The following is a 121022-nucleotide window of genomic DNA, read 5'->3' on the forward strand; positions in this document are numbered from 1 at the left end:
TTTATAAACCTGGACCTTGTCCACTCTTCGGTTAAAAAAAGTGTACCTAAATCGTATGGTAACTTATTACTGACTTATGTATTCGAATTCTCGTTGTTTTGTAACAAATTAAAAAAGTACCACCATGACATTGGTTCTGGTTGTCTTTTCGACGTTAAAAACGGTATTTCACACTTCGTCTATTCGTATTAAATCCATATATCATGTAAAGTCTCTAAGAGTCCATCGGATATTCCGATCCATCTGGAAGACTTTTTGAATATTGTGAAACAAAAAAATTTCATTTTGTGTTATGAAAGTTCCATGTAGTCTGTAACCCTTTGGGACTTGCATAATGTCTTTTGTAGAGAGACAACGAAGTCTCCGGTATTGTCCTGAAAACAACTAAATGGTTGTCAACTAAATTTTTTAGATTAGCTAAAGTCAGGTTGAGAGAGTTATTGGAACCGGTTTTGTTATTTGTCAAGTATGTTGTATTTCGACGGTCAACGTGGTTGTTGCATTATTTTATCAAGTTGGTATTTTCACGATGGGTAAATTTTACTTCTATATTTTCACGGTCATCCTACCTGGAGTTTAGGGAGGATAAGAAGGTTAGATAGGACTACTTTTTATTTTAGAGAGACAACGTATCCGGTGACAAACTAGTTTGCGGCTTAACCCACACCCCAGGAACAAGAGGCTCAACCCGATTGCAGGTGCGATCGAACAGGTGCGATCGACAAATATACAAAACTAACGTAACTCCACTATGAACTCCGAACTACACGGACGCCACTATACGTTTAGGAAAAACGTATAAACGTTGTTGGCACGAGAAATAACTGCGAAGGTAGGCAGCAAAAAATTTTGTTTTACAGGGTAAGTGGCCCGGTTGGTTCGCCAGAGTAGCGAAAGAAGCAAGTACCAAACTGATTAACAAGTGAACACCAAACAACAAACAGACTTAAGTACTTTGCAATCAAACACCGAGGTCATATAGCCATGGGGACTTTGAGTAGGTCACTCTTTTCAAGACGTTTTTATTCACGGCTAAATTTTACGCAATTAAAAGAAATTGCGCAATTAAAAACACATTAATCTAATTAGAATTAATTGCGCAATTCAGGGCCGGGATCATTTACTTATATTATACCATTACTCTCAATTAGGATTTTGTGAAGAATTCCTGTGGGGGAGATAAATTAATGTTTAAGAAGTTCTAATAAATTTTGACATACTATAGGTAATAAACGCGATATTTGTAACGAAAATAAAATAAACACCTTATAAACCTTTATAATTTCCAAGTGGACCCTTAAATGAAGTACAATTTCCACCCGCATACATTAAAATAAAGTCTTTGGACGGAACCCGGAACCTTGTGCTGGGTCCTCGATAGCTATGGGGGCCAAGCACGCCCGTAACACGGGCGAAGTGGTAGTTCTCCGGAGGCTCGGCTGGGCCGATGCGCGCTGGTTCGATCCGGACAGCCCTGTCCTGGGGAAGTACAGGCAAACTAAGCGGCCGGCCGTTAGCCCTGTGACACCGCTGGCCGCGCCCTCTAACTCTGGCGGCGACACAGTCCGACCCCAGGGAGTTTGTTGGCCGCCATCGGGCGCCTTAGCTGGGGCGCTGCACAGTCCGACCCCGGGCCACGCCGTTCTCAACGCTCTCGCCTCGGGGCGCGACACAGTCTCGACCCCGGGATTGACCTGGAGTGGCACCAAGGTGGGCGCCTCCTACAGGATCTCGACCTAATATACCTCCTTCCTACTTCTCCTACGGAGACTTCAAGGAGAATAGGCTGAGCCTACTCGTGCTTCCTACGTAGAAGGCAAAGTAGACGGGTCCGACGGTTCGCCTCCGCCTACAGGCGAGGGGGCCCGCTTTCGTGTGGTTCGAAGCGGACGGAGTCATACCTGAATACTGACGTCCGGCACACGGCTGCGCGACGCAGGGTCCGACCTGTAAGGGGACTTGACTTCACCGGTCCTCTGGAGGTCTAGAGCGATACTCCCCCTCTGGAACGGGGTTCGTCGACTCCTACTTCTCCGGTCGAAGAGGGACATAAAGGTCTCTACGACCTGCTCCACAGCCAGAGCACCTCTCTGGCGGGAAAGTCGGTTGTTCCGGGTTAGGTCCCACGGAGGAGAACCTGACACTGCCGTACCTCTCGAGCCGGACGAGGCGTACGGCGGGTACCTCGGCGACCACCATTCTGGTGGAGCGCCGACCGGAAGGCCTTGGCTCGTCCTTGGGGTGCGATGGCCGTTTCCGTCTTGGCGAAGTTCAGTCGTTACTGGCTTGGTTCGGATATTTCGGCGTTCGAAACAGGCGGTCCCGCGAGTTGCCCAGAGGAGCGACGACGTGGCGGATGGTCCCGCCTCGAGACGCTCCTGTACTGCTTGTTTGGACTCGGACGGCACACCCTGCTTTAGCGTCTCTAGTGCCTGTAAACGGAGGGACACGTTCGCGACACGTCAGGTTCGGTGGCCGTTTCGTGACCCCTAATTACCCACCATGTGTCCTCTTCTCGGTCCACCGAATTGGACTGGTTTGGAAGGTCTGGCTCTTTTTCTCCTGCAGAACCTGTACGGCGGAAGTTGCCGGCGCGCCGTCAGAAGCGAGTCCGACGGAGTGCAGGGACGGCAAAGGTCTAGGGGCTTTGTCGCTCCGGTGTCCGGGCGGGCCCAGAGAGTCGGGTCTGTGCTCCGCCTTGCTCGACCGGTTCTTCAGAAGGCCAAAGGGCGTCGTTGGCGAGTCCCGTGTCGGCCAGGTCTGAAAGTCTTGTGGTCTGCTCCTTCTTTCTTTTCCCCGCCGGACTGTTCGGAGGAGAGGCAGCTATTTTCTCGACCTTCAAGGACAAGAGGTCGAGGTCTTGTGCAAGGTCACAATCTACGAGTACACAAAGCGCCCTCACGTTGGTACCGGGGGAGGAAGGGTGGAGAGGGTGGCGGAGCTCACTACAGTCTTGCAGTAGGAGTTCAAGCGCGTACTCCCTTTAACCTGAATTGTAGTTTTCTGTCGTTCGAGGCGACGAGCAAATTCAGTGTGTTTGTGTACAGTAGTATAACAAAGAAGAATTCTCACCCGACGACGGAGAGAGTCTTCCGCCTGCTACCTGCCCCCGACACTTCCGTAGGTGGTGGTGCGCGCGTACGCGTCACAGCTGGCCCGCAACAGTTGGACCCCATGGGGTACAAGTTTGTGATCTCCCGGGGTATTGAGTTGTTTATTTCTGTGTCTCCCGTCCTGCTGTCCCTACACTGTAGAGGCGAGCGAAACTCTTCCGCTTTTCGACCCCCTACAGTGTCAAGACGAACCAAAAGTATTCCGGTTATCGTGTTCCCAATATTGAAGGTTAAGCGACAGTGGGGGGGAGTCCAAAAGCCCGTAAGGACGTAAGCGTTCGGGCCCCTCTCAGACGGGCATAAGACCTCGTTGCTCTAAGAGAGCGATGTTCTTTATTCGGATAGCACATATTATGGAGGCTGTCTAAGTCTGCGGAAAAAAGGCTCAACAAGAGAAGGTTTGTCCCCCTTGCCTTAAGCGGATATGATCTAGAACTCCCGAGACTTGTTTAAGTCTTACGAGTGAGTGTGTCGAGACACGCAGAGCACGCGGTTTTGCTAACCAAGTGTAGTTATATGTGATTAAAAATGCGATTAATTTCGATTAATTAATTACAAAGCCTCTAATTAATTAGATTAATTGTTTTAATCGAGTCCCGGCCCTAATTATGACCATATCTGGTTTATGATCCGAGTCATGACAACAAGTAAAGTCCTATCTGTCCAGGTCGTTCTGAATTATTCAACCCCCTGATTTAGGTAATTTAGAAACAGTATGTCTCCCGTCATCTATCTGATATGTATAGTACTTTTTTATTGCTTTCAATACATTTCAGTAAATTACATTACATTACATACATTTGTTAGAAGCTTTTATCCAAAGCATATTACATACAATCAGTACTGTGGACAATCCCCACAGGAGCAATTTGAGGTGAAGTGTTGACATGCTGACTGCAGTGGGACTCAAACTTGCTATCCCCTGATTCAAAGTCCAGCACACTACCCACTGAGCCACAGCCTCCTTATTAAGCCACCTCTTAATGACATTAGAATACTTCAGTTATACAAAATATAATCATTGTGTCTGCCTTTTGCATCGGCTTCTCCATTTCATTATAAGGTGTGCGCAGTAAAGTAATCCTGTAGTCCGACAATGGAGAGTGAGTGCTGCTCCCCGTAACAAGGCAGGGAGATGAGTCATCAGCAGAAGTGCGGCTTGGAAATAAGGAATGTGGAGACTGTGGCCTCTGGCTGAGATGAAAACCTTTGGATCTGAGAAAGAGACACACTCCTGCACAACTAAGGTGACCCACAACAATCGCTGCATCTTCTGTTGTATCACTGAGCCTCCGCCATGAATTGATATTGTTATAATTGCTGGTGGCTCCAATACAGTTATTCACTGTAATAATAAACAAAGATGCCACCATTATCAACCCACGGTATTTTTTACCAGCAGCAACAGCAAAGCTTTTACCTTTTAAGTCTGTGTTTGTCATCCTGTCAATATGTAATCCTGGGGACACCTACTGTAATGGGAACTACCACAGAAGCTGTTTTGTGTAATTTGCCAGGTGATTATAAGACGTTCTGTCTGTCTGTGGTTAGATTTTGCTAACGTGAAAGCTTTAGAACCGGGAAAGATGGAGTAACAAAACATCACAGGTTAGGAATTGAGATTAAAATAAAGACTGAGCTATGTATTTCAAATGATATTAAGGCATTATGTCTCAGAGCTTCTCTTCTTTACCCAAGAGTACATTCTTTACCCATATGCCTTATCTTTCTTTGGCATAAAGAATAATCACATTTCAAGATTTTAACCTTTGTGTGACTTTATTTAAAATGCACTCCATGTCCTTATATTCCCTTTGAGAAAAAAAATACTCAGGACATAGCTTCTATGCAGAGCTGTTTGCAGTTTACTGAGCATATGGCACACACATTGACAGTGAAGAGGTGGTTAATGCAGCAGGGTTTGCTTGAGAGATTTAGTTAATGTTTTTGATTATTTGTTTCTGCTGTAGAAACCTAATTATGATTTCAAGGCTTCTATTCTCCATCCAAGCTCAAATTATAAAACACAAATATTTCAAACAAGCGGTCATTGTAATTTCAATAAACAAATAATTGTATTTTTTATGCAAGAGATGCTATTCATTCTTTAAATCTATAGTCCTATATCCCTCAGTTTTCAATCAAAGCATAAATAGATTTCAAGTGTTGTGGGTCAAGGAGCTTACTGATTAATGTACATATACATCAACTGAAGAATTGATGGTAAATAAACGAGCACAGACATACCAGTTCTCTGACAAAAGTCACTCCATTACCTCAGTGCAGCAACGTCAGTGTCTATATAAACAGCCCTGTGTTCTGTCACACAGGGACGTCAGCCAACACCGCAGCCACTCTGAATCTGAATCTAAATAAAAGAGCTGCCTCTTTTTTTACATCATGCTGGAGGAATTTATAGTATGTGCATTATTGTTGCCAAATGGAAATGTCCCAAGTCATGCGTACATGATTCATAAGAGGAGGGTGAAATGATAAATGATGGAGCCGAGGGTTTGCCCTCCAACCTCCCAACATGATGCCTCACGATTAAGGTAATGCAATAAAGGTTTACTATGAGGATAGAGGGGCTGGTGAGTCATAGGTCAGCAGTGGGTGTAAGGTGAGAACATCGGAAAGCCTCAGGCGTTCAGGAAGATAATGAGGCCTCGTGCATCTCCAAAGTGCCCAACATTAAGAGTTATTACTTCCTCTGCTGCTGTAGCTACAAGCAACTTGTTCCATTCAGCGCCTCGGTACAACCGCTCTATAAACAATACGTGTACATGCAGACACACACACACACACACACACACACACACACACACACACACACACACACACACACACACACACACACACACACACACACACATGTACAAATCCTTGTCTAATGTGAGAACCAAATTATAATTGTCACTGTTCCTTCACTCAATTGTTTACATTTCAGATTTATACCTCAAAACTTTATTCATATCCATTTCAAAGCCATGCGTGCTGAACTATTTCACAAACATACCTTTCTAATTGTACACGTTAAGATAAGAGCTAAACTTCTGCCCTGATATTTCAGAGAGCTCTACAGAGATATACTACTACGTTATTATTATGCCACAAACCAACACCAAAAATGAAATCCTTTGACTGGTTGTTCGTGAATCATTGCCTGGAGTTACAATAAGTTAAGATTTAAACAACTCTACTGCAAATAATTAAGAATAGCTGAAAAAACCCACCACAGAGGCAATAAAATAATTCACAAAGTAACGATAATGAATCTGAAAGCTTGTTCCAGACATTGTTGAGGGTACATCAGGATGTTTCGAAGTCACATGACGTGCAGGTCTGCTATTCATACGAGCTAGCTTGTTGAACAAGTTATTGGAAAAAGTAAATAAGACTTACTGAAACCTTAGTGCTTTATTAAAGTCAGTTTAATACTTCATTTACGATTTTGTTGTAAGATATTCATGAGACTCATTCAGAAATGTGTTTCTCACAATTAAAATATGTAAACTGGCATTTACTAGCCGGATTTGACTCTTGCTCCCACTGCAGTTTCTGACAAGTTTCAATATTTACATGTTTCTGTGGCATCAAAATGCAGCAGACTTAACAAAAGAGAGATGAATATTGAGCAGAGCTCTTGCTTTGTTCTTCAAAACAAAACACTTCCTCCTTCTCAAAATATCTGAAGTGCTCCCTCAGTGGAATTTGAAGCATTAACCAGCTTCGTCTTGTAACTGTCAAAACGCTAAGTGTTGAGGGTTAGTGACGTTTTATAGGAATACCTGTTCTTCCATCACTATGCCTTTTTTTTATACTTGCTGCATACATTACTGTAGTGCTACACTATGTCAAGTGTCTCATATTATTTTTCTTCATTATTGATAAATCAGCAATTCACTTATTAAACATTTTCATTTTCCTAGAGCCTAATGTGACATCTTTAATTTGATTTGATCAACCAAAATCAGAAACCTTAATACACTCCATTTACAGTTAATATAAAAACCGGTATAAAAACATACTTTTACGAAACTGCTGAAAGATTGACTGATTTTGAAACTAGCTCATAATATTTTCCTTGATGTTGGACCTCCTTTTATATTTTATTTATTTATCTATTTTTGTTTGTGCGTCAGGAAAATGTATGAAAACGTTTTTAAGCAGCATAAAACAATTAAAATAATTATTACTTAAAAAAATGCTTATTTTATTTATTTCATAGTTTTCAGATTGTACTATTCAAACTTAAGTTGAGTCACCCTGCATGTAGCCTAGTTTTACAAGTGGAATGATTATTAATTGTTGCTATTAATCAACAGCTCATCCACTATGCAATCATCCCATTGGCACATTTCTGCCTCCGTAATGAAAGCATAATTTTTAGTCAAATAAGAGAAAAGCATAAGTAATCAAATGTTGTTGTTTTAGATTTTTCGACTTTTGTTCTCATATGACAAGAATAAATCCCTTCATTGATCCTGAATATTGTTCAAATCAGCCTGATCGCATTTCCTAGACTATAGAAATAGACTTTCAGTTTATTTTTGACACTTTATATTGTGTACTGTACGTACATACACAACTTTATATCTCCTTAATTAGTCAGTGTTTAATTGCTGTTCCACAGTCATTCTTCCAGTTGTTGAATTTTGTTTTGCGGCTGAGCGGTAATAAAATGTCAGTCTGTTAATGTGCCCTCCCACCATTCTAGACTATGACTCATATCTAAGCCTCACTGCAGAGAGTTATATGTGATGTGAATACTTATCATGGCAACAATCCTAAACTTGTTTCTACACTTCAGCCTCTTAGTGACATGTACATATTTTATGAGTAAATCAGTGAGACATAGTGTTTGCTTTTAATATGTGAATTGTTGTGTCTCGTCAAATGTGTTAGTTATGTTTATGTATTTTGTCTGTCATTTCCTCTTTTATTTTGTATTTACCTCTTGTCTTTCATTTCAGGCCCTGTTTCTTCCTCCCCTTGTGTGTTTTTCCCGCCTTCATCAGTTTCTGCCCCGCCCCTGATTGTTTCCACCTGTTCCCACTCACCTCATGTTTAAATAGTCCTGTCTCTCCCATGTCCTGTGTCAGTTCGTCTTGTTTGTTTCTTCGAATGGTCGTCCCAAGCCTCAGCTCTGAAAGGATCGCTTCTCACTCATGTCAGGTTTAGTTATGTTTGTTTATTTTTGTTGGCTTAAAGTTTTTATTAAGTCCTCTCTTTATTACGCTAGTTTTTTCCTCCTTGTGAGCACTCTGTTAAGAGGAATTACCTGAACTGTGAAAATAAATACACTTTTTTTATTACATTCAAAACTTTGTCTCTGGGTCGTGCATTTGGGTTCATCAATTTGTGTCGAGGTCCTGACAGAACGAACTGACCAAAGATGGACCCAGCTGACCAAAAAGCGCTCCAGACTGCTTTGTTTTCCCAAGGCAGTTTAATTCACCAGCATCAAGAGCAGCTAACTGCTATTGGGCATGGAGTAAGAGCTTTGTCGGACCGCCAGGAGGGTTTGCAGACCGCCGTAACCGCACAGGTCAATCAGCTGGCGACACAGCTTCAACAGATCCTCACCCGTCTAGAGACTCCAGATGTGCCGACGGCGCCACCTCCCGTTGATCCTGCAGCTGGCCAGGCCGAGGTTTGCTCAGCATTTGTTCCACTTTGGTTGGCATCACCAGAGAGGTTTTCCAGGGAGACTGGAAACTGCAGAACGTTCCTGGTCCAGTGTGATCTGCACTATAAACAAAATCCAGCGGCGTTTGTTTCAGAGGAAGCCAAGATCGCCTTCCTGGTCTCCCACCTCACCGGCAGAGGGGCATGGGGCACCGCTGAATGGGCTCGAGACTCTCCCATGTGCAACTCGTATTCCGCTTTTCACTACACAATGGGCCGGGTGTTTGATCAGACTTCAACCTCCAGGGAGGCCACCCGGACTCTTATGCAGATAAAACAGCACTCCTACCCTGTCATAGATTACGCCATAGAATTCCGGACCGCAGCCTCGGACAGTGGCTGGAACACTCCCGCATTGATAGACGCGTTTATGAACGGACTGTCAGATCCCATAAAGGATTGCCTGGCTCCGTTGGAATTGCCTCAAGACCTGGAAACATTCATTTCCATGGCTACTCGAGTGGATAATCGCCTCAGAGAGAGAGAGACGTCGAGAGCCACACCTAGACCTCCGAGCCACCAGGGGCGTTTTCCTAGAAATTCTTCCTCATGGGTTCCGCCAGCTTCTGCAACACAGCGCAACAACAGCGCCTCCACAGGCACAAGAGGAACCCATGCAGCTGGGAAGAACCAGGATTTCCCCAGAGGAAAGACAGCGCCGACAACAGGAGGGAAGCTGTTTCTACTGTAGGCATCCGGGGTCACTAGCATGCCGCATGTCTGGGAAAAGGACAAGCTCACCGGCTATGAGGAGGGCGCTGGTGAGCAAATTCCCTTCGAAATACCCTCCACGCACACCTACTCAGATAACACACATAGTTAACAACCAAGAACACACACTAGGGGCACTGATTGACTCTGGAGCCGACGAGAGTCTTATAGATTGGGAGCTGGCCAAACTACTTAATCTTAAGACTATTCCTTTGGTCCACCCCATCAATGCCAGCGCATTAGACGGCAGACTAATGTGTCAAGTCACTGACCATACCGAGCCCGTTCAGGTAGTTATTCAGAATCATTCAGAAATGTTACGATTTCATTTATTCAATTGCCCTCAGAACTCACTTGTATTATGATTCCCCTGGTTAAAAAAACACAATCCACACATTGATTGGTGCTCAGGCCAAGTTAAGGGATGGGGAGGGGAATGTGAGAAAAATTGTAGTGTTCCTAACTCGCCTCGCCCTCCTATAATGCAGACCCCGGCGATCAGACTTCACCCAGTCATCATGTCCGGTAAAGACTCAGAGACTACACCAGTTAATGGTTATGATGAGTATCCTGATTTGTCTAAAATCCCTGCATGTTACCAAGATCTGAGAGAAGTTTTTAACAAGACCAAGGCTCTGTCACTACCTCCACATCGCCCTTTTGATTGTGCTATCGATCTGCTCCCTGGCGCACCCATTCCTAAGGGACGCCTTTATTCCATCTCCGGGCAGGAGCGAGCATCCATGGATGAATACATCTCGTCTTCCCTGAAAGCAGGAATCATCCGTCCCTCCTCTTCACCGGCAGGAGCAGGATTCTTCTTTGTGAGTAAAAAAGATGGCTCACTCAGGCCATGTATTGACTACAGACCACTTAACGCCATTACCACAAAGAACCGCTACCCCCTACCATTAATGTCATCAGCGTTTGAACTGCTTCAGTCCGCTAAGATTTTTACCAAACTAGAGCTCAGAAATGCTTATCACCTGGTCAGAGTGGAAGATGGGGTTTAATACCAGTGGAATACCGGGTCATGCCCTTTGGATTATGTAGCGCTCCTGCTGTCTTCCAGACCTTCGTCAATGACATTTTAAGAGACTTCTGGAATGTATTTTTGTATGTTTATCTGGATGACATATTAATATTTTCTCCGGACAGCCAAACCCATGTTCCACAGGTTCGTCAAGTCCTCCAGAAGCTACAGGAAAACCACCTGTACGTCAAAGCCGAGAAGTGTGAGTTTCACGCAGCCACCGTTTCTTTTCTGGGACACATTGTAACCGCCAACCAGGTACAGATGGACCCTTCCAAGGTTAGTGCTGTGGCTAATTGGCCCACACTGACCAACAAGAAGAAGGTTCAACAGTTCATAGGGTTTGCAAACTTTTATCGTAAGTTTATCCGGAGCTTTAGCTCTGTTGCCGCTCCCCTGCATAATCTCACTTCCTCCAAAGTCCCTTTTCAGCGGAGTCCCCAGGCCGAGACCGCCTTCAGGACTCTTAAGGAGAGATTTACCACGGCACCTGCTCTTACCGTCCCAGACCCCCAGTGACAATTTGTGGTGGAAGTGGATGCCTCCAATGTGGGAATAGGAGCAGTGTTGTCCCAGAGATCCATCAAGGACAACCGGATGCATCCCTGCGCCTACCTGTCCCGTAAGTTGTCTTCAGCTGAGCAGAACAACGATGTAGGTGACAAGGAGTTGTTAGCGGTCAAGGCAGCATTAGAGGAGTGGAGACACTGGCTAAAGGGAGCGGAGCAACCTTTTATTGTTTGGACAGATCATAAGAACTTGGAGTATATCAGGAAAGCCAAGAGACTTAATTCACGTCAGTCCCGTTGGTCTCTGTTCTTTAACAGATTCAACTTCACGATTTCCTTCCGACCGGGTACTCAGAATAGAAAACCAGACGCACTGTCACGACTCTATGAGCCAGAGCCTACTGCCAAGGAGGAACCAGAGGCAATCCTTCCACTGAACTGTGTGGTTGGGTTGGGGCGGTCTCCTGGCAGATAGAAAATGATGTGAAGAAGGCTAATGTTGTGAGCCCAGCACCTAGTGCAGGGGTCTACAACCTTTTTGACCAAAAGAGCCATTTTGCTCCTTTTTGCCCAAACATTTTTTGTCTGGAGCCGCAAAACATATTTTATAGCTTGATAGCTTATAAAGTTGTATTTATTGTTATATCAGACAAAAACTACAGTTTTTTTGCATTCATTAGGCTGTTTATTACATTATATAAAACTGTTATCTCTAATAAGAAACAAAGAACTCCTATAAGGATAATTAAATAATACACAGGCCTACTTTAAAATAAATTAAACACAGCACTTGGGGAGTCCTCTGCACATTTGAAGGAAAAAATATATAATTAAAATGGGCCCACTTTGAAATAAGTAAAACATATAGCTGCACCCTAAAAAGAGTTAAAGGTAGGGTAGGTAAGAATGGAGAAACCAGCTCGAGTGCGCTAGAATTTGAAAATACACAACCGGAAAAAATCTGCCTCTTCCTTCAGACTTCCTTACAGAGCCCCTCCTCCAACACACACGAACGCGCACATGACCAATGAGGCCACGAGATAAATTTGTGCACAGATGGAAGGCTGACAGGCAGGTAGGCCATCCAGTTATTTTAGCCCGTTACTTGACGGTAAAAACAAATCAATGAAAGCCAAGACCTGTTCAGACTTGGACGACGAGGAGTGTCTCTCTTCGTCCGTTCACACCTTAATGAAATGTCAATATCACCTATGTCCCACCTATCGGGGTAACGGCCAGACCACACAGTTTAACTTTCTTGGGTGCTGTGGATAGTGGTAGTGGTTTGGCACAGCCGCAGAATAAAGGTAATGGCACGATAACTATCTTTAGGTTGTGCATTCACATAACTGAATCATTCTCTACACTTCGTTTTCATAAGAGGCAGCCTCCTGGAAGGACGTTGTTGTGGTGCGGCGAAATAGTACTAAGACTAACGGCTGTCTGTAATAGGATTTCCCCCTTTTTAACAAGATTAACTCTTTCTGCTAGTGATGCAGTTTCACAAAAGTTTTACAAAAGATCAGAAGCGGGAAAGGGTCTGTTCACCAAGTGAGGCTTTAGTTATTAATAATTGACGACAGACACGTTAAATGAGGGCCGCTCAACCGTTCTGAATAAAGTACGAATGAAATTGCAGTAGAGAAGTACACCCCGATTCCACCCGTCGGTAAGAGAACATACGCGACATCGGATGGTGCGGATATGGACCCGCGGGGCGTGACGTGCGTGTGCGATGAGTCCATTGATGAGTATCAAGATTTTGGTCCTTGTTGTGTGATCCCCGTGACTACTGGACCCTGCGCTGCTCTCAGGGAATCATCTAACCCTCGACCGACTTAATGAATTGGAATTCCGATAAGAAACCAGGGTGGGGTAGTACGGTCAGGCGTAATCTGCCGTCTAGAGTACCACAGTTCAGGTGACTGGTAAGTGGCTCGGGCAAGTCCGAGATATAAGTCTTGTAGTAAGTCTTTACGAATGTAAGGGAATAGGAGTTTACGGGAAGTCGTGAGTGAACAGTAATACTAAGGGGACCAATTTTTTGTGTTAGGTGTGTAACTAACCCAGCGAGTCCGTTCAAGTTCCCTACCCTGCCCGCTACACTCTTTTAACATCACAAAGGAGTTGAGGGAGCGGAGGACATTATGTATCGTCTGGTGAAGTGGGTGCAGTAGTACAGGCCATTTCTGAGTCTCTTATGTGGTCAATGCATTACCCAATACTACTCATAGGACTACAACAGATTTTAGGGACGTACAATGGGTTCTAGACTCTCTTCAAAAATTGTCTGGTGTCCGAGACAGTGATGGGAGGTGTAGCGGGAAAACTAACAACGATAGCTAGACGAGGGACCGCGTGGGGTAGAAGATTCGCCTTCGCGGAAAATAAGGTAGAGGCCCGTCCGCCTCGCTCGGTAGTACCGTACTTAATCGTAGAGCAGAAGGGGACGCTTCGCTCCTTAGTAGGCAGGGAGGAGAAGTGGCCGTCCTCGTCCTAAAAGAAACACTCATTTTTTCTACGCGGAGTGAGTCCGGTACATAACTGATGTCTGGTGAATTGCGGTAATGGTGTTTCTTGCGATGATGGGATGTAATTACAGTAGCCGCAAACTTGACGAAGTCAGGCGAATTCTAAAAATGGTTTGATCTCGAGTCTTACGGAATAGTTGGAACCGAGTCTCACCTTCTACCCCAAATTTATGGTCACCTTATGGCCCAGACGGGAATACCTAATACATCGCGAGGAACGACAGAAGGTCTGGACAGCAGTTACTGAAAATTCTCTAAGACCTTACATAAAAACATACAAATAAGACTACTGTATGAATATAAAAGGGCGGTCTCTCAGTTGGGCGCCAAGGTGTCCAAGCGCAGTTCAGGAGGTGGTTCGAATGTCCTTTTGGTGGACATCAGTTCGGCTCTCCACACTCAAAAGTGCGTCTCGGGGCAAAGGAAAAGACCCTGACCATCATGGCGGTTGGTCCATGTCTACTCGGAAGGTTCCAAATCACGACACCGATTAACCGGTGTGACTGTGTGTCCTTCTTCCGCAAGTCGGCAAGAATCGCCAAACGTTTGAAAATTAGCATTCAAATAGGCTCGGAAATCGAGACAACGGCGGAGAGGGACGTATTAGAGTGAAGGAGGTTTCAGGCAAAAGTCGCCTCCAGGGCGTCCGGCTCTGCGGAAGTCCTAGAATTCCTCTCTAAATGGTGCCGGTGGACGAAGAATGGTAGGGGTGCGGGGTTCACTGTTAGCACCACCTTCACCTACGAGGTTACCACCCGCTTATCGCTCGTCGACAACAGGTCTCTAGGTGGTTCTGTGTGGCCTACGTAGGGACGCGGATATAGACAGGGCAATTCAACAGGATGACCTTCCGCCTTGATGCTGCATCCCACTGTTCCTCAACGAATCACCAGTAGTCCGTCGTAATCCTTCCCACCTCTGTGACCGATTCTCCCCCGCCTCGTTGGAAAATAACAAAACCCTGTCTGGAGTTCTGAACCTGTCAATAGTCCTTTCGGTTCTCTGAATTTAAGGTTCAGTCAGGCAAACCAGAGACAAGAAATGTCGTAAGTTGAAGTTGCTAAAAGGAGGCTGGCCGCAGAGTCTTATCTTTTGGTCTCGTGACAGATTGCTGAGATACTCGGTCCTCGGATGACGGTCCTCTCCTTGGCTCCGTTAGGAAGGTGACTTGACACACAACCAACCCAACCCCGCCAGGAGGACCGTCTATCTTGGTACTACACTTCTTCCGATTACCGAACACTCGGGTCGTGGATCACGTTCCCCAGGATGGAAAACTGGTTTCTCGGTAAAACGAGGAAAACGGGTTTGTAAAAAACAGACCTCGGCGTGTTGTATGAAAATACGAACGGTACGAGATATTTCAACATAAATAACAATATAGTCTGTTTTGATGTCAAAAAAACGAGATTATACCGACAAATTAATGTTAATATATTTTGACAATAGAGATTATTCTTTGTTTTCTTGAGATATTCCTATTAATTTATTATGGTGTCCGATGAAATTTTATTTTAATTTGTGTCGTAACCCCTCAGGAGACGTGTTAAACTTCCTTGTTTATAGTATTAATTTTACCCGTGTGAAACTTTATTTATTTTGTATATCGACGTGGTATTTTTCTTCAATTTCCATCCCATCCACATTTACCTCTTTGGTCGAACTACGCGATCTTAATACTTTTATGTGTTGGCCTTTTTTTAGACGGAGAGGAAGTCTGAAGGAATGTCTCGGGAGGAGTTGTGTGTGCTTGCGCGTGTACTGGTACTACCCGTGTGCTCTATTTATACACGTGTCTACCTTCCAGACTGGCCGCCAGTCCGGTGTCAATAGAAATCGGGCCGGCCGAGTTACTAACCAGCACGAACAATGTCACGATGCCAGAAGGGTGTCTAATTAACACAAATACATAAATAACAGTTTCGTAAAATTATATAAGTAACGATAGCCCTTACAATTCTCGTAAGGTACCTTATATTTGTGTTTCACCAAAGACTTTATTAATCCGATGTAGGGGGTACTTAATACTGACTTCTAGCAGTCGACAGAAGGAGAGGCAAAAAGAGGAACATGGCATTCGACGGTCGTGGAACCTGTTGAAGAGAGATGGTATAGTTTGTATTGCCATTTGGTCGTAGCGAACGACACTTCGGTATATTGAGACAGGTGCGTGCTTAATTTAGGACACAAGGAGGCCATGAAAGAAACTAAATGGGGTATCACAGCGAGTACCTCGGCCCCCCCAGTCCAAATTAAGCGGACGTTCTTTTCCGCGATCGCGACCTGGCATCGTCGCTACATCTGCGTATAACTCAACTGGAATTAATTTGGCAAAACAGAAAAATAAATACACAGTTGTCATAGTAGCAGTTTATGTTCTATGGCTTTGTAAAAGTTTGGGGTAAGTCTCTTCTATAGTGTTATCAGGGATGTTTATGAAAATAAGAATAAAGGAAGAATAAACAGATTTCGAGGTCCCCTGCGGTTCTCGTCTCCCGAATTATCCGCGTACGCGAAGCTCGGCGCCCAACGGCTGAGGGACTGGATCACCCGCCCCCAGGCTTATTCGCCCGTCACGACTTCCATAGGTGACCCGAGTCGGTGGCAGATTCGATGTACCAGTAGGTCCATATGGCCGCTTGCTACAAGTGGTATTTTGCGCCAAGCCGACCGGTGACCGGTCGTACATGTTCCTCGCAGCTGCCTTATGGCACCGACGGACAGGGCCCACGCGGGCAGTTGTTTTGAGTAGGGAGCCGAGGCTACCCAGAAGAAGCGAGACGGGCACGGGGTTTGCGAACCAGGGTATAGTAGCGACCTGAACAGTGGACGCTCGCGGGGCGAAAGATCGCGCCTTTGGGTGAGCGGGGCGGCAGACGCCGGGCCTATCATCTGAGCTAAGTGTTTCTTACCAAGTGAAATAGCTGAGACGAATTTGAAGGAGACGTTCTTTGCGTCTCCAGTAGCGATGTGGTACAGTGCGCTAGAGACCGAGAGAGTCACTACGAGACGGCGGGGAGTCTAACACGAGGGTGGACAAGGGTGAGTGGAGTACAAATTTATCAGGACAGGAGGGGACAGGACACAGTCAAGCAGAACAACAAAGAGGCTTACGAGTCTTTCCTTAAGCGAAGTGAGTACAGTCCAAAACAAAGAAACAATTAACACTGATTCAAAAAGATTGAAAGGAGGAAAACGATACGATCAAAAAAGAAGGAACACTCGCGGAAAAACAATAAGTTCATGATGAAGTGACAGATTCTCGCTAATGGACTGAGACACGGTGGGTGAGATTTTATGAAACAAACTGTAAAGTTCTGAAAGCAGGACCAGCACGTGGAGAACCCAAGGTAGTCAAACGACGGCTGCTAGGACTGTGTGTCGTGATTTGGTGTAAACTACAAGTCGTAATTTTATGGATCGGTAGAAAAAACTCCAATAAACGCATTTCATCGAGTTTCATTCATATTTTCATTATTGAGTAACGTGGAAGAGTCTCTGTCATTATCAACAGTTACATTGAATATGAACTTTTTCGTGTCATTATACATGACACTAATGTAAAACCTTCATGAACAGGTGTGACCTTTGTTCGCATCATAGGCCGAGACGGACAATTGACCTTCTGACACACTTAACCAGTTTCGAAATTTCGACGGACCCAGACGCCACATAGCACTTCGGTTATCTTCGGCCTCACAATGTACGCCTGGTAAATGTATCATGCGTAGGGTACATGGTGGTGAGCGCGAAGATAACCGATCGCGGTAGGTGGCGTCTGCGTCTGTCGAAAGTTCGTAAAACTGGTTAGGTTGTCAGAGGGTCAATTGGTTAAGTCTCGTATGGGATGCGAGACCAAAGGTCACAACCTGTTCAAATGGAAGGTTTTACATATGTCATGGTATAATGGACAGGCAAAAGTTCATATTCAATGAATGTTATAATGCAGGACTTACGTTACTCAATGTATAAATAATGTAATAACTCGCGATGAAATTGTTTTATTGGAGTTTTTTTTTGCCCTTTTCACCGATCCATTAAATTTACGATTTGTAGTTACATCAAATCACGTCACGGGTCCTAGAGATGTGTTTGACTAACTTTGGGTTTACGGTGCTGGTTCTCCTTGTTTTTTTCCAAGAACTTACATTTGTTTGCATAAAATTAAAGTGTCAGTCCATTCGGGAGAATGTCTCAGCAAGACCTTTATTGTTTCGCCGAGAGTGTTCTTCTTTTTGATCCGTGATCGTTTTCCTCTTATTTTTGAATTCGATGTTTTAATTGTTTCTTTGTTTGGACTGTACTCACTTTCGCTAGGAAAGACTCGTAAGCCTTTTTTGTCTGCTTGACGTGTCCTGTCCCCTTCTGCCTATAAATTGTACTCGACCTCACCCTTTTGTCCACCTTCTTGTAGTCCCGCCGTCTGTAGGTGACTCTTGGGTACTTAGGACTGTACCCAATCGTACTGAGACGCAAAGGACCGTCGGCCCCTTCAATTCGTTCCTATTCACTTGGTAGAACTACTAGTCAGATGATGCTGGGTCCTTGCCGTCACCAATGGAATCTCCGCCATCGTTTCCACTGTTTCAGGTACCGCTCTATACTGGTCCCGCAACCCGTGCCTTTCCGCCTTCTTCTGGGTAGCCTCGGTCCCTACTCCAGAACAATTGCCGCGTGTGCCTGGTCGGTGCACAAGGCCCAGTGAGGAAATGGTACCGACCGGGTTCACCGGTGGTCTTTGCGACAAAATTCCACCTGTAGCAAGCGGCCTATGGACTACTGTAACACTCGATCTCCACACTCGGTCACTATGGAATCGGTATCCTGCTAAATAAGCCGTGGGTGATCCAGTCCCCAGCGTTGGGGCGCCGGGAGCTCGGCGTACGTCGATATTACGGAGACGAGACCGGAGGGAACTTCGAATTCTGTTTTTTATTCTCCTTTTTTATTTTCATAAACATCCTTAAAATTTAGAAGGAACCGTACAACTTTTACAAAAGCATAGAACATAAAACTCCACTATACACTTGTGTATTTATTTTTGTTTTGCCAAAATTAATTCGGTGATTTAACGCAGGTAGGACGATGCCAGGTCGCGATCGCGGAACAAGAACGTCCGCTTATTGGACTGGGGGCGAAGGTACTCGCTTGGATACCCATTGTAGTTGCTTTTCATGCCTCCTTGTGTCCTAAATTAAGACGCACCTGTCTCAATATACGGAAAGGTCGTTTCGCTACGACCAAATGGGCAATACAAACGTAACATCTCTCTTAACAGTTTTCCACGACGTCTGCGGAAATTGCATAGTTGCCTCTTTTTGCCTTCTGCCTTCGTGGTCGACTGCTAGAAGTCAGTATTAAGGTTACCCCATTACAGTCGGATTAATAATTCTTTTGTGAAAAACAATTAAAGGTACCTTACGAGAATTGTAGGGCTATATATACTTATATAATTTAAGAAACTGTATTTATGTATTTGTTAATAGACACCTTCGGCATCGTGCATTTTTTCGGCTGGTTAGNTTACTGAGTACCGGCACATTGCCGGTACTCAGTAAGAAGTGCCGGTACCACATGGGTAAAAATCAGAAGTGCTGGTATTGCGTACCGGTGAGTACCGGCCCAATTCAAGCACTGCTCCCGGGTCCCTAAGAAGCACGGGAAGAACGCAAGTGCACTATGTCCCCCACACTCACACGCTTGTGCAGAGCGTGCATGGACCCTAGTGGGGAAGGCTCTCCCCACCTGTCCATAGGCATGTGAGATGCACTCGCAGAACCATCCTGTCAGGCGTTTCTTGGACAGAGCTTTACCGGCCACACCATCCCCAAAGCACACAAACAGCTGTTCATTGCGCCTAATGGAAGCCATGCACCCTACATAACATGCCAGCGCACGCACCGGGCAGAGGAGGTGCAATTTACCCTCCCTGGCCCCAATATGGGGTGGAAGAATAAAGCCGTCTAAGTGTAAAGCCCTCGACCTGAACGAATTCCTTAGGTTCTTGGGAAAAAAAGGAGGTGATCGGTCTGTGTGTCGCCCCGCTACGGTCACCCCGAATCAAAATGCAATTCGGGTGCCCGACAGAGCGGTTAGCTCGCACACTCTCTTTGCCGAAGTCAAGGCAAGCAGCAAAGCTGTTTTCGATGGTAGCGCCTTCAGGGAGGAGAGCTCCAGAGACTCAAATGGTACTGTGACCAAAGCCTCGAGCACCAACGGCAGATCCTATTGCGGGGTGGAGACATGCACCACTGGGCGCTGTCTCCTGACCCCCTGCAAAAAACGCGCCATAAGCGGTTGACTAAAGGCTGACCTGCCACCAAATCCCTGATGGCAGGACGAGATGGCCGCTGCATACACTTTAATTGTGGAATGAGCAAGCCCCCTGTCCACCAGTATCTGTAAATAGTAGGGATGCTCCGATCGCCAATTTTGGGGCCGATCGCCGGAATCAGTATCGGCCGATACCGATCGCCGATCCGATCGAGTGGGCAGGGTCTGATGTTTAAAACTCAGTCAATGGGGCTCATTCACTGGCGCTTCCCCAAACAACAACCAACATCATTATTACATTCAAATGAAGTACATTATTCAAGTTTACATTAACTTTGTGTTGGGTCTCGTCAAATGTGTTAGTTATGTTTATGTATTTTGTCTGTCATTTCCTGTTTTATTTTGTATTTACCTCTTGTCTTTCATTTCAGGCCCTGTTTTCTTCCTCCCCCTGTGTGTTTTTCCCGCCATCATCAGTGTCTGCCCTGCCCCTGATTGTTTCCACCTGTTCCCACTCACCTCATGTTCAAATAGTCCTGTCTCTCCCATGTCCTGTATCAGTTCGTCTTGTTTGTTAACCCGTATGGTCGTGCCAAGCCTCAGCTCTGAAAGGATCGCCTTTCTTTCATGTCAGGTTTTGTAATGTTTGTTTATTTTGTTAGGCTTAAGTTTTTATTAAGTCTTCTTTTTGTTACGCTAGTTTTTTCCTCCTTGTGAGCGCTTTATGTTATTTCCACCACCTACTCTGTTAAGATAAATTACCTGAACTGTGAAAATAATTACACTTTTTTTTGTATTACATTCAAGACTTTGGTGCTGCTCAAACGGGAACGTTTGCGTTTATGCACAGTATGCGGGGAGAGGCGGGGCTATCGTTATTTTTTCAGGAAATTATCGTATAGAGGCGATTACACGGAGCCGTTGGACCCCCCAGAGTGTTTTGTTTGCAAATCTATCCACCTTGGGACCCTTTATTGTTTGTGGGGTCCGTTTCTATAGTTTTTTTACAGCCTCGTGTAAATGAAAGGGCTATACGCAAGAGAAACTATGCCGATCCAACCCGTTTTGTTCTCGTGTAAACGTGGTCTTTGTCTCTGGATCGTGCATTTGGGTTCATCAGCTTGCGTCGAGGTCCTGACATGAATATATCAACAACTTAACACCATGACAACGATAAGGATTCAGATATGCTGAAAAATGATGGTATGTGATTTCTTGAATGTATCCTACTTTTATTGATTTGAAAGAGAAAAGTAATTGCTTGCATTTAGGAATCACAAATATGAGACATAACGCCACATATTTGTCTTGTGGGTTGCTTGTTTACTAAGAAACATTATTATACTTTTAAGCCTGCAAGTTGCTCTGTTATCGAGTGCATTTTGAGAAGGGAGGGGGGCTGCTAGCTGACCAACTGAAATAACTGTTGTTTGACGTCATGGCTTTATTTTTAGAAGGTAATATATGGGTGTGGAAGTGCCTTTTCATGTTAGAATCAAAATACAAACACACACTGTGTGTGTGTGTGTGTGTGTGTGTGTGTGTGTGTGTGTGTGTGTGTGTGTGTGTGTGTGTGTGTGTGTGATTAGGTTTTGGTAACACTCAATTTAATAGGATAAACTCTGAGGAAAAACTAGTTTTCAGATTTTTTTACTCAACTTGGCTGAAATAATATAAAGAAAAAAATAAATGGACCAACTCTGATTTTAAGTTGAAGTCAGTTGACAGCTTTTGTATTATTAACAGTATTTTAATTGAAAATGGTGGTATTTATCATGCACTAATAAAGGAATTCAACTTCAATCAATGCTATACATTATCTCCAAAAAGGTATCAATTTGCAGGCCAATTTCAGGGGTAAGTTTATCCAAGTTTAGCTTTCATCCACATAATAAAATCAATTTAAACTAATCCCGTAAAGAGTTTCTATTGAAGACTTCTAGAACTTGAGCAAGTAGGTTTTGCAAAAGTAAATAGGCTACACCAGGAATGGAACTCATTGCCAAACTACCTTGCTGAAATAGAGTCCAGAACCTCTTTCAAGAAGAGATTGAAGGGCCATCTACTAATGACCATGTACCCCTGTGAGCTGTGAACCCTAATTAATTTGATCTCATGCTTTGTACTGGTGGGTGTCTTGTGCACTCATCCTTGGCTGAGATTGATATTGAAAGTGGAAGAGATTGTTGATGTTGGAAATTGTTGATGATATTGGGGATGTTGTTAATGATGTCAGGAATTATGTCTTGAATGTTGTTGTACTATTGTTGTATTATTGTTTTAAGTGTCGGACCCCAGGAAGAGTAGCTTTTGTAAAGAGCAAACGCTAATGGGGATCCTTAATGAACATAAAAACATGCACCATATTCTAATGGATCAAATACTAATTTATTTCATTTTTTTATATTTGTCATTTTATTTTCAGTTTGTAGCTACAAGTTTTTGACACCAGGACCTGTAGTGATTTTGCCATAAAAAGCACATGATGACAGATTTCCGTTACATGTTTTATTTGTAATAAAGTTAAGTATAACTTTTCCTCCTCAGAAATGTTTAAAGCTAGACTGATTTATTGAGGGAAGAAGACATTAAACATGCTTTAACCACATCCACATGACAAGATAGGCCGCACATGTGTCAAATGTTAGTCTTGAAAAAAAAATCCATTTAAATCTTCATGCTACACTACTAGTTAACCGATTGAAGCTAACCTAGACATCAACCTACTGTAAACATGGAATAGGTTAATAAAGAAAAATGTTTTTTTTTTTTTTTTAATTAGTCTTTCCTTTATTCTCTCACTAGAGGTCAATTATAAACATCTAGAGTTATTCAAGTTTCTAAACATAAAAAGAACAATACACTTGGACAGTAAGTTGTGCATTATTGCTAACTTATTTTATTAAATATGAAATAATATTTATAAACATGTATGTATGTATGTAAAAAATGTATAACTGTTTAAGGCTCTACTGTCCACTACCATAACAATGAAAATATGAATGAGTAAATGTGGGTCTGTGTCCGAATGTGCATCTTTGGGAAAATTCCTCGGAAAATATCAGACAGCCTTTCAGTCAGTAGGGGGAGAAAACACTTCATCCCACTCTCAGCCTCTGAGCTGTCTCTCTCTCTCTCTCTCTGAGTTTCCTCCCCCATTGTAGGCAACACCATGAGTCAGAGAATGGCACATTGACATGAGTGGCATGGCCAACCTCACAGGGAGTCAAAGATACAGCCTGGAGTCTATGTCACTGTCCAGATTTTGTGAATATATGTTCTACTTCAGGAACCCAAGTCGTAAATTGAACAAACTTTCAGAACACACCGTAACTCAGAAACCGATTTACTGTTTGTGAACTCAACATATGAGCTGCCACAGCTGACAATCATAGCTCTCAGGAACTAAACAAAACGGAATCCTTTCAAAGGTGAGTAATTTAGTTATGATTCATCCAGCTGGTCCAGAGAATCAAACCAGCAACCTACCATGACAAGAAGGAGGTCATTAGTAAGGAAGATTTGAAATGTCATAGATTTACACATGAGTACCATTTAATAAGTTTAAATATTATGTAAATGTAATGCAAGAGTTGAATAACTTTTGTCTTATGTTGATTTTCAGACAAACTTAAGTTGTGGCTATGTTGAGCATCTGGCAAATGTCAATCAAAATAAAAAATGTAATATATAAAGTAAATACTATTCATTCTACTCAAAGCAACTACAGTAGGATTGTTTTGTATGGTTATATTTAGACGCTCAAAGCAGTGGAATAAGATAAGTGTAACATTGTTGTAAAAAGTGACTTGAAACAGGAGTTTACTGAAACTGAAACCCAATATTTCCCTAACCCTAACCTTAGTGCTCTAGCTGCCTAATCTCGGACACAAACAGGATGTAAAGCCTCTCTCTGGTGTCAAAACCCTGAGTTGTACTAAACATCCCTAAACAAATAAGTACTATTTTAAAACAATTCCAAGGGTTTCAAAAATGATAAATGTTTCGCAAATTGAAAAGTGATCAACAGTTAAACAATAGTCAGGTTGACAGATAGGATACATTTCTTGTACCAACTATCCATTTAACCACCTGAGAGAGTCGACATGGTGCTTCAGTTAATGTAGTACCTTTCACTCAGCTCCTTCTATCTGAACCTGCTGAAGGGATTATGAAACAAATTCCTACATGTCATGTTTTCCCACTTTGTATTTAGTCTCTAACTCAGCAGGCATCTGTTTGAGTCTTGCTTTGACTCAGCAAGGAGGCGACAATGATATTGTCCTCTTTTAAATAAAGCTTACAACCAGATTCTGACTATAATAAAAACATGCTCTTAACCCCAAGAAAGAGCATCCAGAGTGTCTTGGGATGTGCAAAGGGCAGAGGTCAGGATGACAGACAGAACGAGGGTCAGGCTGCAAATCAGAGACAGTCAAATAGGGAAAACTGAGGACATGCATGGTAAGTTAAGAAAGTCAATGGTTCAGGTTTTACACAGAAATGTTGACCTCGTTGTCCGTCGAGTGCCTCTTAATCATTATGTGTTTTCAAATGTTGCTTTTGAATGTAATAAACAAAATAAAGTTAAAATAAGTTAGTTTTAGTGAGACTCAGTGTTGAGTGCCCCTTTTCAAATAAACAGGTTAGCTTCCCCCCCCTGTTTCCTGTCTTTATGCTATAACCAACTGCTGGCTATAGCTACATACTTTTCGCACAAACATGGGAGTAGTATCAATCTTCTTATCCAACTTTTAGTGAAAAAACTAAAACGCATATTCCTTAAAAATGTAGAATATTTATTTACGGAACAGCAGAACATTAAAAACATAATCAGCATGTTTCTGGTAACCTGAAATCATCTAAGTATTAGCTTTATCTTCTCTCCAGTGAACCACGTATGCTCTAATCCGAAGATATAATACAACGAAAATGTGAATACATGAAATACAAATGAGGATGTTGCCATGTCAAAGCATGATAGATGGGATAAATACAATGGCTTAATGCGTCTTAAAACCAATCAGAAAGCAAGGGCAGACTGAAAGTGAGATACGATTTACATGCCTGCCTTTGCCATATATTCGGGAATGCATCCTAAATAACATGGAAGTTAAAAATAGAAAATAGGTGTAAATGGCATCACACACACACACACACACACACACACACACACACACACACACACACACACACACACACACACACACACACACACACACACACACACAGACACACTCAACACAACACAGACATGTTGTGCATTTTAATTGTCTCACCGTTTGAAGTAACTCAAAGTGAATATGTGATTTGTCAATTGATTCTTTTTCTCCCAGGCTATGAATAAAATGCTTTAATTATTGATGCTCTGACGTCAGATGTCCGCTTGAATGTTGTATGTGGTGCAGACCTCTTTCTCTGGGCAAGCTACTTCCCCCACCCCTCCCCAGCAGACAACCTCCTGCTCCCCCTAGCTGAGCATGCTCTACCTGGCATGATTGGAACTTGAACGCGTTGCAGGCAGCTTGCAGACAGGCGTCAACCAATTGGAAGGAAGTTAATATTAAGTCTGTCTCTCCATATCTGCCAGCCGTCATCTCTGTGTACTCCAATCCTCCCCACTAGAGGCTTGTCTGTGCCATGCCATCGTAGCACTGCTCCCCTGTTGAGCAACTGGTATCTCTGGTAAACTGCATGTCAAAGAGCTGGCTTGTTAACGTTTTAGTTAGCGATTTTTGCACAGATTACAATTTCTGAGATTGTTTTCCGCTAGCAATGGAGACTAGTGTAGTTTTTTTCCATTAAAAAATTATAATTTATTGATATTCTTTTCAGTTCTGGTCTGAAATCATGCAGAGACAGCAATAAGGGGAGAAATTAAAAACCACTTTGTGTCCACCCTGCTAGGGTTGTGTTATTTGTTTTCCATAACATAACATGACATGACATAACATAACATGGCATAACATGACATAACATAACATGACATACCATGACATAACATAACATAACATGGCATAACATGAAATAACATAACATGACATAACATAACATAACATGACATGACATACCATAACGTGAAAAACTAAGAATTTTATTTTGAGCTTAAAAGACTGGGTCAAAGCTGCTAGTATTGAATACGTTAATAACTGTGAAAATAAAAGTCAGTCATTCTAATTGAGAGGATCTATTTAACCTACATTAAAAAAAACACTAATCGGTGCTGGCTGTTATAGGAGAGCCCCTGGGTGGGTTAAACACTGAAGGTTTACGGGGTACTTTGTGTCTGAGCGTTCTTCAAAAATATTTAAAGTGTTAAAGTCCAGCCCTGATCCACCACTAACAGTATATCTTGCATTAATGAGCTCCTTATCAGCATACACATACACTGCTGATATGCAGAAGGCTTTTGCTCTCTTAACCTGAGCATGTTAGGTCTGGAGGATATTAGAGGATGTTGCATTGTTGTCTATTTCTTTGTGTAACTACAGAGGCAACGGTGTGACTCACTGCACTTTCACCACCATACTGAGCCTTTGTTTGTACATAATCAATACAGAAATGTTCACAATGTCAAGATATCTAAATGAAGGTTTTCACCTAATGACAAACCTTGAGAACTGTCTGATTTTTTTTTTCCTTCTTTAACTACATTGTAAAATGACAGAAAGCTCTCACCATCGTTATGTATAAAACATTTCATGCTTGATGAGTACCCTTCCCAAAGTGTGGAGAGAGACACAGAGAGACATGCCTAGCTAGGACCGGCTTATGCCATGGATGTGAAGAGATCCTCTTGAGGAGGCGGAGGGATGGAGGGAGGCAGAGGCACATTGAAGCAGATGCAGAGAAATGTGAGAGGGTGTCAGTGAGACTGGTGATGACGCGCTCATGGCTGCGGAGAGCTGGCGAGGCCGCGGCCCTGGCTCTGACTCACCTCATCCCCACGGGGCCTCCTGGTTGACGTCACTCAGCGTGCGCTGTGGCATTTCTCTGCTTCAACTTCTTTGTGAGCAGTAGCCACACATGAGCGTTTCTCACATCTGAGATACTCTGAAAAATGCATCTATCTATTTATCCATCTATCTATCTATCTATCTATATCCATCTATCCATCTATTGATGTACTGTATCTTTATAACTATCTTTCTTCCAATCTATTTATTCATTTCTCCCTCTGAATGTACTACCAGAGCTTTTTCTGTTGTGCAGTTTTTTGTCAAACTACCAGTGTCGAGCAAAGGTGTGACTCATTGCGCTTAAAACCTAAAACAGGGTACACTTTGTACATTGTCAATATATTACTTTAACTTGAAATGTTAAGTCATCTGACACATTTGTTTTTGTAACATCCAACAACAATCCTGACTGTATATCCACAGTTAGATGAGTAGGGGGAAATTATAAATAATAGTTTAATGGCGTAGATAACCTTCTCGTATGCTTAACGCTGCAGCAAGCTGCACACCTTGCAATGTTCTGCTCTCACCTCTTGGATGTACATGAAGTCCTGTTGGGAGGTAAATCACTAAGGAGCAGTCGACAGCAGTAGGTGGAATGTTGCATTGCTCCAGCAGGTCATTAACATGGCCTTTTCTCTAGTTATGAAAGCAATTGTAAAGGATACGTCCTGCAGAGTTAAGATTGAATTCAACCATGTTTACAGCATATAACTAAATAAATACGTCATGTTATTATTTTTTGTGAAATAAAAATAGTTATTATAAAAATGATCTGCACACTGAAATGCTTTACTGTATTCACATTGAGTTTGGTAAAATTGTGGATCAAACACTGCAATGATTCCATATAATATGTTATTAGTGATGTGTAAAGCACAGTCATCTGCATATAAACGAGCTGTGTATCAGGCCACCTGCTCTTTTACACGACCGAAAACAAACAGAAAGTTAGAAGCAGACAAGTACTGTATAAGGGAGCATACTAGTATAGTATAGGTTCTAAAAAATAAAACATACTAGTTGGCAGCGTGTACTCCTGTAATCAGCTTACATTTGTTGGCAACAAGCAGTGTATTGGAATAGGATTTTGGTGCTTTTCTGTAACATTTAGATCACCATAAAGTTGTAGCTGGGTCTAACAATTAAAAAACACCAATCAGAGATCTGCTTTATGTGTCTGGCATGTGACTATGACAATGAATAGTGCAATGCTCTGCTCTGTTTCTGCTCAGAAGCTTTAGCCCTCAGCAGTACCGACCAAGAGAAGACCATGCACCACCCAGACTTGCTGCTGGGGAGAAACCATGGGCAGGGTGAGGGTGGTACACTGGTACAGAGTAGTGTAAAGTGCTGGAAGACAAACAGACTCAGATTTATTCCTAAAAGTATCCAAAAGTGTTTCAAGAATTAGCTACCACGCCCGAGTCCACACAGTACAAACACAAGCCCAAAGTCTCTCACATCACACGTTGCTTTGTGGTGCTGAGCAAAGATCCAGAGGGACCTGGACACAACAAACCACACACTTCAACCTATCCATTCTGCCTCTACATGTTGAAAGTGTTGGCAGTAAACCCAACAAAGCAGGCCTCACACACTACCCGCTTCTTCCTAGTAGAGAGCTGCAGCAGGATTAGGATCCTACGGCTCCCAGGGGACCCAACACAAATGTTGCAGGAACAGGATGTATTTACTCTAATGCAGGCAGAAGTGGGCGGTCAGCATCATAATTACAGGATGAACGCTGGATAAAATGTCATATTTATGGTATGGAAATAAGAGAGGCTGTTATTGTTTGGCAAACTCTGCAAGCAAATGTATCATCTTCCAGTAAACTGTACTCATCTAATGTGATCAATATAGTGTTTTAAATATTGTGCGTGGATGGTTTAGTTCTGTTAAGAGTAATACTGTACTCACACTGCAGCTCTGAAGTCTGACTCAAAAATCTCCATTGCCAAAGGAAACTACATTTAGTAAAATAAATCAGCGAAGGCTTCTGTAATGTTTTATTTAGTTTTAGTTTCTGCTGCCATGTTTTGCTATTTATTTTTAAAGGAATTGATGTCGGCTTATTGCATTTATAAAGATTAAAATATTTGATTATGTCTATGGAACGGGGTAGAAAATGTTTAAGTTGATCTGCAGGAGTGGGTAAGGCTTGACATCCGGCGGGAGCGAGATCTGGGTGCCACAATGGTCACATTCAGAAGGAAATTATATGTCTAAAGAGTTAGGGATATCACAAATGTCTCTCAGTCTTTATTGCAAAATAGCAGCTTCCATTTTAAAACTAAATATACACATGAGTGTCATCGGCATAATATGAATGGGCCATTCTTACAAGATAGCATTGCAAAGGGGGAGCATAAACAAACCAACAAATCCTCCAACTCATACGACCAAATAGGTCGACTGTTCAAGTCCTTATTACGACCAAATAGGTCGTTTGTTCAAGCGCTTAGTACGAACTATAATCACGTTTTAAAGTTTTTGATTAGATTTTTACCGAGAAATGTATTGTACTTTTAGAATCCACGTCCAGTGGATGTGTAGTGGATTTGGAGGTTGGAGGTTTCGCCAGGAGAACGTGTATGCAGCAGCTTCCATGTAAAGTTAGCGTCAACCTTCACGGGGTGAAAACAGTATTTCCGGTCTCGAAGTTTTCATAATAACACCAATGATCAAATGATTTAACTGCAGATGAGTACTGATATCTGCAGTACTCATCCACTATAAAACATCAGTTTATCCTTGTTTATTACACAACATTAATTGGTTTAAATTGTGTACAATGCTTTTGTGTTTTTCTTTTTCAGAGGCTTTTAAAAAATCGAACTACCCATAATCCTGGATGTTTTAGCCGCAATGCACATCGGGATATGCTGTTTATGCGATATGAAATCGGAAAACATTTAAACAAAATAAAATAATACTTTATTCAGAGTGTTCTTGCTTTTCTCTTTGGAAGTCATCACATAACGGCATTGTAATACACGGTTCGGCAGCATTAAATATTACACATCTGCCGTAGTTCTTTATTTATAGAGCCCTGATGAGAAGACTTCTGGACAAACTGGAAAAAATGCCGCCGAAACTGAATACGTGACGTGGATCATAAATATATCAGCAATTAAACAACATCTTCCATTTATTTTCACACAATACGTCTCCTCGCAGTATCAACACTAATTCGGCTGACTTTTATATTTGATCCAATTGGTAGATAGGCTGTATTTACCCCATAACGGTGCACAGCTGATAGAAAGGGACTTGTAGTTTTTAAAGATATTACTGATTTTCTTTGAATTAAAGAATGTAATATACTGAGTTGAGAGAATAGTCAGGGGTTTTGGGTGATGGGAGACACATCTATAGAATCAAAATTCCAATAGCTGATATTATTATGTTTTATTAACTAGACCACTGGTTTTTTAACCCGTACCACCTAGTGGTTGAAGCACGTTATTGAATTGTGTTGTTGAATGTTATATTTGATGAAAACATTTAAATATTAAGAGTAGCCTACATACAAAATAGGGGGAAAATAGAAGGTTAATGATAGAAATATAGAATAGAAAATATCAAGAAGATACTGTAGTGATCTCTACAATATAACAGTTTAGTGCCGGACGTCCAAAGATATTAATAGGAGGACGTGCAAAACAGACAAACTAATAAGGCTTTATTTAAACATTAAAGAATACTTTAAGTTAAGGTCTTCTTTTGAATAAGAAAAAAACGTTGGGGGTATCAACAGATAAATATGAAGTCTGACAAAGTACTTTTATTCTGGCACTTGACAATCACCTTCCCTGAATTTTACTCAGGTATAACTAATGTCTGATTTAACCTGTTCTACACCGCCCCCCCAGTACCGGGGGGAAAAACGCGTCATCTGCAGGAAACAGCGTCTGAGGGCATCTTAATATTCAATAAACTATGAATGTTTTATATCCATGTAACGGGAAGAAACTCAGCTAACTGATCTTTTTTTCTTTCTTTTTTTTAATCCCACAAAGCTAACGCTCAGCCTCTGAATTAGCCACGAGCGGAAAAATGCTAACGCATTACTGCAAAGAAACTCACTCATAACACCCTTATTACTTATCTTAACTGCACATCCAACATATCGACTAGCATCGTGAGATGACACAGAATCGATCGGTACATACATGATCACTCTATGATAAGAACTCGCGAAGATATTAACAAGAACAGACATCAAAACATTTGGCGCTAGGTAGCTAAAAACGGCAAAATGGCTTACCTTTGCCGTTGTCTGGTCAAAAGTTGTCTTCAATGGCATTAAAACGATAAAAACTCTGCTGAAGGTTAATCCATAGGTTAATCCAATGTGTCCGTGTCCCTTTGAAATGATTTCTGATAATCCATAAGCAATAAACCTGTTTTTCCTTTTTCAGATGTCAGTGCGTGAGCTATGTTCACTCTCATGCAAAACTGCATGCGCAAAGCACCCACATTTTTTTCTTAACATGTGTGTCTATGTGGAAATCCCCCTTAGATTCTATTGGCTCTAACGGTTAAAAAGAGATGTCAATCACCAAAATCGATAAATGGGTTCCAGATAAACGGTAAAAACGCCCATTTCCACCCAAATCACCCCAGAGGTGGAGTTTTTTTTGGTAAACTTCTCTAAAAAGGTCAAATGTCACTTGTTTTGCATCAATCTTGATACAGGGTATACTTATTATATGTACTTATTATATGTTGTACTTTGGATTTCTAAAGCTTTTAGTCTACCATACCATCATCCAAGGGTAGTTTTCACTATAAGTAAAAAATAATTTTTGGACGGACACTATAATTTACAGTTTTTTACTATGTTCAATCTGAATTTTCTTTCAAATAAAAAACATCTATATTGATTCTGACTTTTCTACATCCAACTCACAGGTTTATCATTACTTTGAGAAAAAAGATTATTAATTTTCCCCTTTTAGAAGTGTAGTTATGGTCATTTGTTCTGGAAATGTCATTTTCGAGGCTGAGACCTGAAAAACAGGCTCAGGGTTGTTTATATTTCATATCATTAATCAGAATCTGTAACAAAAATAAATATAGTGGAGTAAAAATACAGTAGAACAAAGTAGTACATGCTGCTGTAACAAAAACATTTCCCAACTTGGGATCAATAAAGTATATCTTATTTTATCTTATCTTATCCTAAGATGATCGATGGCTACTGCCATATTTGCAAAATTTGCCTCAGAACCTTGACAAGTGCATGTTTCAGGCTAATCAATGAACAACAGGAAGGGTCACAGACATAAGACCAGCTGTTAAATAAAGCTCTTCTGACCTTAGGTGTCATGTGGGTATATTAATTCACCCATTTATTAATTATATGTTTTACATTTGATAACACCACTGTGTTTTGTATCCCCTAAACCTCCAGGGTGTACACAGTTTAATACTGGCATCTTCTCATTTTGGGAAATACGAAAACATGGTGCGAAACACACAATAGCCAGTATGTGTAGTTCTGGGGGAGGGGAGTTTTGGAAAGTCTGCCGTGGTTCCATTCCATTTCATAGAGCCGTTTTGGTGTAATCTTGTCGCCCTGCCACTCCAACATCCAATCACAGGGCTTGATGACTAATCACAGGGTTTGTAAAGCAAGGCGGATGTTGTAGTCCCAAACGATAGCTGGGGATTCTGGGTAGTGTAGTGTCTTCGGAAACTGTAGTGTCTAAACTCCTAAAAAACTATTTGTTTCTCTGAATCGAAGGTTAAAAACACAAAAGCATTGCACACAATTTAAACCAATCAATATTGTGTAATTAACAAGGATGAACTGATGTGTTTTGGTGGATGAGTAATGCAGATATCGCTGTGTAATCATTTGAGAGTGAGGGGAATATATCCGGTTTTATTATGAAAACTTCGAGACCAGAAAACTGTTTTCACCCACGCGAACTTTACATGGAAGCTGCATACACGTTATCCTGACGAGACCTCAACTCATCTTCGTAATATCTATCAAACTATAGATCCTACACATCGACTGGACGTGGATTCTAAAAGTACAATATACACTTCTCGACAGAAATCTAATCAAAAAGCATTTTAATGGCCAAACTATTCTACAATTTAGGATTTTCCAGAGAGGGTTATTTGTGAATAAACGTCCCTCTGGAGTGTTTGCAATGAACGGGCCAGGAGCATGTTGTTTCTTACACGACCACTAGAGGTGCTNTTATCTTAAGATGATCGATGGCTACTGCCATATTTGCAAAATGTGCCTCTGAACCTTGACAAGTGCATGTTTCAGGCTTATCAATTAACAACAGGAGGGGTCACAGACATAAGATCAGCTGTTAAATAAAGCTCTTCTGACCTTAGCTGTCATGTGGGAATATTAATGCTGCCCGTTATGGACACAAGCAATTTTCAGCCATTTATTAATTATATGTTTGATAACACCACTGTGTTTTGTATCCCCTAAACCTCCAGGGTGTACACAGTTTAATACTGACAACTTCTAATTGTGGGAAATACGAAAACGTCTTTTAAAACTACAATTCCCAGTAGAGACGTGCCATAGAACATCTAGCCAGCATGTGTAGTTCTGGAGGGGGATATGGGCTGGAGCCGTTCGAGTCCAGTTTTGGATAGTCTGCCGTGGTTCCATTCCATTTCAAAGAGCTGTTTGATCACGTTTGTGATCAATGACCTGTGTCGCACTGCCACTCCAACATCCAATCACAGAGCTTGAGGACTAATCACGGGCGGATGTTGTAGTTCCAAACGATAGGGGATTCTGGGTAGTGTAATGTCTTCGGAAACTGTGTAGTGTCTAAACTCCGAAAAAACTATTTGTTTCTCCGAATCGAAGGTTAAAAACACAAAAGCATTGTATACAATGTAAACCAATCAATATTGTGTAATTAACAAGGATAAACTGATGTTTTTTAGTGGATGAGTAATGCAGATATCACTGTGTAATCATTTGACAGTGAGGGGAATACTTCCGGTTTTATTATGAAAACTTCGAGACCGGAAATACTGTTTTCATCCCGTGAGGGTTGACGCTAACTTTACATGGAAGCTGCCGCATATACATGTTCTCCTGGCGAGACCTCAAATCATCTTCGTAATATCTATCAAACTATTGATCCTACACATCCACTGGACGTAGATTATAAAATTACAATATACACTTCTTGCTAGAAATCTAATCAAAAAGCATTTTAATTGCCAAACTATTGCACAATTTATGATTTTCCAGAGAGGGTTATTTGTGAATAAAAGAATCTCCGGAGCGTTTGCAATCAACGGGAGCATGTTGTTTCTTACACGACCGTGCTACACTTTAAAACGTGACTCTGGGTCGTAAAAAGCTGCTGAACAATCGACCTATATGGTCGTTTTTTGTAGGAGGACAGGCTGAAACAAACTGAATGCATTCGGTTTCAGTTCTCGCTGAATCACACATGACATATATCGAGACAGATACAACACCATAAAGTTCACTTTAGGAATAGGACAATTTCATTATGGAAAGTTGTCAAATAATGTTGCACCTCGTTATTGTTAACTATTTAGTTGCTTGGCAACCACTTTTATAAATGCCTAAAAAGTACCCCAAAAAAGTCCTTGAATATGGCCAGCCAGAGGGAACATACAAAGTCATTTAAGCCATGTTAATGTGATCAATGACCCAGTGTTGGAATAGAATTTGACCTTGATTTTGATAATTGCACATTGCCAATCCAAGTAGTAGTCAGGTCATGGACCATGCAGTTTATATGCAATAAATACAATAACAATCTATAATGGATTACCCAATAATAGTAGTCCCCCTGAATTGTATAAAATAATACTTTTATTGAGCCTGCTATATGAAGTAAATAATGCTTCATTGTGATTCAGCAATGACAAAAATATTTTTAACGTTTAGAACTTTTCTCAGAGAGATTTGGTACATATGCAGTATCCTGCTTTTGTTTGTTTATGGCATAAAGATAAACTATTGACAATTAAAACAATAATCATTCTATTTTCTTAAAAGAAAAAAAAACCTTTATGTAGATCCACTTACTAGATTTTTCACATAATTTAAACGGAAATGGTTAAATAAATGAATAAATGCATGGAATGAACCTTTGCTTTGCTTTTGTATTTATGTAAAGAAACACTTTGTTATTTTTTATTTAGTCGGTGTCCGTGTTCAGTGAACCTCTGTAATCTGTTACCTGTGTTGCTATCTTCATCTTCTTTAAAAAGGACCACAATGGAAATAAGGGTTTTTTAAACTTTAATGTGTTACCTTTAAATGTTCAATAAAATGAGTTTGTGACAGTGCATGCTATGTTATGTATATATTAGCCAACTGTTTGTCTGACAAACTTTTACTATCAAGTCGATCAGTGACTCTTAATATTTGAGCAGCTGCTGATGCTGGAATTGCCTGAAATAGTCAAGCTATAAGCAGAACTGTAAGAGACATTATATTAACAACATTGTAAGTATCTCTGCCAAAAAATGACCAAAAAGGTAGAACAGATCAAAGTCTCAGTCCTGTGTTAACAATGTCACGGCAAAGTCCACAGGCCAACAGGGCTCACAGTGATGACTATAAAACAAGACTCATAGGTATCCATTAAACACTGGAGTGAAGCTGTCCTGTATATAGAGTAATTTACTCTCGCACAAACTCTATCATTTTAACCCCAGGGTGACTGTTCAGCGCATGACCTCCGTTTCACTGTCATTGGAGCGAGTGCTGCTTCTGTAAGAGCCAAATTGACGACTGCTGGGAATATTGCAGGCTTGTACCCAGAGAGGCAATTTTCCCTGTGGTGGGATAATGGCAGTAAGTGGGGGTGGTGGTAAGATTTAGTCATATACTGTACACCTACTTGGAGGGTGGTGATTTTATTCTGCTGCCGCCATCCAATATATCGCCTCATTGGTGTTGATTACAGACAGCTCCTGGTTTCTATGTTTTGCCATCTCACCTCCTACAACCTAATTTGAAGGCAGTTGTTTTTTATTCTTCCAGTTTAATTTTATCTCTTTCTTATTTTGTTACTTTACCCCCGTATAGGAAAATACCTTTTATTTTTCCTGGTGGAGCATTTTTAGAACTACTTGGAAATGAAACACATGTTAGTGACACAGCTTGAACTGAATTTCCGAGAGCACAAAGAAAAACACAAATCATCCACTTCCATTTTCAATGGAGCAGGTTCAGAGAAAATATCGTGCTGACATTATAGATTCAAATCTTTAACCTGGTCTCTATTTTTCTGTGATGGTTAATCACATTACCACACTTTGATGAAAAAAACATGAACTTATTTAACTGTACAACATGTCACACAGTTTTTCAATGACTTATTCTGCAGTCAGGGATGTAGACTTTAAAAGATTTAGGCTTTGTCGGAACAAATTATCTATAAAACAAAATCTCTCATTTGCATTAACACCTGGAATCAATATTCATTTACGTTTCCTCCATGTATTGTAATTATGCAAAGACAAAAGCAATGCAGAGCTAGCAGTCTCAACATACTGTACATGATGCATACACCTCAAGTTACAGTAAAGGATGTGGGTTACTCTCTTAGGTCTGCTACATCTGCAAAGGGATAGTCATGTGACTTTAGGCAAAGGTTTCTTATCCTTAATAATTAAAGTCAAGTATTCAATTAAAAAAACATTGAAATAATGTAAAGCAAGTTTGTGTACACAAAATGTACCAATGTGCAATGGATACAGACTTATTCCTGCCTTATACCAGACAACTCCTTTAAAAAACAAAATCTTTCCCTGTTATGTTGCTCCACTGGAGGGTTTGAGGTTAAAATGGAGCTGTTTTTTGAATGATGTCATCTGGAGTAAGTATTATATTCCATATGTTGGGTGGATCCATTTATTAAATTGTCTTTTGTTTAAGACTATAGAGCTTACATATCCAGATACTGATCACATGTTAATACCAGTTTTAAATTATCCAATCCAACACTGCTGCTAACCCTATCAAAAACTGTGCTTATTGCATTGTAATGTATTAATATCCACCTTGTTCTCAGCTTCTTGAACTAACAATAAGGTTTTACCATTTAGATTTTACCATCTAAGATGTGAGGAGTGAAATAGACCTTTTCTTCTACGGGACTCCCTCTTGGCTGTGGCAGGGTTTGTTATACAGCCAGACAGAAATAAACAGGTGCAAAAATGCAATTGGCTGTTATAGCAGGAAAGCAAGCAAGTGTTGTTTCTCCTTCAGTTGGAGACACTGGAGTAACAGAGATGACATCAGGTCACCCTGTTCACCGCCTGACACAGCAAGAGGTGCTCTGATGATGGCTCAGGCATAACCAAGAGGCTGCCATCAGCTCCAGGATGCACTAACCACCACTCATCACGGCAGCTTGGAGGTGATGGATTTGGGTAAACTGCTAAGAGGGTAGGACTTGTGATTAACATTTTCAATGTCATATTTGAATCCCTTAAACTAAGTTACAAATTGAAAGTCAGCTAAATACAGGATTCACCCCTGGCTGCGCAGTATCATATTATCCAACATGGCTGTCTTCTTTCACAGTTGGATCTTCTTCCCATGAGACCTGCAGGCCCCTGCGTCAATCACAAAAATTATTCAAATAGCTTTGACCTCAGTGTTTTTCTCTAAGAAGTCTTTTTATAGCAGGCGGAGCAGCAGAGATGGGCGGGGAGTCAGAGTGTTGGAGGGAGGGGAGTAAAGATGTGGATGGAATGAGCTTACTTTCTCGGCTCAAAAACTTAAACATTCTTCAGCCTGTCAGAGGGGGAGCCACAGGCTGACGCTTGTCTCTCTCCTCACACATCACTTGGCTCTCTTCTCTCTGCCAGAAATGAAGACATAACAAATAACAGCAGTCAGAGGTAGATGAATAACCAGAGGTACGGCATTGTCATTCATCTTGCTTGGTACTTTAGTGTTACATTTATTTCTCTTCTTTTTTACTGTTGTCATATTTTTGTCTAGTTCTCGTTAGTTTTTTTTGCTAGAGCTGTTGCTCTTCAAACGTATAATACACATGAGCTGGACCATCAATTACCATTGCCTGTTCACAGTTTTTTTACAAAACCGGAGTGGTATAAGTTTCACATCTCAATTTTTCCATTTCAATCTTCAAAGTAAAAACAAAATGTACAGCCAACATGAACAGAATATGATGAAACCACAGAGCATTACATGTACAAATCCTAGTTGAAGTTGAAGTTTCATGGTATCCTCTAAAAGTCATCTAACAGCAGAATCACCTCTGCAACTGAAGTTTCTTTTCACAATTGACTAACCTGCAACTTATTTGTATCAATCAATAATGGTTAAGTCTATGAGATGTCAAAAAGCAGTTAAGAAATGACTCAAACATATCTCAAATGTGTTGTTTGTTCAAAGTTAAGCAACAAGTTGCCTCATGTGAGAATACGGGATCAGAGATTGTTGCGTTTTTTAAACAAAATCTTAAATGGCCAGAATTGATCGACAAATAGTATTCATATGTTCTTAAACCTTTGTCCTCACCTGTGTGGCCTCACATACATTAAAAACTAGGGAAACAGTGAGATTGTTGTTGGCTGCCTGAAATTCACTGTTATAACTCAACACATCAGTCCTTAACTGACCGTTTCCTCTGTTGGTGGGCAGCCAAACAGACTCTTTGTGTCTGTAAAAGCAGAAGGTTTTTTTCTGTATGTGGTGGAGACATTGATAAATGACATTCTCTCTTTTGTTGGGTGTTATGTTTTGCTTTCCTATAGAAAACAATAAAAGAAGGGGAAAAAAAGTTTGGTAGTTGGTCTCCTAATAGTCATCTGGATATAATGGAAACAATCAAATAATGTTCAATGACAACGTTTTATTTTCATTGGTAGTTTTTCTTACCTTTTACAAGTTTCAACTCAGTGGGACTAATGGCATTTCATGTTTCCCATAATCCTTTCAAATCTGGCTTGTATTATGGCTACACTTCAGTTGCCCTCAACTCATTCAACAGTATGTAAATGTAAATCCTTACTCTGGATTTTTTTTTACATTTTCAGTTTGTAACATGTTAGCTCTTTTAGCTTTACACTTAACTTTCCCTGCTGTGATGACAAAGTGATTCAAGTCATGGAAGTCACTAACTTTGCCTCATTACAAGTTATCTGGCCCTGTGCAGTTTAAGGTGTGCCACCTAAATTAGAGATTGGCTCTAACAAATGTTGAGACAATGATAAGCACATATGATATAAAATGATTCAAATAAAAAAAGAGATGTGAGTATGAGCCACACATGTAGGCAGTGAGGTGCAATTTGTGAACCACTAGTGTTCCACTCCTGATTCATAATCCTTTAGTGTAATTCTTCGGGTTATAGTGAGTCTGTGAAAGATTGAGGCTTGAATCAAACATCCTGTGCTGACGTACTGAGCTCACACTATCCAGATTCATTTATCGTACCTCTGTGCTCCTCAGCCTGTGGAAAAGCAAACCTACCAACCAATGTGCAGTGTAAATCTTTAAAACCAAAATAAAAACACCATTGTTGTGTGCTCTTTTGTTGAAATTGATAATGTATCAAGTGAAGACATTAATCCTGTCTTCTAGTTTGTTAGCAGCAGGTTAGATTATGTTGAGAGTGTCTGCCTGCAGCTTCAGAGACGTGATTCAACAACAGTAGCTATTAGTTACGCATCTGGTAGTCAATTTATGGATTGATCCAAGTCTACAATAATAGCTTCGTCTTACAGCATATTTACTGTTATCTGAGGTAACTGTTTCCATGGCGATTGAACATTTGCAGTGGTAGATAGCAGTAATTTATATTACTGATGTTCCCGTCTTATCATCTCCTGCATCGAGCAACAAACATCAGTTGTTAATGAAAAAAAAAAAATTGAAACCATGTATTTTGGTACATGTACATGCCGTTTTCTAGCCTGATACTATATCTGCAATTGCTTGCAAGACTGTAAAAATCCCTGTCTCAAAAGTGGATAATGGTTATTTGAGCTTCAACTGATATAACCCCTTATCAGACGCTTAGATCTGAGACGTTATGTTACAAAAACACAAATATCGGGCCAAATATTTGACATTTATCCATGACATCACCATACCCAGACACATAGAACTACCATAATGTTAAACACAGTAGATGAGGTATTATGCCAACACAAAAATAACAAGTAAAAGTCCTGCTTTCGAAAGGTTAAGTTGAGTTAAGTACAGGTTTCTATATTAAATCTTAGTCTTCAAAAGTAAGTAGTAAAGTTCCCTGTCATATTGAGTACAGAGTAGCAGAACAAGGACATATTTAAGAATAGTGCGAGTAACTCACACTTATACTTCCACAAATTTACCATAGCATCACTCATGATGGACAGTTTAACAATTGCAAACCAAAGATATCTTCTTTGGCGTCTACATTACCCACAATGCAACTGAACTACTATAATGCTAAATGCTAGTACTTATGTTGCCTCCAACTGCATTAGCAGTCTCATCTCAAGGAGAGAGATGAAAGGCGGGCTACACAGGTCTCACTTCTTTATAACTCCACACCACCTGATGTAAATCATACATTTTATTACATCACTAATTAAAATTCAACATGGGGATTTCCTTAACCCTAAAGCCTGAACCTTCCCCTCACTGGGCGACCATCCTTTACACAACTTGAGGAGCAGTGAAGTTAGAATAAGAGAACTAAGGTGGCCTTCAGTAAAGGCTGTAGAGACAGAGCTTGGTTTGTCCACTCTGAATTACCATAGAAACATCACGGTGCAAAATGGTGGACTGATGATACACTAATGAAAACATAGTAATTAGTATTGTATTAATTGTATGCAAATAGATCCCCCTTAAATACAAGAGACTGTCATCCTTAAACATCATGAGTTAATAACTAACCACATGAAGTATAACATAAAAATCAGACATTGAGACAACCTTGCTTTTAGTGAAGTACGTGGGGTGAATACTACGTCTCTATAATGTGTAGATGCTGAGTTACTGTTCAGAAGATTGTATTAAAAAAACAAGCACCCACCCACACATCAACATGACAACAGGACTTCTTGCACAGCAGGGAAAATGGTGGCAGTACAAAAGACCACTTACTGAGGATGAACCTTTGAACACTTAAAAAAGTTGAAATCTCTCCCCCTTTTCTTTATTCTTTTCTATTTATATGAACACTTTTACGCATCAGTATGAGATGAAATCGTGAGTAACATTTTCTTACCATAAATGGTAAACAGTGTGATTCAGTAAATATATTAAGGAAATAAAATGGGAGCAAAGCAGCCAAAAGATAAAATGTCATGACACGTTCACCTATGTCAAAAGGGAGGGTTAACAAACTCACGATATGGCATTATTTAGTAATAAAAAATAAACAGCATATCATTTTAGACACAGTTAAATGTTACTTGCGCCATTTAGTTTCCAAGGTAACGAAAAGGGTATATTTAGAGTGCACTAAACTGAGAAAGAAAAAAAAAGTGTTAATAATCTTGATGGAGCAATTACAATTAGTCAAAGTCAAATAGTAAAGATCAAAACACCTTATCTGCTTACGAATGAAGGTGAGAGAATGCTCAGAAACAACCAACCAGCTCATTCAGCACCACTTCTGACACTTGCGTCATTCAGTATTTAGTGGCATTACTGATTCATACGGTACAGTAGAGGTTTCACTTGAGCGAATCATCAAGGGAGGTTCAGGGAAAATACAGACGTCAATGAGAAAAGGTGTTTCTTTTTTTATATGTTGAGATATATAGCTGCAATAAACACCTTATACTCTGTCAGCGATCCAAGAAAAGTTTATTTATTTAAATGGCAAACAGAAAGCTTTAATTCGTACAGGATCCTAAAAGTGAGGATCAAGCCATAGTGTTGCAATGAAGCGGGGTAAAATGTCCAACATTTTATAATACAAAAGGCAAACAAAAAGATTAAATACTTTCACTCTGTTAAAAAAAACGTTAACATCAATTTTTAACCAGCTTTCACACAATGTGTGGTTTTCAGTCGAGTTTCGAGCTAAAGGAAGGTGAGAGAAAGATGGACCAGCGCAATTGAAGTTTGGAAGTGGCAACCTAAAGTTTTTTCTTCTCGAAGCAAAACTTTAAGTACATACTTTATATTATATTAAACTGTAAACATTATCTTCCCTTCTAATTAATAATCTATCTTCATTTATTTTATTATTGGAAGTTCACTTCTTGACCTTAATTCATCTTAGATCAAAGGTCAATTTATCAGCTTTCACAGCTCTCAATCACATGTTACAGTCTTCATAGAGTGAATGGATTGGTGACACCTTAACCAGCTCCAAGCACTTCTTGAAGACAGTGAGATGAAAATGAAACCACCTGCCCCAATTTGGAAAGTCCAGTTTTCTAAGCACACAAGTTTTTGTCACTGCTCACCTCTGTAGACACATGGTCCCACCAATTATTTCTTTCGCCTGCCAATACAAAAAAAAAATCTGGGCTCAAACCTCGGGTCGTATTGTTTGTCAGTATCATTCTCTCTCTTATCCAGAGTTCATCCATCACTATGTAGAGCCTTAACCAACCATTGTTGTTGATGGCATACAACCCTCAATGGCTTTCCACCACTTTAATTGTGATAGTTGAAACAGAACAAATCCAACATTTGCAGTCAAGAGAAAAAGAAAGCAGCAGACAAATATAGTTGCATTTGCACCCTTTGCTTAACCTCCTTACGTGTTAATTGTTAAAACAAAATCTATCTGTATAAAAGCTAAAAAATTTGATGAAAAGAGAAAGAATTTCAATTCCCTCATATTTAAAAAAAAAATGTTAACGTCTGAGTGCTGCCCTAAGTTTGGCAGAGCGTCCTCGAGGATTCTCATTTACATCGTCCCTTTCTGGGGTGATGACTTTTCTCCGCAGAGGAAGCCAGTAAACCTCTCCACTTTCTCTGTTTGCATCTACCAGTTTTTGCTTCCCACTGCCTTGCTTCCTCGGGCTGAAGTGATCTAGATTGGACAAGTCCTCTCCCTGGAGGTAACGTTTAACCAGTCTGTCTTCTAGTGAGTGAAAAGTGATCACGCAGAGACGTCCTCCAGGTGCCAGTACCGACCGGGCGGCACTCAGTCCTGCGTGAAGTTCGTTCAGCTCATCATTCACAAAGATACGCAGAGCCTGGAAAGTCTTAGTGGCTACGTGTGCAGACCGTTGGAGTCGGTCTTTACGGGCGTAAAGGACAGCTGGAGGAAACGACCCTAGAGAGAAAGAGATGGTAAAAGTGAGTGGATCTTGTAAACAGAAGAAATGTTGTTAAGAAGCTTTTACAAGTGTAACAGTTGTAAATATGCAGTGGTGTTTAGTGTTCAATATTTCTTTATCATTTAGTATAATCACACAAATTATGTGTTTTGTAATTAATAATTCTGTGTTCTTTATTTATTAAACATTCAATACCTGACTAGGTATAGAATCAGTGGGCGGAACCTCCAGAATTTAGTCAATGTACTCAGGAAATTTTCTTTTTGTGAGGACTACTCCCTTCATATTGTGTCCCTCACGTTTCCTCTTCCCTTTTTGTAAATGTTCCACGTGAGAGGAGTCAGTTTGAGGGATAACAAATGTAATACTGATTTGTTGTATATTGTCAGTGAATAAACGGAGATCGCCTCGACTGTATGCTGGCTTGGGTCTCATCCATCAACAACATCAACACAACGCAGACACCGCTTATCGACACCGGTTACACAAGCAACAAGAAATTCAGTATGCAGTTCAAATGCAGTGACACCCATGTGAGTTTGGCAAAAGAAAGATTTTGGAGGGGCAGGAGAGATCATCTGAAGGAGGAGTGAAAAAGCCCATCTGTGTCAAACTTTAACAACCCTCTATGAACACAGTGGGGGACTGCCACACCACTTAACAGCTACCACACTACCAATCCACACCTGAAGTTATGTGACTCTGAAGGCTCATGTGAACTAATGATTCATAAGACCTCAACAACCCACAGGTGTTATCAGTATACGATTAACATTAAAAAAGTTTGGATGTCTTAGACGTCCACAGTCTTACGAATAAAAGTAGCCTCTTAAATGAATGCAACTGAGTACTGGACGGCATTTAGTGGCAGAGGTCCTTCACCTAATCATCTCTAATGATACTATACAGTAAGTATAAAGCTGAACATAAGAGAGAGGAACACCTCGGCACTTAATAAAATGTATTAGTTATATTTTATGATGTATGTACAGTAACTTATACCTTTGTATGAACTCACTTAAGTATTATGAATTCCTTATATTATTAAAGCAAGTAATTTAATCAAGTTACAAAAAAGTGATGAGTAGATTTTTTCAATATGTACCACAGAAACATGGATAATTGCTGCTGTGAGCAGTGAAGAGAGAGCTCCAGCAGGATTGATCAGCAGGTCCATCAAAGGATCTGTGAGTAGCAGATGGAGGGTGGAGATGGTGTTTATATGGCTGATGTATCACTAAATACCGAGGTAAATGCAGCCAAATGCCTCTAATGATCCATCAGTCAACGCAACGCCAAGTTTAGGATATTGGTTACTGAGTACAAAATGACTAAATCACAACGTCATGATTTCTGTTTAAACATGCCAAAATATTGAGTTTTTTTTGCAGTTATTACTTTCTAGCTGATGCACCAAGTCTTTATTTTTGTAAAATAAAGGTTGAAACGTTTTTCTGTTGAACTGTTTTCTGTTGCCTTTTCAAAAAGGCAGGTACGGGTTGTACCTGCCTTTTTTAAAAGGCAGATAACTTTTCATGCAGAACTTTTCATATCCCCTCATTTTTTGAGCACACCTCCTTTAAAATCCATGTGCAATCCAGGAAAAGGCATTGCTAACTGCAGACACGCAGAAAGAAACTGCACTTACAGGCTTGTGCACTTGTTTGCTAAAAAAACATGCAGGGTATAGCATGCATCAGAATTCAAACACAAAAAGGTCCAAAAATGTAGACAATATGTCGGGTTCAAAACGCTAACTGAAAATCTATTAAATAACATTAAAAAAAACATTCACTCTATGTCAATACAACTGAACAGTTTATTTCCACTTTGAGCAGCTCATAATAAAGAGAAATTAGACACTTAGGCCTAAAGAAAACCGCAATAAATAGAGACGTGAGTGATGTGGCATTTATCTCCTCCTGCACTAAACAGCCTAAGGTGTGACTCACACTGCAATCGATACGATGCCTGCACAGCAAGGCCCAGCCCTGGCCTCACCAAGCCATGCGCTGTCTCTAATTCATCTTTCAAAGGTCCTACAGACAGATCCATGGAGAAACAAAGAGATTAAGATATGTACATAAAGGGGAGTTAAGAAGGAAACACAACACTCTGAATTTATTACAAGGCACAGTATTTAGAATACAGCTCTTGCTGACCCTTTTGTTTTATGTCTCATCTTATTTAGCTATATTTGATGTTTAGGGCAAGCAACAACAAAAGAAGGAGCACAACTACATTCCACAGTAAGATATTTGGACAACAACAGTGTTTGGTGCTTTGGTGTTCCTGGCCTAAACAAAAAGCAGGAGTTTGATCACACAAACAGAGCAGGTTGAACAGGAAAACATTGACACAACTGGGGTGGAACAACATATAACATGATGTTATTGCTCAAGTTGAAATGTTTCAATTTGTGAGGCAAACATCAACTGAAACACTGTCGAGAAAGAAGTAGCATCACTACCAAACGGGACTGTATCAAAACGGAGTGCTTTGTCACACTATACAGTTGCACACTGTCATTTATTTACACGTGGTGCTGAGGCTTCATGATGCAGTAACGGCTTGCAGGGGTAGCTGCTCCAGCTGGGGTTAATCTGGGAAAATGCCATTTGACAGGGAGCAGCCTATGCTAGCGTTAGCCAGCCAGCCCTCTGCGCTAGTAAGCAAGCAAGCTTACTGGTTGTTAATTGTATAATCATTTAACAATTCCAAAGCTAATTTGATAGCCTCCTCCATTTTGGACTTTACATCTTTTTCCATTCAACAATGCAAGTTTTGGTTTAGAAAAAGATGGAAGATAGAAACTATAGAAGAAGAAGAAGGAGATGAACCTTTATTAATCCCTGAGGAAATTATTTGTTTCTGTTTGTAAAGAAGTTCACCAAGCCAAATATGCCATTGTCACACAAAGTCACAGAAATCAGATTATCAAACTACAGATCACCTAATATAAGCCTATTGCAGAGATATTGGTATATAATGCAACTCAACCCATGTAACAACATTCATCACACATCCACACAAATTGGATGGTTTGTGGATATTTGTGGAACTCTGCAACTGGTTGAGCCAATGCATTTTATAGTGGCAGTGAAAGCTGACGTGCTAATGTTGAATTAATTTAAGTAGACCACCAAACGTGTTTTACTGTTGTTGCTCTGGGTTGAAATGAACGTTAAATAGCTTGTGTGTGTGTGTGTCTCTAAATAATTGCATCCATGTCCTCCCCTCTGGCCACACACACACACAGTTTAGTACAGGGTGATTAGGCCATTTATTGGGTTGTTTTGTTGAATGCATTTGACTGTAATGTAGCTAAATGAAGCTCACTTGACTCTTGCTGTCAGCGTTCAGCAAAGTGAACACACTTTTATTGTAGTTGCATGTAGAATTCTGCTTTGCTTTCTGTTTCAGGGTTTAAAGCACTTTGCAAAACAACACCACTACGCACTGCTGTGGCTATTTGTAGAACCTTTCTAATCACATCTGTAAAGCATCCGGCAGTGATATCTCACTCATAGTTAAATGTCAGGAAAGATTGAAGATGATTTACTGAAACAGTCTTTACTAAGTGACTCACAGCTAAGGATAACATCAAAACACCATTGTAGATAAAATAATTCACTTTATAAATATGATACACACTCATCCACCACCCTAACCTTCACACCCTTTCCTCTAGCCGTACAACACAAACGTTGCACTGCAATAAACATTGGCACTAAACGAAACGTCACATACGGCAGGATTGTCCAATAACAATGAACTTTGGGGGCGCTGGGTTGGTGTTTACAACAGCTGACAACAAATATACATACATCCCAACTGGAGACAGAACTGAAAAAAAGATTGTGGACTTTCTTGGATTGTGTGAAGATTTTTAAGATCTCCAGAAAGAGATGATGCAGTTGATATTGTATCAACAAATAATTGTACAAAGTTCTGCAAAACACTTACACAATCAGTGAAACAGGCCAACAACATAAACAAATAAGGTTTCATTATTAGGCTCACTCTCTAAATCTCCTAATCTCAAGCATATCTACGTTTACCTTACCTTGAAGTCTAATATCAGTTTTAACCAGTTCTTGACAGGGAAATAGGCCTATGTATGGTTTTCCATTCATCTGTAAACAAGTAAATTGCAATTACATTCTAATAACGAATTAAATAACAAATCCACATGTTGGATGCTGATACAAGCTATTTGAAGTTCAAATAAACATTATGTGCTGCAGTATTTGTTATTTCATTTACAAAATTCAATATGAAATGTTTTCTATATAATGATGGCTTACTGGTAACCTTAACTGTAAAAACTACAGTAGGAGAAATGTGACCAAAAGACTTTGGACTTTCTTTCCTGATGTCTCAAGGCCACCAGCCCCCCAAGTGGCTTCCTCCAATCCTCCAATTTTTCCTGTGACTTAAATGTCTTTCTGCCAGCATCGCTGTCACAATTGTTCATAGATCCCTCTGGAACTTTCTTAAATCAAAACCTCTTGGATTGTTTCAAATAAACATTGCTAGTGACTCGCTTTGCTCTTCAAAAAGATCAAGCAGCTGCTCTTACTCACACCTGTTTTCCCAGGGTGACACTGACGCACATACGGCTCCGTGCAATAAGTACTGAAGCGACATCTCACTCGTTCAGCAGCTTGAATGTGGAGGCATACTGCTATAAAAAACAATCATTGAAGACAAACAATGTTATCCTTTCCTAATGCACGAGTGTGTCATGTGTGTGAGCATACGTGGGGGTTTGCCTTTGTGTCAGGTGTGTGTGCATATTTGTGAGTCGAGAAATAGTGGAAAAGAAGGGAACAAAAACAAAGCAAAGAGCAATGGGGAAGAAGAGAGGGATTGGTTTCTGTGTGTGAGATATTGTTTGTTTTCAAGGCATTAGCCACATTCTGTCTCGGCTGTGGCTTTGTCTTAGCTCTGTCAAAGGAAGGTGGGGAAGAAAGGCACCAAAAACAGAGGCAGAAGAGAAGATGACGACTGAGGTCACAGTCCTCGTAATTTGGAGACAGACTTACTAACTTCACTTGTGTTTTATTTTCTCATCGCAGCCTCCAGAATGCTGAGGATAATTAATCAGGATTGTGTTTACCTGCCACCACGCTGGCCAGCTGCTGTGTCCGGGTGATGGGGTTGACTCGGCGTGCCTCAACAATAGCTGAAGCTATTCTCCTGGCTTGTCTTTCTTCCCCATATGCAGTGAGGATGGATGCAAGAGCCTGTTGATCTAAGGTATTCACAACGTCAGCAGCGCAGGGCATGTCGGGGTACCTACGCACAAAGAGAAGCCCAATTAAGCTGCTTGACGTCACGTCCTTGCTGACAGCGGCGAATTCTGACAACTCTGAGATACAGCTGAAAACATTTATGGCTGACAGTTATGAATAGAATGATTGTGAGGGGATGAAAAGAGAGATGCAGCCTGTGCAATAGCTTTTAATGAGGTTATCTTAGCTGGTAGATCTGCACATTACGCTGACCTTGTGAAGTGATTCATATATTTATGAGAAACATTCAATAAACTAAACATTTTAATAAAAATATAATTACACATATATGTCTATCAATATACCTGCATAAATATGTACATATACACTGTATATGTATCTATACATTACATACGTACATATACATGCACATACGCAAATACATACATATCAACCTTCGACAATAATTCAAATAGAAATGACATTTAGGATTAGGATTATTGGAATATGCGTATAAAGCCTGGCGAAACTATCTGTTTCAAAATTAAAGTTTATTGAACCATTTAATTGCTACGCACTATGACAAAAACCCAATCATACTTGTTCATAATCATTAAAGATTATATTTTCAGTGTAAATGTAATGATAAAGAAGGAAGGAAAAGATTGTGGTCATGGTTAAGGAAAGGTTTGCCCTAATATTTATGAGAAACTTCTGTCAAACGGAAAATGGAAAGCCCATCGTTTAATCAAAATTAATAGTTTAGTCATTTTAATATTCATATTACTTATTTTGCTTTTCACATATTACATTTTATTGAAAAATGTGCAACGTCCCTTTTTTATAAGCTGCTTTACTGACATTAGTGCTCGAATTACTGCTGACGCATTTTCAAGTCACCATTAATTCAGATTTTCCGGCAGAACCCAACATTATTTATTCTATAAACGAAGTCTAGAGTTATTTGTATCCAGTTTTGTTAATGCTGTATTGTTAATGAAATTGAGATCCATCAGCCTGATACGATTACTGTATTTTGTAAATATATTACCTCTCACAATCCATTCTCATATCCAGGGGCCCATCCTTGCTGAGGGAGAAGCCTCTCTGCGCCTCGTCCATCTGCATGGAGGAGCAGCCAGCATCCAACAGGACAGCATCCACGCTGCCTGGCTCAATGTTCATGTTAGACAACAGGGCTTCAAGCTCGCTAAATTTGCCAAGCAATGGTTTCACACGACCACTGCAGAAAGGATAATGGGGAAAAAAGCATGATTAGACATTTGCATATCAATGCTTATGGCTGCTGTCAAAACACTGGCCTAATTTAAATGCAATGGAAAATAAATGTTACATTTCTTCAGTGATATTTAGACAGCAGAATAAGGGAAAATACGTTTGTATTGCTTGGTTTAACTGGTTGGATAGCTTTTTATTTTTAAATGATTATAGTAAAATAGTTTATGTAAAGTTTAGGGATTGTGTTGCAAAAAGATAGTTTAGCTGTTTATGATTTCAATGTCAACTCATAACTAGAAAATTCCTTTAAAATGGTTTAAAATGTGGAGCGGGGAAATGAGTCTAATACGGTATTGGATTATGTTCCATCATTTAATATAAAAAAGAAAAAGATATTAAGCCCCAATTATGATACAAAGACTTGTGTAACAAGATTTAGTCTTGCTGAATTATTCCTTGATGAAGACAGGAGTAATGGCGTTGATAATACAGAGTGGCTCCCTTTCTGTGATAATACAGGGAGAGTGTTTCACAATCTTATACACTTAACTGGGGATTTTACAGACTGGTTTAATATGTAAGTGATGGGAAGAGAGACATTGCTACTAGATGGGAATGGTAAATTAGTCCCCTCCTCAGTTAATGGCAAATATTGACTGTATTTTCATGTTCAAATTGGTCATACATAAAAACAAACATCCACAGTCAACAACCAGCAAGTCAAGGTCATTTTAAGCATTTCTAGCAGAGACCCTGTGACGTATACAATTGAATGTGAACCCAAAACAGACTCAGGTATTTCCTTGGAGTTCCCACTAAGAGTCTTTTTTAGATCCTTCCTTGTCACCGACAGCAAGAAGCTATGTACACAGTCACTTCGTCATGCATCCTCAAGCCACATTCATGCATTTTTCATGTGACCTTTAACATTGTGCGAACAAAGATGATGGCAGAAGAGAGCAACAGGATCTAGCATCTCCACATAAGGAGCCAGAGGTCTTCTGCAGCCTGCTCTACCCATCCCTGCCAGTTAAGGTATTTTTCTTGAAAATAAAGTGACCAAAAATATGTTATTGTCATTTCTAAATGACAAACAACTCATTGTGTATATCAAATACCTAAGCAGCTTAAATTGATGACACCTTCCTCATTAATTTCTCCATATAATGTGTACTCAGTATGAGGTTAACATGGACCGGATTTAAAGGATGAAGGAAATGTAAAGACCTCATTATGGGAGTTCCTATCTTTGTCAAGAACTCACCAAAAGACTTAAGTGAAGACTTGTATCCTGAGTCATTCCTACTGTCAAAAAAACTTTTCTTCATGTCTAGGGCACGGGTGCCCACACTTTTTCAGCTTGGGAGCTACTTTTAAAATGACCAAGTCAAAATGATCTACCTACATTAAAAATGCTAAACATATATTTATTTATATATAGTGAGAATACCTTATGTTGGTGTACCTTGCATAACTGCATGAACCCATATGGGACAATACAACTCAGAACATTTTTGGCCATTACGTCAATTTTATACCCTTACTTTAGTATAATTGTATAAATTGGAAGGCTAACTACTAGGTAATCAGCTCACCGGTGATTTGCAGCTTGCGCGGTTGACCGAGCATGCGTGGTGAACTGCGTGTTAGAAAAGATGAGATCTCAGACTGGCTTACCTGTACGTCAATCAAGTGGCAAATGCCATGCGATCTACCCACACTACCTTTGCGATCGACCGGACGTATTGGGCACCCCTGGTCTAGGGCTTCATAATTAATGAAGAAACAAGAATAAGTTGTAGTTCTGTTTACATTCTGCAGACTGTATTAACATGTGGACAGGAATAAAGGAACGGAAGAGAAGGGTAACATTGAACCCAACATTTGCAGCATGTCCACTTCACAAAAAACAATTATAATACGCTCAAAGCAAAAACCTTGTATCAGGATAACCATCGTTATCGGATGAAACTTTAAGGTAGAGAGCTAAAGCTTATTGTGTGACAAGTGTTTTGACAAAACGTGATAGCTTTAGTTAACATAAGATAGTACTGGTTGGCTATGGTGATGCTCTTACATTTATGCAATGCATATTTAATTAGCTAATTTAATCTGCTGCCTCGCCCATCTTTAAAGTATCTAGCAACCTGTGCACACAGATTGAGAACAACACATGAACCTCCATCTGGAGAAAGTTTGATGGACGGACCGAAATCTGTCCACAGACAGTTTGTTTTTTTCATTGCAAAGCATAACACCAGTACAAGATGCACTTCCTAAATGTGACAGGTGTGAAGAAAATAAATGCCTACATTCAATGAAAACCCAAGCAAAAGCGTCAGAAGTAGGGGGGTTGGGAAGTGAAGAAGGAGCACAATTTACCCCGGCCTGGTTCGGCATCACAAAACTTTTCAGATGTGTCGATGAGATGAGAATGAAGGCAGAATTTAAAGATGGGGATTTTCTGAGCAATGACGCCAAAAGAAGGGGGGTGGAAGTAACTTGAAAGTCATTACTAGACGGTGTTCAGTTTTATTTAAGTTCATTTTCTATACCACAAGAAAGTAATTGTAATTATTGCTTAAAGTACTGTATTGATACTAATAAGCAGCATCAATGATTATAAGCGGCATCAATATAGGTATGGATAAAATAAAGATACTGTTATTGATTCCCGGACATTTTAATACATTTATGTACACAACAATGACTCTTAAGATTAACTAGGGGTATGCAAGGAAAGAACACAAATTGGCAGGTCCTCTATTTCAAAGCCCACTGAAGACAAGATGGCAAGGGAGCATCTCACCCACGCTGCCAGGGCCTTCCATTGCTTTGCTGTTGTTATTCACTTTCCTGCACAGTGATTGATTTGTTGAAAAATCTATAGTAAAGGCTTTGTTGTTCTCTCCCATCACCTGCGTAAACCCTTTATGTTACTGCCTCCTCAAAAGCACTCTACCCACCTACTCCAATTTTTGTTGGTTATTCAGGGTATTAACTGTCTAATTGGTGAAAGCTGAGAAACTTTTTAAGCTCATGAGTGTTGAAAATCTTAGCAAACCTGAATTGTTGTTGACGTCTTTTTTTACTGAAGGTCAAGCAGTGTTGTGCGGATGAAAATAAGAGCTAGTTGCTAACACACAGAAACTGCTGTCATATGATTATCACCAACAGCTCCACTGAGAGACTAGGGAAAACACACTTTGTTGCACTACGTACCTACTAATATATACTTGTGAATGATTACAGGTACTTGTAGGTTTATTTCATGATATTTTGAGTAAGAGGAAAAGATTGGTATTGATACACTAAAAGATGGGCACAATGGTAGATGGTAAATTAATGGTCAACATAGCCACTTCTTATAATGTCGATTTCCATACATAGCATTGATAGCTAGCAGCTAACAAAGGGCTCCTCTGTATGAAGGGCAACAGGGAAGAGGAGAAAGGGGACGGAGCTTTACTGACTGGTAGGCAGCACTGCTGGTCCAGTCACAAGCTCCCCAATGAGTGTTGCACAAGTCAAGGCTTATTATCTCTTGCGGAATTCCTAATGTTATTGATGTTGTGGAATAGAAAGAATGAAAGCTGATCTAGAGAACATACTCTGTGAACATTTAAAAAACATTTGTGTGGTGAATAACAAAAGAACATTTATGTCTGAGAGGAGTGAGTTAGGCAAGAGTGTAGCCTGTGTGGGACCACACAGAAGGCAGCTATGGGAGGAGTCTATGCCAATTGTTACATTCTAATACAAAGGGGAAATCTGTACAATGTACATTTTAAAACACAATAAAATTTGATATCTATAATTGATTTCCCATACACAGTTGGAGTCTCGTAACAGCTAGCTACAAAAACATAATGAAAGCTCTATCATGCTTAAGAAAGGCCTTTTATTACGGTATGTTTTAAACAATTTACTTACTGCTTTTTAATAATGGAAATTAAAATACTGTGGTCTTTGTGTCCGTCCACACCCAGGTGATGTACATACCTTTCTCTAGACACTGTGACTTTTTCACAGACACGTTTTTGTAAGCCACTGAAGGATTTAAAAATATGCAAAACAGTTGCATAACATTTCTAAATTATTAACTTCTTTATGTGGCTTAGACACAGAGTTGGATATATAAATGTCTTATGTAAGGTCTTATATTATTAAAGAGGACAAGTTTCAGTGGTGTATGTGCTGAGGTCCAAGTGTGGGCTCATAATTGCTTAAGAGATCTATTTATAGTTGTAGCACCCCACAACATTGACATCATGCAGGTTTTTTGTTATTCTTGCATCTCGCTAGATCAACCTAATACTGAATGTGATCTTCCAAAAACGGGAAGATCACACAGAGACAATCCAAAGCTTTGCAGATTGTATAACAGGATATGTGAAATGGCAGTGACAAAGATTAAGAGCCAGTGCTAATGATACAAGGGTATATTCCCATTTGCGCTGTAGCATCTTCTATAAGTGAAGAAACCATGTGCCGGATAAAACTAAAAGTCCATCAGACATTTCCAATTCTCAGCATATTCTTTTTAAATGTTCAATGCTTTGCCTTATAATTGAACATCAGAAAAGGTGATTACAGTTACATGTTATCTATCTATTAATGTGCTTTTAAGTGACAGGAATTTGGCCTCATGTCATTTTAGCAGTAGTCAGCTTTCGTTAACATTTTGCCCCAAAGAGATAATACACAGACTGTACATACGTGAACTGTATGTGTGTGTCCAGCTCAGCCTCTGGCAGTCAGATCCCTCAAGTCTTTGCCTTATTCTCTAAATGTTTATTAAGTATATTTATACAGCAAAGCCTCGACATAAATGTGTTTTGCACTGCCCCATGTGGAATGAAATCTAAGCGTCTCTTTCCTTTCTACTAACAACTGCAACTCCTAAAATTCACTTTGCTCAGTTTGAATCATGATCAAGATATCTTCATGTTCTTAAAAGGTATGAGATGAAAAGGTGTCATAATCCAGTAGGAATCAATAGTCCAAAAATATTATTATGATAGATTTTGTCTACTCAAAACACAGACACATAGATACACATTTTGTCAAACCAGTTTTAAATTGTATTCAAATAAACTGGACGATTATATTATAAAAGGTTATCTGTCTTTAATATCAACATGTTATTTTCTAAGGTCATTAATAATAATAAACCATAAAGCTGAATAAGACAATACGTACTTTGCGCAAAGCAACACATTTGGCTATTCTTTAGTATGTCCTCCTGTCACTAAATAATTCCTTTTTCTTGCCCATTTGGAATAAGAGTACACTCAGTGAGGACATCAGGAACCTTTTCAGCAGACAAGATGCACCCTATTCACAAATCAAACCTGAAATATTCCCTTGAGTTGACCTGCTCATTTCCTTTAAGACAAGATGCTGATTGGTTGCTTTCAGCAGAGGAGCAGTGATGAAAATATCTACAGTCCAGACAAGATAAAAGAAGAAGGAGGCTACAAACATCAAGAAAGACACACACAGACTAGCCTTTAAAAATGTGTGTTTGTTTAACATGTCAATGTATGCTACCTCACTTGGCTGAGTAAATGTAATTAAACGGCTGTTTACTTGGTGGCCTTGCCGGTGTTTCTTTGAAATGTCATCAATAACTGTTAAATGCTTCCATGCTGTTCCTCCACATTTTCTCATCTTCATGTCCTCATTCAAAAGCTTGTTTCCGAACAGTTAGGAGATGTTGTGTCACAGATGAGGAAAGTTGACAATTTTGAAAACGTACACTTTCCGGGATGTTGTCTGTGATGAATGATTCATGTTATTTATCCTCTTATTAGAGTCAAGAGAAAGGCTGACTGCGATACACTGAACAATGTAAAGAGAATGACTCATGGTTGGATTTTCTTTTTGGTAAACAAAACCATAGACTTAATACAAACAATAATACAATACATACAAAATATGGACATTGTCTCGTCACATTGCCTATTGGTTTCTGAAGATCGGTAGTGAAGCTTAATGTGGGTGGCTTCCGGCTCCAAGCTATTACAAAAATAAAATGTGGAGCAGACAGTTAGCGGCTTATGACCTGTTATAGCACCCACCGGTTACCTCACTAAAGATAAATGAGTTCCCACCATGTTAACTTAAGTTGCAAATTACTTTGTTTCACAAACTGTCCCAGAAAAGCCTTTGAATGCATAATCTGTTCCTGCAACTGCACTGCCTTGATTGCATTTCATGTATCAACTGCACCTCAAACTAAATCCGCCCAACAACAAGCTATCTAGCTCCATCCATGACAAATGGTTACAGAAAATGTGAATGCGATTGCAAGAGCTAAATAAATAACTTTTAAATTGGTTTGAAATCAACAAAGTACAATTAATTTTAAATAACATTTGATTTCAGTCTGTGTGTGACAACATTGAACAGGTGTAAATCCAATGTTTGCCTGACATTAGAATAATGCTTAGTGCTTTTTCTGATTCGTAACATTTATTGTGGGCATAACTCCTGCGTAGCTTCAAGCGCAGGGAAGTCATAGCAACAACAGGAATGGTGAAGAGGAGAGAATAGGCTGACTGAGGCTCAACATGCAGGAGACAAATCCCATTTAAGGCATGGTTGAATATCATTCAGGGATCAGAGATTTAGTTTCATAAGCTAATGCTTTCAAAAAAAACATTTGAGGTAAAATTATTCTTTCTGTACTGTTAAACTGGGTTCAGATTCACACCAACATTCAACAGCTTGCAGTGAGGTTATACTTCCCTCAAGAAACAGCAGTACAGGCGAGAGAGAAAATCCTCTAACCCTGTTGTGAGGATGCACTGCGTAGGCTGCCAGGGTCTTTTACTCAGGCTTCCAATAATATTGGTTAATTGCTAGATTTCTCTAGCTTCTCTCAACTTGTATCACGAGTGGGCGTGGAAGAGTTTACAGCAGGGGTTTATTGCTGCTGACAGAATACAGTGTTCTCATTCTCTCTTTCTCTTAATTGTCATTCCCTGCTCACGGGCACATTTCTCTGGCAGAGTCCCTTGAGAGAGGTTTCCCCAGAATCTACGTAAAAGGATTCCTTCCCACGCCATGGTCTTAGGAACATCTCATTTTCATCCTCCCGCGCCTTGCTCATGCTCACACACACTCCCTCTCACACTGGCAACGTGTCCTCGTGTCTCCCTGTTCTCTCACTCTCGTGTTTTCATTTTCTTTTTTTCTCTCTTGACACTTTTTAACTTCTCTGGGCTTCTCTCTACTTCCCGCCCCCCCCTCATATCTTATAGATCCTCCGTGGGAGGCAGCATCTCCTTCACACTGCAGGCGTGGGCCCTTACTCTGACAAATGACATGCCGGGCCCACCAGCTTTGCGTGGGGGGGAGAAAAGCTTTAAGTTAAGAAGGAGAAAAGGATTTGATTGGATGGTGAAACTCATGGGCTGTATCTTGGCGAACAGTATTTTATCGGGCTCAGGGAAAAAGTGAGAAATACAGACAGAACAGCAACATTTACATCATATAGTATGTTTTAAGAAATAATGACCACAAACCAGACACTGTGATCAAAATGGTCAAGCTGTCAGCTGCGGCAATACACATCTATTGTACATTAGTCTCATTCTACATGATGTTCTTTAATAAATCACTTACCAGTATTCCTTGGCTAATTGCTGGGCCAGAGAAATGGCTGTAGGATCTCGGTCTAAGGCCAGGACTGTGACTTCAGGGACCAAATTCAGAATTGCTTTGGTGTGACCACCACCCCCAAATGTCATGTCTAGAACCACCTACAGGCGAGAAAGCAAGAAAACAACACATTCACACCAGGACTCCGTATGAACAATTAATCATCATCACCCTATCGTCACAATGTTGATTCTTTTTTTTCAGTGTTTAGTTTACAGTAGTGAATCTGACTTTGTCAAAAATCAAAAACGGATTTGTATTCATGATTCCAGATAAGCCTGTAAGTTTGAAGCAGACATCCCCAAAAATAGAGGAGTGATGCAAATTATTTAAGTATAAATTATGGCTGGACAATATGGCCAAAATGTTCTACTACAATATAGGTAATCTCATATCTTGATAATGATACAGTATATATCATGATATAGCATGGTTTCTGGTCAAACATGTACATATTGTGCATATTCTATATGAAATAACCATCGTGTAAAGTACTACTTTGTAAATTAAATCTTTGATTCATAAAAAGCTATGAGTATATTTCCATTTAATTAAGAATTTAAGTACAAAATGAACATAACAGTTTCAAGTAAAATGACACAAAAAATAAATAAATATTTTCACAAAAAGACTGTTACCGTACTTAATTGCCTTGATCTGAGTTGTAATATAAAGTGTGAAAAGTTGGTGCGAGCTTGTTGAAACAGATAAACGTGACGTCAGCATTTGTTTGATGATTATTTAAATAGCTATAATTTCTTGCAGGCTCTGGCACATGTCGACAGTTTACTTTGTTTTTTCGACGCAACAATCATTTGTGTCGGCCTACTAAACCATTATTAATATCCACTTGAGAAAACAAATCAGTGGGGAGTCTTTTCTTTCACATCATTCGCATGACTATGACGACTTTTGGCCTAACTGTTCCTACATATAAAAAAACCTTTATTTTTTCCTAACTTTTTTAACATGCTGCTCTGGTTGATTACAGAAAAGCAAACATTTAGAAGGACTCAATCACATATTATTTTTCCATCAAAAAGTAATCTTAAGTCAGTGTTGTATAAAGACAACTGTCTGGTTCTGGCACAAGGTGCCTTCACTGTCAGTCTGGTGATTCTATCAACAAGTGCAAACTAAACTCTTGCAATAGATGCCCAGCAATTAATAATGCCTAAAATGTAAATGAACTCTCTCTCTCTTCAACCAGTCCATTTTTTATTTAGCAATAATTCCACACTCTTTGTTTGCACTCTTTCTCCAAGACACAGCTCTTTGCCACCATTGCAAAATTAATACATCAAATATTGTTCCTGCAATGCTAATGTGTCCCTGTGTGGAGGCTTTTGCAGCATGTGTTTCTACATTTAGCTATAGTGATGAATAGCATTTATGCTACATCATAAATATGTGTATAGTTTTTACTGAAAACCATGAGAAATGAAAAAATTGCATTTCTTCCAAATCTGGCATTAAAGAATGAACAAATTTGGTCAGTGTTTGATTCAAAACGTTTCAATGTTTCAATGACAGAAACCTGTTAGAAATAAAAAACATGAATTTCAAACTTTTTCAATAATAGTTCTACTAGGTTTCTACTCTTTCAAACAAAGCAGAAGAAGAAGAAGAAGAACATTTTCTTTTGGTAAACATCTTTTTGAGGATAGTTATTATAACGATGTTGTTACTCCAAAAAAATATTGAATTTATCCTAAACATACCATTGGATATCTGAGGTAAGTTTAAAGCATTTGTTAAATAATAACAGGTAGGGAGGGAGTGGGCTTTATAAAGGAAATGTCCAATACCTGCCAACCACTTTCCAGAGCAGCTTTGCTGTAAACTCAGCCTTTCCATGGATCTACACAACAAACACGCAAACATCTCCTGTCCAGACATAATTATGTAATATATTTCCTGAATGCCACTGCCTATAACTGACTGAACACTCGGAGATTGTTCAAAACAATTCTTTGGATTATGCCTTACTTTTTATTTCTTAAATGCCTGCTATGTAATGTCAGCAAATGGTAAGGAACACATTTGAAAATGACAAAAAAGGAAATGCCAGCTATTTCCCACAAAAACATTAAACATGTCGATCGATAGTGACGTTGAAGGTGGGGTGTGTGCGTGCATGTGTGAGGGAAGAAGTGATCAATGGCGGTTCCCTCTCCTTTCCAGCGCACAGCAGCAGATGGGGAGGGGGTGTGGGCTAGTGGGATGAGTCACACGCATAATGAACTTGCCTGTTGTGCTATTCAATACAAAAAAGGAAAGGAAAACAGAAACACAAACAGCAAAGTAGGCTGGCGTTTATCGAAACAGTCGACACAAGCAACCAGGAGACAAACTGGTCCTCTACTGGAGTGTGCTGCACTTGTCAAAACAATATTTCTTTAAATCTTGGGAAAGCTTTGGCCAAAATAACAAAAGGTAAAGCCTGCTTGTTCCACTGATGCTCAATATTCTTCGAGGCAAATGGTTGAAGATATAAATACTGTACGACATGTATTCATATTTGTATCACTGCTGCTGCTCTAAGCACAGACAATATCCATCTTTATGAGGTTTGATCCAAGTTTCCTCCCTTTTACTTACTCACACACATACACCCACCAAACAAACCACGCTTTGAAATTAAGTGCATGAAACCAAAAATGGAAAATGTGATGTTTACAAGGTCATTTATAAGGTACATTGGAAATGTAGCTCCCTCACCCTGAGGGAGAACAAGCTTTTGAATGCTGTTGTGAAAACCTTCCCCCTTTCCTAAAAACCCTGCTGCTTCTGCCACCTGATGGACAAACAACTTCTTGAAAAGAGTTGGTGATAATGGGTTTGGCATTTGCGATGATGATTGACACCAAACTTGGGAGTGAGTCATTCACATTGATATTTCATACAGAGCGGTGTCAGCGAGGCTCTCACCTAGACCAAGCCTGCATAGAGGAAGCAGCAGATTGAAATTGAGCCTGAACACAACATGGGTCATCCGAGTCCCTATGTGCAGCGATGCTACTTAAAGTAAAGTAATTAGTGTAGTCTGTGTTTTGTGCTGTGTTTGGGCTGTGTAATATCTGCCTTTCCCAGCAGAGGGAATAGGAGAGTTAGGAGTGGTCCGAGTGGTGCAGTCCGACAGTGAAGCTGCAAGGTGCTCTAATGCAGGACACTTCAGCACCCACCTCAAAGCATTCTTAATGAGAGCTTTACCCCCTTAAAGAAAAAAGGAAAAAACATTATAGACTCCCATTTGGTATTTTAAATTAAAAACATGGGAAAGATCTTCTTCTGTAAAAAAAAAAGGTTTGACTAACATTTGTGAAGTGGGAAAAGTATGATGTTTGATAATGAACATTTGCAAACGTAATACAGTTCGTACAACAGTAAATAATATCCTGGCCATGTGGAAAAAGAGGCCCCTTCTCAAGTCTTCTTATGGTTGAATTCATTAGGAAAAGGGGAAGAGGAACCTGAGAGAAGGCTGAGTACTCACCTAAATCCTACTTGTGACTCCCCAGCCCAGGTCAGTTACAGTGGGGGATCTAAAATGTCATTGAGGGGAGTTTTTACAGATCTTGTTACACTAACACACAGACCATTAGGGAGACAGATACACAGGTACAGGATCGCTTTTCTTGTCGCGTCCGTTGCCATGGCAAGAGTGGAGGTAACCGGTTTGCATTTCTTTCTCTGTCACACAAAGTTCATGGTGAGATACAAGTGCGCCCAATTTTTTGCCGCTTGGCCGCACGAGAACATGGTATGGACAGACGAGGTTATGATAACGGGGGAAAATGGTGGTTTAATCCACAGCAGAAAGTGAAGTGTGTCGTTGCCTTTGTGCACTTGACTCTGGACATAAATCTCACATTCAAAACGGCTGCTGTGCTCAAACTGTATTAAGATTATAATACATTAATATTACTTTTGAAATCCCTTATGACAGCATCATAATATATGTTACTCTGCATCTTATGTTGTTTTTTAATTTTTCTAAGAAAGGGGCTTACATGTATTTTTCCTCCACCTACTTGTTTAAATGAATGTGATGCGAGTTGTATATTAGACCAGCAAGTAGTGGGTGGAGGTGGGTGTGGGGGGGGCACAGACAGATGGCCAGTGAGAGCAGACGAACTCCAAAGGCATGAAATCTTCCCGCAATTACGCTGTCAAGAGATTATGTTGGTGGTGACCAGTAATGTCTGAGATGCGGCCTTTTGCCTCCCCTACATAAACGTAAAGTCTACTAAACATACTCCCTGTGTGTCTGAGAGTAAGAAAGAGAGATTGAGTGATGAGTGAGTGAACAAGTTATACAGGGGTGCAGAAATGTTCACAAAACTCGTTGCCAGAGGGCTGATTCCAAATTCCTCTCTGTATGTTAAGATAATCTCTCTTTTGTCAGAGAAATGATGCAGAGTCACGACAAATACTTTCATTCCTCATCTATTCAGTGCTGTTTGCACTCTTTTGGCACACGTTTAAATAAAAGGCACTTGAGGAGGTATTTGAGCTAGTCAAGACAAGACACATCTACATGTAGAAAGAAGAAAGCGTTAACTTTTGCTTCTTAATACACTCATCTGAAGTTTGTAGGTCAAACGAAGAGTGAGAATCAGCAAACCCTATCGGAGGCATTTAGAAACTTTTTAGAGTCCAATAGAACATTTATTAGAGACTTAAAAAGCATATTAGTAAGTGTCCTATGCTGACTTTGTCATTTATAAAAGTATTTATTGGAATGTTGGTATATTTTAAAAGGTACAAATGAGCTCAATGTCACCTTAATGTGTCAGAGTTCACATCAAAAGAAGTAAGTCATGATGTTAGTACACTTTAATAAAGCCAACACTGCTCAGGATCATACAAAAGCGGAAGAAGGCATGATGCTTCACACAGAGTAACAATGTAAAAACCTATTGACATGTTCCCATGCATAGCTGATAAGTTCACACTTAACTACAGTTGCAACTAATTAATCATTTAACGATTCATGCTCCCGAGATAATACCAGACCCAAAGGGATGTCTTCAAATGCTTATTTCGTTCTCCCTATTAAAAAAAAAGTATTCCACTTAGAATGAAATGCCATTGTTTGAAGCAATCAAAGGAACTCCCAGTTGGGACCACCATTATTATTCTATTATCACAGTTTCATCATTATTATTTGTTTTAATTGTCAGCATCAATCTCGGTAAACCTCATCATAAAAGCTGACATGATTGTGTGAAGAAAGCAACAGCAAGCTGCAACTGTAAGTCAAGCATCTTCCCCTGAGGAAAACGCTTGACTGGGAAAGAGAGCGGCGTAAGGGCCATAAACCAACTCTGCCTCGAAATGTGTGTCAAACCCTGCACAGCCATATCCACACAGACACAGTCAAATAGCACTGAGCAGCTTTTAATGGCAGCCATGGACACTGAAAGGGAAGAGTAATCCCCAACAACAACGTTTTGATGTCAATAACTTCTGTAAACAGTATCCTCAGCTGCTAAATGTTGGACTTTCTCCACAGTCTTACGAGAAACCCTAAAAGAAAACTCTGGGCTATTTTGAGTCTACTGGCCAGTGTTTTGACTTTTAACTAGAGACTTCCCTTTTTTGGATTGGCTGCAACAGGACATAGGCTATTGGTCTACAGAAGTGTGTGCTCTCAGAGTAGCACAAGGCAGAGGACATTCTGGAAAACTATCTAAACAATTTCAGGAAGCTGGCTAGTCTGTTTGTCACAGTGTCTCCCAACACCATATATAGCAAACTTCAGGCTGCTATGAATCACGTAGGCATGGTTAAGTGTCTTTATGTTCCTTTTGGTGTCACCATGATTTAAGCTCAGGGAAAGAGCAATAAGGGGTTAATAAAGCAGATTGTTAACTGTGTTGTGAAGTAAATAAATATTGTTGATATAATATATGACATTACATCAGTCACATACTGTTTGGTTCTGCCTATACAGTTTTTTCTTGGTTCTATAAAAAACACATCCTAAACACAGCTTGTGAAATAGTAAACTTAGAGGTAAGACAGGACAATACCCTGCCAGTATGTAAACCATAACGGCTCTAAAGCTAGTCCTTTGTTTGCAATTAATATAAATGGCGAGGAATATAAAATCCACAATCAATATTATGATGAGCAACTGCAGAATATAAAAATATTGAAAAGTCACCTCTATAAGCTCTGTACCTATCATACAGCACTCTGATGCTAATTATGGGCTATCCCACAGCTTGATTATATCAAAGCTAACATCTTTGTATTTACTGTAAGGGATCTTCTGATGCATAAGCAAATAGTGCATGCTTAGTCAGGTAGAAACTGAATATGCATGCACTGCATCATTATGGTGCTGATGTGCTGAGAAAAGAAAAATAACGGATGCAAATGTAAAAAATTAATAGATTGACCCACTTTTTCTTTAATTTAATAGTGGCATGTGCAGGGGCTCTGGTCATTGCGACTGTATCTGTCTGGAGGCTCCTAGTTGACAACCAGACTTCAGTAAATTGATCACTAAAGGAATCTGAAAAACAATATGAGGATCAACTGTGGTAAAGGTTCAACATAACAAACTTTTGTTTCAGGTGGATCAGTTCTAACTTTTTGTTCTTATGTGTGCCACAATCTCTGTCCAGGGTGCTGATCCTGGGACAGTCAGGGATGGGGCAGCTGTGAGAGGATATTTGTCATTGAGTCTCATGTAGAAACATTATTTTAAGTTTCTCTTTCTGTGCAGAGAAACAATAAGAGAAGTCAATTGCAGATGCACAACATTTCTTTAACTATTTAAATCTGCTCTTACTCAGCTGGGCTAAACATGTTTACCATGTATTAGAGGGGCGTGGCACATTGTTTGTAATTAGCAAAGGCAACGTCCCCTTCACATTACATTTGGCTAAGTGTTGTGCTGTGTGTAAATATTCTGGCACATGCCCAAGAAATGTACTTTATAGTTCTACTTTACTCAGATTCCAATATTGTACTTTTTACTACATTCATTTGATACTTTCTGTTACTAGTAGTTACTTTACATATCTTGGTTATTGTTACCAAAGTATAATAATGGGCAGGTAAAACAAGATGTCCTTCTCCTTGCTCCTTTCCATCATCGGCTAAAAACTGTGTAAAGTGTACATGTTTTGTTTTATAATAATTGCCACGAGTGGAATAAACTAATAAATAAAAATAATTAAATAATGTACACATTTACTTCTCATAGATTTAGCTGAAAAGCAAGATTAAAAGGTAATTCAAACTAGCTCCACTTTTATCAATGGTAATAAATGAAATGATATGTACATTATAAAACAATAATATTATCTGCATTATGCTACCTATCAGCCATTTTGCTGAGGTACTTTTACTGTGCTTTGTATATATTTGGAAGCTAATTTTACGAACGTAAACTAAGTTTAAAACGTTTTCATTGTAAAATAAGTATTTAGTATTAAGTCCTCAAATGTCCCATAACAGAAAAATCACCTCACCTTTGCTGCATGTCAACAAAAAGTTACACACAGACATCAACCTATGGCAAGAAACCAGTAGAGGTGAAATGTTTGTCATGTTGACGGTGAACTCGTTGTAAAATCATACATTAGTGGCTTGGTGTTTGATTTACACTCAAATTACCTGCTGGTGTTACCAACTAAAATGTTAGTTGAATGAGTCCAGAATTTAGAGCACTGATTATGTATAACTTTAACTTAGGGTCACGGTCACTGAAGTAAGCTGTTGAGCAAGAAGCTCTAGTGACTTCTAATTTAATGAATGGTTGGGTGGTTATTTACCTTACTGGAGTGATTGCTTCTAAAACTATTGGACTTGATTGTGTAGCTTGATTGTAGCATGAAGAGGGACATGAAGACAGGCCATCAAAAACACCGGTCGCTCCCTAGCTGCTTCCTGCTTACATGATGTGTTGCTCAACTTTGGAGCGATCGTGCATCATAAAAATCTGAACTGAGTCAGTGACGGTGACAACAACCTTGTCAATTTTGAGCTTACAGACTACCCACGCTCAGTATCCCAAAACACCAAAACAAGCACTGTACTAGTCGTGGATAACTTTGAAAAGTAAAGCTTTTTTGCTTTTCTACGATAACACAAGGTGTTAGCTTTCTGGAGCCTTTACTTTTGGATTCATGGTTTTAAAGTGTATACAGTATATTTAAAACTCCATGTTCAGCTGCTGATGTATTATGAAGATTGTTTTAACATTGTAATACAGTATGTAACCCCCCTCACTTTCTCATATAACATCCTAACCCTCCTCAAATGTCCTTACTTTTACTTCTTTTTCTTTATTTACCTTTTTCTAACCGACACTTTTAGATCATTCCTGCCAGCTCAGCCTTTGCTCTATGGTTACATTTGTTTTATTTTTCATGAAAACCTGACTGCGAAAAGGGAAACCCCGGTCCCTGTCCTCCTCTACATAAAGCTCATAAAGCCCATGTCAAGCATCCGCCCACTTCAAAGAGTCCTGAGATTGGCTCTTACACCTCGGTGGTGTTGAGGAGATCCCTGGAGAAACAGGGATAGCAGGCACTTGTATCTTCTCTGAAACTATGAGCCAATAACTCAATATTTACTGTACGTGGGCAATCCAAGGCAACGATTAGTCTTTCTGCTGGCATTCTGAAAAAGTAATCTGAAAGTAATTGCATTTAAAAAATAATGACTTCACCTAGCTTCTCAGAACATATTAACACTTTTTTCTGTTAAAATTAAAACTTAGTTTGATGTGCATTCAATAGCAACTTTAAAATCTATTCTGGAGCATTATAAAATGTGTCTACGTGTGATTAAGTTGAATTTGGGGCCACTGCATGACCCAAACATCCTAAATGCAGAAGATTATCATCTGCACAGCAAGGTAATCAGATCATCATGCAATAATCTGTGTGTCAACATGTGAATTTAGCATTTATATTTGCTTTGTAAGTTCTAACACTTTGTGAATAAAGTGATTTAACAGGGCATGGAAAAGCATTGTTGGGATCTGATTTGGAGGCAATGAGTGACAGATGAGAAAGAACTGATTGGACGCAGAAAGAAATGGAAAGGGAGGGACCTCTACTCTGTGCATGAGTCATCACTCTCCACCCCCACCCCCCAGCCAAACTGTCTGTTTTTGTCTTGCAGGTTGGAGATTTACTGAGCCACATTTCTTCTGCAAGAAAGGAAAAGATTCATTTTCATATCAAACTGAATGCAGACTTAAACAAGCACATTTGTTTTGAGCAACATCATGAGTCCAATTTGCAGGTGCATTATGGTGACTATTAAGAATACATCCTAAATATATCAGTAGTTTTGTGTGTTTGACTATAACAATGTCAGTGGCTCATGTTAACGTGCATTATAACACTTTCATAAATCACAAGGGTGCTGAGTGTGCTAAAACATAGATGCCATTATGCATTTTCAACATACTGTACATCAGCATAACTGGCTTAAACTACAGCATATGGATTTCAAACCTAAAACTGTATGAAAAGATTAAACTACCAAATCCACATACCAAATAACTCTGTTGACTAAACATTGTGGCTCTCGGATAGACATCCTTAGATCAGCACAGACTACAGACTCCCTTCAGTGCTCTGTAGTTCATGATAATCAAATTAATGTTTCCCACCCTCCAGCATGTTAGTTTGGGGTAGAAAACAGGGGCAAAGGGGTGATGTTGTGTGAAAGCCTGCTTTGATTAGTGTAGTTAAATAGCTATTATCACAACTGTGCTGGTATTTAAATATCTGAGAGGACTGTATTTCTGCATTTTTATTTAAGATACTCTGACATTATTATTCCCTTCTATTAGTTATGCCACAGAGAAGCTTTGGCAAACTGACTGATACAATATAAAAAAGTCCTCTACTCAAATACATTCACTATGCATCAAGACAAATGTGTAATTTAACACTAGATGGCTGTTTGGTTTTTCTGTGAGTTCACCTTCAACCAACACGAGCACAGAACAATAAAATGGTGTGTAATCAAAACTGTTTTTAATTCCAATCCTGGTCCAGTATTCAACTTGCATAAACATGATGTGGAAACATGAATCCTACTGTGCATGAACACTGAGAATTTACTTTTCAGTGGAGGAGGTGACCTCTTGTGTTCCAGCACTTCAATGACTGAAACAAAAACAGATGTTTGCATATGTAAACATTTTGGATTTTTCAACGAGGGAAAAGGAGTAGATGTCATTCAAAAAAAGTAACAAAAAAAGTAATTCAACTTTCATTTGTGAAAAATTCTTAACAGACACAAAACTATATTCAATTTAATCGATGGTCATTACTGAGACATATTTTACATCTCTAGAGGGGAGCTATAAGAAGACCATTATGATACCACAAGAAAAAATGTGCTTAATGGTGGTTCAAAGTTCAAGATTCAAGGATTTTATTGGTCATACGAACATGGCTACAGTGTATTTATGACGATGACAATCTTAGGTCACTCCTCCAACAGTGCAACACACACAATAAAACTGAAAAAAATAGTGCAAGTAAATAGTAAATACAAAAAGAAAAATGGTAAAAAAAAAAGTGTAGTGTGGCCAGGATGCTGTTCAACAAAACAAGGGGTGGGCAGGAAAGCACTGGTGTCTAAAAGACAACACACATGGTCAGTGGGGGAGCCTTGATGTGCGTTTATCATGGATGGACGCTCGCTGGGATACACCACTGTCCCATTTAACTATTAGATGCACATCAACAATTCAGAAAAAGACTATCAAATTTGCTCTCAGGATATTCACATCCCTGCTAGTGACTCCTTACCCTGTCTGTTTGAAACCATTTGTAACCCCTGATAGACACAACTTGAGTAGATCCATGTTTATTTATTGTACAAATGTTTTTAGAAGCATTCCATTAATGAGTTTAAGCAACAATAACTACTTGGTGAACATTATAAATAGATTTTCACCATGCCCAAAAAAAACATTTGGTCTGTTAAAGTTTAGGCAACAACAACTACTTAAATGGTTTTAGAGGTTAGAGAATGATATTTCACCAAAAAACATTTGAGTCTGGCACAGTGAGTCGTGATAAACCCTGCTCTCATCTCTCAAAGGAAATGCTGTATATTGCCACTCCTTCCTCAGACATTTTGCTGTCCTGTACGTCACACTACCTCCAGCACTTAATGTAAACATAGACCATTTTAAACCATTCAACTACCAATTCTGTGTTTTCTTTTTAAGAGGCGTGTCTCAACTTCAAATAAAAAACGTTTTGTTTTCAATGCCGTTGTCTGACTACATGCTGTTATGTTAACATGCTTACAAATGTGTCCTTGTTAAATACAAGTTCCAGTGGGAAGCATATGCTACAAATTGTGACAGAAGTGCCAAAAGGCTATGTCTTTGTTTTAACAGGAAACAAGAATTAAGGTCAAATATGATGCAGTGGATCTATTCAAAATGATTACATGCTTCATTGCTCTTCTTCACTGCTCTGAAAGATTTCTCTTCAGTGTGACACTAGTGTCAATACAGTGTGCCGAGGAAACAATGCAAACTATATAAAGCCCGAAAGAAAGCAGAAGTGAAAATGAAAAGAGATGGTAGAATCATCTAACTATATTCACAAAATGTAAAGAAGCATCAGGAAGGATGGCTTCCTCTCCTGAAGGTGAATTTCATGGTACTAAAGGAAGACAAAAGAAGAACAGGGCCAAGTCCATTAGGGAGTGCAAAGAGGAGCCGAGCTAAATGAAGGCTTCGTGGTGGAAGGCATGGTAATAGGGAAAAGACTTCTAGAGGCATTTAAGTAAGAAGATGCTTCCAGTAGTTGGAAGACTGGGTTGACAATACAATATGAAATGAAAGGAAGTAGAGAATGGGGTGGGGGCAGTGGAGGTGGCTTGGGGGAGGGGTTGGACTCTGAGGGAAGCTTCATAGTAGAGCAGTGGTAATGTAATGGCCGCAGAGTGCGTCCCATTTCAATGTGGTGAACACTAAACAGACAAGAGATAATGTTAGCTTACCAGACCATCTTATATTTTCTTTACTCTTGTTTCAGTATCAATGACATTCCCATTAACATTTCTACAACGCTCATCATAGATGTCTATTGAGAGACCTACAAACAGGCTAACATTTTACTGTACAACAGTTTACAAATTGTCCCACAGTCAATACATTCCTATTGTCCATCCTGAGCTGGCACTGAAGTGTAGTTTGTAAGGATGGAAATGAGCAAAGGTCAGAGTTTGAGTTTTCACTTAGACATATGATCATCAGGCCCCAACCCCTAAAACCCTGACATCAGTCTTTTAGCCTTCAGGGTGTAGTGGTCAGTCTCAGGAGTTTGAGGTTGCCTGGAGGGTACAGAAGCTTGTGTGATAGGTCTGCTTCTCAGCAGGTTGCTGCTGATACAGCGAGTCTAAGATTTACTACATCGAGCACTGCTTCCAGACTGAATATATTTCCTTTAGGTACTCATCAGCAAGAGGTGAAGGTGCTGTGAGCCGAAGCACATCTGGCCTATAAAGCACACTGTACAAGGGTGGTATCTTGCCAAAATAATTGACAAGCCTCCGGGTACTTAATGTTAGAAATGATACAATGGTCCTCAAAGGCCTTTCCTCAAATTATTGAGGAGAAAAAATGTTTGACCATTATTGTTTTCATGAAAGAACCAAATTATTTTTAAGCACGTTTCCTGCTGTTATAGCTTATATAAAACCAGCATGCCCAAAAAGGGACACTTGTTACAATGTGGAGTTTAACATGGTGTGGGAACAGAGAGAAGGAAGCGAGGAAAATCTCTGCTACTGGTTTAGGTCAGTAGTGTCATGTCGTGTCGAGCGGACATGCTCTTCCCTACCAAATTAGTCAGGAAACAGAGAAGGCAAGGAGAGGGTGCACTCCAGCTGAGAACAACAGCACTTCATCTGGATGCTGCTGGGAATATAGATAATGTTGGTTACACAGTTAAGGTCACTGCGACTGACTTTTATCAAAAATGAGCAACAGCACTTTAATAAAGATCATTAGGATGCAGGAACACATGCTGAGAAAGGGCAGTAAGAGAAATCACACCTGTTTTAAATTACTTTAGTTTAAATCGGACACAAGACCCAGGTTAAAAAATACTTTTTTACAACTGGAAATTCCACGGCAATAATCTTCACTTCTGTCTTGACAAAAAGGGTAGAGTAGAATTACCCCGTTAGCATGTAACTTTCACGCTACGACTGACCGACGCAGAACCTTTCAGAATGACATTGCATTGCGTTGTGTCAAAAGTTGAGCGAGGGCCCCATTTTTACCACATGTGCAAGCTGACATTTACAACATGAAATCATTTCCTCCTGTTAATTTTGACCTCTTTCAATCATGAAAACAACTGCCATACTTGCAGCTCATGAGCAGGTGAGAGCCCTGCAGGACTCGCAAATGTGTCTGCAATTTGAGAGAAACAATCTTTTGTGAAACGCGGCGCGGCCACCATTTGCGACCTGAGTGTGAGCGGTGCTCTCAAATCGTTTTTTGTGAAATGGGCCAACCCTTTGATGACATTGCACAAAAAGGAAGTGTGTGTTGGCTGATGTTTGCCGATCAGGACACTTTCAGCAACATCACTGCTTACACGCGCATCATCACACATTTCTCATGTTTATAATATTGCAGCCTGGTTGTAGCGCTTATAAGTGAGGCTGGGCGTCGCAGGAGAACGCCTGTTAAAACTCAATTTCATGCAAGAGAGGAAGCATTTCTGACAAACATTTGACTGCAGCACTATTCTTTCTTTCAGTTTTACAAAAAGAACACCAAAATCTATCTTTTAAATAGTCAAATGAATACAAGTACAACCATTTATTAAAACAAGAATCATCCAGAAAAATAACAACCTAAATGTATCTAAACAGTAAGTGTAATAATGAGACTAAGTGTGAATTTGTTGTTGTGTCATTATTCTGAACATTTTTAATAGAAAGACCACTGAGATAATGCAGTTGGACCTCACACAGACACCAGTTGAGGATGTGTTGCAGGAATGAGTCATCTAAATCCAGCTGTCCACAGGGCATGTATCTAATTAGCATACCCACACTCACACACAGGGAACAAATGTAAATATTGCAATAAAATCTGCTGTAATAGTTTAAATTCAGCGTCAAGGATCGGTTCCAGTTCAATTTTATTAAGTTTAGCGATATGTGTTTTACAATACAGTTTTACAATTTCAATAATTGTTATTAAAGCTACATGCAAATACAACTCTCAGTAATTGATGTTGTCACAGCAATCTCTACTCCTGTACCATGCCATGTAATGTAATGTTCATGATTTACATCACACACACAGATACACACACGCGTCACACAAACATCTCAATATTAATGTTGCGCAACTTTTGGGAAATAATTAAATGTTAGGGGATCTAAGCTTTTGTTGACAATGTATTTGTAATTGTGTGTGATTAACAGGTTTCTAAGCAATGTAGTCAATCAGAAATCAGAAAGAAGGGTTTATTGCCAGGTAGGTTCACACGTACGAGGAATTTGACTAGGTGTCTTGGTGCATACATTCAAATAAAATAAAAAATCTAAAAAAGTACACAGATAGCGAACTATATTAACAACACCGTAATAAAAATATAGCAAGATAGCAATAAAATAAAGCAGTAATTTAAATCTAAATAGAATGCAATAAATTATAGAAACTTGAAAGGTGAGCAAATATAATTTGGAAGTAGGGAGCCTTACTTGAGCACTACTATAATAGACATCATCTTTTCAGGTAGGGTTAGGTAAACGTTTTTGTTTGAGTTAAGTTTAAAGTTTACTTTTGTTTGAACAGAAGCTGAAGCATTTGTAAGACGGGAGGGCTAGAACAGCTCTACAGGACCGTGTGGTGGGTTGTCTGCTCAGCAAGGCAGAACGGTTTGGCGCTCTGTAGACTGAGGCACCCCATTTGGCTAATGAAGTCCCAGACTGTCTTCACACCACACCCCCACCCTGATCCACTATGAAATGTTCTACTCATGAAAGTAATGAGGAGGGGAGGGAGAAAGACTCTTCTGGCCACTGATAACCTCAGACTAAACTTGCAACCTTACGAGACAAGGGCCTAATATCTGGCCGTCAATCAGCCCCAGCATCCCTGGCTGGAGTGTTTAATTACAAGGATCAATTATTTACCAGCCTCCTCTTTCACTACTCAGTGCTCCCAAAAAGGAGTGTAAAGAAAAAAAAAGAAGATAAAGACACGACACAGACCCAGAAGAGGTTGTGGTGGCAAATTTGGTACAGAGAAAAATTCAAAAATATATATTTCAGATAATACAGATTTTTGTTGAGGTGTTTGCACCATAAACAGCTAATAAGTCTGTCTGGACTGTTACCCTTTTTCGACTACAGACAGCTTAAATGTCTATTCAGATCAAACACAATGCCATTCTCAAGCATGTGTGACCTATATATTTAAAATCTAAATGTAAATAATACAGATATAAAACCAATCGTAGTTACAATTCAAAAATAAACACAGACATTTCAATAATATTAACTGTTTTATGTATAAAATGCATATGTTAATTCACAACGCCAACACAGCTAAAACCAGGAATTGAGGTCTGACAAGACACTGACTGACAAACTGTTTAAAATTATTTTGTAGAAAATAAAACTTAATACAACTTAATTTGTAAAGTGCCATTCTCACATTTATACAGTACTACAAAATAAAGTACACAAAGACAACAGCTTATGGGTTACTGAACTACTATAACTCCATGCACTTCATATTTACTTCTAAAGCCATTCTTTGACTTCAGCTGCACGGCCCCAACAGCAACTGCAAGGCTTTTAACTAATTTGAAGAGACAAGATCCTATTACCTATTTGCTTGTACTTACAACAGCACTTCACCTGGCTGTTGCTGGGAATATAAGTTTGAATACACAAAGTATTAGAAGATTAACATGTTGCTGCCCATGAACTGACTATCAGAAATAGAGTAAATTTATAGATATAAATTGTATGTTAAGTTTCTAAATAGTCTTGCACAAAAGTGCACGGTGCTCTGTGTACTGTACACCCACCTCAGCTGGCCCAAAGTTCAGCTGTAAGACTTCAAACTAATTTAAAGAGACAAGATCACATTAACCCTTTATATTCCCCTCTTTATAAGCTGGTACACTCAGTACCCAAAGTACTCATGTTTGATGCATTTTTACTTGAACATCCATAATCTATGCATTCCACACACAAAAAAACACATTTAAAGGTAGGGTAGGTAAGTTTGAGAAACCGGCTCGAGATACACTTTTTGTTATATTCCATGGAATGCTCTTAACATCCCGATAGCAATGAATATCTTAAGTGCTTTGAAAAAAAATCCATAAAAAAACGCCATACGTGGAAGCCGTAGTACTGTAAAAAGCACGACCAATTATCTTAGCCAGGCTAAAATAACTGGATGGCCTACCTGCCTGTCAGCCTTCCATCTGTGCACAAACTTATCTCGTGCCGTCATTGGTCATGTGCGCGTTTCTGTGTGTGTTGGAGGAGGGGCTCTGTAAGGAAGTGGCACATTTTTTCCGGCTGTGTATTTTCGAATTCTAGCGCACTCGAGCTGGTTTCTCCAAAATTACCCACCCCACCTTTAAATGTACAAATGTGGACTGCTTTTCATTTCACACATCTGCACATTAGATTTGTTTTTGTTCCATCTTGCATCTAACAAAGAAAATAGGCAACATTGAGGAGAAGCAGCTGGTGGAGTGTTGTGTGGTCATCTATCCAGGGAACAGAGTGCCTCTTCATGAGTCCGAATTACAGCCAGCCAAATAACCCAAATAACAGGGGAAGTGAAAAATGCAGCACTAAACTCAGTCTGCTGTGGTTCACGGCCTTAACAAGCTACAACACCTGTGATTTGTGGTTTGCCTGTTTTGCTGTATTTCTGTGCTAGATTCCTATTGTCATCACAAGTCCCTGGTTTATGCTATTTAAGGTTTGCAAGCTCCACATCAGCGACTACCTGCTTAGTTTCTACATAAACTGGCATTAATGTTTCTGTTACTTTCAGGATTACCTCAGACTCCAAAATTAGAGTACTTTGGTAGAATAGATATAAATACATAGTGAACCAGAATTATATGTTATAGATCATTTCATCCTTAACATTTAACAATGGGTTAGAAGGAAACCTATATGTTATTAGGATTAATGTAACATTTCAGCCAAATAATTATATGAATGCTGAATAGTTCAACGGGAGTCATGAACAATTAAACTGTGTCATTCATTCAACATTAAGACTAACATATCTTCAAGCCTATGTCTGTAAGAAATAATACATCTCCTACCAAAGTATAATCAAAATAAACAGTCAAACCAATAGTTTTTATTTGCTTTATCAGGCTGTTAATGTGTTGATTGTTGAAAGCCTCTGATATTGATCCAAAAAAGTAGATTTAACACTTTGGCCTCATTAATTCCACAAGGGGGAGTGTGCTGAGATGAAATGTAAGAGTAGGCGGCTGGTTTCTCCTTCTACAGCAGCAGCAGGGTTTTTCCCCTGGACTCTCAGCTGATGGCTCATTAATCTGTTCTAGAGGAGGTCCCCTACGCAAGCAGCCTGCGCCAGTGGAGGACTCCTCTTGCTTTATTTAAAAATATATATATTTTAATAAAGGTTTTTTAAACATTATAATAAAGAAAAGCTAAACCTGAAATACATGTTGATATATATTAGTGTTGCCCCACAGCAGCAGCAATGTTTAAAGCCTCTCTTTAAACTCTATCATTATAAAATGGCTCACTGTAGTTCAAATGGGTTACAGGTTCTACCAGTTTCATAGAGCATCCGGCAGACAGAGATGTCATCAGGATACATCTTAAAGTTACATGAATATCTGTATTCATTTCCTTGGCAATCAACCAAAATGTTTTTGAGATATTTCAATCTGGATATAAGTGAAGGAGCAAGTGTCTGACATTATCATCCCCTGGGCCATGTAATCAAGATGTTATCCTTTTCCAGTTTACATTTCATACAGAAATATATCAAAATAATAAAGAAAGCTGTTTTATAGCCATTGCATGGGACATATAAATCCGTCAGCGGTGACCTATGTATTTATGTGAATGTTTGCTTCCAGTAAAGACATATGGAACACTATCATTACAGATCCAATAAGCACAATGGTTATTGGCAAATTAGCTACCTTACACATTGTGCATCCTTTGTGGGAGGCAGCAGGGCATTGAAAGGCTCCATTTACACAATTTGGTTAAACTACAGTATTTGCTCTGACACTCATCGTCACTCAAGTACTCCATTCCTACATACTCTGCTTCAGCTGACAAGAGCGATTACAGTTTGGTGATTATTTTACAATAGCTATAGAGATTATAACTCACCCTAGCCTCTGTGATTTTAGCGGGCATTTGTCTGATATCAGATTTTCCTCCTCACAGCAATTGATCTGCTAACGACACCATCACTCAGCCACCACACATTTTACTGCTTAAAGACAGCTCTGACAGGGAGTCAAAATTCTGAATTTTGATTGCCTGACTGAGGCTGCCAGAGCATGTGGCTGTCTCTGCCGAGTTAGAACCAGGGAAACAGCATATTACATATGTGTCATCATTTTAATAAATAAATTAACAGACATCTGCAGTGAAGCAAAATTTAAAACATGACTTGTGGATGTAACCATCCAACATTTCTACAGAGCGTCACATTTAGTGAGGTGCACAGCATGTACTGTACAAAAAAACAAAATCTATCAAACTGTTTTTAATAGCATCTGATTGGCAAGCTGTCTTGGGACAGTTGGCAAATGGGCGGGCAGCGGAGGAGTTTAGAGGTGCTAAAGTTCAGGCAGGAGCGACGCAGCACCCTGTGTCCTGCCAACAGCCTACAGTGGCGCAAATCCTGACTAAGTTGTGACCCATGGCCCCCACCTGTCTTGACCATGCATTATATAGGGAGGCATCACTTCCCCTCCTATGCTGCCTACCACGCCAGAAGGCTTTTGACTCATGCCCATCTGTCCTGGTAGTACATAGGTGAGAGCCAAGCTGTCAGCACCCTGTCCAATGCATGTGTGCCTTTATGACAACAGGTTGTTATATAGATTGTGAACAGAATGTAATTATCTTGGTAATCAGAATTATTATCAAGAAATGAGTTGTTTTATAATTGTTATTTTCATATTACAATGAGATACTACTGGGGTGTGAAGGTGCACACATTTGGAAACCTATATCATTACACTCTGATTTCTTTATCCAATTAAGAAATAAAAGAATGCATTTACTAAATTAACCAGACTCTAGTTGGTAATGGTGTTGTATGAAAATATATGGACAAGTGTCCTGACAGACATAAGAGGGACATACTCTAAGAAACACCTCACAGTAAGAGTTTGCATGCTATGCCATTACCACAGCAACCGAGTCAGACCAGAAAGCAATGCCTGAAAATACAAATACGACCTAATTACCTACTAATATCAGTGAGGGAAGTCTGTCCTCGAGATTCAGATATCAGATTTTCACAAAGGCTAAACATGTCCTATGTTTGAATGGGGGAATAAAACATTGGGCAAATATATTTTATAGGCAATAACGGTAAGAAAGAAGTAGAAATAACATCATTGCTTTTGTGTGAATATTTTTTACAAAGCACTCATTTAGTCTGAATGAATATTTGACTTGTTAGAAAGAACATCTTAACAAACAGTAATTTACTCTCTTTCAAAAAGCTGGCTCAAATAACAAGGAAGCAAACGTACCTGACCTGGCTGGATGTCTAAGTAATGAAGCACCTCTTTAAGCATGACAGGCGTGTGAGGAGGCTTTTCGGATGAAACGGAAGACAGTTCTTCAGATCTGTCCAGGGGACCAGTACCAGAAGATGCATTAACTGTAGAAGAGTGCAGGCTTAACTTCCATGACCTCCATGCTCTCCACACAGCCAGATTTGTTTTCCGTAACATTGGATTGGAGCGAACAGACAGGTGGAAAATCATGATCCTTATAATGATCTGTGGAGATAACAAGAGTGAAGTTATGAGATGATTTAAGCAGAAACATTGTGTCTACCAGTAAAACCATAGCATGTAAGCCAATTAGGAGAAGGGTTTTTAAAACTGTTTAATAGTAAAGTATTTTTAAAAAGTGAAATAAAGATTGCATTTGTGATAGTTATGGACTTCAAGTGACTAGGTTTACATAGTTACTAAGCAATTATTTGGAATATTTATCAAAATATCAGGCCTACATCATGCTGTGCAAACTGACAGATATCTTGTGCTGCAGGCTAACAGAGTAGCTTTGATATTTGCATACGTGATGGGAATTTTTAACTGACATTAGCAGCTGGTCTCCAACCTGGGGTGTCAAACCAAAACAAGAGGGCATCACAGTTTAAACATTTCATGCCGGTACCGATCATTCTGAAGGTTAAACTCTTCCACAGCACACAATTGTGGCTCAATACAACCGCAATAAGAGTGAGTACATCTTTGGCTAATTAGTTCAACATTTTGGAATTCCACATGAGCAATACTGCCTACAGTGAGCCAAATGGTTAAAAGGTATTCAGGTGTTTCCTGGCAACAAGATGCATTGGAAATGAGAGCTAAGCTAGTGATGCATGCCTCCAATGAGGTAGACATATCTGCATGGATTGAAGGAATTTAACAAGTTTGTGCATAGCATTGGTAAATGTAAAGAAATGTTTTAAATACAGCAAACAATTACAGTATTTGAAGAGATGGCAATAACATATTGAGTGACAATGCTTGATTGCATTCAGATTGTGAACTAGACCTGCTGTACCAAACAGGAATTATTATTACATTTGTATATGTGCATCTAGACCTAAATCAAATATATTAAATCTTTCAGTTTCAGGTAACCTATCCTTTACCAGAAGACCAGAGAACATATTGAATGGACAATTTTTTTTTATCAGTGCCCTTACATCTGACATAATAGCACCTTTGATCAAGCTAAGGTTATTAATTATCACATGTACAACAATACGGGGGAAGCAGTTGTTGACATTTCTATCCCATAATGCTTAATAAATGTTTGTTTTATGAAAGGAAATCACACAAGGAATTAAAAATGAAAATCTAAGAGATAAAAGTATGCAAGTAAAACATTAGGGTTACAACATAATAACCCATAATAATATAATATAAAGTTATATACATTTGAGGTATAATATACAAGATGGCTACTTGAGATGGATAAATGCCCAAATTCACGCACTGGTAGTTGTTAGCTCCCAACAGCGTGATTTCCTTGGAACTAACACGTGTAATCGGAATTATTGTTGCTATTTTTTGTAACACACATAAACAGTTCTGTTGTGAAGCAGGTAAGCCCCATATTTTGGAAAAAAACACATGACTCAACATGGAGAAAATGTAACAAAGTAGTCATGCACACACTGACCTTCACAACAGAGTTAAATCATGTATGCGTTTGGCGTGACATTGGTCAATGCAAATGTAATAAGTAGTGAAATACAACGTTTAAAATCATGCATTGCTGCTTTATCACATGTGTGTAGTAGCTGTAACGTCATTAGATCAGCATTAGCTAAGCATTTTACCCTTGACGATGGAGCAATATCGTTGCTATGCTACCATGTTGACGCATTTAGCCACACGCACTTTCGCACGAATTTACAAATAGGGACACAACATGACATGGATCATCCACATGTAAAAAATGTTCAACTAAGGTGAACTGTGACGAAGAAACATGTCTACACCTCTGGAAGTGAACAGTAGCTTACCGTAGTAGACCAGAGAGTAGCTCCGCCTCCATAAGCAGCATGTCCGGTGCGTCATCCAATGCCCAGCGTCTCACATCCAATCAGCGTTTAGAGAGGAAGATGGCTTGTTTTTGAAAATATTGGCGCTTGCGCTAGCTATGACCGGAGATGTTGCTATGTCTAAGCTTTCCTAGCAAGTTAATCTTTCCCAAAACGAAATACGTGTGTCTTCTCTGAAAACCTAACTGTAGTCAAATGCAATTAAAGATAACCGTTGCTGACAAAAGGTAAGACATAACTGCACTCGACATAAAGAACAACAATTCTAACTGACCGTTGGAAGTTGTGTAGGAGCTAGCTCAGTTAGCTAGCAGGCTTTATCCGACCCCCTGCACACTTATCGTTGGCAGGTTGGCTTTTAATCGTTCACTATTGTGATGTGTGAATTCAAATACGTATGTTAACATTGTAAACAGCACTCAACTAACAGTAACATCTCTATCTCGTATGTTGTATTTCAATGTGAATTGAGAGTAGTTACTGGTTACTGCTTGGTTAAAAGCATAACGTTAGTATTACGTTAACCAACAAGTCATATAGACATTGTAGATGTGTGTGTTACATTGTTAACTATAGATAGATCGATAGATAGATAGATCGATAGATAGATACTTTATTCATCCCAAATTGGGAAATGTTGTTACAGCAGCATTGTTGTTGTTCAGGCATTTAAATATAAAACAATAAAAAACAGCAATTATATACATATCTACAGTAGACAAGACATATGTCCAAAAGGGAAATGTTTTCCTGTATTACTCCTGATAAAATGGTATGTCCGTTTAAAATTATACAGCACAACAAACAAGAGCCTCAGAAATGGCCATCAATTTGAATAAAGACACAATCTAAATCTCTTCAACAAAAGTAAACATAATAACCTTTATCACAGTATGATTTACAACAGGGTCGTTTACTGTCATCAGACCCTTGAAACCATCTCCTGCTGTCTTCTGTCCATTTCCCCCTGTTTTTATCTCAATTTATGATTTACTGAGTAAAAGTTTTATTTAAAAAAAAAACTACAACAGTGTTGAAAATTTGAAATGTGTGATTTTGGAAATGTAACCCTTTGTTTTTGTTTTGCAGCATCACATTTATGTCAAGGAACCACAATGGCAAGTGACGTATGCAGCCATGTGAGGGTGGTAGTTCGGGTGAGGCCCACCACAGAGAGCGAGAAGACTGAAAACTGTCGAAGTGTGGTCCAAGTGGTTGATAACCACATGCTCATATTTGACCCCAAGGAAGAGGACACATCATGTTTTGGGTCACAAAGAGTCAGAAACAAAAATATCAACAAGAGGGCAAATAAAGACCTTAAGTTTGTTTTTGACCAAGTCTTCGGCGAGGAATCGACCCAGGATGACCTCTTCGAGGGGACCACTAAAGCCGTTTTGGATGGTGTGATGAATGGATTTAACTGCACAGGTAATACAACAATAATAATATGTTTTGTGTTATAGCTTTACCTGGTTGCCAAACATATTAGCATCCCCAATCTGTAAAGAAACAACTGAACAGCCATTTTTCCAAAATGATATAATGATATAGTGAACTATTGGAATCCGACTGAGTGAAAGCTATATCATCCCAAGCAGCTAATCTGCTGGAGTTAACATTTTGGCCTTTTGACCGCCTCTCTTCAAATCCAGCATCACCAAATAGTGAAGTTCAAATGCAGCTATGAGTCACAGCATTTTTTTATTTAGTAATTTCTTATCAACATGGCTTTCTGACTCACACTGTTGATTATTATTTGGAACTGTTGGCTGCTGTTCATTCACTTCACAACGCTGTGTTTTAAATCAGCACAAATGGGACATTTTGACTCCTTCGTGTACTGATGTAAACAGAATCCGACACTTCAGAAAGCCATCATTGATCCATTGAAAGATGCTCGGATCAGCTGAAGATCTTGTGGAACAATGTCCAACTAGTTTACAGTTTATTATGTACACCTAGCTTCACCAAATGCAGTTTGATTCTAAAGCCATGCAATACAGCCTATCTTCATGAGGTTTTATTGTTCAGCTTTTGTTAAGGCTGCTTTAGAGAGGGGTTTTTTCAGCTTTAGCTTCATTCTTAGGATGGAGTTTGTAGTGCTGTTGAAATAACGAGATGTTTCTATTATTTAGCATAGCCTCATTGATATAAATATAGGGCGAACAAATAAAAGAAAGACCTATCTGTTTACCTATGTCAACATTAACTTTTAAATTAGATTTGGTTCAGGGGGGTGACTGAGTTTAAAGCATGTCATTCAGGTTGCGTTGTGGGTATTGCATACTATAGGCTTAATCTCAAATATAGGCTGATTAGAACATCTTCATTCTCTATCAGTTATAATTCCCTTAGCAAAGCTTTTCATAATGAGCGCAGTTTTTTCTTGGCTTCACAATGAAATATAATATGTATTGTGCTTCAATTGTTCACTTTACATAACATTAGGTTGTGGTTATGCTCTATCCAAAGTAAGTTTGTTGTTATTGTTTTCTAGATAAGAATTGTAACTCTATGAGCATGTTTTACTTACATGGAACCTTGTCTTTCACTTGCAGTGTTTGCATATGGTGCTACTGGAGCAGGCAAGACACATACTATGTTAGGTGCCCAGAATGACCCCGGGGTCATGTACCGCACGATGACGGAGCTATTCAAACGCATGGAGGATGCCAAGGAGGAGAAAGAGTTTACTGTTGCATTCTCATATTTTGAGGTGATTATTTGAATCTTATTATTATTATTTTTCTGGTAAATACATTTTTAGACTTAGACTAACTCTTATCCCTAATAGAGCCTTAACCCAATCAAGCATTTTGTTTCGACTGAGCTCCTGGGATGAGTTTGATGGATTTGCAGTTATATTGTTTGTTTACAGGTTTACAATGAACAGATCAGAGACTTGTTGGCGAATATTGGGCCTCTTGCAGTCAGAGAGGACAGCTCTAAAGGAGTGGTTGTTCAAGGCCTCACGCTACATAAGGTTAGTAGCAATATGTATTATACACACTCCCAATTAGCAGGGGAAGAATTATAACATCTGCTAATAAATAAAGATATACCTTTTTTTAAATAAAAATATATTGTTCTATAAAATGTGGCTATGCAAACTAACTATTTAATGTTTATCTTCACTGTTCAGTGGCTGTGGTTTGCAAGAGCTGAATGGCCCTTTCTCTGGTTCACAAACCATCCCTGATATTACCTTTTTGTGTATATTTATATACAGCCCAAATCTGCAGCGCACATCCTTGAAGCTCTGGATACTGGCAATCACAACAGGACACAGCACCCTACTGACATGAATGCCAACTCTTCGCGCTCCCATGCTGTATTTCAGGTATTTCAATCCATTGTTATTAAAGAGGAGAACTTATGCACACCTGTAGATAGACGGCTGCGTAGGAGAAGGCCATTTGTCAACAATACATAACAAAAGGCTCCCTCACACTATCTTCTTAGTAACAGTCTTTGGGTACACATACCTTCATCTGTGTTGTCATAAAATATGTCTCTGATTTCAAGATAATTAGACTGTGTGGAATCTTCTGTTCTGTAAAACCTGTGGTTATCATACCACAAACTGTCATGGGTTACAACATTAGTACATTCCAGTTTTATTTAAATACAAAGGCAGATTCATGAACATAAAAGACAATTATTAACAAAAGATCAAACATAAATACAAAACTTTAACTGCAACCCCTCCAATTTCAAGAGGGCAGTTAATATCTTCAGTCTATAAGATCATAAGTATTTCAAGTCTCTTGTTTCACTGCAAACATCTACAACGCATCGCTGTTTACTTCTTAATAGTCTTGAATTGACAGTTCTTTGTTCTTTTCTTCAGATATATTTAAGGCAGCAGGACAAAACGGCCAGCCTCAATCCTAATGCCTGCGTTGCAAAATTGAGCCTGATTGATCTGGCAGGCTCAGAGAGAGCCAGCGCCACCAACGCTAAAGCGGCACGTTTACGAGAAGGTGCTAACATCAATAAGTCACTCCTCGCCCTAGGGAATGTCATCAATGCCCTCGCTGACCCAAAGGTGAGTTCATATTATCCTACATTTAATGCTGATAACATAAAAAGTGTTGCAAAAATGTGTCAAATATGTCAGCAACCCACTTCTTTGCTCATGTTTGCATCCCATGTTTGTAAGGCAGTGTTTTGTTGTCAAGCCAAGACAGACGAAGGCCTAAGCCATCCTTATTGAGCTATATTTCAGTGCTTTCAGAAATCTATGGGTGACGTCACAGAGACTGCTTCTATAGTTCAAACAGCCTCTGGTCTGGACAGACATGAATGCAAACTGCAACTTCACTGGTTGGCGAAGGTATAAAACCACAAGGGGGTAATTCTTTGAAAAGGCACAATCACGCAAAATAAGGTAAATAAATTAGAGAGAGAAAAATCACTTTATTACCATTCTCAATGTTTCGATTGTTTTTGAAATCCATATGATTTTCGCATTATGTCTGATGAATGCTCTGGTGTTATAATAGCCAAGAGATGTGCGTCAACATTTTACAGGACCTGCGTATTTTGCAAACACTGCTTATATTTTCCAAGGTCATTATGCCATAGTACCAGGTTGCCCACTCGATCCTAGACATTCTTGATTGTTTTCTGGCCCTGAAAACCAACATTGTGGACGTTTTGTCTATTAAGTACGGTGGCCCTGAAGTGCAAGTCAAATCAGCATTTCAGAAAACGCTACAGCATTTCACAAAACACTTCAACATTTCACAAAGCACCACAGCATTTCACAAAACACTACAGCATTTCAACTTTTACGGAAAGGGTATTCCTTTAGGGAGAACACTTCTTGTTTGTGATTGGACAGAGCCAGCCAGAGAAGTACTGCTGTGATTGGTTGTTTTTGCTGCCAGTCAAGAAATTACGCTTCTTGATTGGTCAGCACCCGAAAGCGCAACATGTCCCAAAACATCAGCCGTTAGCTGTTGGCACACAGAGCTCACAGCTCCTCATATCTGTTCAGAAACTGGACAAAAGTTAAACATGTACAAACCACAGACTGTCTGTGTCATGGTGAATACAGTCGCTATTTTATTTCTGTCTGTATGACGTTGTTGTGAGTTTGGACGGAGCAGCTACAGGTTAGTTTATCCTGGTCGATCCGATCTCCATTCAGAAAACACGCATTCTAAAAGGTTTTTCGCCTGCCGTCTTGTCTGCAGACTTGTCACAGCATTAATTCATGTTTTTTACTAACCGGTATCAGTATGTGGTTACTTCGACATCATTTTGAAACGCGTATTACAATTAAATCATAAAAATATGTTCATTTTGTTGTAGTTGGTATCTACCAAATTATTTGCATGGATATAAGCCCCGCCCCCTCTCCAGCGTGTCTTGTTTGAATGACAGGAGTAAACACAGCTGACAGCCGCGGTGAAGCCTGAAACTCGAGCGATTAGAGCGATGCGAATATTCGGGGCTTATCTCCATGTAAATACTATGGTAGACTACAATAAAATGAAATGCTGTGGTGTTTTGTGAAATGTTGAAGTGTTTTGTGAAATGCTGTGGTGTTTTCTGAAATGTTGTAGCGTTTTCTGAAATGCTGTTTTGACTTGCACTTCAGGGCCACCGTAATTAACAGAGAATGAAAAATGTGGCTTCTCTTTAATATATTGAACAGGGTTTCACCTGGTGTGTTTGCTGGGAGCAGTCTGCTAGATGCCTCAGTGACAGCTGCAAGTTAAGATAAGCGGTCTGTTCACAAATGAGACAGCCGCACCAAGGCAGCATCTGCAAGACTATAGGGACTGAACCAAATGCTTGGTTATCTATGTAACAAGTTAAAGGTGGGGTAGGTAATTTTGGAGAAACCGGCTCAAGTGCACTAGAATTTGAAAATACACAGCCGGAAAAAATCTGCCACTTCCTTACAGAGCCCCTCCTCCAACACACGAACGCGCACATGACCAATGAGGGCACGAGATAAGTTTGTGCACAGATGGAAGGCTGACAGGCAGGTAGGCCATCCAGTTATTTTAGCCGGGCCGGCTCAGATGATTGGTCGTGCTTTTTACAGCACTACGGCTTCAACAGATGAACATTTATGGATTTTTTGTCAAAGCACTTAATGTATTCATTGCTATCGGGATGTTAAGAGCATTCCATGGAATATAACAAAAAGTGTATCTCGAGCCGGTTTCTCAAACTTACCTAACCCACCTTTAAATGCTAGTTGTGATTAACAAAAAAATATTTTGAAACATTTAATATGTTGCTTTTTTAAATTATTTAAAAATCAAGCAATTATAATATTTTTAAAGCAGCCATACTTCAAAATTATTTATTTTTTCAAATTGCTATGGTTATAGGTATATGAAGTTAGGCACTAGCTTGTATGTAAAACGGAGAGCCTGGGATGTGTAGAGTGAACTGAGTATTTGGGTATAATTGCATTCCAGTTGCATACATTAACCTGTCAAGCAGTCTTCTCATTTTACACACCAGTCTCAAGGGACGAGGCGCAAGCAGGCCACATGCATTTAGTGCTGTGCACATGTACCGGGCCATGCTGAAATGTGATCCTTCTTCAACAGGTTGCTTAACTCTTGTGTTAAAACTGTGTCCATCTTATATTATACTCGACCCACCTTTCCAAAGTGTTCCAGTTGTGAACTCATAGTTTAATCTGCTTAATTTAGTACATATCCAAACCCAATCCCCATGGTTATTGGCCTTGCAGTGTTTACTTTTGGCAGGCAAGGAATTCACGTTGTGGATATTGTTTATAGGAAAGAATGTCCCCACTTGTGTCTGGGCTGACATGCCGCTTGTTTGAGTGAAGAGAAATCTCATCTTCATGCTATGCTGCTTCGTGTTTTTTGTTGCAATTGTTTGCCGTATGCTATGTCCAAACCAATGCAGAGACATTTTTCTGAAAGTGTCCAAAGTGAAATGAAAATGCTCAATGGTAAAAATAGTGAAAATGTTGCTTTTTTTTAAATACGAATATGTGGTTTTCAACTTTAAAAAACAAACAAGATTCCTAATGGAAAAAAAGCCCCCCTCACTTATGATCTATGTTCAAATGATTATGTTAATTGTATGCTGGTGCAGTGGTAACAGCGATAACTACAACCTTTTACATTCTTCATATTGTGTGGTTTTCTATGATTAAAGAAATGTACTTGACCATGGAGAGTAGTCGGTAAAAAAAACTGAATGCATCATTGACAGACAACCAGACAAAGCCCATTTAAAGCATAGTGGAATTGAGGTTCTTATCAAGCGCTTGTTTTTCATAGCTGCTTTAAAATTCCCCTTCACATTACTGAAGGTCCTTCCATTCATTTGACATTGAACCTGTAACAGATTTCCCATCACAGACCAATCTATTGGAGTCAAAACATATATTTCAGTTTACTTTTAGATACAGACATTGCTAAAAGAATACATTTGAGAGCAAGTTTTCTAAATTTGCATTGCTATCCTGAATCTTCCTGGATCTGACATGAACTATAACTAAGGTCTTCGGATCCAGATGTAGCATTAGGGTGTTTCCAGGGAGAAGTGCAGGCACAGCTGCTAACCCCAAAAGAGATCCTTTTTCACTCATTTGTTACTTAACTTTAATGTGACTTTCTGCAATCCCTATGCCCTTGAGATTGTGACTCACCTAAGCAGCTGTAGTCTATCTGACGCCATTATAGCAGACTGAGCTGTGTTCCCAGACCAGCTGCAGGGGGACTTCAGACCACTGTGGTCCATGGCTGTTCCCTGTTTTGACTAAAATGAATACTTCATACTGAATTTAGTTTCCTGTTAAGTTTATTGGTCCCCACCAAATAGTGTAATATGACTAAGCTTTTCTTGTGCGGCTTGTCCAGATGGAGAATGCATATTAAGGTGCACCTTGTGTTTTTCTTCATATCACAATGCACCTAACTCTCCTAAAAGTTGCTCTTTTGGTCATGTCTGACAGAAGTATTGAATGTCCATTTTCAGTATTTTCTTTTGATTTGATTCTAAATGAACTCAATGTTCACTTTATAAAGCAAAAAATACAATATAGTCTAATTTCTTGGACTGATGTTATATTTTCTCATTTGTTTTTAGAATAAGAAGACTCATATACCGTACAGGGACAGCAAGCTGACGCGGCTACTTAAAGACTCCTTGGGGGGAAACTGCAGGACGGTTATGATTGCCAATGTTAGCCCCTCATCCAAGTCCTACGATGACACCCACAACACACTTAAGTACGCCAACAGGGCCAAGGAGATTAAATCATCGGTAAGTATCTAAGCAATATATTATATAAATGAAATAATTATTTGACTATAGATGTATATTTTTAATCTTTACATGTTTTTCTCTACTTTTATCAGCTGAAGAGTAATGTTGTAAGCTTGGACAGTCACATTGGCCAGTATGCAGTGATATGTGAGAAGCAACGGCAAGAGGTGAGATGACACAACCAACACTACCATAATTAATGATACAAAAAATCTGGCAAATCTTTTTTTTCTGATATTTAAAATGTCTCTTTCAAACAGTTGCCATTATCCAATGCTCATTTCTTACTGCTATCTCAATTTTATTTTTGCATTTCTGAAGATTGTGCAGTTGAAGAAGAAACTCAAAGACTATGAGGAGAAGAACATGGTGCCTGTGGCCTCTACCACCATCTCTTCCCAGAAACAAGCAGAGTTTAAAAGGTAAGCATGTAGAAAGTAGGATTCAGGGAGTAATCTGAGACATAGAAAAATAAGTTGTGTCTTTATCTGTTATAAACTCTTTTATTAGAAGTCTCTATTATTTATTTGAACTTTGTAAATGGAATGCAAACACTGAATACATGCAGGAAGAGCACAAAGCCTTTTTTTTTTTAATTCATAGGACCTGGAATTAGACTGGAACATTATGATGACTAAATGACTTGCGATGAATAATACCAAATACTACAGTCTGCATTTTAGCTTTCCATTTCATGTAATTGTTTTTGTATTGTGACCTTTTGGTCCACTATTTGTTCATGTTTGTAGCATACTAGGCAGAGTAGCCTTTAGTTGGGAGATGTATGAGCTCCTCTCCCTGCCCACGTTCTCCAACACTTCCTGGGTGTTCCCAATGCATCAGAGGCCAAATGGGATATATGATCCCTCCGGCGTGCTCCCGGTCTGCCTCAGGGTCTCCTCCCAGCTGCATGTGTCTGAAATACCTCCGCAAGAAGGCCTCCATAGAGTATCTTAATCAGAAACCCCAACTACCTAGAATGGCTTTTTTCAATAAGAAGCAGCAGTTATTAAAGCTGGATTGTTGAAACCCTCAACCTATTTACAAAGGACCCAGGTACCACATTAAGAAAACTTATTTTGGCCCTCCCTGAACCTCCTAGTCTCATGCTTCACATTCACCTCACTTGTAAATGATTTTTGACCGCCGTCGCTTGCATCAACAACTCGGTCCCAACCAAAAGGACAATTCTATCGTTTTCTAGCAGAGTATAGTGGCTTCAGACCACTCACTGCTGGTGAAGCATTGGTGAAGCAATCCTCAGGTCCCCTAACTGGATGCTGTCTGCTCCTAGGTTGCACCTAAAGGATATTTGTCTATAAAAAAAACATGATGGCAACCTCTTAATGTTTGCATAATCTCTTGATTGCTCGGGGGAGAATTGTACTGAGCTGTTGTGGATGGATATTATTTGGTAGTTTTTGGATAGCCTGTCTTCACCCTTTTCATAAAGAAAATCCAAAAGTTAAAATGTAATATTCAACCAGGAGCAGCACCATCAAGACGATGCTAAAATAGAAGCAAACTACTTTTTTTCTACCAAAAGCATTTCTACGTGCTTTGATCAGTTAGTCAGTAAGTATCATGGTGGATCTCATACATTGAAAAAGGTGAACTGCTGTTTGTTCATTTGTTTGTGGTGCCATGCCCACACACTCACAACACAATGCGTTGGTGGGGTTTTTGACAGCTGAACTACCCAGAGTGTACAAAAAACTAAGAATAATTGTAATAACTGCACAGTTGATGATTCTTGGTACCTGTCCCTCACAAATAAAAAAATACATAATTCACGAAATGAATCATAAGCATCCGATGACACTTCTGCTAATCTGCTGATAAAAGTCTTGTACTGTTCTGTACCGTGTTCATATCAGCTCACAGCATGCCTTATTGACCTGAGATTTAGATTTTTTCAAAATACTTGTTTGTATAACTCTTATGAAATGTCATCCCACGAAATGTGCACCTCCTGGAAAACGGTTTCTTCCTGGAAAGCAGTACATCGACATGAGTCTAATTCCCCCTGTAACATACTCTTTTAAAATGTACTAACATTATTTAATGGAGAGACCTTCAGAGAGAACATTATTTGCCATACCTAGTATGTTTTAGTGTAATTAACAGCAATATTTTACACTTCATTAACAATTTGAGCTCTAGAAGCAGTTTTTCCACATCCACTTCTGACCTGCACTGTAGTCGCTGTAGACTTGAATAGAGCAGCCAGATGCTCAAATATTGATTAACAGGGTCTGTAATTAATCAAGCTTTTTGGGGGAGGGGCTTAATTAGTGTAGTTCCTAATTTTATACCTTTTTTTATAAATTCCTGCTTTATCCTTGCTTACTTGTTATCTGTTTTTTAAATTAACACAATGACAGATAATGGTTTTTTTTCAATCTAGCTAGTCACTTGTTAAACTAGTGAGGGACTGTTTGACCTCTTGGATTAAAGATCAAGTGCTTTGAGACCCTAGGATCAGGTTTGAAAAATACTGTCTAACAGTTTTTTGATTAGGATAAAAATGCAACCCTAATACATCTGCCACACATATAGAGTAGGTACCTCTGTGTATACCGGTGTGATACTAATGCTTTGACTATATATAATCAACATTAGCGTAACTATCTTAGTTACGGTTTAATTTGATAGGGACATCTGTGCAGCGCCTTTTTTATTCTAATGATGTATGCACATCAACTTCTTTACCATAAATCAGATTAACTACCTCCCATTTAGTCATCTTTAAGATATACAGTAGCATCTGTCGGGGTATTTGAGTTGGGGGCGGGGGACAAGAAAAAGCTGAATGAGTCTCACTCCCACACATTTCATTCACTGGCATCAGAATTCACAACTCGCACAGTGAGAGGCTCTGAATAGAGGCTGCACGCTTCTCAAGCTATTAAAAATTCAGCAGTCTAGCAAGGCCACGACGTCTCCTACGTCACTGAAGTTACATTGAACAGTGCAGTCACATTTCAGCGACAGCTCTCCAGTCTTATTTACCTGCGTGCCTCTCCTGTCTCTCCTTTTGCTTTTAACTCAAGCAGACAGCCACTTGCATCCAATCTCAATATCACCTCCACCGTGTTCCAGAAATAAACCTATACATCATATAGCTAAGAATATTTCTCCAGCTCAGAGCCGGTATTTTTAAAGAAGCTTTAAGAAACCATAAACAGCATATTCTAATACTTGACTCAAACCTTCAAGCAATTCATTGGCGAGAATAACGATAATAGTCATGCAAACATTTGATCTAAATAATACGTTTGGTTTCACCTGATTATTAAAAGGGTCGTAATATATTTTACAATCACATTAAAATCAATATAAATTGCTGTATTTATATTGGGTTTGAATTGATTGTAAAATATATTACGACCCTTTTAGTTTGTGTTATATACACATACAAATTGGTTTGGAAGAGCTCATTGTACAAAAAGTACGATGGAATTTAGTTTGACTGATGTTGATGTATCTCATTATACTGAGAGGTGTCACTTAAATACTGTCCTAAAGAACGGGGATCCGAATGAACAGTTTTTGATTTTCCATGTGATCACTTAAGATACTCATGTGTAATTGTCACCAATACATACCATATCAATTAAAAACATATACTTGTTACACTAAGTTATTCATGTTATTCTTAGTTTACATTTCTTACATTTGAATGCAAGATTGAAGTTGAATTGCGAAAAGGAGGGCAGCATTAATGTCTTCTTAAAATGTATGATATCAAACTCATTTTACACGCTTTCTGTAATGCTTGACATTCACTTTTGTTCAATTCAGATTTTCAAATGCAGCCCTTTTGATAGGAAAGATTCTCACATGTGAATATCACTCTTCCCCCTCTGTAGGGTGTCAGAAGCTCTGCAGCAAATCTTCTCGGGCCGGGCCCAAATCAGAAAAGAGCAGCTGGATCTGGAGAGACGACTGAAGGAGAACGAGCTGCGCCAGCGGTACAGTGAGGAGGACAACCTGCAGGTCCAATGCTTCTGTGCCAAAGAAAAGACTGAGAAGGTAGCTGATGCTTACGTTGCTATCCACACATCCCATCATCCCCGCAGACAAACAGCTGCTGAGTCATCATTTCACATCTCTGTTCTCTATGGTTGTCTTGGCCTCTCATTTACGCCACTACAGGAGGAACTATGCTCCCCAGCACCTGGCTCCTCTCTGCCAGTGTTGGTCCCAGCTGTAAATTACACTTAAAGTATAATTAGCACACAAAAAATGTCTAAGACCAAACTTTATAGAATGGTTCAATGTCATCCAAAACAAATTAAAGTGTGAGAACAAATGACCTGATATTGGTTTTAAATCACCTGCTTTTGAAAACTTCTATATTATAAGAAGAAATAATTAGTTTCAGATGAACTTCTTCAATAATTGACAACACATGGAGTATTTACATTATTGTTAAGAAATACTTTGACCACAAACATAGTTAAATATGTCTCACATTAATCCTAGCAATGCCCAATTCAAACTTAAATGTGTTGTTGTTGCTTTCATTAGGCCACTTGCAAGCATGAGCGGAAGATTGCCAGCTTACGCACTCAGCAGCAGCACATTCTGAAGCGTCTGAAGGAGGCACAGGCGCGTTTCCTGGACAATGACGGCTGGCTACATCGAGTTGAGAATGAGATCAAGCTGCTGAAGTCCAATGATCAGACCTCGGAGGTTAGTAGAACCAAGTGACATCTGTGCATTAACTAGTTATCGACTTCCAAATGTGTGTTTTTGTTGTGACTTTGATAAGTACTCAGACTTAACACTTGCTTCACAGATGTTCTATGTAATCATTTATATTTCACTTTTATACAAAATAAATAGAAATGCTTCATGGTTTAGTATCAGCTTTATTTGTTTGATCATAACAATTGTGTCACCACAGTGCTTGTAGCCATGCTTATACAACTTCCAACAACCTTGGCATTGGCGAGGGAGTACATTAATTCTTGTATGTTTTTTAATAGATAGATCAGTGGAGGCGAGTCGTGAGTTAAACTAGTTACAACATTACATACCTTGTGGACAGGATGAGATAGTTAGAGTTCATCTAAGAAGACAAATAGGCATGATTAGATCAAAAGAATAACTTCACAATGTGGGTTACATCCTTCAAAACTCATCACTTGGTGTTTTTTGTTTGTTTATTTTGGAAGGTAGGCTGTGTCTCTACTGGTGTCGTGACTGTCTTTGTTTTCTTCCCATCTGTTCTCCCAGTAATTAGAACCGTGCTCATTTTATTTCTCCGGCTCACTCGTGGATCGCTGAAGAGAATAAATCAATACCCTTTACTCATCCCTCACACTGCAGCCAGTTACCTTGCTTAAACCATGCCCATGTTATGTTTTTCTTCTTTATCCTTTCTTCCAGGAACTGACCCAGAACTGTGACGCACCCACCGGTCAAATGTTCTCTCTGCTGTTGTTTCGTAGTTTCTTTACGTCAGAGTTCTTTCTCTTTTTTTCTCCCCTTCCTTCCTTACCCGCAGCAGACAGATTTTCTGATGAGACATGGATGAAAACAGAACTTTGCATCTTCTTTTCTCTTTTGTTTCTTTTAATTCTGCCTTCAAGAGTTTCAATTCAATATGTTGTTCTGTTAGAATGGCTATTCCCTCGTCATTTCTGCTCTGAACTCACTTCTCCCCTTTGTTCAGGTGTTGGATAAGAGCCTACACGGCCACCGACTGGAGCTGCAGGTTAACGATCTCAAACAACACATCACTCAGATGGTGGAGCTCACTGCACTGCAGGATCAGGAGAACAAGCGAATGCAAAAGTATGTTTGACAATAACTAGAAACAATTATTAAAGAACTGTTGATCAGTCTCGCTGAAGAAATTGCACCTTACATTGCTGTAACTTCTATTTTTTTCATCTGTTAAATCATATTTTTTCATTGCTTTTTAGAATGGTCAACATCTTGTTGCCGGCTTATTCTCAGCACTACTCTACGCTGCGTGCGGCTGGGCTGGTCACAGCCGCAGATGAGATGGAGAACCATGAACTTGAGCACCTTGTGTTGAGGGAGAGAGGCGTGGTCTGGGCAGACCAGGAAGTGGCAGGGCAGCAGCTGAAAGGCGTGGGGGCCGGAGGGGAGTCTCAGGAGGAGGCGGGCTCCAGCGACCTGGCACCTGTCCTGTCCTTCTCACATCTGCTCTACCACCAGAGTTCTCCCTGCAGTAAGTCATCATTATTACTTATTTATTATTCTGCTGTTTATTAAACATATGTTTGGATGGATTGTTGCAAAACTAGTGAAGGTAGGAAAATGAGGTAGTGCAAATTATTTGTTTAGTATTATCAATTAATATTTCATTTTTTAAAAGTTTTTTAAGAGTTCTTCAGTCAAATATAATTATAATTATTAAAAATGCTTTTTTTATTTTTAAGAAAAGCAGCAAATCCTCCGATTCTGGAAGCTATTTCATTTCAATGTTTGTCTTTTTTTTCTAGATTTGATTGGTTAATCCAGTAATTGTTTCAGCGTTGAAAAGTACTGCCATGTAGCCTGACTGGGAAGCTGTCAATTTGCTTGATCTCTACAGGAAGACCTGACCACATAGCCACAACATGCATGACTAATAAAAACATCAGATGTTTCAGTAATGGGTTATTGCTTATAATCAAGACATCTACTTATAAAATGTCCATTAAATGTTATTCTAGAAAATGTCCATTAAATGTTATTCTATAAATCGCCACTGAGAGAATGCACCACAGCTCCCAAATGAGTTAATTGAAACTGGTCAGATATAAAAAAAGGACTTGCATGTGCATTCATCATCTTCTGCTGGTGGGAAGAAAAAAAGAGAAGGTGTCATTTTTATGGGGAAGCAGGTCTCCCCTATAATTACATATAAATGATTTGTCCCCCTCAATTAACTCTACCAAGTGCATGCGACAGAATGAGGGAGAGAGAGAGAGGGAGGCCTCTCATTGACTGAATCTGTGTCAAGTCAGACATTCATCTCTCTGATGTGCAGAATCTTAGCTGCTTGCTAATGTTTTAATGCCCCACCAATTTATCTGTTTTTTTTACTTTAGTTTTTACAAAAGTTCATTTCAAATGGCCACCTCTGTTGTATAAATCATATTTACAGCTGACATTCACACCCTTTCACAATATATTGTTTGCTCAGGATATTATGTGCCAAGAGTAGGGCTGCACGATTTGGGGAAATAATCTAATTGCGATTTTTCTGACAGATATTGCGATAAAATTTGCGTTATATATATATATATATAAATAATCTGAAAGGACATCCACAGGAGAGTGTTTCCATAGATAAAACACACATACACAGAGACAGTGACACACACACACACATATACACAGACACAGGTCTTTCTCTCTGACCCAGTTCACGGTTCATTAAATAAAATATAATACACAGATTCTTCACTGATTGTACCTATATGGTCCAACGTTGCTTCTGGCTCGGCTGAAGCCATTTATCCACACCATGAATGTTGCTAGAAACGTCTTCACACATGGGCGTTTCACGTGCAGTGTTGTTGTTGGGCGTATGCATAGTTACCTTGGGCCACTTCTGATTGGTTAACAATGGCTATTACCTGTGGAGCACAGCACTTCTGATTGGTTAACAATGGCTATTACATGTGGAGCGCAGCACTTCTGATTGGTGTGGATGACTGACACACAAGAAGAAGAAAAAATTGCATCATTTCAAATCGTGATTTTGACTTAAAATCGATTGTGCAGCCCTAGCCAAGAGTAGTATAGCTACATGGACCGTGTCACACACATGTATTTTTTCATTTATTTATTTGTTCCAATCTTGGTACATAATTCATACAACACCTGTACCCTCAGACCATCAGACCATGATGGAAAGGAGCAGAGAGTAGAAACACTTATTTGCCCTGCCTCTAACACAACATTAGCTGCTCTGTCATCACAGCTGCCAATGAATACCTGAATAGTATCCTTTTTAATATCTTGAACACCACCCAGTAAATGTTTTGCACAAAGTTAATAAAATGACACCCCTCCAAGGGACATCTTAAATGTAAAAATGTTAGATTACACAAGTGTAAGAAGTTGTTAAATATATTATTCAGGAGTCCTGTAGGGTAGTTGAATGAGGTCCAGTGTATTTGGCATTAATCCAGGTGCAGTGTGTATTGTAGGGCTCATAAGATTGCACTGTTCATGTTCACTTTAACTGTCCTCTTAGCATGACCTAGCAGCCCCTGAGCCCCTTGTGACGTATAAGATACGACACACACTGGAGCATGAACCAAAGCTGCTTAACAATCCTCAATTACTGTGATGATGTCTCTCATTTGTGTGGCCGTAAACTCTGCACCTGTCCCTCTCTTCCACTGCTGGCTTATATCAAATTGTATTCCATCCAGTACTTCTTTTTAAAGTGTTTTTTGTTTGGGTCCATTTAAATTCATTGCCTGTAATATAAATCATTTCACAACTGAATACAGACGATAGTATCGGCCTCCTGTGAATCATAGATTCAAGTTTAAAAGATAATAAGATGTTTGTTTAAGATTTAAAACCTTTCAGGATTATTTGATTGTTGGGCAATTCATTATGTCCCTTCTGACATCTCGGCCACATTGCCCTGCACCATGTGTGGGCTTTTGTGTCAGATTCATATTTTCTTGAACATCAACACAACAGTAAGATCGACTCTTCCTAAAGAAAAGATTCATTTAAAATGAGTAAAATTATGTTGGTACAGTCTGCACAATGAGAGATCCTTGAAACATAGACCGTCCTCAATGTTGGAAAGTGTTAAACCTTCATCTCATTTTTATACCAGCAAACGTTTTATTTCAATTTCAGTAAATAGTTTCAAAACAACAACCCATTTGGTCAAACTGAACCAGCACCTTTTATGTAAGATTTCTAACAAAAACATCCACTTAAAGGTCTCAGAGGTTTGTCAGGCTCTCTGTGTCGTTGTTATTTTGATAAAGGTGTGTACATTTAGCTTCTGCTTGAATCTCTTCATTATTTTTTTTAATTCTCAGGTGCAGAGAGGCGCAGAAAAAGAACCATGCTGCTTCACCCGAAAGGTAGATCTACTCTCCTCTCTTCCCCGTCATGCTAACATACTGTAGTCATTAATCCTAAAGCCCTGCCTGCTTGTTAATCCCCCCCTCCCCCTCAATCATTCACTTCTCTCCTTGTCACCTTTCACTCAATCCATCACACTTGCCCAAACACACATTTAAGAGATGATGCTACGTTTTTATCGAAGCAGAACACACACATCATAAAATTGTGTTTTCAATGTGCCATATAAACGTACAATTGTTTTTGTGTGAGCCAAAATGTCCACCTCTTATTTGGTGAACGTGTTTTGAGCAGTTTAAGTTAAAAGCCTTCTTCAGAGTAGTAAAAATGAACAATAAAAGTCATAGACGTAATATAATTAGATTTATAGGTGTGCTGCAGACATTCCGCCCTGGCCAAAACATGAATAATGAAATGATGTGAATACTCAAAAGCAGTTTTATAGAGGGAAAACTGTACACATGGAACCTGTAGGGAAATGTAACACAAAAAGCTCTCTGAAATATTGAAGTTCAAATTGGCTGTAATGATATTTACTGCAGTTGGTCTACATTTCATTGAAACATATTGTGGGAAATGTAACTTTTGAAGAAAATAGTCCTGCCAGATGACCAGAGTTTCTTGAATTGCAATGAAACATGAAAGCACGAGGGAGTTTGCCACCACTGATATGAAGTTTCCCTGCTACGTATTATAGAAAGTCCTTCTTTCTGCCTGGCCCTTCCTTCTTCATGCCAAGCCAGTTGTTTCCATTTGGTCATTTATTATTATTTGCTCATAATTTAAGTTTTCTTTGGCAATACATCTATAGTTGTCTCTCTGCAAATGTCAACACCACCACTCAAAATGGTATTACTATGGTGATCTTTTATATTTTTGCAAACAAACTTGAATGGCCAAACATTAACTGTATTTATCATGTGTTACACCCACTATAAAACTTTGGGTGGATATGGTATTTGAAATAAACAAACGTTAGACATTCCTCTAATAGAATAGTACAAAGCTGTTATTGACAACATAATACGTTATGGGAATAAAGAAATATAAATCATAGTAATCTGCAATCTTTCTTTGAGTTAGGAATGTTATACATTTTTAAAAAGGGCACAGCTTTATAGTATTATTCCTAAATGTACCAGACACAAAAAGGATTTGTTTATATGATGTCCATAATATCAACATGCCTACATACAGCAACAGAGATGCAACACACCAAATACATGCAAGGCTTTTAGAGGCTTAACATTTGCTTAATAGTGAATAACCAAATACTTCTTTCAGTGTAATTTGTTCAGTCAATAATTCAGTTTATTTGCATAATACTTTTGTAATTATACATGTTGTGCAGCACTATCTTAATGATCAGTATATGACATATATATGTATATGCAGTTGACATAACACAGATTTTCTCATAACTATGGTTCTATTTAGCATCTAGACGAAGTGCTCTGATCTGATCCTGATGCTGTTTGGCAGCCCCTCACTGCTTCCTCAGCTCTTAATGGTAGTCACTGCAGCATGTTATGAGGAATGGCTCCACCCTGCAGCTGGCAAAGCCAATCACATTTCATCCTTTTTAAAAAGGGTTGGGGTTTTGAAAGCGCATTAACTCTTTGTGTGCTGCTTAATAATAGCATATCACATAAAAGTGCTCCCTTTGAAGAAACACAATTGAGTGTTGATTTCTAAACGTGTGCACACGTGCGTTTATTAATAGCTTCAGGATGTTTCATTCAGTTACCTCCCACTGCCCCCTTTATGCTGTTCTTTTTATATTCCCATTCGATCCTGTACCTCTCTCTTCTCTCTTATCTATTTTTTCCTCCTCAGATTTTTTCTGTCCTTTTGCTTCAAACGTCTGTCAGTCTGGCTTTTTCCTCCATTCTTCCTTTATTTCCCTCCTACCCTCAAATGTTTTTCGCTGTCTGTCTCGCATCTAACCCTCCCAATCCCTCCTGAGCTTCATTCATGAAAATGCAGATCCACAGCAGGGCAGGAAAAAACGTCAACAGACGTAAACTCCCCTGCTCCACCAACCAGAAAAGGCGCACTATAAAAAACAGGCAGCAGCAACCAGGCGACCCTAATTCAGTGCAGCCTCCACCAGAAATAGCAACTCATGCATGTATTAATCCCCTACAAGCCAAAAATATGTGATTGAAGGAAAACGGCTTCCATGTATTGCTATAGGGACAACTCCTCTGCCACAGAAAAGAGCGATTTATCCTCGTGCTGTCCGAGGTCTGACTCACATTTGCTAAATATTGCATTTTGATATTCAAGGTTATGTCTAACTCAGTCATTCACCTTTGCATTTAGTGCTCTCACTTCCTTTATGTGCTGGAATGTTTCCTTTTTAAACCCTCACTGCAGGAAATGCCACGAGTGTAATGCTGTTTGTAATGGGATGCAGACACCATGATTTTAACACAATCTGCCCCAAGATGTGGTTGTCATTTTATAAAAAAAAACTAAAAAAGACAATATGGCATCGAAATTACGACATTCAATTACTTGTCTAAATCATTATTTGAATAAATATTGATATAATTTGGTGATCCTGTTTTAGTTTTTAAAGGAACCAGAGGCTTCATCATCATGTGTTAAACATAATATATTTTAATTTCAACATTGATCTAAATGCAGGCATGTATTTGTGCTCAGTGTTACAACTGTCTTGAAAAGGAAACAAACATCAATGCTGTTGGGAATATGCCCACTTGCTATAATTACCACTAATTAATGCAAGTGTGACTATTCCCTATGGAATAAGGCCGTGGAGTCCATCACTATTCACTATCTGCTAACATAAGCTATCTGTCAGTGCTCGACTGCTGTGTAGCTACAGTCTTCGTGGCTGTGTCCACAGTCGGTGCACGCAGGAAGGTTCTGACCAACGGATGATTTAATATTTCCAGGGGTCTAACTCCTGTAAAGCTTACAATTTAATAAAAATCTGGGCAAAAAAGAAATTTAAATCATTGAAATTCATACATCTTTTTTGCAGTCAAATGCCACAATGATAAAAATCAAACCTTGGAAATATCATAAATACAAGTTCCTGGCTGTTTACGGGTCACCGGCCTCATAGAAAGCAGTGGAATAGAAAAGTATTTGAGGATTTCCCTGTGTTCATTAAATGGTGCAGTTCGCTAGTATATATTAAAATGCACATTTTTGCCATGTGTTTTACCCTGGTAATTGCTGGAATAGTACGTTTTTTATTTAATGAGAGCAATAAACAACAGCACACTAATTAGGTACGATTATATTAAAAAAATAATGTTGCCCATAAAAGTTCTATTGCACCTTCACTTTATACTTTTTAAAAGCAGAGTTCAGAGGGTTCAGCGCTGCGTGTTTGAGCAGTATATTTTCCTTGTTTGAAAAGAAACCAATCCAAGGCTGTTAGCCAGTAGTCCTTGAGCTCTGGTTTATTTATATAATGCAGCGCTTTTAAAGATAATAATGCCTGTCACAGCTTCATTCTGACATTGTAAAGTTTAAATGTGCAAATAAGGCACTATAATGTTTAATTGTCTTGTGCCATGTATAACCTCACCAACACTACTGCACACTTCCGGATGTAACTTAAGGGAATGATCCATCTCATTTCTCTGTTGTGACATTTTGTAAATTGCACTATTTAGCCCAAGGCTGGCACTTCAGCACTTATTACTGATTGAATACAGGGACCGCGTCATTGGGGATGGGTTTGTTAACTGTTGCTCTGCTGTGGTTTGATTAGCCTTTTTTACTCTTAAAGCCCTTCGTTGTAAACAATGCATTTAAATATGCTTATATCGGTTATATATTTTTACGAAACAATGTTTTCTTTGGTTTCTTGTTGTAGCCTATGGAAATTGTATTCCTCTAAAAAATATAATATTCATAACTTAAGAAGCAACAGTCAACTTTTGAGTTTGTAAAAAAAGAACTCTAGCTGTCAAAAACTCAATTCTCAATCAGGGTTGATGGACAATGTCACATTGTCCCCCACTTCGAATCAGGGATAAAAGCACAGAGAAAAAACAAATACAGATCATTAATGTGAAATAGGTTTACCAAAAATGTTCAAGCATCTTTTATGTTATTGCTGCTTTGTCCATTTTTACTAAATGATGATTGTTTGTTTATTTAGTTGGAGGAAAACAGCCAGATATGAAAGCAGAACTACGTCCAACGATGCCCACCAGGAGGAATCTGTCTGCGTTGCTGGCACCACAAAGCCCTCAGACGTTCGCCACAGCCGAGGTGTTTGAGGAGGACATGTTCCCACTCAAGTCCACACCAGAACCTTCTCAAAAAACATTTAAAGACTTGCCACAGAGCTCAAGTGCCATGGATCCTAACATGACATTTGAAGTTATGGACCATGATGATCAAACTGCAAGCAATGCAACCATCCTATTAGGAAGTGGGAGACCCTGTCGAGCGTTGGCGTCAACAGAGCTCTCGGGTCCCAGCCAACCACTCCGACTTCCGGAAGCCAACGAGGAGAACCAGGTTCCTAACAAAAGGTGAGAGAACGTTCATGCCTAAGCTTTCCTTTTGATTTTAAAACGTTTAAAAGGGTATGTGATCCTTCAGACACACATTCCTCCCTCCTGAAAGTTGGATAACATTACTAGTCAGTTTTGAGAATGGCTTGTAATGTTTAGATTACAGTTCTCTTGACACTAAGCATGCAGCATATTGTCCATATGGTGCACTCTTTTAACGTGTTGAAGTAGTCGTAAAAAATGCATCGATACAGCTGCATACTGCTGCTGCACTCCTGTGGTTCCTCCAAAAGGTTCTGCTACAATAGTATAGGACATTGTGTAAGTAAGGCTTCGGTAAACAATACTACTCTTTATGGGAACATACACTTTGGTAAAACACACAAAACACTGCTAACCCTGCACTGCTATCTGAAGTCCCACTCGTGTCATGTATTTCTCTGTTTGTCATGTACTTGCATCTTATACTTTTCTCTGGGTTGCACTCATAATCACCCAGGTGTCTCATGGTTTCTCATGCATCAAAGACTGACTTGATCTAATATTGTTAATGTCTTGACAAGCCAGCAAATATGTTTTCACCTGCTGTGTGCTTCCACATACTTTTAATGCTTTTAATAAGATTAGCAAACACCAATAATGATTTTCATTAACTCTCTGACCTATCGAGTACAAACAAAATAAGGGAAATGCTCACTTCCAATGCCTCTGTGCTAACAACAGCCGATCTGGAGGCACAGGGTTTTCCGGTTGCCTCTACGTCCGACCAATTTGTGTAAATGCAATATCTCAAGAATGCCTGGGGGTGATTTCTATACATTTGGCACCAATGTCCACTATGGCTAAAGAATTCATGCAATAATCATTTACATTTTGCACAGTCTAATCGGATAAAATGACTGGAAAAGGCATAAAAACTAAGAATAATAATGTAATGTTTGTTAAATATATATACTTACTATACTTGCTTGTATCATCTTCCCAGAAAGCATAAATAATGTTTGTTTTTTTTAAACAAGCATCTGTGTAGTTAATATTACATTGCATTTTATCTTAATTGGTTCAGAGGCAAACATGTATCTGTTAAATCAGTTCGATAAAAATGTTTAGGATCAAACTATAAACATGTCCCTTCGGCCGCCAATGAAAGTTTCCCATAATGTAAAAGACGCTCATTCTGGATGGCTACCAAACCCCACAGAAGTGGTAAATCCCTAAAACCTTATTCAAAACAAGACGGAGACTATAGTGCAAACAGAAGAAGTATTCTCACCAGCAGCAAGTTTCCAGACTGGAACCATAGGCCTAGAGGCTTAAGTCAGCTAAGAAGAGGCAAACAGAATAGGAAACATTTGGAGCAGAAGACGGGGTTTGTGTCAGTGAAAGATGTTCCAAGCAGATGAGCCTTTGCATTTACACATTGACCATGTATCAGTGTATTGGTTTCCAACTATCTTTAAAGGTCTCCTATTATACTGTTTTTCATCAATATATTATAGGTCTCAGATACAAAACATGTCTCTGAAGTGTTTGGCTCAAAATACCAAACAGATCATTGTAGCATCCCATAATCCCCTCTGTTTCAGCCCTGTTTCAAAAGTGCTGATTCTCTGTCTTTTACTTTAGAGGAAAATAAGGGGCCCCTCGTCCTCACGCCCTTCTGAGAGATATTTTGTTAAAAAGAACACAATGGTGCTCTTGGAAGAAATTCAGGTGATAAGGTCCCCCACCTTATCACCTGAATTTCTTNTGGCCGAAACCGATACCGAAAATAGAAAACAGTTGGCCGAATGCCGAAAGGCCGAAAATGATTAATAGAAATATATATATATATATATATCAAACTAAATATGAATGGATCATTCAGACAGTGAATAGTCGTTTGACATCTCCTACCTGCCCAAGGTGGCTATTGTAAGCCAAGTGCAACAGACTAGTGTTGCTCCAGCTTAGTCTGCTCCCAGAGTCACAGCATTTTGACCCAGCCCAACGAGAGACCAAGGCCATCATCAAGTATTGATCCATTTATTTCAGCTAGAGTACCTAGCTACAATCTTCTGGCATTCAGAATATAACATTCATGCTAATTTTAAAACCTTTTATTTACATAATAAACCTCTAGCTGTTTGTATTCTGTACACTTTCATTTTGAGGTGGTAAATGTGTAGGAACCCTGTAAAATGGTGCCCTCTGTATGGCAGTAACAGCGTCATGATTGTTGTTTCTTCACATTCTTTAGTGTGTTCACTCTTGTTGTCCTCAGATTCACAGGAGAACAGGCCACGAAGAGTTGTGAAGAGCGTTTCTGAAGGAAGCCTGATGGATCCTCAGGAGTCTAAGTCCTTTCTCCATAAAAGGTCTAAACATTTGAAACGGGCGACCAAACGGCTGTAAAGAAACATTGTGTTTGAATCCCACCATTTAGCCTTCTTGAAAACGTCCATTCTCCATATTTTTATAATATTTTCATCTCCTCAAAAGTATTTTCTTCAAAACCTAAAACTGTAGAGGTTTCTTTAACAAAATGTATCATAGATTGCACTAATATGTTAATATGTTGGATTGAGCCTCACACGGCAGTGGCGTTTTACTTGACTGCACTTTTTTCTTACATTGTATAGTTCTTGATAATCTAATTTGATTATGTTTAGATACATTAGTTTCTTTGAACTGTTCTCTAAAAAAAAAGGATTGATCTGGTAGGTAGCAAATGTCCCTGGGCAGCTAATATCAAAGGAAGATTACTTGACCATAGATTAAGGAATGGCTGCAGAAAGAATTGAAACTGCTCTACACTGAAAAGTTTGAATTTGTTTTATCTTTTGTCTCTTATGTACAGTTAATAACATTGATTTATGCTTATGTCATAATAAAAATGCTTGTAAAATAATCTGTGGATGTTTTTGAATGAGTAAGTCCCTTTCTAAAATGTAATCTCTGCCTTTGTCTGCAATTGAAATAGGGTCTGAATAAATGAAGAGGGTGATAGTGGTAAATGAACTTTTGGTTACATGATGTTCCAACGATGAATAAGTGACGTAGGCCGGGCTTAGGGAAGGTGAAAATAGGACAGCAAGAGAAATTGAACTGACCTAGGAGTGACCCACAGCATAACTCACAAACGTAACTTTCTCGTTGTCTTCCTATTGAAAAAAAGCTACCGTTTCATAAACCTTTATCAAAAAAGGTAAACCCAGAGTGCAGTGAGTGATGGGATGCTGTTTGTCTCTACCAATGCCTCGTGGGGTTTCAGGATGATAAGTGTTGTTTCACCTCAACAGAGCATAGACTCAACACTCAGTCTTGAAAGAGGTGTCATCACCAACTCAAACACTGATGTCGAAAAATGCAGTCAAGTTTTACTTTTATTTATATATACATATATATCTTTATTTATATACTAGTGATTATTAAAAATGAAAATCTGATAGGCAAGCAGATAAGTAAAAATAGCTAAAAGACAACGGCTAAAATATTGATAAACTAAAAGGTAACGTGGGAAAAACAGCGAAAATATAGCTTTATGATGGTTGGCCGAGAGCTACAGATAAAATGAGCTAATAGAAATAGCGAATCAGTTAGTTTGCCAAAAGTAATGGATAGGTTCCATACAAATATATATATATACTGTATATATTGTATGTAAAAAAATAATAATAATTGAATCAGTGGTTGAAATTGTTAGCTAAGCATAACAACAGAGTAATGGTGATGTATGTGAATGAAGTCTTTACCTCATCTGACAGTGCTGTGGGAAATGGGTTGGCTCAATCCCCCTTAAGATATTTTTAGGCTTTCCTACGTTGCATTTTTAGCCTGATCAAATGTGAAGGATCGTCGGGAACAAGCTTTTATTAGAATTCTATACTAAAAATGAATGTCAAAAATACCTCCTGCATCTATGATGAGGGTGGGACCTCATTGCTCTGTCTGGAGAGAACTAGACTTGTCACTTTGAATTCAGTCTTGCAACTTTCAGTAGCACAGCATTCAGTGTGATCTTTATTTTTAGCTCAGGAGCTCAATGCATATATCAGCACTGTACTGCGCAAGCACTGACACCCTCTCATGCTCTCATTCACAAGAATCTCTTCATTGTGTGTGTGTGTGTGTGTGTGTGTGTGTGTGTGTGTGTGTGTGAGTGTGAGAGAGAGAGACAGGGAGAGAGTGTGCGCACACACAGGGAGGCAGGTCTTGGCTAAAGTTTATTAACTTTCTCTTAGCCAATGGGGCTCCTTGTGCGTTTTTCCTGCTGACCAATGGGACAGATTGAGAGGTTGGAGGTGGGTGTTGCTTAGCAACTGCAGGTAGAATCTCAGATCATGTCGGACCCATTGTTTTATCTCGCCTCCCTGAGAGACATTACATGCTATGTGTTGTGATTTGTTAGTAAAAAAAAAACACCTCTGTGCAAATGCGTCACAAAGTTGTTAACTCTATTTTTGTTTTGTTAAACAAAGATCACAGTGACTTTAATGATGGTTCGCCCTCAAGTCAGAGCACTTTTAATTGATTTGCATTATGTTACTAAATGTAGCTGTTATTTTCATCGCCGAGTCACTGGAGAACATACAAGGCAATGTGGACTTTATTGTTTTATTTTCTGCTCCTAATTACAGCTGTAATAACCGTTATTGAACCTCATGCCATGTCAAAGATGGGAGATGATACACACAACACACAAGGCTGCTAAAAAGGGTTCCACATGTAGATGAAACCTCAGCATTTGCCTTTTGAAGCAAAGTATAACATACCTCACATCCAGATACCATCACAACAACAGGCACACACTCAAAACACTGTTGCAAATTATACTTCTCTTTATTATAATCCTGATTTAAGAATCTTTCAGCGTTTTGCAAAATTCAGTGTTTGAAAAGAGCCTTTATATTTGTGTTTTTGTGTGCATGGCTAAATATGAGCATATGATCCTTCTTTCATTGTTTCTGCCTCCCACAAAGCAGCATGTCACAGCTGTGAACTTTGTGGCCCCTGTATACTCACATGACCATCTTAAAGCCGAACACCCCTACAGTCTGTCCTCTCCCCACTTACAGTGTCACTTGTTGGCTTTTGTTCTGCCCATAAACAAAAATGTTACTCATGTTGTCAACTTGCAGTACTGTGTCTCAAAAATGTAGGTTAATTTAGAATTAAAATGAAAAAATACATTATTCCATGCTCCTCCTCTCAAGTTTTTTCGAGGTAATTAAATCATTCGTGGATACTTCAGGTAAATTATACAACATTTCTTTTAAATCTGAAAAGTTTTTTAATATTCAGTCAAAATACTGCATGGTAAACTGGGCCCTTTAGAGTTGCGTTTGATCATCCTCCCTTCCCGTGATGCTTGATGCAAATATTTAAATGGGGTTTATGGAAATTCCTGGCATGCACCCTTGATTTGGCATGTAAAGCAGCGCCAATGATTGCTGTTTACAACATGCACATTTGTGCCCAGTATGTCTGTCAGTCGGAGGCAAACTATTTGACATATAAGTATAAAATAAAAGTGTCTTTATCTTCAATTCGAGCACACTTTGGGGAGATATTTCAACTCGAAAGACAGTCAGCCATAGTGATTCTGCATAAGGTAAGCCTCGATAACTTAAAACTGTACAGAGATTGAAACTTGTACTGACACGATAAGACATAGGAAAATAAACCGTACATTGTTTGAAAAAATATTTATTTCATATAGAAGTTCGTAAACTTTGAAAAATCTAAGGTAACAACAACCATTTATCTTTCAACAAGATGATATACTGTCTATATCACATTCAGAAAAAGGAAGATTGTTTTATGTTCTCATTCACATATTACCTAACAAATTATGCTGTGACCGAATGATATCTGAATAGCTGTGCATTCAGTTATGTGTTTGCTTGACATCCCTGCAGTCTGTTTTCAGGAATGTTTTCTGTTATAATCTCCATCTGCATTTCACTCAGCAAACACATTCTGTGAGAAACATTGTGGCAGAAAATACCAGGCCGCCTTTATCAATACACAGCTGAGAGTAGACAGGACCTTGTGCGGTGGTTAAAGTGGGGGGGGGATGGGTGAGATTTACAGTTTCCTTTACCAGGTAATGTCTCCTGTTGTGAAACAATGTGACAGAAAATCAGTACAGCTGTGATGGCTCAGCAGTGTTCTTTGCCCCTCTACATTCTCCTCCAGGAGCTTATCCAAAGCCCACCTCAAATGTACTGTATGTAGCCTGTGGATGACTCATCCTCCGGAGAATGAGCTGTATGGTGCAGGTAGCCTTGCAAATAAACATTTCACCATTTGCAGAGTCTACTGAAGTACTTTGCTGACTTATAGTCTGAACCCACAGACTGCAAATACAAAGTCTGACAAACCAATTCTGTTTTTATTCAGTCAGTAAATTCGGTCGGTGTTAAAGATCCTCCTGTGTTAACATGTCCCTTCTGTGTTACACATGGAATTCCTGTGTCACTAAAACTCACAGCAATGAGGCATCACTTAGTGCTCCAGAATCTTTAGTCATTTTGTTTATTGAAACTGAATATTTGTCATCATTGCAGCAATTGCCATGGAGACAGGGTTAAGTCCCAAACCTACTGGTATTTTACAGTGCATGAGTGTATGCTCATTACCCTTTACCACAACTTCCAGGAAACACTGCACACTGAGTGGATCGGTGACTCCCGCTCTTTAACAGGGTTCGGGAATATGCAGACATTTAAATGATATTTGTTTCTCGGCAGCCTTTCACACCTTTTCCCTCAAACGGCCCGTATTTCCTCTCTTCCTTTTGCAGCATCCTGTTGTTATGTTGTCTTTGCTTGTGCTGTTTTATCGAGAAGTCACTAATGGCAATAATGGGTGCAATATCCATCCAATTACGATGTAGCTGAAGTGATATGTCTAAATTAATTAGATTTTAAATTAGAATGTATTAATCCCTGGACCTGGAAATGTACCCCAGGGCTGCAAATAGTAGAAATTGTACCTCTGATACCCAGAATGAACACATTAGAGGTAATTGGGTGAGTGAAGGAGTGTTTTCTAACATTTTTCAGCTTGTGAATTATTCAAACAAAGCTATGGCCGCCTCCGTTATGTATGTTTAGTTGCGTTCCTTCCCTGTTAGCAAATCTTTTGACCCCCTCTGGTTTATCTGGTGACCCCTTTGACCCCCAGGTTGTTTAAACTGAAGGCCTTTCTGTGAGGCAGCAATGTGAAACACAAGGAAACAATGCTGCCCACTAAGTAAAAATGTAAATCTCTCACTCAGGGCGGTGTGGGCGACTGCCTGCCTGTGCGCTGGGGTGTGGCAAAGTTAATGTGTTGGTGGTGAGGACGTCCACCTGCAGGCTGGCTGGACACAGCAAAGCTACTTAGGTCCCTTATCCATCCTGACATTTTTTGTATTCTCTAATTGAATAACTTTTTAGATAGTACTTGAAATAAAGTTCGAGCCACTACACATCCATGTCAAGCCCACATTGTTTAGCCTGATTAGACCTCCTCTCAGGACTGGGTGGGCGTGAACGGGCTTTGCTTGATCCACATCTGCATCACTTTACAGTAAGGGAACTTCAGTTTAACACCTTTGTTAATCCTATTAGTACATCCAAACAGTTTGGATTACTAATAACTAGGCAAGACAGGTAATGAGCAAAATCTAAATTAGTATTCTCCCACACTGAAACTCCTTAATAATTTAAGACTTAGATACATTTTATATCCCACACGGACACATTTGTTTGGTCTACTGGTCCAGTCATGAAGACAATGTCCAGGTAGGGGTATGTTAGCACCTTCAGTTTTAATAATTGAATCTGTATTTATTGTAATGTCACCATGACTAAAGACTCTAAACAAAACAACACCACTTAGCGTCAGCCATCATTGGACGTGAATCAAATATTTAGCCAAATCAAACCCAAAACACTTCATCATTGCAATTGGAACCAATTGGAAAGCCATCTCCGTAGTCCTTAAAATTGTCCAAGTTATGAAAGTTAATCGATCTTTATCTGATGTAAGATGTATCAGGTTTCTGCAACACAGTCGTTATCATAACGGGATGTTAGCAGTACAATCTTTAATTATTGTTTCGATCCAAAATGCCCCATTTAATATCTTCATGTTCATAGGCGTATACTGTTGACTATTAAAGACTTGTTCTAGATCACGGAAGTAGCCCCTACCAACGATGAATTTTAAATTCTGCTTAGGTTCATGCACAAAAAAGATTTTGTTAAGTTTAGGGAAAGCTCGAGGTCGGGTTTGAAAACATTACGAAGTTAAGGTTAGGCAAACTTTTTCGTAGTGGAAGATTAAGGATTCATGTCATCTATGTAAGAAAAAGGTTTTAAAAGCTGTATTCCTTTTCATTTGCATTTTTGTCTTGAGTGCATTTCTGTGGTTTGGCATCAATACATTTAAATTGTAATTAACTGTACTTATAGCGCTTTATCAGGTATTTTCGACCCATCAAACTTCTTTTACACACTACATGTCATTCACTCTTTCACACCTCATTCATACAGAGCAGTGCCAATTGTTAAGTATCTTGCCCAAGGACACTTCGACATTGTGATAACCGCAGTGTTAAGGTTAAAGTCGTTCCTGATCCTGTCTTTAAAAAGAAAAAGGTTCTCGTGCTTTAGTCACAGCTGAAGCTGATAGATTTTCTTGGGCTGTTAGGTCTTTGGCACTTTATTACTGTCGGATGTAGTAGTTTATGTACATGTCTATTTCTTTTAGTGTTAAAACTGTTTTAAAATGCAATCAAAAGGTTTAACTACTGGTGTTAACTGTGTTTTTAGCTGGGGCAACAGCTAGCTTGAAAGCCAGTAATGTAGCTAGCTACCTTTGGTAGCGTTAATATAACCACTTCTGGTTATGTTGTTTTTCTTTCAACAATCGTGTTCTTGTTTTAGGAGAGAGTAGTTACATGTATACAGAGGTAGTTACTTTATTTGAGGCCATTTGTGGGTCGGGCATAAAACTCACGATACGTATCACACATTTTTGATAAGGTCTCGTTCTGTACAAAAGAGAGATCTCTGTCATGGCAATGTTATATACTTCTTTAAAGTATATAAATATACAATATTATTTTGATTATACTATTCATAGTATTTTATTTATTTATCATTACATTTTATTATTATAGTTCTTTTATTTGGCTTCATGTGACTGAAAACACTCTTGAATGTCCACATGACAGTTTTTTATTCATTTTCCTTTACTGTGATAGAGTTAAAGTTGGATAGAAAACATGAATTGATATGACACTGATGAAAGCTTTACACTTTTGACAGAGCTTATATTAAGAATTTGATGCCTATGGGTGACCGTTTTTTAATGAATGACAAATATGTAAAAGTTTATTTCATGATCATCTCAGTTTTCATCCACACCCTTTTAAATGAGATTTTATCATGGATATTATAGTAGCGTTACTGTATGTGGGCTGGCATCTGAAGATAGAGCGCCTATACCATAGCCTTTCATTTGAAAAATCTACAAAAAAAATGCTCGTGCTTTGTAAAAAGAAAAAGAAAAGTTCCATATAAATCTGGCCTTCAAAGAGCGTGTGAACTTTAAGAAATCAGGCAGTATGTGCATCCAACCACACATTTTATATCTCCTCCCACCTTTTGTGTGTTCCTCCCGAAACTGAGTGTGGGAGGGAGGCTGACACATAGAGGGCTTCTCTGTCAGATGACAGGAAGCTGCACTTCCAGACCAAAGCAGCTGTTTGATAGATAACATGCGTGGCTCCGGGTGCACAATACATCTCAGAGACTCAAAATATGGCCCTCAGTCTTTGTCTCTTTGACACACTAACTGTACACAGCCACACAAAACATTCATGCGTACTGTACACACAAACTAGATCTCTCTTTCTCACACTTTTTCTCTCTCTCACCATGATTAAAAAACAATATCCATCTTATAACTGCAAGTTATCCAGACACCCACACTCATTTGCAGTGAAAGGCAAATGACCCTGCTGATGAGTCACTGCATTCACTCAGAGACTTGCTCTATTCGACACGATGAAATCTCTTAAGGCAGAGTGAAGCAGTGGTTCTCACCATTGTGCCTCTGAGTGAGCTCAGGTGTGCCATGACGTTTGTCTCAAATGTAAAAAAAAAAAAAGGAAAACTGAATCAGTCAAGTAAAAATAGCTCAAAGCGTCATTAAAATCGTGTGAAATTATTTCCCATCCACACATTGCAATTAAAAATGGCTCCCTTCCCTTGTGAGCAAACGGCGCTTTATAAAAAATGTCCGGCCAATCAATAATTATGTGTTCCCTCAGAAGTTAGTTTATTGGGTAAACATTGGTCATAGGGAACATAATCAAGACTGGCACAGTAAATATGCTCTGTAGGGTTGCTGCTGCGATAATTATAATGGTGAAATGGCAGCTGTATTTTATTCATCAAGCACTTAATTGCATGTACAACAAAAGAAAAACTCTCTGCTGCGTTTCTTCTGTTAGTCAACTAGGAGTCCTCAGTCACTTACGCAAATGTAATATTAATCAGATTTAAAAATCACACATTCTCTCAGTGAACATCTGAAATGATTTTGCACAATGTTATCACTTAAGAGTGAAGTAATAGAAAAGTCTGAAATAGCAAATACCCCTGAATTCATATTTTGATACCTTCAATGGGTCCCACACCACAAGTTGGGAACTAATGCAGATATATTAAAACAGGTTTTGGTAGATATGTAAATTGTGTTTTATTCATTTCAATTAATAGATATTAACTTTTTGGGCAAACAAACTGAAATAAATCATCATCATTAAGACCAAAATATTATAATTACAGCTAAAACAATTAGTTTGTTGATAAGTTGATTGACAGAAAACTTACTGGAACAATTATTGTTGAATATTTGTCTAAATGACCAGAATTCATCAGATCTTTTCTCCAAAAAAATGCGGATGGTAGATCAGACAAAATTAGAAACCTGAACAAAATAACTTGCACTATATAAAACTATATGTAAATATATATGAATCAAAAGATGAATTGGTAATGAAAGTACTGTAAGTTACAGACCTGAACAACATAGATAAATAATGTTGTTGAATTTTTACAAGATTTCACACAGGAAACCATCATCTTGATACGTTCAGTGTTTCAGATTGCATTGGTTATTGGAGTTATTTGTGATTCAGGTGTCTTTGTGTTTGTGTAAATGTGAGTCGTGTCAGAGAGTGTGAAGGCGGTACGATGACTTTCTTCTTATTTTTTTCTTGGCTTGGAAAAAACTTTCTAAGCAATTTATTTCACAGGAATGTAAAAGATGCAGGCAACGGATGTTCAAAACAAACGGACCAAGTTTTTCTGAGGTAACAGTAAACCGTTTCCAGTCTGTCTGACCACAGTTTGTACAGGACTCTTTGCTTCAAAAACCTGAATGAACCTGAGACTCATTTTTGGGCATTAGGCCTGAGGGCTGCAAGTGTTATCTGGCTGCATCAAGTTTACTTTGTTTAAGAAAAGAAAGAATAGTGGAGTGGGGGAGGGAGTGTAACGGGAGTCTTTAACAGAGAGTAAAAGGGACTGAAAGGATTTTGATCCAGTGATATTATATATCTGTCCTGGTCAGGGCAGACAAAAGCACACAGCAAACCACCAGAGAGAGAGCAAAGCATGTCATCTGAATAGTATGTCTTCTTTGCAGTGTTGTACATCCAAAGCCTTTGTGTGCCTGAATTTGGCTGCTAGAAGGCACAAAGGAGGCAGTTTGTTCGCCCCTGACAAGTGTGCTTTTATTTGCGGCGGCCCTTTGATGTATAGAGAAACTTTGGCTGGGATATCTCTTGCAGACAAATGCACGAGAAATCCCACTCCTTTGTATTATCCTTAACAATCCTCTCACCATTCACTGCAAGGCTTTTATTCCCTTTAAGACCTTTATTTTAAACTTTGTGCCTACTGTCTGTCTGTCAACTGTAATGGGGAATCTTGTTTGACTTTATTTTTCAGAGGGGGGGGGGGGCATGCAGTTCAGATATCAAACAACATCACCTGGCCATGTGACATTGTTTATCGAGAAAGGTATGGTGTTTACAGCATCAACTACATTCAAAGTGAAACCCTGACAAACATAAGCAGAACACGGACATGGGCAGCAAAAGCAGAGTAAATGATGGTTCAGCACAGAAGAAACAAAGAATTGCAAAAAAAGACAATAAAAGACAGAAAGCAAGAGCACTTAAGAAAGTCTGCAACATGGCAGTTTTGCAGCAAACAGGTGAAGTATGGATAGACCTTAGCTAAATGATGAAGGCAAACAGTGCCGACAGAAAGCTGTGTTCTAAGTCTCTAGAAGGGGACCTGTTGTTAAATTCTCTGATGTGGTCTCTTACATTACATACAGCATTCATTGGCTGCTTTAATTGAAACATTCCAATTGAAGGCAGATTTTCTCATTTGTAAAATACCATTTCATCTTGTCCATCTCTTCCATTTTGCGATGCAGTTAAAGGAAAGGTTAAAACTTTGGTGAATAATGCCTATTTGCTTTATTGCCAATTTTGTTGAAATCAACTCTCATCCAAACCATGTGGATAATTGAAACTAGGTGTTTCATTGGTAATTAAGTGCCCGGGCTATTTACTGGCATTATCACTACCTCAAATCCTTTTCATCACAATATGAAGGTTAAACTACCACATCAGTTTGTTAGGATCAACCAATAACCACTTGATCTGAAGAATGCCTTAAATGATCTCTTATACCAAACAGGGGGTAACTCCACTGGTTGCAAAAAGAAAGTGTGATGTATAGAAGTCTATGAGAAAGTGATCCTACTTTTCACTTTATTTATTATCTGAGTAATCATTTTCACAATGTTAATGGTTTCAATATCTAGTTTCAAGTCTTCTTCATTAGAGTGGATTTTGTTCATTAGGGTTCATCATTTAGAAGATAAAGTAGGGTATGTTTGAGGGCGGGGCTACCCTGTGACTGACAGGTTGTAACCATGGCATTGTTTTCGATGTACAACTTTAATTACGTTTATTAGCATTCGATAACACTTTGCTTTCTTGTGTATTTTCTGGTTGAAACAACAATTGGCAACATCCAAAGCTGAGGCTTCAAAACCCTAGTCCACAAACCGATCGGTGATGCTATCGTGACTTTGTTCTCCTATTCTATGAAAAGGATCGAATTTGCACTAGTTTCCATCACCGTTCATTTGAGGAAGACTCATTTTAAGGCTGGCATAAGATGGATCAAACTAGAGCCAGAAAAATACTTCATTATTCAGATGTCAGACTTTTTAAAAAAAATACAAATAACATCATTTCAGCATACATTTTCTTATTACCTCAAACACATCATTGGTATTTCTGTGCTCTTTATGAATTAGTGGCTATTATATAGACAGCAGACTCAGTTGTTGTGGCGACATCAAGATGTTTATTTTGTTGGAATTCAAATATATTTCAAGTATGTAAGTCCATCAGGCCTCTTTCTTTTAAAATGTTACTACTATCCATTATTCAGTTTTAATTTTCGAAAATGATTTGCATGAGTTCTACTCTATCTGCCAATGAAGATAATTTGATATGATGGAAAACTTCTTCCTAGCTACTGAATTGACCTTGTGTGGAGATTGTTGCTTTAAATGCTGATTTCACAGTCGAGAAAAAGCTTTGAAATTTTAGTAGGTGTTACATTAGGATTTTCCACTTTGTTTGAGAGTATCCCCAAACATACACTTTATTAAAACCAGGCACTCCACCGTACAAGGGAAAGTTCACACAGTAACACCTTGAAATGGCCCAGCACACAGACCGTGTAACACTGTTACTGAGCAGTTGGGACTTCAGTGACTCTGTGCAGATGCCCTTTGACAGTTTCTGTTGAGGCAGAGCACAGTGTTACTTCCCTACGCAGCTTTCCTCACTCAGTCCGGGCATTTTAACCGACAGCCTCCAAGTCACGATCCTCCACCTCCTCTGCAAGCTAAAAGAGCTAAAACTCTTGACCCGTCCATTCCTGGGCGCCCACAAGTGCTTAAGCAGATAAAGATTATATTCATCACAAAGGCTTTTTAGTATGGGGGTCAGAAAATAGGGCTTTTACATAAAGACATCGAAAAAACTGTTTTGTTTTGAAGCCTGAGTAATGCTGATATGCAGAGTTGCTGACCTTATCTGACTGTATATTTTTAAGTTGGCTTACAGTGGATTTTACAACAAGATATATACAGTGGTATCGGTTGTTCTGAAAACGTTTACACTGAAGGTGAAAATGCCTAAATCGTAATCATGTAATCAGGTTGCCATTTTTAGTGTCCTTGTGTTTGAGTAATTAAGACACTATGCAGGTATATTTCAGCTTAATGATACAAATGTCCCACTTAAGAATGAAACAGACATTTGTCTTTAATTTCTTCAATGTTTTTTTTTCTATTTCCTGATACTTTAAATCATTTGAATCCCAATTGCCATCAGTTAGCTTTCATTTCCTGGAACACTACATTTAAATAGTAAAGCTTTGCATTGTGATTTTCCACCCTGCTCAAACATAATGTAATACTAAACCTACCAAGAAAAAAATCTAAAATGTCCTTTTGGTTTTTCATCTGGTTCTTCAATGATGTCACTATGCAAATTGGTTGGTCTAACTTTTCACCCCACAGTCAAACATGTTTTGTTGTTTGCTGTCTCAGTTTTTATATGTTAAAAAGGATTTAGATTAGATTTAAATGGCAACCAAAGCCTAAGAATTGGTTGCCAATTTCTCAAAATGCCAATGGCAACCTGGCTTCTTTTACTGTCCAGCCCGCAGTGACTAACTTGTATGACAAACTAAGGAAGCCTGTGTCAACAACCATGTGCTGCTTCAGTCCCCATCACTGGTGGCAGATAAGATTCCCACAAAGTGAATATCAGAAATCATAATTTGCCACATACCATCAGTATGCATCCCGTTGTTGTTTTAATAGCTTGCAGATTACATTACTTGTGTAATCTGCAAGCTATTCAAATAACCACACTTTTGGTATTTTGCTACTGTGGTAAGTCTTTTCATTAATGTTTTGTTACATTAAGTTATGTCTGACTTTTTGAAGGCACTGTAGAAAGGAAATAGGGCCAATAATGAAGTCACCAAATAAATCTGAACAATCACACTCCCAAATGTAGAAAGACTTCAATATTACTGTTTCTTATTTCCTCGTAGAGTTCAGCAGAAAGCTGGGAAGGAGTGACAATCATGAAATGTGAAGTTCTCTGTCGACGTGTGTTACATACATGTATATGTGCTGCGTTAAAGGTCAGTGCCTCATAGATACTTCTTCTTTGCAATATTTGGCTGATCATAAAGGGGCTACCATTTGCAGAGTTGCCGTGCATGCAAAATTCCAGGTCACTACCACTGGGATCCAATAATGCCTTTGGCTAAGCAACAAGATGCAAATACATCTATTCAAATTCGCACCACTCCATATACATCCACGCTTACACAAACACTTGCACACAATCTCATCTCAGTGCACTATGCTGCAGGGTTAAAGTGCAGGGGCGATACTTGGTCCGTCAAAGGATTTGATTACATATGTTGTTGTTTATTTTGTTGTCCAATAAATGCAAATTATCATTGACATTCTCACCAATTGAAATACAAAAATGTGTGTTTACCTTCCCTGTTGCGTAGTTTGGCAATCCAGTGTCAGGCCCAGATTACTGTCTCACCCAGGCCTTCATAAAGCTAATGGCAGACAGGCAGCATCTTCCTCTGCAAGCTGTCGAGCAGACACAGGTTAGTCAGAGTTAAGAGATCAATGCATTATATGTCCCGCCCAGAGCTCCAGATTTCTCCCCTAAGGCACTAAAGACAGAGTTTACATAGTCACCTGGTGTTTAACTGGTAAAATATAGTCGAGATAAGAAGGATGGTACTGTGCGCAGTAAAGACAGATAAACCCTCAATATCACACCAGCACATCCTGTCCAATTTCAGCCTGCCAAGCCACTGGGGCATCCCAAATATCATCCATCCCGTCACTGTCCATCACACTATACATAGAAACGGGGAAATTAGCACAAATGCAGCACTCGCCATCAGTGTGAAGTATGGTGGCAGTAGGGGGATTATTTACGGGCAGCATTACTTTCTGAAGACCTGAGCTCTGAGTCACCAACCGAGCCTGATAATTAATTCCTCACTCCACAGAAATATTATGAAGCTCCATGACAGAATGACAGATGCACATTGTCAACAGGGTGACTGGATTAAGCTATTATGACTGGTTAATTATGTGACAATTAGGTTTTTATGTAAATGAATGAAGACTTTAGGTAGCAGTTTATTTGTTTTTGTACCCTACACTGTGTTTGACTATGAAAGGGTGAACACAGGAGACATGAGGTACAATAGTTTGATGTACTGGTGTGTAATCAGTATTTTTTGTTTTTGTCTGCTCTTTGTTTGTCCCAGAGCTCAACTTCCTGTAGATACAAGAGGTGGGGGGGAGATACACTGGGATCTGACAGTAAGAGATAACCTGCCATCAGCGGCCTTCTATTTTTAACTGCAGGTACTAGTAACGCATGACGTGGGGCTCTTGTTATCAATATTTATGGAACAAAGATTAAGACAGAGTAATGATACACATAGCCACGGACTGGATCCATCCTCGCCTAATAGTTGTCATTACGGCGATGGGGAAGGAAAGTGCTGATAGACAAAAAAATGTCAGGCTGGCACTTTACAATTTAGTAATGATTCTAGAGACCAGACACGGCCCAAATGTAATTAGCAGATGTAAACAGGAAAGTATGATGACTGCTGTGTTGAAATGGCTTTAACAATGTTTTTTTGTAGTTGTTTTTTTGTTTTTTTGTTGGTGATTCATTTTGAACAGTTGTCATTTAAGCAGGTGGAGCTGGGATTCATTTGCAGGCTTTCATTGACAGATTGTTGTATTCAATCACTTGAGATCACACCTTAAAGGCGGATTGCTGCTTTGGAAGTAAATTCGTTTTCACAATACACAGAGCAATAACAACTGTTGGTAATGAGCCAACCACTAAAGAGCAAATATTCCTGCCATTATTCGTCCATCATACATCTTCCCTCGCTCTGCTTACAGTACCTAATGAATATCAATATCTATACCAATCTCAGTTTTTCTTTACAGACCACGGAGATCCATAATGCTGTATATTCATTTCCAAATTTATCCCACGGTGAAGCCCTTTGGCAACACATTTTAATAACACTCCATGTGCCAAAATATATTACACTCCAACACTTTAAAGTTCCAAGAGTAAGCTCAAAAGAGGTGAAGTATCTTGGCAGAGCATAGAGCAAAATGCCACGCAGTCATATGCAACCCAGGGGATGAAGTGATTGATCTGTGACCTCGGACTCCGCCATAAGATATTGTGGTGAAGAGTGCGGGGGAGGGCATGGATGGTGAAAAAGGGACAAGCATGAGTCAGTAACAGAGTCTGCGAAAAGCTGTGGGAGCAGAGTAAGTGTTAACAACATCGCAAGTAGGAGCAAGTCAAGTTACCACGTCAGGAGGCACAAAGAACTGGGAGTAGGATGATGGTAGGAGCCCAAAAGGTGATGGGACACATACATCCTGATCGTTTAATCATGTGAAGAGAATGAAGGGAATTGTTCATCCACAGCAGGCTGTCCACGGCAAGCTGATATGTGTTACCTCTCTCTTTACGTCACTCCCTTTTATTAGTAGCCTGTAATGAGTAGCCACCGTGTGAAGGAGTGAGTTCAAGGATAATAAGCGATGTGTGAATCTCAAATCCAGCACTTGTTGCCTGTATATGGTACATTAAAATGTACATTGGCAAATAATATATTAATCTAATTTTGTCTGATTATGCCATCTTGTGTCTTTGAGACAGAAATGTATTGACACAAACTGCAAAGAAAATAACTTTTTTTCTTGTGGCCACTGCCTCTACAAGCAAGATGACAGAGTACATGCGTAGTCAGACCAAATTAGAATCAACCCTGTTTGCCAAGAAAAGTATTTTCAATGTGTCAGAACTTTTGTGGTACAATATTGACAAGTGACACTGAAAACAGTAAAAAAAAATTGCATTTTTATTTTCCTCTAGAGTCATTAAGCCGCATATAAAACGATCAATCAGTGCATTTTTCAGCACATACAGTATATGAGGAAAACAGGATAGTGTCCCCCTCTTTAACCACCTGTGTGCCAGAGCAGCAGCTCTGAAAGGCTTCAAGTTACCTTAATCACTTTGTTGAACACCTTCTTTGTTTTGTCTTGTGAGAGAAGTCCAAGGATGTGTCAGTTTTGTGCTATTATCTGCTTTCAGACGCACGCCTACAGGTTCCAATAACACGCATCCCATGCGGCGTGATTTCCATAAACTATGACAAAAAAGTAATTTTTACCGCAATAATGACACGTTTCTTACAAACACTCTAGAGAAAGTTTGTGATGCTGGAAGAGAGTCAAGCAAATATCACCTATTACTCATGTTACTTAGTACATTTGGGGCTTCACTTGCAAGCACAGCGCTTCGTCACTGCATAACAATCAGATGGCTGAGTGATGGCAGTGCAACTGATGGAATTTTACTGAAAACAGATTTCGTCTTTGAACTTCCAGTTATTCCTGATCGAAAAGTATCATCCCTGGCTTTTAACGCTCTGGTCGCTTCTCTCAGCTTAATCACGCTTCCGGAGGACGTGGATTAACTTTTTTTTCTCTTACATCTACCCGGGAAAAAAGAAAAAAACGCAGTACTTTAACTGAATTTGACAATGTAAGTATTATGTGAGTGTTTGGTCCGGCAACAACAACAAAAAAAGCGCAGGGGGTGCAGCAGCAACAAGTTCCTCAACAACTTGACAGCAGGCACAGTGCCGCTAAAAATGTGATATTGTTTTGTTAAAGCGAACTGGCTGTTCATCCTCCGTGTTAGAAACATCTAAATGACCAGTTGTGCGTGCGTAACAGGCCTATATGGCCCTTCGCCAAATAGGGAGTTAACAGTCTATAACACAAACACGTGAATATGGATATGTGTCAGAAGTTTGTATGTGTCTATCGTTGTTTCTCGATGCGGATTTAAAGATATGAGGCAGTGAACGAGCGATCAGTCGGGAACTGGTATCCCCATAAACTTGGATTGCCGTCGCTTATTTCAATCACGTAAGACCCCTAATGGCGTTGTCCGGGCGAGGGTGTTACGTATATCTTTACAAGCTTTTCTGACAACCCAGCCTTGTTGATATTTGTCTTAACTGTAGAGCCACCAAGGTGTTGCCTAAGAGAGTTTAAGCACGCCGACATTGCAAAGGGTTATTAGATTCATAAGTCAGCGAAGTGGTGGGCGATCTACTGAGCACAGCAGAAGTTCTCATATGATGACTTCAAACAAGACACATTACCTACCAGCATCTGTTGGAGTGAGTGGATATTAAGACACTTCTATCTCCAGGACAGCGTAGGGGAAAATGGTAAGTAGCAATGGAAACACACAGCATATAAAGGATGATTACCAGTAAATAGTCGCGCTTGCTATTTAGTCTGGCAACGCATTGCTGGAAGGGTTGGACTCAGAGGCTACTTGAGAAACTCAGTATCGAGACCCATGTCTGATGAGGCTGATGTTGACAAAGCTTGTGTGAGAAAAATATTGTGTGGCATTTATTCGGCTCGGGATATGCCGGTACACTGAGAGAGGTAAGGAAATATTACATTGTGTCTCCGCGCAATGTGTGGATGTGATGTAGGCTGGAGACTAGTCTTGGAGGGTTGTGTGTTGGCAGTGCACTCTTAATATTTTATGCATGTAGTATGTTATTTTCTTGCGGTGCCCATGCTTAAAAGAAAGCAACATGTGCCACTTACCTGTGATACCTGCCATAAACATGACATTAAGAACAATCGGGCTCAGTATCAGCGTGGCCATTTGGCGTGAGAGTGGAGCCTTTTTTTTTAAGGCATCTGTTCACTCAATTGAACCGGCGTTTGTGATATAGGTGCTGTTATCTGTAAGGAAATGTCCGACCAACATGTGATCAAATATTAACAGGACTGGTTTGGCAAGGG

General features: G+C 39.4%; 3 protein-coding genes across 9 annotated transcripts in view; 2 read left to right on the forward strand and 1 right to left on the reverse strand.

Moving 5' to 3' along the window:
* Window positions 1-41631: 41631 nt before the first annotated feature.
* mettl15 (methyltransferase 15, mitochondrial 12S rRNA N4-cytidine) lies at window positions 41632-79084 on the reverse strand. 3 transcript variants are annotated; one of them, XM_010793240.1, is made up of 6 exons: window positions 79027-79084; window positions 77009-77260; window positions 57192-57328; window positions 49372-49563; window positions 48206-48384; window positions 41632-43079 (listed from the first exon to the last, which is right to left on the reverse strand). In XM_010793240.1, the coding sequence occupies exons 2-6, from the start codon at window positions 77243-77245 to the stop codon at window positions 42655-42657; spliced, it is 1170 nt and encodes a 389-aa protein (XP_010791542.1). In that variant the 5' UTR covers window positions 77246-77260; window positions 79027-79084; the 3' UTR covers window positions 41632-42654. The 3 variants fall into 3 exon arrangements, with proteins under 3 accessions (XP_010791542.1, XP_010791543.1, XP_010791544.1); XM_010793241.1 differs by lacking the exon at window positions 79027-79084 and adding an exon at window positions 78841-79010; XM_010793242.1 differs by lacking the exon at window positions 79027-79084 and having other exon boundaries at window positions 77014-77091.
* A 48-nt stretch (window positions 79085-79132) lies between these two features.
* Window positions 79133-103249, forward strand: kif18a (kinesin family member 18A). Its single transcript, XM_010794147.1, has 16 exons — window positions 79133-79292; window positions 80155-80496; window positions 81627-81784; window positions 81947-82051; window positions 82298-82408; window positions 82919-83116; window positions 87166-87342; window positions 87438-87512; window positions 87667-87767; window positions 91218-91380; window positions 91879-92043; window positions 93029-93150; window positions 93282-93553; window positions 96387-96431; window positions 100580-100958; window positions 103204-103249. Exons 2-16 carry the CDS (start codon window positions 80181-80183, stop codon window positions 103247-103249), a joined length of 2433 nt encoding a protein of 810 aa, XP_010792449.1. The 5' UTR covers window positions 79133-79292; window positions 80155-80180.
* Window positions 103250-119569: 16320 nt separating this feature from the next.
* Window positions 119570-121022, forward strand: part of bdnf (brain-derived neurotrophic factor) — a 15183-nt gene continuing 13730 nt past the window's right edge. For 2 of the 5 annotated variants that reach the window (XM_010793248.1, XM_010793244.1), the window contains exon 1: window positions 120258-120427. Coding sequence is in view for 1 of the 5 variants with exons in the window: in XM_010793244.1 (XP_010791546.1) it covers window positions 120425-120427 (3 nt within the window). In the remaining 4 variants the exon portion in view is untranslated. Of the gene's footprint in view, window positions 119731-120257; window positions 120428-120518; window positions 120654-121022 lie in introns of those variants that run through there. The other 3 variants (XM_010793252.1, XM_010793249.1, XM_010793247.1) reach the window with 3 other exon arrangements.

This window comes from Notothenia coriiceps, unplaced genomic scaffold (genome assembly GCF_000735185.1).
Source record: "Notothenia coriiceps isolate Sejong01 unplaced genomic scaffold, NC01 NC01_scaffold00037244, whole genome shotgun sequence".
Classification (NCBI taxonomy): domain Eukaryota; kingdom Metazoa; phylum Chordata; class Actinopteri; order Perciformes; family Nototheniidae; genus Notothenia; species Notothenia coriiceps.

What these genes read in the sequence shown, in the direction of transcription:
- mettl15 (XM_010793240.1), bottom strand. Translation starts at nt 77,245, where the DNA reads ATGATTTTCCACCTGTCTGTTCGCTCCAATCCAATGTTACGGAAAACA. An exon ending in TAGACATCCAGCCAGGTCAG is followed by an intron (nt 57,329 to 77,008) that starts GTACGTTTGCTT and finishes TCTCGCCTGTAG; the next exon opens with GTGGTTCTAGACATGACATT. An exon ending in CAATTAGCCAAGGAATACTG is followed by an intron (nt 49,564 to 57,191) that starts GTAAGTGATTTA and finishes TCCTTTCTGCAG; the next exon opens with TGGTCGTGTGAAACCATTGC.
- kif18a (XM_010794147.1), top strand. Translation starts at nt 80,181, where the DNA reads ATGGCAAGTGACGTATGCAGCCATGTGAGGGTGGTAGTTCGGGTGAGG. An exon ending in GTGAGAAGCAACGGCAAGAG is followed by an intron (nt 87,513 to 87,666) that starts GTGAGATGACAC and finishes GCATTTCTGAAG; the next exon opens with ATTGTGCAGTTGAAGAAGAA. An exon ending in CCAATGATCAGACCTCGGAG is followed by an intron (nt 92,044 to 93,028) that starts GTTAGTAGAACC and finishes CCCTTTGTTCAG; the next exon opens with GTGTTGGATAAGAGCCTACA.